We start from the raw sequence: 144179 nt of genomic DNA on the forward strand, positions 1-144179 counted from the left end.
AAGGATTTATCCTTTATAGAAATATTATCAATACAGTATACAGGTTGACAATCCCTTATCCGAAATCCTTGGGCCCAGAGGCATTTCGGAATTTTTCGGTTTTCAGAATTTTTTTTATTTTTATTATTATTATTGTGTGTATTAGCCCACCCAAGCACAAGTCACTGACCCACATTGGGGCCTGGGAGGCGAAAATATAATACAGTAATAATAATAATAATTATTATTATTATAATAATAATAATAATAATAATTATTATTATAATAATAATAATAATTATTATAATAATAATAATAATAATAATAATAATAATAATAATAATTCATAGGTCTAGGTCGTGCTTCTCACTTTTTATCTTTTTTCATTCATGTATTTCTTTATTATTATTATTATTTTATTAATACAGTATTATTATTGTTATTATTATTATATTTTCTTATTATTATTATTGTTATTATTATTATTTTATTTTGGTGTATTTTTTATTAAAATTTTTATTTACTATTAATAATTATTATTATAATTAGTATTACTATTACATTTTCGCCCCCCAGGCCCCGATGTGGGTCAGTGATCTATGCCTGGTTGGGCTAATCCCTGTTTAAAAAAAAAAAAATTGCTCCACAAAAAAAACTTTCGGTTTTCAGAGCTTTTCGGAATTTCGGATAAAGGGTTGTCAACCTGTACATGTATGTCTTGGTAGGGGTGTAACGAGTTATCTGTATTTGGTTGTTAGATTATGTTACCAGTGTAGATTACGTTGGGTCCATGTTTACATTTTGTGGGTATAGTATGTTACTAGTATATGCGGAGCTCTGGACCATAACCCGTTAAGAGCCATATGTTGCTGAAACATGTATTGTATTGTATTCCCCAACCATTCCCCAGGGTAAATCAGAGAGCTAATTGGCAACCTGTAAATGTGGGTGAGAGTACTCTGAAAAAGACTATTGTATGTCACACATTCCTTCCTGAGCATTTTCCTCCATTTTCTATTTTGGCACTTAGCAGATTATGGTCTGGAGCTCCTCATATATTAGGTTAGGTTGTATTATCTTTTGTATTGTCTGAATATACTATGTTACACTCGTATGTTTGTCATTCCAGGTGACTACTGTAATTATGTTTCTTTGTGTCTAGTTATGCCACATTTTTATGTAACATGTCATAATCTATATGAGTTGGGTAATGTATACTGTACTTATGGAGTTGTGAATTTTAATTATTTGATATTATATTTGACATATTAAAACAATGTTTATTATGATCCTGAAATTGGATGGGTATTTGAAGCTAAATTTGGAAGAGCCTGTGACCTGTGTCAGTATTCCTGGAGAAAATATCAACCAGATGGCATGACAGAATGAAAGAAATCCCTGCCTGAGAATATGTTCACAAGTAACAAGAGAATTTTGTGAAAAGATTAGAACTGTCAGTAATTAGGAAGATCACTTGAGACACTATACTGTACTGTATATGTTTTACCTAAGGCCAGTGTCAAGTTAGAGGAACACCATAATGTGTGAGAATACAGCCTCTTGTTGTGCACTGTAGACGAATCTAAGTTTATATTAGCGAGTGGTCCAGTGTAACATGTTGCCCCTTGGTCCTTAATCAGAGTAACATCACTGTACTGTATTATAAATGATACACTGTGACAATACACAATAAATTGGTAATGATGAGGTATATAAAAGACACATAATAAAATCACCTCCTCCTTACACAAAAAAATATTTGTACTCCAAAGTACTGCACTGTACATGTAAAATATTTACATTAAAACGGGGTACAACAGCTCCTGTATTAGTCACAAACTTTAAGCATCTCGTAGTATACACGTATTGTTTGTGTTATGTACAACTACATACCGTACCACACAGTAGCTAGAGAAATTTTACCTGTAGAGAGCAGCTTATGACTTGTTTTTGTTGTCATGCAACACACTTCTGCCTCACCCATACTGTACAGTACAGTAGTTTCATCAAGTGCTGTGAACCACAACTGTACATACATAAATGTATAGCTATTAGGGGGCTATCTCACACCCATACTACATCAGCAAGGGAGGGCCCTTGTTCATCACTGTGTATATCAACAACATGCTTCCTGTAACGTGCCTTGGTCTCAAAATTTTCCCAACATAACTGACACTCATATTCCTCTTTTTTTTTCCTGTGGATAAGCATATGCTTCTTCACAGAGCTCTCATTTTTAAAAACTTTCTTACATATGTCACAGGTAGGCGGGTTTTCACTGTGACGAGACATATGTTTCTCCAAACCATTTATATATCTAAACTGTTTGTCACACACCTCACAAGTAAAAATTTGGGCAACATGTGTCAGCATGTGTAAATCAAGATCACCATAATCTGAAAACAGTTTCCTACATTTAGTACACTTAAAATTTTTATTGTCAAAGTGCAAGAGGAAGTGTTTTTTCATGGACTGCTTCCGGGAAAATTTTTTTCCACACTCCGAACATTCAAAAGGCTTTTCATCTTTGTGTACAAGACTATGTGACCTTAATGCATGTCTTCGACCAAAACCTTTACCGCACACATCACAATCAAACTTCTGAGGATTTTCATGTACAGTGCGCACATGTCTCATGAGAAAACTATTCTGAGTAAACCCTTTTCCACATTCATCACACTTATGTACGCTGTGCACTTTCTTGTGAACAGTGAGAGCAGGCTTCTTGGCAAACTCTTCTCCACATTCATCACACTCATGTATGTTGTGCACTTTCTTGTGAACATTGAGAGCAGGCTTCTTGGCAAACTCTTCTCCACATTCATCACACTCATGTATGTTGTGCACTTTCTTGTGAACAATGAGAGCAGGCTTCTCGGCAAACTCTTCTCCACATTCATAACACTCATATATGTTGTGCACTTTCTTGTGAACAATGAGAGCAGGCTTCTTAGGAAACTCTTCTCCACATTCATAACACTCATGTACGTTGTGCACTGTCTTGTGAACACTGAGAGCAGCCTTCTCAGCAAACTCTTCTCCACATTCATCACACTCATGTATGTTGTGCACTTTCTTGTGAACAATGAGAGCAGCCTTCTTAGGAAACTCTTCTCCACATTCATAACACTCATGTACGTTGTGCACTGTCTTGTGAACACTGAGAGCAGCCTTCTCAGCAAACTCTTCTCCACATTCATCACACTCATGTATGATGTGCACTTTCTCGTGGACACTGAGAGCAGCCTGGGTAGCAAACTCATCTCCACATTCATCACACTCATGTATGATGTGCACTTTCTTGTGAACACTGAGGGCAGCCTTCCTAGAAAACCCTTCTCCACATTCATCACACTTATGTATGGTGTGCGCTTTCTTGTGAACATTGAGAGCAGCCTGGGTAGCAAACCCTTCTCCACATTCATCACACTTACGTATGGTGTGCGCTTTCTTGTGAACATTGAGAGCAGCCTGGGTAGCAAACCCTTCTCCACATTCCTCACATTCAAAGTCTTCAATAGTGCACAACTTTAGGTGTGTCTTTAGACAACCCAAAACCCGATACTCCTTCCCACATTTCTCACAACTAAATGTTTTCTTCTTTGTATGTCCCATTGTTGTGATCTTCTGGTAGGTGATGTGGTTAATGTTTCATCCTCTTCACTACCTGGCTGGTTAGTCACCTTACTGAAACAAAACAATTCATATTAAATAATCTTATCAAGAATACATTTCGTAAGTATATACAGGGGGGTCCCCGGGTTATGAACAAGTTCCATTCCTGAGGATGTTCTAAAGTCGGAAATGTACGTAATTTGGAACACACAGCCTCTTTGCAATATATCATAGACTAAGTTTTTTTATACATGGCTTGCATGTAGAGATGAGAATTTGTAGGAGTGACAAAAGCTTTATTAGGATTGTTGAACTGAAACGTTCTTCTTTTTGCTATAAATCTCTCTGTAGCATCATAGACATTCAGTAATACAATACCTCTATCAATATTGGTGAGTCTTGCTGTGTTGGTATTTTGCTGTTCAAATTTCAACAATCCTTCAATTAATTCCAAAACCTTCTACCATTTCTTCTGTAATGAATCCCTTTGGTTCTGGAGTTCCAGTTTCCTTTACATCCTCTGACAAAATTTGCATCTCCAGTTGAATCAGGTCCTCATTGCGTAATTCCAGAGTTGTAAAGTAACTAAATAAATTTACTTCAGTACAGTGATCCCTCGGTTAAAAAAATTTTGATTAACGATTACCTTCCATAAGATTCTTCACTTCGGTTAACGAATTCCTTACGAATTTTTCCCAACATGTTTACGTCTGCTCACCAGCTGTAGTATGTCCGCCAATACAGTAATCGGTTTTAGGGCTTAAATTCGTTACCATTTGACTAAATATCAAGAAGGTTGTACTATTCTCGTGTTGTTCGCCAGTAATGGATGATTAGCTGGTGTACCTCCAACTCGGCCCATCTTAAATAACTAACTGGGCCCATCTTAAATAATTAACTGGGCCCACCTTTCAAACTTCAAACAAGTAGCTGAATAGAAGTTCAGGAATGAGTTTGAGATGGGTTTTATGTCTCTTTTGGTTCACTGAAATACGAAGAGTGTGACTGAGTGAATGACAAGGGTTTAATCGGTATGAAGGATGAATTTTATGAGTTAATGTTTGTAGAACTTGATCAATGAACCATGATTCACATTCGTAACATAGGAGGTTTCTGTCTGTTTATAAAGTGTAGAGTGCAAAGTCACTTACTGTTGGTGTTAGATTACTGGATCAGTCACATTCTGAGTCCTGACCATGGCTGACCAATGCTTGGGATGCATGGCCCACCTTACACACCTCAAACAAGTAGCTATCTAGAGGTTCAGGAAAGACATCTGGACCCTATCTGCTTGGAGTGCATTTAAAAGGAGTGTCCACACGAATAATGCCTGTGAAGGGTGGCATAAGGGTGCCAGTGAAGTCAGCCCTTGGTGACATCGGCCCAGTTACAGCAATGATCTCGGCCCACATTGAAATTACCGAAATGGGCCGAAGTCACCAAGGTCCGACTTCACCTGTATCCGTGGCTTAATCGCCTTAACTTGAAAGCAAGAAAAGGATAACTTAACTTCCATCTGTTAATCAAGCTACTCCATAATGAAGCAAAACTAGTGACACTCCAGGTGAGGCTCTTGTCCAACGGTAAAGTGCTACGAAAACAAAGGACCAAATACTGTACATTATGTACATCACCAAGGACAACTCTTCAAACTGTGGGACAATTCAGTAGTGGATGAAGACCTGCAAAAAATTTGCTACGAGCCGTTTCACATCACGTGATTGTTTATCAGTAATGTTTGTACTTTATATGCAGCATTTTATCATCGTACTTTTGTACTTTTACCGTTAATGCAAAAATAAATGTGTAAAAAGTGTTGATTAACCTAAGTGGTTCATGTTGGTATTTGATGGTCCAAGTAGGATGTGAGGCGAGTTGGCAATGGGCCGAGTTGGACTGTATTCCGATTAGCCAATCAGAGTGCACTCATGGTAAAATAGCGGGTAAATATTCGTCCGTTAGCTGTTCTCAGGTTTTGGTATGAGAAAATTTTTTCTTTTTTATACTTTCGGTGTTTTACTCTAATCATTTCTTGTGCAAATTAGCAGTTTTTGGAAAAAAAAAAAATTTAAATTTTTAACAGAAACAGATAATTTGCACAAAAATGAGGTCAGATTTGGGTAAATTTGCATTAGTGCACACAACTCTGTTAGAAAGTCAAAACTATGTTTTTCTAGTGTATTTTCATGTGTTATGGTTGGTTTTGACCTTGATTTCCATCAGCGATCGTCTGTTTTTTAGTTATAAGGGGTTTTGGGTGGGGCGTTTTCCGACAAAAATCATGGCAAAGCGGGAGGAAAAAAAAAAAAAAAAAACCCTAACCTAACCCTCACCATATGATGGAATCACTTATTTCTTACCCAATTGGCCTGGTTCTGGTTCCTTTGTAATCACCGACGGTGTACGAACACCAACGTCTCTTCTTTGCCTTGGGAATAAGGAACGAGTTACTACAATGCCAACTATGTTGGCCTTGACGATATTTACACTCGTTATTACACTCAGGACACTTTATTGAGGTCAGGAGAACACCATGAGATCTAAAAAATGCTGTAACTTGTTCGTTTTTTTCCCCAAAACACGCAATCAACTCCACATACAGTAATTGAAGTGATACCCATCGCAGACTTCAATGGTCGGAAATGAATTAGAATTTCAAAATATGAGACCCAAAATCACAGTCGAATCTGATTGGGCAAAAACTACTGCAAATTAAACCACAATTCATTGTAATTGGTGGAAAAAACAAAACAAAAAAAAGCTTTTGATTGGCCGCATGACGCGTATGGGAACGCATGTTTATGGCGATTTATGAAGGAAACACGCTGAGTGGGAGGTCAGGTAGGCGATTATGGCAGAAAATTAATGGAAGAAAATAGAAATATCTGGCATGTGCTGTCTCCGTTTGCAACGGTATCTTAAATTAGACGTCTTGTTCGAATGTGATAATAGATTTGGGATAGGAAAGTTGTGTGCACTAATACAAAAAATACCCAAATTTTAGTAAAACAAAACACCAAAAAACACAAAAGAAAACCTATTCTCAGGGTCCGACTAATTACCCAAATGTAGCCGCAATGAAGTCAAATAATGGTCCTACATGAATAAATCGGACTGCCAATCACTTCTCGACTAGTATTTGGTGTCACAAAGTAAAAAAAAAATTGGAAAACTTAATTTAATCTGAGTTAACAGATCGAGTGCAAGTACCTAACCTAACCTAACCTAACACAACTCGGATTAAATTAAGTTTACCAATTTTTTGTGACTTTATGACACCAAATAATAATCGAGAAGTGATTCACAGCCCAATTTACGCTTGTAGGACCATCATTTGACTTCATTGCGACTACATTTGGGTACATTTGGGTAATTACTCGCTCCCTCGGTACATGCACGCGATCTATTAACTCAGTTTAAATTAAGTCTTCCAATTTTTTGTGACTTTGTGACACCAAATACTAGTCGAGAAGTGGTTGGCAGTCCTATTTATTCATGTAGGACCATTATTTGACTTCATTGCGGCTACATTTGGGTAATTAGTCGGACCGCTATTCTCATACCAAAAGAACCAATCAACAGGTAAAATTACAGATTACAGCAACCAAAGAATCTGATAAATAAAAGTGTAACCTAACCTAATGTAATACGGGTATACGAAAACCATTGAAAAAAAATAGTTCTATTGATTGAGTGTAGTGAATATTCGGAATTCTATGGTTGCTGTTAACTGCAAATATTATCACTTACAAGGAGCAAGAAATGAAGAGACAAGTGACTATAAGTGAGGAGTATTACCTCAGCCAATGGACGAATATTAACCAAATAGCGTTAATAGGAACTTAGCCAGTCAGTTGTCTAGCTACCTGCACTGTCTAGCAACCTGCATTGTCTAGCAACTTGCACTGCCTAGCTACCTACACTGTCTACTTACCTGCCTTTCTGGTATATACTTAAGGACTAACTCTATCCAGATAAATAATTACCCGCATGGAGGAGATATTCCACATTTATTTCACTATTTAGTTGTCCGTTAACTTGTACTGGCCGGGCCGGGTGGAGGAGAATGAAACTCAGGGACGCCGCCTCTGGTATAAAGTTGCTGTTTACAAATTTTAAATCAAATATTTATACGTATACTAAAATTTTTAAATAATACGATAAGTAGTAAAAGTTTTAAACATGGAGATAAAGATACATGTAAAAATATAAATAAAGAAAAAAGATAGGAAGGAAGTGATTAAATGAGAAATGGTCGTCATAGCTGTTAAGGATATTGTACAGTAGGTATTTGAATGTAAAGTGAAAAATTAAGATAATTAAATAAATAAAATATTAACAAAAATGACAAATATAGATAAAAAATAAAGATAAAGGCGAAAGCAGGAAAAGAAATGACAGAAGTATTTGCTATAAATTGTGTAATACCCATTTAAAGCTGTATTTGTAGCGTACTGTTGTGGCCAGTTGTCAATTCTCTTTAGTTGTCTATTGTCTCTTTGTATGGGCACACAAACGTACGTACATGTAGATATCTCACACTCAGGAATGAGGTAGAATAGAAACTCACGCTGTTATTTGTTGGGCCCGCTGTTATTTGTTTGTTTCATAAATGACATGCCTGACGTTGTAGACTCCTCCATACAAATGTTTGCCGATGACGCCAAGTTATTTCGGGAAATTAAGAACCAAGCGGACTGTGAAGAGCTGCAGAAGGACCTCTGTGGGCTCCAGGAATGGTCGAAGAAATGGCTGCTGAGATTCAATGTCACGAAGTGTAAGAGGATGCACCTGGGGCGTACCATCGGTAAGGAGGCGTATCATATGTCCCAGCGGGATGAAGAAACTGCCCTAGTTGAGACTGAATGTGAGAAGGACCTAGGTGTGTATGTTGACAATGAGCTGAAGTTCTCGGGCCACTGTGAGAAGGTAAATCAGGCAAATAAATTATTGGGTCTTATAAGAAGGTCGTTCAGATATCTAGACGGTCCGTCCCTCGTAACGATCTTCAGGAGTGAAGTGCTTCCCCATTTGGAGTACTGTCACCCCATCTGGTCCCCGAGATATGCTAGGGACTGTCAGTTGGTTGAAAATGTCCAAAGGAGGGCCACCAGACTGGTGCCTGCAGTTCGCCACCTCAGCTACCCTGAGAGATTGGAGCGCCTGAACTTGCCTAGCTTATACTACAGACGGGCAAGGGGGGACCTAGTTGAGGTGTATAAGCATCTCAGGGGGCACTACTCAGTCGAGTGTCCTTACTTGGAGCTGGCGGACGCTCGCCCCACAAGGGGTCACAGCTCAAGATTGAAGAAGCCGCAAGTCCAGAAAACCGTGAGGGCAAACTTTTTTCGGAGTGAGGGTTGTAAACTCTTGGAACAATCTACCAGAGAGTGTTGTGACGGCACCGAGTGTGAGCTCTTTCAAGACAAGACTTGACCAACACTGGAGCGGGTTCAGGTACATTCAGGAGCCGGTGCATGCCCAGTATTTGCCAACAGTGCGTGACAGAGACGTGACCGATCGCCCGGGCGGCTAGCGAGCCGATCTTTTGGTGAAAAAGATAAATGAAAAGGAAAAGTAATCAGAGACGTGACCGATCGCCCAAGCGGCTAACAAGCCAATCAGTGGCGAAGAGGATAAAAGTAAAAGTATGTATATTGTTGTACAGTGCAGTGCTAAGAATTTATAGGTGAGGAGTAGCTTGTGGAGTTATGAGATATTGGTTCACACTCAGGATGGGATGGAGAAAGGAAACTCACAATGTGCTCACTGTATACATATTGTATTGGATGTACAATGCAGCTTGTTGCTGGGTAGGTAGCATGGTTATAAGCGTTGAGTAGAGAGCTGGGTGGTGAGGGTTCCCAGAGGAGGGACACGTGGCTTGAGGGACGCCAAGATCGCTGGCTGGAGCGGCAGCCGCTAGGCTGGCGCGGAGGAGGTGTTACATAAGAACATAAGAAAATAAGGAGTCTGCAATAGGCCGGTTGGCCTGTGCATGGCAGCTCCTGTCGAGAGTTACTACCACTCTCTATCATCCATGAATCTATCTAGCCTCCTTTTAAAACTTTCCAGCATTCCAGCACTTACTACAAAGTTGCTAAGCTTGTTCCACTCGTCCACCACCCTATTTGTAAACCAGTTCCTTCTTATCTCCCTCCTAAACCTAAACTTATCCAACTTGAATCCGTTGTTCCGAGTCCTATCCTGCGCGGATATTATAAGAACTTTTTCTATATCACCTTTATTGATTCCTTTCACCCACTTGAATACTTCTATCATATCTCCCCGCACTCTTCGTCTTTCTAGGGAATGCAAGTTTAGTTTCTTTAACCTATCCTGATATGGAAGGTTTCTAAGTCCCGGAAGCATTTTCGTCATTCTTCGCTGCACCGACTCTAGTGAATTGATATCCATTCTATAATAAGGGCACCAGAGCTGAACCGCATAATCGAGGTGCGGCCTGACTAGCGCAAGATATTGTTGCAATAAGACCTCTGCACTCTTATTACTTACACTTCTAAATATAAAACCCAATACTCTGTTTGCCTTATTTCGAACATTAACACACTGTTTTCTAGGCCGTAGGTCCGGGCTTACAAGTACCCCTAGGTCTCTTTCACAAGTCGACTTCTCTAGGTTGATGTTGTTAAGGCTGTAACATTGCTGGTGGCACTGGGTAGAAAAGAGAGTGGTCGCAGCGGTGTCAGGCCTTATAAGGCGGGGGTAGATAGTTGACCCCCGCTCCGTGGGCGGCGCTGGAGGCGTAGACTGGGGAATTCGAGAAGGTTCGGTGCTTGTAGGGGAGGAATCCACTACAATGCTCCCCTTCCCCTCCGGGCGCGGCGGGAGGCTGGAGGTTGGCAGAGTTGCGTGCCACATGTGAGGCAGAACTGGCGGTGCGTGCCACATGTGGGACAATGGCGAGGGCGTGGATGAGCCGGCCGCTAGGGGGGGGGGGCAACTCTGTCTAGATACACGAGATCTGTGGGAGAAAAGAGGGAGGAGGGTTGTGGAGGAGATGAATGTTGTGCTTCCCTCGCGACAGGTACAAAGTCCTCAGATGCGCCTGCTGGGGTGTGTGGGGCTGGGTCAGGAGCAGGGGCTGCGTTAGGAAGAGTGTCCATGACAGCAGCAGGGTGCATGACAGCAGCAGGGTCCACGACAGCAGCAGGGTGCAGGGCAGTAGCAGGGGGTACCTGAGGGAGAAAAGAGGGGTGTGTGGGTCCGCGTCAGGAGGAGCGGCAGGGGGTACTGCTGGGCCGGGGGCGGCGTCTGAGGCAGGACGGGTGTGTTGGGGTCGGTAGGACGTGGTGCTTGGGGCAGGAATAGGAGCGGCTGTCTGCTTAGAGTAGCAGAGCTGCTCTAGGGTGTCTAACCTGCAGTGTAGAGACAGTAGTTGTAGAGCCGATGAGAGCTGCCTCTGCGTGGGTAAGCCAGTCTTCCATGTTGCTTGAAGACTGGGAGAGTGATCAGTTTCTCCTCCATCCTGTGTGAGTGGTCACTCCGGGGTCTACCAGCATCGCTGGCTGTACGCTGATTGGCTGGTAGGCGCGCGGGAGCTCAGTCGTCACTTGTAGGGGATGGGGTCCACTACATATTATTATTATTATTATTATTATTATTATTATTATTATTATGATTATTATTATTATTATTATTATTATTACAATTATTATTATTATTATTATTATTATTATTATTATTATTATTATTATTATTATTATTATAATTATTATTATTATTATTATTATTATTATTTTTATCATTATTATTATTATTATTATTATTATTATTATTATTATTATTATTATTATTATTATTATTATTTTTATCATAATTATTATTATTATTATTATTATTATTATTATTATTATTATTATTATTATTATTATTATTTTATCTTCTGTACTACTGACCGGCTGGACGGTCGGTCGTGTCTCATAAGTTTTACTGGCTCTCTGTTTTCAAGGTTCTTTATGGTGGATTTTCCCCTAACTGATTCAAGTTTTTTTTTTAAACGGGGAATAGCCCACCCGGGTACAGGTCGTCGACCCACAGGCGTAAAAAGAAACTAAAAATAGAAAAGACAAATATTATATTAAACTACACCACGAAGATGCTGGAAAACCAGCTTTTTGAAGTGAGACATTGTATGAGTATGGAAACACAGAAGGCAGAGCATTCCACAGTTTGGCTATGTGAGGGAAGAAGGATGTACTATATCGGGTTATTCTAGTGTGACCGACATCCATAGAGAAGTGGTGGGCACTCTTCTTGTATCTGGAGGGCAGCAAAGATCATATCACTGGTGCCACGTGATGGTCTAAAGCCACATTAAGATTCTGGGAGGAAGTTTTCCGCCTCAGGAAGAAGTCTGTTTAGGAGGACTTGGGCGATAATCTTGCCAACTACAGATAGCAGTGAGATCCCGCGGTAGTGTCATGGTCACAATGGCATGGATGGTCTGTTTGAAACCTGATGATTCATATTATGCTTCACGCCCTCAAAGCATGTGGATAACTGGTGAGTTATCCATAGGAAAATGCCCGTTTTCTCTAGCTTAGATGCCGTCCATTTTCTCTGACTTCCTGAACCAACCTCTATAAAGTAAATTTGAATGTGAGAGAGAACACCATTGTTTTGAGTCAACTTAGATATGTCTGATTACAGTTAAAGCAATCAAGATCCTTTGTGAGTGATGGTGAAAGCTTCAACTGTCTTTATTGTTAGTAACACTTGTCAAGTAAGTGAGTGTCGAATCTGCCAGTACGAATGGTATCCCGTGATATCGTCCTTGGGGAGAGCCAGGAGTTTCAATTGCTCCTGAAGTTAGAATATTTTGATGTCCAAACATCAGAGAATCTGATGTTTGTAAGAAAGTCATTAATCTCCTGAAAAGAATATGTCACACTCTTATCTCCAAGATCTCAACGTATACCCATAGAGGGACCTTTTTAGCATAAGGTAAAATGATTGTGTGCCAAGTATTATTAAAGTAACGTAAGTATCGTCTGTATCGTTGCCAGACGTGTGTTATGTGTAGTTGAAGTTAGACCATTTTAACACACCCGTGACTCTTCCTCAACGCATCTCCAGGCACAGAGTGGGTGTTAGCTGAATACCCAGCAGCTACTGAGGACCGGTAGCTGCATACCAGCTGGCTGTCATGAAGGATGGCCTTAATTCGGCACAATTGAATTGAGCGAGCCGCGCACCCTGGGAACTAAGCCTGCAGGAGGAACTCCCTCTCAGTGTGTCGGACTGCAACCGACCTAAACGCTCTTTGTTTACTGGTGTGACACCAGTGTGACACCCTGGTGTATTCCTCACAGATACAATATAAGAGCCAAATTATTATTGTTTTACCTGGTTGAGGATAACTCGCATAAATATAGTTATCCCATGTTGAGTATTGAACCCCTAAATATTGATGTTACCAGTAATAACGCTTGTTATGTGAGTTGAGAGTACATCAATCATATGTACTACCAACTGAGTTCTAGTGAAGGTACCATATGTAAGCTTGTCATGTGGTGTGTTCTTTTAAATGTACAACCAGTAATGATGTAAGAAGCGAGAGTATCTAATTGGAATTGTAGACGAGCAAAGCCAAGGAGATCCTTGTAGTTGTATGTTAATGACATCTTTAACCAAATTTAATGTCATATTAATAAACCATTTTTAGAGTATGTTAGGGGTATCATTTTCCCTCAGTATCTACCTTTATTCTTGTCCAATAACTTGATACCAGAATTACAGAACCCATGTGCCCTAACCCTCGCCATGCTACCAAAGGTCAGAGGTTATGGAGTAACTATAGGAAATTAAATAACTAGACAGAACTAATGGAAAAAATGAATGAAGTAAGAAATTAAGAGAAAAACAGGTTGAAGAGTTAAAAGTTAATCACAATGGGATAAAAAAAAAGAATGGAATAGGAAAAGAAAGAAAACACAAAAGAACAGCCTGCCCTTAAAGTAGTTGTCATGAGAGTGGATGTGATAGCTGTTTGGTATCACATTAATTGTTTTAATTAAGTTCTGGAACTCTTTAAGTGGCTGGACTTGATATAAACACTTCTTGCTGTTTTTCCCTTATTGTCAAAGCAGCTATATACACAAATATAATCTGAGAGAATAAATTATGAATTATCTCCAGGGAAGTGTTGTAAAGAACACTTTGAGCGAACACTTGAGCCAGATGTTCTTCTTTGTTCAAGTGGTAAGGATCTACTACCTTCTCTGGGAGTGAGAGAACGAACTGGTTGTTTGATTAATCAGCTGACCTGCGCTCGACCTCTGAGATTGTTACAAGCTCAGCAGTCTATTGTCGTCAAGAACAGGTTGACTCATTATTGAATAACTTTGTGAATAAGTTGGTGTTATTCATTTGGGTGAATATTTATATAAAGCAAAGGTGCTGTTACATAGAGACAGACGGTCAGCAGATGTTCTCTTGTTTTACACACTTTGGCTGGGATTCCATCAGGCCCTGAGGCTTTGATATTCTTCATCTGTTTGATGGCATTAGCTACTTCATCCAGGGATGCTGAGGTTGGTCACCACTGGGTACTGAGGGACCTGCTGGAGTGCTGGATAGTCAGGGCATCCACATAAGTGTTTCGGTTAAGCAGGGAATGGTAGTGCTCTTTCCAGCACTGACGGATGCCTTCTTCTTTAATTTGGGAATTACTAGTGGATGAGCGGATGGAGGCTGTACAATAAGTAATTGGGCCAATCGAGTTTAGGATCTTGCAATGCTTGGCTTGTTGCATCAACTCTGCCAAGAATGTCATGCCAAAACACAGCATAAATAGCAGTCTCTAACTTGCACATCTTATCATGGAGACCATTGGCTTCATAACATGTTTTGCTCGTCTCATTTTCATCTCTAGCTATTTTAGCAAGTGCTTCACGGATTGGGAGATAACCTTGGACAACTGCTCTACTGCAACTTCTCGACAGGACCATCTTGTTGTGGAAATCCTCTTTGGCACAGATACCGGGCCAGACGCTACAGTTTTCAATAAATCACTAAGAATTGCATAAATGATGTAGAAGCTGTGAAGAACAATAAATTGCCTCAAGAAAATAAAAAATGAGATAGTCTTGACAACATTCAGCTGCGGCTTTTCCAGCCAAGTTTAATGAATGACCAGCACATGGTATCCAAATTGCATGATGATTTTCAGCTACAACTTTGGCTTGCAGACCATTGTACCTCCCACTCATAGATGTTGCATTATCATAAGATTGCCCACGACAATTTAATGCCAATGTCATTGTCTGCAAGAAACTTCATCAAACCTTCAAACATTTCTTGAGCCTTGTGTCCTTGATTTGGCAAGAATTTCACAAATCTCTCAACAGGTGTGTCATGCTCCATGTATCTGATTATCAGAGTTAGTTCATCACTATGTCTTCATCAGGGGTGGAATCTAGAGAAATTGAGTAATATTTTGAGAGCTTTATACGTGTTAATGCTCATAGGAGCGTTATTGGTTTGTTGCTGGAGAAATAAACCATATAATTCGGTCAAAACCTGTCAAAGAACAATTCTCATATAACAAATGCTGTTATCTCAGGACACATAGTATGAATAATACAATCAATATACAGTACATAGCCTGTTAACATCTTAAATATAACTCACATGCTATAACTGTTGATACAGGAGACAATTTGTATACAGGTAATATGATCAAATTACAGTACATAAATATACTTATTAAAGTTATATAGAGTTTCTTAGCAGATTCTAATACTTCACGATCACTCACGTTTTAGGGTCTAGAGGTCTGAACCAACGTGTTGTCTGGCCTGTAGAAATCGGTAGACTACCCTCGAGGGCAATCTCAGCCCGGAGGCGAGGGCCATCTGTTTAGTATTGAAACACCTCAGCAGATTCGTCAGCAAATTCGTTGTCAACACTATATCTCTTACCTCACCCTCTCTCTCTCTCTCTCTCTCTCGCCTAGTTTATCATATTGTGGTTATCCCTCTCTTTCTCTCTTTCTTCTAGTTTATTTTACTGTGGCGGTAACAATACGTGAGATAATTTCGTTCAGTACTTCATTGCCCATTAGTCTGACAATTTCTTCACAGATGGTTGAAGACAAGTAGTTTGTATGACCAGTGCCACGATTAGCATGATTCTGGATGTATTGCCTGAGGAAATCATCATACTCGGCCAAAAGCTCTAGTAATCCCAAGTAATTTCCATTATGAGGAGATCCAATTATTTCATCATCTCCACGAAGAGCTAGCCCTCTTTCACATATAAATTTAAGAAAGCTGATCAATAGCTTTAGAAGACTACACCAATACTGCTCAATTTGACCCACATGCGTAGTCAGTTTAGAATCTATACCTCCAGCTCCCTTTGCACGACTTGATGCTGACAAAACTGCTTGAATGTGGTCCTTTGACTGCTCATGGACAACAAGCCTATTAGCATGCTTCCAGTTGCAGAACCCATCAGATGTGAATTGAGATCTTGCAAAAGCACTGACTAGATGTTCTGAAGCTGATGGACACAAGTGAAGAATTCAGTCAGTCGACGAGTTTTTGTAAATTCTTTAGCTTCTCTCTCAGCACGTTCTTTAGATGTCTTTCTTTGCAGTACCACTTTCGAAACATACACCTTTGTGTCTGTCCATTCCACTCATTTCTGCAACAATAATTTTCTGTCAACAAAGACGGGCACCTAATTTTTCGTTATAATTAAAAACGTAACACAAATTGGCCGTTTGCTTTTGTTACTTTATGGGGAGGTTAATTGATTACTTAACTCCCTGGAACATTTGGACGCCAGCATATTTTAAATTTGGAATTTTGGGTAAGATTATGACCTTCCTCTGACTTCTCCCAGTCCCACCCCTAAAGCTCGCCGTCGGTTCACCATTGACTATACTGTTATACTGTATATACTGATCATGGAACTGACAGAAACCGTCATTGACATAGATAATGTACTCAAAATACATAAAAATAACTGAACTTACTTGCAGCCAATCGACCTGTAGTATCTTAAAGCACAATTATATGTGAACGCATATTCTAAGAGCACACCCACCCACACTCAAGCACAAGCATCAATCGACTCTCTCACTGTACATTTGCAAGACATGTTCTAGGAAATGACAACTGACAAGATCATTCATCACTGAGCGGCGACGACTTCACTCAACAAGCACACATGACAATTCCTCTTCATTTTACATCTGCAAGACATGTTTATGTCTATTCATGGAAGTTCACGAATCATGGGCGACGCAAGTCTCTTAATCGACAGACACATGACAACCTATGTGCAGATATACTACACGACCCAACCTCCTCCGACCGACTGTCCAACAAACACAGCGCCCTGATGGCATTCATAATGGAAGTGATAATGAAAAAAATATTTTATTTGTTTTTTTTTATCTCAATTTCGTTATTCCATGTAGTTCATTTTTAGTCAATATATGTTTGTGGAATTCTAAATATATTATTAGCAACATAAACAACAGCATTCATTAAAAATATATGGTTCATAGGAAAACCAGGTATTCATGAATTTCAAGGAGTAGCTAGCCTAATTTCTATCACACTTCTTGCTGAACATAGTTTTACGTGATGGAATAGATAAACACGAATTTTAAAGAATGAAAATAAAAATAATCCAAATGAATAAACAAATAAATAAAATATTGTAATATGTGGAGGCCCCTGGGCAGCTGCCCACTTTGCCCACTCCTGAATCCGGCCCTGACTTTCTTCCTTAGAAAGCACAACTGGTAAGGTGCCATCTTGGAATCCAAGAAAAAAGTCACAGAAAAAAAGGCACTTAAAAAAACCCAACCTAACTTAACCTAACCTACATGCAATGCCATCATATATATATTGTGTTGTCAATGTGTACAAATCATGTGACTTTATTTCCGCTCACCGCCATTTTGATGGTGTCATGGTAGGTGCTATTCATTGCACACTGCATAAAGTGAAGACCATAACTCCACCTGGAGCATTAAATGTGCCACCATCCAGTCCTTAGTTCTGGTCGCCAGGTGCACCTCTCACTACACCAAGGCGTAGTGGATTCCTTCCCTACAAACGCTGTTTGTCACTGGCTAGCCGACCCCGCGAATTCCCCAGAGTATGCCTCGTGGTCTAGGTCAACCAGCGCCGCCTTACATGACGGAGGTCAACTATTAAGCCACGCCTACCTCCGTTATATAAGACCTGACCTCGTGGTGACTTACCTCTTCTACCTACAGCCAGTCCTCAAGTAACACCACCTCCACCGCTCCCGCCGGCGAGTATGGCGAGTAACGGGCCGAGTTCTTCTCATCTTATAATTTACCATCCAGATATTCTTTTCTGTTATTATTCTTCAATTCTTTATTTATAAATATACTTTATATTCTTATACAAGTAAATCTCTTCTCGGTTATGTATGTTCTTTACATTAAACTTTCATGATGTATATATTTAATAATTTCTAGGCTGTGTCGTTAGTTCCACAATGTACATACATGTCTTATCTTTCTTTTCTTGTAATTTCTTTCCAAATTTTGAATTTTCTATGTATATTATATTTACTCAGTTTAATTGTTCTTACCTTACTGAAGCATACTTGTTTTACGTCTATTCGTATACATGGGGTTAGTCTGGGAACCATGTTATTCTCAGCACTTATTATACTTACAAGTAGGCTACACCACCAGACTTGAGTGAAGATGTCATAACCTTATGGAAAGCTTTTGGGTAGTGTGGTAGATGTATAGGCACGAGTAAGCATTATTTTTCTGGGGAACCAATAAGTTAGGAAGGAGAGTGGTGATACCGTAGATTACTAATTCAATATTTATTAACACAGTGAGGATAAGATGCATTCCCAGATCCACTCAGACAAACAGAACTGCACTATTTATTAAGTCATCAACACTTAAAGAACTTTCACATCTCATTAAACACCTCCAAATACTTATTACTTCATTAGACAATTGTAGTATATTACCTTGACAATGAGATTCCGTAATTATTATTCACAAGATACTGACCTCAGGTCTTACTTTAACAAGTAGCAAATTACCTCTTCAATTTTGGTTATAAATAGCATACCCTCTATTCTTTCATGGTTACTACAGACGAATACGCCGCAACACACCGGACAACTCCACAACTATAGCAGCGATACACAACACTTCCTGTTAGTTCGCAAGGAACAACATGGCACTTTAACTCTCATTCAGTGGTTCATTTAACCCGGGATGACTATATTTCTGCTAAATATCCCCAAGCATGGATATTTAATACGGCTCCATACACATAACCAAGAACAGTAGATAGACCATGATCATACGTCGGAGTCAGTGGGCCAAAGTTGTTTACAGGCTAGTCGCCAGCTCAGAGCGCCTGGCCCGGAAAAAAGGTTGACTCTGGCGGTGGAGGTGGGCCGTGGCGTCTGCCAAAAGAATCTCTCCTGGGATTCTAATCTTCTCCACCTTATATCCTTCGAGACATCGTGTTCATAGGCGGCCCTGACCTCAGGAGTGTTGCTAACCCCCACAACAGCGTTCGAGACGTGGAGAAGAAATCACAGAGGGAGTGATTTTTCCAGCGCTGGCATATATACGCCTGAGGGCATATCCCTACTAGAAAGACTAATTTTACCAACAACAGGCCCCCATTCAAAGCGGTCGTTGACACCCAGCTGTGACCGTCAGTGTCACAGATCAGGCTAATTTTCTACATCTATATTTATGATCTAATCAGATTGAGCTTGTCAGTAAAGAGGTGAAAATGGAGTTATATGCGTTCGCAACTCTATTGGCCTGACCGCAAAACCACATCCCAGGTCAGACGGCCGTTAAGTCTTTGGAGAATTTTGAGTTTGACAGGAACTGTTCAGGAGATTAATGACTTTTCTTAAATAGACAACTGACACTAACTTAAAACTATAAACATCGATTCTCTGATGTTCAAGGCGACAAAATGATATATAACTTCAGGAGAGATCAGAAACCTGCGGATATCCCCACGGACGACATAAAATACGCTACTCTAGCTGGCAAACCTGACACTCCACTTACTTGACACGTTTTACTAACAATAAGGACAGTTGAAGCGTTCAACACCACTCACAATGGATCTTAAATGTTCCAACTGTAAAACAGACATATCTGTTGACTCAAAACAAGGGTGTTCTCTTCACACTCAAATTCATTTTATAGAGAGGTTGATTTCAGAAAGTCAGAGAAAATGGATAACGGAGGACTGAGGTGTCTTGAAGTGATGAGAAACGGACTCCCTCAGTTAAAAGGACTCTTCCAAAATAAAGCCGAGTTACATGTTTTGTGGGCTATTGAGCGTAATATGAATCATTTGATTTTGGCGCTTAACTGACGTAAGCAAGCACCTCACCAGCCAGTTCCTATTCACGCTTGTAACCACGCTGCCTCCTCCCAGCCCCAGCCACCAAGCTGCATTGTACATCCAATATAATATGTATACAGAGAGCACATTGTGAGCCTTTCCATCCCATCCTGAGTGTGAACCAATATCTCATAACCCCACAAATGGTGACCCCCCGGATATTCGCACTCACACAGGATGGAGGAGAAACAACCCGTACCCCACAAAGGTTCCTGGCATTACCTGGTCGATATAGTTTGGGTAGCCGCTCATTCGTTTGAGACGAGCTGTGTGCACTACTCCGTGCCCTCGTGTCTGCGACTCATGTGTGAGTTCAGGCCACCACACTAAATTGTGTAAACTCGTATTAAAACAAGTGATCCAACCTACGAACATAAGGCGTGAAATAGTTCTATACATTCCCGCCGCCGGGAGAGATTTAGCTGATAGTGGACGATTAGACGTCACTTGGGTCGCGTCCGTTTCGACTATAATTATACAGTATTATAAAATATTTGTTTATTAAATCTCGCGCATAAGGGGATTTTATCGCGCCTTTCAATTAAAAAAAATAAGCGCCTTTGTATTTGTTACATCATATTTCTTTTAAGTAATAGATTCCCACGATAAACATGCTATTGATATGTCATAATGATCAAAGGCACAATTTTCATTCTTCCCTGAGAACAACTTCAATAACACACCATCTTCACCCAGAGCGAGAGAGAGAGAGAGAGAGATATCAACAGGGTGACAACACCAATTAAAAAAAGGACGTGAGGAATCATGTGTTTGCTAATATTTCTTTTTACCATTACATTCAGAACGTAATGTTAGAGGAAATGTGTATAACATCCTCAGGTAAGGGACAAGAATAATCACAGGTGTGTAGTTCAGAATCCCAACACTGCCGGTGCTGCGTTATTTCATTTAGTTTCCATACTGACTCGATCGGAAGGAGACGCGGACTTTTTGAGGCGACTGTACATAGATAAACACTGAATAAATCAACAATAGAGTGAGTGGTATGCCTCGATACATGCACACAGTACACATACAGCATAGATCCATCTGTTTCACTGCAAATATACAATACAATTCGTTGTTGATAACATACTGAAGGTGTTATGCCTAAATCATCACACTGTTCCTGTTTATACCACAAGAACAAAGTCAGTACGGCATTATAGACAAATACTGTTGCTTAGATTTCTCGTTATTCATATGAGTTGGTTTTTAATACAATTACAAAAGGTTGCTGACACGAAGCTACGAGTTGGTCAGGTAGGTCGTCGTGTACAGTGTATGTAGTGGAGAAAAAATGTCGACTCAAACCGTGAGTTAGACGGGTTTGCATTGACTGTCAGGACAAGTATCGTGAGAGAATGGAAAAAAAGAGAGACAGACAGACAGACAGACATACAGAAAAAATATGCACCAATCACACAGTATTATTAGACTCTTTTAGGTCATCCTGAATCACACAGTGGCAGGCGCACTACTACGGTCATACTGTAAAAATATATAACACACCGTAAAACCGATGTATTAATAACACTATTTCAAGTAAGTGATCTGTTATCTCGAGTAAATGATCTGTTATCTCAAGAAGTGATCTGTTATCTCGAGTAAATGATCTGTTATCTCAAGAAGTGATCTGTTATCTCGAGTAAGTGATCTGTTATCTCAAGAAGTGATCTGTTATCTCGAGTAAGTGATCTGTTATCTCAAGAAGTGATCTGTTATCTCGAGTAAATGATCTGTTATCTCAAGAAGTGATCTGTTATCTCGAGTAAGTGATCTGTTATCTCAAGAAGTGATCTGTTATCTCGAGTAAATGATCTGTTATCTCAAGAAGTGATCTGTTATCTCGAGTAAGTGATCTGTTATCTCGAGAAATCATCTTCATTAGGCTACAAGGTTCGACACCTGACTCCAGAATCTCAAACCTTTAATAACTTTGTGTTGACATTAATGATGAAGTAACACGTATTATTATGGGGAAATACGAGGCTTTGGGCCTTGTGTATATCTTAGGTCCTGCCAGTGATGGTTTAACCCCTTGAGGATAATGTTTTAACCCTTTGAGGACGATGGCTTACCTCTTTGAGAATAACTTAACCCTTTGAGGATGATGGTTTAACCCTTTGAGGATAATGTTTAACCCTTTGAGGACGATGGTTTACCTCTTTGATAATGATTTAACCCTTTGAGGATGATGGTTTAACCCTTTGAGGACGATGGTTTAACCCTTTGAGGACGATGGTTTAACCCCATGAGGATAATGGTTTAACCTTCTGAGGATGATAGTTAAGTATTTATAGACAATAGTTTAACCCCTTGAAGACGATAACTTAACCCCTTGAAGACGATAAGTTAACCCCTTGAAGACGATAAGTTAACCCCTTGAAGACGATAACTTAACCTTTTCCACCCCTAAAGGTGTATAGAGGTGCATACAGCTCAAAAGACTGTCTGTAACCAATGAGAATCAAAGACTGAGCTGACAACAATTATTAGTGGCAGACGATCAACCAAGACGTTACAGCATCAGTCTGGACCACAGAGCACCTTTCATTAGTCGTGTGTCAGATGAAGGTACTTAGTCGAATTGTACTGAAAGAGTTCAGAGTCGAGCAGGTAGTGTTGGTACAGTTGCTGCATTTGTTTACGGTCGAGCTGTTTCAGGTAAGCTTCCATCTCCTGTTGGCTCAGGTTGAAATTAACTTCTCCCTCAGCTTCAAGGTGTTTCGTTGATACAAGCTGTTGGTGGAAAAGGAATTGGTTGGTGAAACTTTAACTGTTGGTGAAAGGAAAGGATTTTATGACCCTTAGCTGTTGGTGAAAGGAAAGGATTTTATGACCTTTAGCTGTTGGTGAAAGGAATGGATTTTACGAGCTTTAGCTGTTGGTGAACGGAAAGCATTTAATGAGCTTTAGCTGTTAGTGAAAACGTTATACATTTATAGCTTTGATGAGAGAAAAAATTATTCAACGGACTTTAGCTGTAGGTGGATGAAAGAATAAGAATTAATGATCTTTAGTTGTTGGTGAAAGGAAAACATGAAATATTTAGCTATTTTAAATTTTTTTACTTTCAAAGACACGAGAGAGAGAGAGAGAGAGAGAGAGAGAGAGAGAGAGAGAGAGAGAGAGATAACATAACAAGATCAATCATCATTTACCTAATACATAAACCTGTTCGTGCTACTACACTACTTTACGTCACTCACGCCACTTACGTCACTCACACCACTTACGACACTCACGCCACTGACGACACTCACGGTACTTACGTTCTGATACTCCTTCAAGTTAACTACGGTGGTGAGGAACTTCTCGTCGTCCTTGAGTGTCTCTGTTTTAAGGAAGAGGTCATAGTTGGCTCCACACACGTTGCAATCAACCCAATATGGCTTCCAGTACTGTACCTGTTAAACACATGTTGGTTTACTAACATGTTACCTGGCACACACCTGTATGCACTAACCTAACCTAACGTAGAGAAATAGGAGGGAGTGTCTAGTTATTTATGTCTAGTTAAATCTCTTGGTATTCTTGTGAACTATCTGTCTTTCCCTTACTATAATTCATTATCTTTATTTTTCTGACCATCACACACATCCACACATCACCCATCACCCACCTTATTCACCCAATCCTGAGCCTGATGAAGGTTTCTGGTCGAGTCTAAGATGTACTGCACGAAGTCCTCAAACCTCGGGGTAGACTTAGTATTCTTCCCTCTCCTGTATTTCCTTTTGATGGTGTTCTTCACTTTCCTTATGTAGTCAGAGCAGGGTTTATCTGTAGCTATTTTGTCCAGGTATATGTGAAGTATTCTAAAAGGGAGAAAAGTCTTGATAAAAAAAATATATATATTTGGTTACGTGTCATTAGTTCTAACAGTGAATGGGTCCTGTATTGTTGTGTGTGTAAGGTACTAGAAGCAGCAGTACTATACCTGATGAGCGGGTCTCTCACTACAATAATCCGTAGGCCACTGGTGAAGATTCGTGTCCTCTCAGCTGGATCAATCACCGTCACTTGCAGTTGGTTCAGAAGCTCCATCATCTGTGGTGTTGGTGACGCCTGCAGGTGGAAAAAAAATGAATGAATGAATGATTGAATGAATTACACGTGTTAGACAAATTCTTCTCTAAGCTTATTCATCCACTAACTATAATGTCCAGCTTAACAAAATGTCATCATCTGGGGGGAACCACAACTTTTAATTTTCTTTATATATCCCATCTCTTCCTTCCCCTGGCCCTCGTACCTTCACCTCCCTCGTGTTGAAATTAACGTAACTTACAGCTATAACTTACGGCAGTTATCCTTAAGACTCGGTTGTAACTTAAAACTAAATCTTACGACGAAAATTTCCTCTATAAAGTGAAGTAAATATCTGAGGGGTGAAGAGACGGAGAAAAGACAGTAATCTTAAGTTAATTCTGACAGTGGTGGAGAATGTCTGAACCGTCAACTATACAATACCTGTCAGTGATGGTGTATCGTGTACTATAGTGATATCTCGTACAGGACCTTTCACTTGTAGATGTAGTATTAATTAGGACATCTTCCTTGTAGATAATGTATATACCAGAACCTTCCCCTTGTAGATAATGTAAATACCAGAACCTCCCCCTTGTAGATAATGTATATACCAGAACTTCCCCCTTGTAGATAATGTATATACTAGAACCTCCCCCTTGTTGATAATGTATATACCAGAACCTCCCCCTTGTAGATAATGTATATACCAGAACCTTCCCTTTGTAGACAATGTATATACCAGAACCTTCCCCTTGTTGGTAGTACTGTATCTACAAGGAACCTAGTACCTTAAACACCTACAATACTTCCCAGGACCGGTACAACGTGACTTACCTTATAGACGGGACACAAGACAATATCCGGGTGATGGTTGTGCCAGAGGAGGTGGATCGGTCTGGGTACTATCAGCCGAGTCCGGGACTGACACATCTTCATCACGTGTTTCTCCCTGTTGATCATCTTCTTCAGGTGATTTTGGAGGAACTCTCGATCCTGTGGAGGAGGAGAGTGTTAGAGTGTGTTGAGAGGGGGAAGGAGGTAGTGTGTGTTGAGTGGTGAATGGTGGGGTGAGGGAGGTAGTGTCTGTTGAGAGGGGGTTGGGAGGTAGAGTGTGTTGGAAGGGGGAGGAAAGTAGTGTGTTGAAAGTGGGGAGGGGGAGGTAGAGTGTGTTGAAAGGGGGAGGGAGGTAGTGTGTTGAAAGGGGGAGGGAGGTAGTGTGTTGAAAGGAGGAGGGGAGGGAGGTAGTGTGTGTTGAGTGGTAAGGTGAAAGAGAGAGGCAGAGTGTGTTGAGTGATGAGGTGAAAGAGAGAGGTAGAGTGTGTTGAGTGATGAGGAGAAGAGAGTCATTGTGTGATAAATGTTGAGGTGGAGTGTGTGACATAACCGATAACAATTTAACCTAAACCAGTTACATTACAGCCCGGCTAGCTCAGTCGGTAGAGCACGAGACTCTTAATCTCGGGGTCGTGGGTTCGAGCCCCACGTTGGGCTTCATTTTTTTTGCCTTCAAAATAATTCTGAACAAAACTATCAAGAACGATGGAGGGATCTTACACATGACATTGTTTTTATTACCTCGATATTAGATTAAATAACCTAACCTCTTGACCTACATACAGCGGTCGTCAGCTGAGGTAGAGCGGCCGATGGTAGAGGAAGTTGTGGTCAGGTGATTGATGACAGGTGTTGGGCGGTAAATTACACGGCTCCAAGCATTTTTTCTCAAGCAAGTTATTTTTGTACAGTCTATTTATCTATATATCCATGTACGTATGTATGTATGAATATATGTGAGAATTTTATGGTTGCAATCAATAGTTTAGAAAATTCCAAGACACTTTTCTTCCAAGACGTTTTTCACACAAATGACTTATATAGACCAGTTAGGATAGGTTAGGTCGTTTGTGAGAGAAACGTCATAAAAGAAAAGTGTCTTGGAATTTTCTAAGTTATTGATTGCAGTCATAAAATTCCCAATAATTCTTTGGGTGGCAACAAGTGAAATTTTACTGTCATTTTAACCTCCTAAATACTAGATTTCATTTCACTTAGACACTTTTTTTATTAGGGGCGAGGGTGGGGGTGGGTATGAGGGCGTGGGTGGGGTTAGGTGGGGGTGGGGGCGTGGAGGGGGTTCGGTGGGGTGAGGGGGGTTCGGTGGGGTGAGGGGGGGTTAGGTGGGGGTGGGGTGGGGTTGAGGGGGGTTAGGTGGGCGTAAGTGGGGTTTGGTGGGAGTGAGAGTGGGGGTGAGGGCAGGGAGATCAGGGCGGGAATCAGGGTAAGGGCGTAAAATACAGGTATTCTGGCAACGTTCCATCAGGCCTCTCGCTCTCTGCTGGACACACCCTGGATGAGAGATGCACCAAGTCAATGTTGGTGTCCCTCCCTAGTATACTGTCTCGTAAAGATTAAGCACTCCAACTTATTTCACCTGATGATTAATTTAATCTAACTTAATCTAATATAACCAAACCTCAGTAAATATTAAGCCCGGCTAGCTCAGTCGGCAGAGCACGAGACTCTTAATCTCGGGGTCGTGGGTTCGAGCCCCACGTTGGGCTTCATGTTTTAGGCTTCAAAATAGTCCTGAACAAAACTATCAAGAACAATGGAGGGCTCTTACACTGTACATAACATTTCCTTTATTACCTCGAAATTATCTAATCTAACCTAACTTAACATCTTGACCTACAAGTAGAGGTCGTCAGCTAGAGTAGAGCGGCCGATGGTGGAGGAAGTTGTAGTGGAAGGTAATGACATTGCTCCAAGCTTTTTTTTTTTTGAGTGAGTTATTTTTGTACAGTCTATTTATTCATATATGTATGTATGTATGTATGTATGTATGTATGTATGTATGTATGTATGTATGTATGTATGTATGTATGTAGCGGTCTTGGTTGTAGGCCAAAGCTAAACTCATTCTCCACGTTTGTGATTTATTAGGGGTGACACACACACCACCTTATATTGTACAGTATATGCCAGTTAGGAGGCTAGTTTAGGTCGCTTGTGAGAGAAATGTCATAGAAGAAAAGTGTCTTGGAATCGTCTAAACTATTGATTGTAACCATAAAATACTCTAAATTCTTTGAGTGGCAACACGTTAAATTTTACTGACACTTGAACCACCTAAATACTAAGATTTCATTTCACTTACACTTGTTTTTTTTTTATTAAGAGTTAAGTGGGCGTGAGGACGTGGGTGGGGTTAGGTGGGGTGAAGGATTAGGTGGGGGTGGGGGTTAGGTGGGGGTGAGCGGGGGTTAGGTGGGTGTGAGCGTGAGCCGGTTAGGTGGAGGTGAGGGCGTGAGGGGGTTTAGGTGGGGGTGAGGGGGGGTGGGTGTGAGAACGCGAGCGGGGTTAGGTGAGGGTGAGGGGGGGGGGTTAGGTGGGTGTGAGAGCGTGAGTGGGGTTTTTGTGGGAGTGAGGATCGTCAAAGGTGGGGGTGAGAGTGGGGGTGAGGGCAGGGAGATCAGGGCGGGAATCAGGGTAAGGGCGTAAAATACAGGTATTCTGGCAACGTTCCATCAGGCCTCTCGCTCTCTGCTGGACACACCCCGGATGAGAGATGCACCAAGTCAATGTTGGTGTCCCTCCCTAGTATACTGTCTCGTAAAGATTAGGCACTCCAACTTATTTCACCTGATGATTAGTTTGATTTAATTTAATCTAATCTAACGTAACCTTATCCAACCAAAAACATGCACAGCACCAGCCCGGCTAGCTCAGTCGGTAGAGCACGAGACTCTTAATCTCGGGGTCGTGGGTTCGAGCCCCACGTTGGGCGGCACATTTTCGGCTTCAAAATAGTCCTGGACAAAACTATCAAAAACTATGGAGGGATATTACTACCACTAGTTGGGTGGTCATTAGGTAAATAACCAAAACAAATTGAACATAACCAAATATAATCTAAACTAGCTTAACACAACCTAACCTAATCTAACCTAACCTAACGCTAACCTAATCCTCATCCAGGTAGCGTTAGTGTTGGTCTTTTTATATGAATGCACCGTTCTATCTAATCTAGGCTAATCAGGGAACTCCGACCCCCTGTACCCCCTGATTAGATTAGGTTAGGTTAGCTTGGGTTGGGTTAGGTTGAGTTGAGTTGGGTTGGATTAGGTTGGGTTGATTTTTGGTGATTTTCTATATTTTTTTTACACATTTCTAATACCCAAAGAAGGAACAGTGCACTAGTATAAATTAACCTTAGTGTTCAGTCATTAGGTGAAAATTATATGCTGGCGTAGTTAACTCATACTGTATAATACAAATAACTGAACACTTATAAACACTGGCTGACTGAGGAGTGAGGGAAGCGTCGTCATCTTTAAGAGCGGCCGCAGGTAAAGAAAGATTCGGAAATTGTCTACTATGGAAACTACTTAAAAAAAATTTATTTATTATATATTTTTTTCGTATTTCGTGATATTTTGAAGGAATTTAACCTTCACTACCGTCGGGATGAATCGTTATGGAGATATGACCCATTGACCCCCAACTACCAACAATTTTGTTTGCACAAATTTGGCGGGGCTTTTAAGTAAAGGGAAATTGTGGGGTAAAACACCAAAAAACTAACCAATTCAACCAAAACCTAACCTAACTAATCCTTACCTCACCAAACCTAATCCAACCTTACCTTAATTATCAGATACTGGAGGATAAAGTGATAGGTACTATCGTGGACAAAAGTTCGCTCCCTGTAGTGAAACTGAGTCACGGGAATGAGTCTCCCAACTGACTTACCCTGACTGTTATCTGGTGCGGGTGTGTTGTGCGGGTCGATACAGCTTCAGTTTGGGAAGGAGGGAACTTTTGTCCACGATAGTACCTTGTCCAACTAAGAGCCCTTAACAGAAACGCAGAAGCCAGTGTGGAGATTTATTTGTCTAGAGTTTCCGTCTTTTAGTACAAAATCTAAGGTTTTTGACGATAGTGACAGTCTTAACCGCACTTTGCACACTTAAATGTCAATAGCAGCTACTACATTTTCAAAGAAACGACGAATAGTTTGCCAAGCTGACGACTAACACCCATAGCAGAAAGAAGCCATATTGCGACTAGACATAGATAGTAAATAAGTAAATAAAATTCAAAACTGAGCATGAGCAGGGGTATCACGTGACACCGAGAGCAACGCTGATTGGTGGGACATAGGCGGTTATTGTAAGGTGTTTCAGATGCACGGAATAGCTAACGCGTTAGCAATTCTGTCTGTGCAGACGCTGTTGCTGACTTCTGCGCATGACACTTTCAGAGGGAAAAGCTAACACCTTGATCAGGCGCTAGTAGAGGCGCCCTAATAGCTAACAACCAATGAGCGAGTTTCTCCCACTGAAAATACGTGGATCATGGCTGCTTATGGAGAATATTTTGATTAATATTGAAGAGTTGGTGGCATGTACTGTAAGGCAATAAAAAACTGTGATATAATAATAAAATAATTCTATATACGATAGTATATTAGATAGGACCTAAAACAAAGAGTATGGCGTGAAAGAATTGAAAAGGATTGCGCCTAGTTGAAACCAGTTTTGGCTCCACCCATTTTTAAGTGGGCACTTTCCGATTTCATTAATTTGGTGACTTTGGTGTTGATAATTATTCAGAAATGATTAAAATTTAATATCATTACTCATAAGGTACTTTTAATAAGGGTGAACAGGTTGATTACAGTTCTGTAAGTGCCAAAAATAAGACTTCAACGAACCTGAAATTTGTCGTATTGTGTGTGTGTAAATATGCGAGCACTGGCAGCGAGAGAAGTGTACAGCTGTTCTGCTGGAATATTTTTATTTTTTCTTATTTTTTACGGGGATTAGCCCACCCGGGCACAGGTCACTGACCCACATCGGGGCCTGGGGGGCAAAAATGTAGTAGTAATAATAATAATAATAATAATAATAATAATAATAATAATAATAATAATAATAATAATAATAATAATAATAATAATAATAATAATAATAATAATAATTCACAGTAAATAAAATGTATAAAAAAAATAAAATAAAAGAGTAATGATAATAATAATAACAACACTAATATTAATCATAATGATGATAATAATAATAATAATAATAATAATAATAATAATAATAATAATAAAGAAATAAAAAAATAAAAAAAGATCAATAGTGAGAAACAATATATGTATGTTGTGTTGTCAAAGTAAGAGAAACAATTGAGACCCTGCAATTGTGTGTAAATGAGGCAGAAAGTCAGATCAGCAACCTGGGACTTGGTCACATAGAGCAGCAGGGTCTACCATTAGACAACACATTATGCTTCAAATATCTTCCCAGGCAGTAGTACCTCCCTGTGTGGTAGCTGCCTACTGCCTACTACCTGGACTGATGCATATTTTTTGTATTGCGTTTCAGCCTTATTATGTATTAGTCACCTATCTTAATAGTCACCTATCTTATTAGTCACCTATCTTATTAGTCACCTATCTTATTAGTCACCTATCTTATTAGTCACCTATCTTATTAGTCACCTATCTTATTAGTCACCTATCTTAATAGTCACCTATCTTAATAGTCAGTCACCTATCTTATTAGTCACCTATCTTATTAGTCACCTATCTTATTAGTCACCTATCTTAATAGTCACCTATCTTATTAGTCACCTATCTTAATAGTCACCTCTTAATAGTCACCTATCTTAATAGTCACCTATCTTATTAGTCACCTATCTGGTCTTAATAGTCACCTATCTTAATAGTCACCTATCTTAATAGTCACCTATCTTATTAGTCACCTATCTTAATAGTCACCTATCTTATTAGTCACCTATCTTATTAGTCACCTATCTTATTAGTCACCTATCTTAATAGTCTTACCTATCTTAATAGTCACCTCTTATTAGTCATAATAGTCACCTCTTATTATTAGTCACCTATCTTAATAGTCACCTATCTTATTATAGTCACCTAATCTTAATAGTCACCTATTAGTCACCTATCTTAATAGTCACCTATCTTATTAGTCACCTATCTTATTAGTCACCTATCTTAATAGTCACCTATCACCTATCTTAATAGTCAGTCACCTATCTTAATAGTCACCTCTTATTAGTCACCTATCTTAACAGTCACCTATCTTATTAGTCACCTATCTTAATAGTCACCTATCTTATTAGTCACCTATCTTAATAGTCACCTATCTTATTAGTCACCTATCTTAATAGTCACCTATCTTAATAGTCACCTATCTTATTAGTCACCTATCTTATTAGTCACCTATCTTAATAGTCACCAATCTTATTAGTCACCTATCTTAATAGTCACCTATCTTATTAGTCACATATCTTAATAGTCACCTATCTTATTAGTCACCTATCTTAATAGTCACCTATCTTAATAGTCACCTATCTTATTAGTCACCTATCTTAATAGTCACCTATCTTATTAGTCACCTATCTTAATAGTCGCCTATCTTAATAGTCACCTATCTTAATAGTCACCTATCTTAATAGTCACCTATCTTAATAGTCACCTATCTTAATAGTCACCCATCTTATTAGTCACCTATCTTAATAGTCACCTATCTTAATAGTCCCCTATCTTATTAGTCACCTATCTTAGTAGTCACCTATCTTAGTAGTCACCTATCTTAGTAGTCACCTATCTTATTAGTCACCTATCTTAATAGTCACCTATCTTATTAGTCACCTATCTTAATAGTCACCTATCTTAATAGTCACCTATCTTAATAGTCACCTATCACCTATCTTATTAGTCAGTCACCTATCTCTTATTAGTCACCTATCTTATTAGTCACCTATCTTAATCACCTATCTTAATAGTCACCTATCTTAATAGTCAGTCACCTATCTTAATAGTCACCTATTAGTCACCTATCTTAATAGTCACCTATCTTATTAGTCACCTATCTTAATAGTCACCTATCTTAATAGTCACCTATCTTAATAGTCACCTATCTTAATAGTCACCTATCTTAATAGTCACCTATCTTATTAGTCACCTATCTTATTAGTCACCTATCTTAATAGTCACCTATCTTATTAGTCACCTATCTTATTAGTCACCTATCTTATTAGTCACCTATCTTAATAGTCACCTATCTTAATAGTCACCTATCTTAATAGTCACCTATCTTAATAGTCACCTATCTTAATAGTCACCTATCTTATTAGTCACCTATCTTAATAGTCACCTATCTTATTAGTCACCTATCTTAATAGTCACCTCTATCCCTATCTTAATAGTCACCTATCTTATTGTCACCATAATAGTCTTATCTTATAGTCACCATCTTAATAGTCACCATCTGTAGTCACCTATCTTATTAGTCACCTATCTTATTAGTCACCATCTTAATAGTCACCTATCTTATTAGTCACCTATCTTAATAGTCACCTATCTTATTAGTCACCTATCTTATTAGTCACCTATCTTATTAGTCACCTATCTTAAGTCAGTCACCTATCTTATTAGTCACCTATCTTAATAGTCACCTATCTTATTAGTCACCTATCTTAATAGTCACCTCTTATCTTAATAGTCACCTATCTTATTAGTCACCTATCTTATTAGTCACCTATCTTAATAGTCACCTATCTTATTAGTCACCTATCTTAATAGTCACCTATCTTAATAGTCACCTATCTTAATAGTCACCTATCTTAATAGTCACCTATCTTAATAGTCACCTATCTTATTAGTCACCTATCTTATTAATCACCTATCTTAATAGTCACCTATCTTATTAGTCACCTATCTTATTAGTCACCTATCTTATTAGTCACCTATCTTATTAGTCACCTATCTTAATAGTCACCTATCTTAATAGTCACCTATCTTAATAGTCACCTATCTTAATAGTCACCTATCTTAATAGTTACCTATCTTAATAGTCACCTATCTTATTAGTCACCTATCTTATTAGTCACCTATCTTAATAGTCACCTATCTTAATAGTCACCTATCTTAATAGTCACCTATCTTATTAGTCACCTATCTTAATAGTCACCTATCTTAATAGTCACCTATCTTAATAGTCACCTATCTTAATAGTCACCTATCTTAATAGTCACCTATCTTAATAGTCACCTAACTTATTAGTCACCTATCTTAATAGTCACCTATCTTATTAGTCACCTATCTTAATAGTCACCTATCTTATTAGTCACCTATCTTAATAGTCACCTATCTTATTAGTCACCTATCTTAATAGTCACCTATCTTATTAGTCACCTATCTTATTAGTCACCTATCTTATTAGTCACCTATCTTAATAGTCACCTATCTTATTAGTCACCTATCTTAATAGTCACCTATCTTAATAGTCACCTATCTTAATAGTCACCTATCTTAATAGTCACCTATCTTATTAGTCACCTATCTTAATAGTCACCTATCTTAATAGTCACCTATCTTAATAGTCACCTATCTTATTAGTCACCTATCTTAATAGTCACCTATCTTATTAGTCACCGATCTTAATAGTCACCTATCTTAATAGTCACCTATCTTATTAGTCACCTATCTTAATAGTCACCTATCTTAATAGTCACCTATCTTATTAGTCACCTATCTTAATAGTCACCTATCTTAATAATCACCTATCTTATTAGTCACCTATCTTAATCTTGATAATTTCAAAGTTATTCTTGTTGGTTTCATATTTATATAAGCGTTTGATCAATATTTACAGCCAACCACCACCCTCACACATCTGTACAGCCAACCACCACCCTCACACATCTGTACAGCCAACCACCACCCTCACACATCTGTACAGCCAACCACCACCCTCACACATCTGTACAGCCAACCTCCACTCAACCTCCACACACATCTGTACAGCCAACCACCACCCTCACACATCTGTACAGCCTACCACCACCCCCCACACACCAGTACAGCCTACCACCACCCCCACACACCTGCACAGCCAACCACCACCTCACACACCGGTAGAGCCTACCACCACCCCCACACACCTGTACAGCCACACCACCCCACACACCCCACCCAACCACCACCTCACACACCTGTACAGCCTACCACCACCCTCACACACCTGTACAACCTACCACCACCTTCACAAACCTATACAGCCTACCACCACCTTCACATCTGTACAGCCTACCACCACCCTCACACACCTGTACAGCCTACACCACCCCCACACACCTGTACAGCCCACACCCCCTCACACACCTGTACAGCCTACCACCACCCCTCACACACCTGTACAGCCTACTCCCCACAAACCTGTACAGCCACCACCCCCACACACCTGTACAGCCCACCACCACCTCACACACCTGCACAACCCACCACCACCACCACCACCCCACACACCTGTCACATCTGTACAAGTACAGCTACCACCACCCTCACACACACCTGTACAGCCTGTACCACCACCTCATGCACCTGTACAGCCTACCACCACCCCACACACCTGTACAGCCTACCACCACTCCCCACACACCTGTACAGCCTACCACCACCCTCCCTGCACCTGTAAAAGCCTACCACCACCCCCACAAGCCTGTACAGCTACCACCAACTTCACACACCTGTACAGCCTACCACCACTCCCACACACCTGTACAGCCTAACACCACCCTCATGCACCTGTACAGCCTACCACCACCCCCACAAACCTGTACAGCTACCACCACCTTCACACACCTGTACAGCCTACCACCACCCTCACACACCTGTACAGTTACCACCACCCTCACACACCTGTACAGCCTACCACCACCTTCACACACCTGTACCGTTACCATCACCCCCACACCTGTATAGCCTACTAACCCCACACATCTGTACACCCTACCACCAACCCCACGCATCTGTACAGCCTACAACAACCTTTACGCCTGGTCACGTTACCTTGTCTGGGTAGGTGGAGAGGTCGAGGGTGTTGAGGAAGGACCCGCGTGAGGGCTGAATCACCGGGTGTGTCCAGGCCGGCTCCTCCACCTCCAGGAAACGTTCCTTGGTCACCTTGTCCCTAGTGTTGTTCTGAGACTTCTGGCCAAATACTCTTCCCTTATCATGTACTCCTGTTTCTCTCTCAGTGCTCTTCGGCGTCGCCTTCAGGATGAGAGACTGTATTTCACTTAGAGAGAGTCTCACACTTGCCGCCCGTCCATTATCGTTGATCAGCACCTGAGTGGTGGTAGTGTCGAGGGGCGTCGCTCCCCCCTTGGAGTGATGGTACACGAGGAAGGCCCCGGCGAGGGTAGTTAAGGCTACTACACGCACAGTCCAGTTGTTTCGCGGGTTCATGATGACGTGTCTCAGTTACTCACTGCCACCAGCACTTGCGTCTTTACCTGGTCATTACACCCCACTTACAATTTGGTGCCACTTTAGCGTGCGGTCAACAAATATATCTAACCTAACCTAACCAAAATATCTGGTAGACTGGACGCTATAGTAGCACCTAAAATTCTATCATTAGTACTCTTTTTCTCATGTTGTTTAACACTGTGAAAATATTATCAACACAAACTCGGTACCGTTACTTTACACAGGTTCCTTGAGCACTTTCTTGTACCGTCAAAAAACGAATGAGTCAATGATGATGCAAGGAACGTGGTGGAACAGGGCGAGCCATCATGAGCAGAGCGTCCTGAACCTCCTTCCTACCCAGCCACACAACAACTGAAACGACTCTCTGATGGACACTCAGATCTTTTTTGAGGCCAATGCTCGTCCTCCCCCTACTCCTCCCCCACTCTTCCTCCTCCGCTCTGCCCCCCCTACCCCTACTCCCTACCCCTACTCCCTACCTCACGTTCATCTTATATCTCCATCGAAATCTTACGACCAAAAGCTTCCGCAAAACACGATGAAATTTTCCAACCCGGTAACTGTTTATTTTACCCGTGACGGCGTGACGTAATAAAGGTGAATGGATAGTTGAGGGAGGAGAGAGACTAGGGAAGGGGATAGCTAGTGAGATGAGGATAGTTGACAAGATTAGCCTGGTGTAGTAGTTGCTGAAGGTTGTTTATGTGGTTGGGGGTGTTGTTTCTGTGGTTGGGGGGTGTTGTCTGTGTGGTTGGGGGTGTTGTTTGTGTGGTTGGGGGGTGTTGTCTGTGTGGTTGGGGGTGTTGTTTGTGTGGGTTTAGGTTGTGATGGGGGTAGGTTGCGGGGTTATTGAGGTTGTGTTCGTGGTTGAGAACTTAACTCCCGCACGTATGACCCTGCACCAATCAAAAATGAATGGGATGTTATTCCTTACAAAGAAAAATAACCTGATTGGTGGACAGTCTCATGGCTGTTTGACGTCATGGAGTCCGAGGTGTTGATTGGTGCTTTCAGGGCGCAGTTGCAGGTGTAAGAAGAGAGAATATTTTTCTCAAGTCACTGGTCAGTCAACAGTGACTTCTTGGCGGTGGCAGAGGAGGGTGGTGCTTGCAGGTGTGTATACTGAGCTCCTTTTGTCGTTCTTGGTCAATTATTATTATTATTATTATTGTTGTAGGTGTTTTTGTCCTATATCTTATATAATTTATTCATTCGCTGTATCTTCTTTTCAGGATTCAAAATTTCTATCACTGTTGTTAATTTAATCTAAGACATCTATTAATCTATTGTGTTTTGAGAGCCTTTACTGTAAGCTAGAGTGAGCTAGTGTGCGGGCTACCGGAGAGTGGCTCATGTCGGGTAAATTCTCTAAAGTTGAAATCATAGGAAGACAATGACGAACAAATGACTTTTTTACTGTCATATTTAAACAAGACATAACCCGAGAAGACAATACTGGGTAAAGTAGTCTCACCACAGAGCAGTTATCCAGAGACACTGTGTTACGGATTATATCAGTAAAATCGCTTCTAAGTTAGCAATAATCGCTTTTCAATCAGTAATCGCTCATTCCTGACTCGTATTTGTGGTATGTTTATAAAGACTTAGAGAATGTAGTGATGAGAACCGTTTCTACATCCTCCTCCTCATCTCCCCCCCCCCTTGTCACCTCCATACGCCTCTTCACCTCCACCCCCTTTGATATCCCTTCCTCTTTGCTCCTACATCCTCTTCCTCCTCGTTCTCTCCTCCTTCACCCCCTCGTCTCTTTCCTTCTTCCTCCACTCCCTCCTTCTCATTCCTCTCTCTACCTTCCTACCCATGAACAGCTCCTCTATCAGTCTCATTACCAACCCTCCCCTAACTCACCACCACCCACTGTCCCCCCCAACCCACCACCACACTGCCCCTCCTCCTAACCCACCACCACCCACTGCCCCTCTTCCTACCCCACCACCACTCACTGCTCCTCTCCAAAATTTACCTACTTTACACCCACCTCCCCACTTTTCTTCCCCCACCCACCCCCACTTTTTCCTCCACCCCCCCCATTTTCAGTTAGGTCACAAGCGACTTTTTAACCTCCCCACTCCCCCCTTCCTTACCCCTGTGGCTCTGCTCCTTAACTTCTTCAGGTTCTTCTACAGGAATAATGTCAGTGAACGCCTTAGTCAGACAATTTCTGAGCGAACTTTTGTCAGTAAACTTCCTTGCCAGTAAACTTCCTTGCCAGTAGAGTTCCCTGTCAGTAAACTTCCTTGTCAGTAAACTTCCTTGTCAGTAAACTTCCTTGTCAGTAAACTCCCTTGTCAGTAAACTTCCTTGTTCGTAAACTTCCTTGTCAGTAAACTTCCTTGTTCGTAAACTTCCTTGTTCGTAAACTTCCTTGTCAGTGAACTTCCTTGTTAGTAACCGTCCTTGATCGTAAACTTCCTTGTTCGTAAACTTCCTTGTCAGTAAACTTCCTTGTTTGTAAACTTCCTTGTCAGTGAACTTCCGTCATTAAACTTCCTTATCGGTAAACTTCCTTGTCAGTAAACTTCCTTGTTAGTGAACTTTCTTGTCAGTAAACTTCCTTGTTAGTGAACTTCCTTGTCAGTGAACTTCCTTGTCAGTAAATTTCCTTGCCCGTAAACTTCCTTGTCAGTAAACTTCCTTGTCAGTAAACTTCCTTGTCAGTAAACTTCCTTGTCAGTAAACTTTGTCAGTAAACTTCCTTGTTCGTAAACTTCCTTGTCAAACTTCCTTGTCAGTAAACTTCCTTGCCCGTAAACTTCCTTGTCAGTAAACTTCCTTGTCAGTCGTAAACTTCCTTGTCAGTAAACTTCCTTGTCAGTAAACTTCCTTGTCAGTAAACTTTGTCAGTAAACTTCCTTGTTCGTAAACTTCCTTGTCAGTAAACTTCCTTGTCAAACTTCCTTGTGAAACTTCCTTGTCAGTGAACTTCCTTGTTAGTAACTTCCTTGTCAGTAAACTTCCTTGTAAACTTCCTTGTTAGTGAACTTTCTTGTCAGTAAACTTCCTTGTCTTCCTTGTCAGTAAACTTCCTTGTTAGTAAACTTCCTTGTCAGTAAACTTCCTTGTTAGTGAACTTTCTTGTCAGTAAACTTCCTTGTTAGTGAACTTCCTTGTCAGTAAAATTCCTTGTCAGTGAACTTCCTTGTTCGTAAACTTCCTTGTCGCTAAACTTCCTTGTCAGTAAACTTCCTTGTTAGTGAACTGTCTTGTCAGTAAACTTCCTTGTTAGTGAACTTCCTTGTTCGTAAACTTCCTTGTCGCTAAACTTCCTTGTCAGTAAACTTCCTTGTTAGTGAACTTCCTTGTCAGTAAACTTCCTTGCCAGTGAACTTCCTTGTTCGTAAACTTCCTTGTTAGTAAACTTCCTTGTCGCTAAACTTCCTTGTCAGTAAACTTCCTTGTTCGTGAACTTTCTTGTCAGTAAACTTATTTGTCAGTGAACTTCCTTGTCAGTAAACTTCCTTGCCAGTAAACTTCCTTGTCTGTAAACTTCCTTGTCAGTAAACTTCCTTGTCAGTAAACTTCCTTGCCAGTAAACTTCCTTGTCAGTAAATTTCCTTGTTCGTGAACTTTCTTGTCAGTGAACTTCCTTGTCTGTGAACTTCCTTGTCTGTAAACTTCCTTGTCAGTGAACTTCCTTGTCAGTAAACTTCCTTGTTAGTGAACTTCCTTGTTAGTAAACTTCCTTGTTAGTAAACTTCCTTGCTCGTAAACTTCCTTGTTAGTGAACTTTCTTGTCAGTGAACTTCCTTGTCAGTAAACTTCCTTGTTAGTAATCTTCCTTGTTAGTGAACTTCCTTGTCTGTGAACTTCCTTGTTAGTGAGCTTCCTTGCTAGTAAACTTCCTTGTTAGTGAACTTCCTTGTCAGTAATCTTCCTTGTTAGTGAACTTCCTTGTTAGTAAACTTCCTTGTTAGTAAACTTCCTTGCTCGTAAACTTCCTTGTTAGTGAACTTTCTTGTCAGTGAACTTCCTTGTCAGTAAACTTCCTTGTTAGTAATCTTCCTTGTTAGTGAACTTCCTTGTTGGTGAACTTCCTTGTTAGTGAACTTCCTTGTCAGTAAACTTCCTTGTTAGTAAACTTCCTTTCCTGAATGAACGCAACGAACCCACCACCACCCACTGCCCCTCCTCCTAACCCACCACCACCAAACCCACCACCACCCACTGCTCCTCCTAACCCACCAACACCCACTGCTCCTCCCACTAACTCACCATCACCCACTGCCCCTCCTCCTAACCCACCACTACCCACTGCCCCTCCTTCTAACTCACCACCACCTACTGCCCCTCCTCCTAACCCACCACTACTCACTGCCCCTCCTTCTAACCCACCAACACCTACTCCCCTCCCCCTCTAGCCCACCACCACCCACTGTCTAATAGTCTCCACCTGAGTGAACGCCGCATTAGACACTCCATGCTCTTCCTCGGTGAACGGGCGTGTCTTCTTCTGGGCGACATTATAAAGGCAGTAGACTAAAGATTTCCCTCCCTAGTGAACGCGATAATAGCCTTAAAAGTGAAGGCAATGAATAAAAAATCATTCTCCAAAATGAAGTTAATATTAAACTCGAAGTGAACAGTAAACACAGAGAACGCGGTATTATCTTTTCATGTGAACGTAATCAACGCTGCAATAATGTATTTTGTGAGTTAACGCAATGAACGCAACATTCTCTTCCGTAAAGACAGTGATATCATCGTGATGTTACGACAATGTTGTAAATGTAACCATAACAATTATACAGTGTGTGTGTGTGGGGATGTGTGTGTGTGTGTGTGTGTGTGTGTTGTGTATGTATGTGTGTGGGGGGAGGGATGTGTGTGTGTGTGTGTGTGGGGGGATGTGTGTGTGTGTGTGTGTGTGTTGGTGTATATATGTTGTGTGTTTGGTGTATGTATGTGTGTGTGTGTGTGTGGGGGAGGTATGTGTGTGTGTGTGTGTGTGTGTGTGTGTGTGTGTGTGTGTGTGTGTGTGTGTGTGTTGGTGTATGTGTGTGCGTGTGGGGGATGTGTGTGTGTGTGTGTGTGTGTGTGTGTGTGTGTGTGTGTGTGTGTGTGTATGTGTGTGTGTGTGTGTGTGTGTTGGTGTATGTATGTGTGTGTGTGTGTGTGTGTGTGTGTGTGTGGCGTATGTAATATGTAATAATGGTTTATTGAAAGAGCTTGGCAGTCAGAAGGCTGAAAATATACAGTTACATATTTGGGAATGGGTTACGAATTACAAATAATATACAAGTAACATAAGTGATACAAATAAGATATATAATAACTAGATGGGGAAAAGCTCAAACTACAGTGCATTTCAACATAGTGACAGTGCAAGAAGTAGTATTTACTGGGAGTGAATACACTGGTTATTACAAGTTATTGATAATTTTTACAATGGTTGGGACTGGGCTGTTCTTATAGCGATCAGTTCGTGCACGTATGGGCTGGATGCGGTTGTGGTGTCGAAAAGCAATTCTCGGGCTAGGGATCTCAGGTGGTAGTAGGAGCCGGTGTCGAGGATGGTGTAGAAGCTTCTTACCAAATTTGCAGATGAGGTCGTGGTGATGCTCAGTGAGAGTCGAAAGAGTCAGTGTGTTGAGCGCTTCTTGATATGTGGAGTAGGAAGAGGAGAGAATAATCTTGCCTGCCCTCTTTTGCACTTTTTCTAGGTGTTTACGTTGTGTGGCATTTAGGGAGGAAGACCAGGTAGGGGAGGCATAGGTGAGCTTGGGAAGTATGAATGTTGTGTAAACACTGAGGAGCTCGGGTGCAGGAACTCCGAGGGACTTGAGTCGGCGGAGGAGGTGGAAACGGAAACTGGGGGATTTGACAACTTCACTGACGTGTGGTTTCCAATTTAGCTTGTTGTCTATGGTGACGCCGAGGAGCTTCGTGGAATCTACAACCTGGAGTGTGTTCGGACCTAAAGTAATGGAAGGAGGTGGGACAATGTCGGAGGAGAGGTTGATGTGCATAACCATGGTCTTGGTATGGTTGATGGTGACTTGGTTGTTGGTGGCCCAGTTTTGGAGACTGTTCAATAAATCCTGAAGGGCGGTATAGTCGGGAGCAGAATTGTTGACGCTGATCCCAATGGTGGAGTCGTCGACATATTTCCAGCGAGCAGAGGTTTCTCTTAGGGCATCATTGATGAGCATAAGGAAGCAGAGTGGTCCCATCTTGGTGCCTTGGGGGACGTCACAGGTGAATGACTGAAAGGTGGAGACAGCCCCTCGGAAGCGTACAGCTTGGCGTCGGTCACTGAGGAAGTCTGTAAGCCATGGTATAAGACTTCTCCGAAGCCCGAGGCCAATAGCTTTGTTGATGATTATATTGTGGTCGACTAGGTCGAATGCTTTAGTGAAATCAATGAAGGCGATAGCTACAGACGTTTTTCTTTTCTCGAGAAGGCGGTATATGTAATCGAGAAAGCTGACAAGACAGTGAGTGGTGGAGGAAGTTTTCATATTGCCAAATTGCTGAGGGTCTACGACTCCTGCAATATCAGCATAAGCCCAGTCGAACACAAAACTTTCACAGATTAGGCTGGGTATTGGGGTGATTGCAATAGGTCGTAGCTGATTTAAGGATTGTGGGCTGGTTGACTTGGGCACTGGTGATACATAAGAGGTCTTCCAGTCAGCTGGGCATCTGGCTTGACTGAGAGAAGCATTGATGATGGAGCATAGGGGTTTAGCAAGCTCCGGGGAGAACTCCTTGAAGAGTTTCATTGGTAAGTCAATGGGGGTGGTAGAGCGTTTTAATTTTAGTTTGTCCAGACGTTTTGCTACTTCAAATTCTTCTACTAAGTCAGTGGGAAAGGGGGCTGGTAGGTAAGCAGGGAGATGGTTGTGTCAAGCCGGGGAGCGTCTGGCATATAGTAGCGAAATGGTTATTTGATTGCTCAGCTGCGTCAACATTAGTGAGATGGCTAAGGAAGGGGAGGGGGTGTGTCTTATTGTTTAGTCCACAGAGTTCTTTAAGCTTACCATACCATTGACTGATGTTGGTCTGCTTCAGGTGTTGTAATTTGGTTGGGTAGTGGGACTTCTTTGCAGTGCGTATTTCGCGGATGACTCGGTTGCGAAGGGACCTGTAGCGGATGTGGTCATTGAGATGAAAGGCTCTGTCTCTCTGTTGCATAAGTCTTTTGATCCGAGGTGTGATCCAGGGCAAGTCAGCTGGGTGAGATCTGACGGATTTCTCGGGGAAGAAGTGGTGGTGAGCTTCTGTGGTGGTGTTGGTATAATTTATCCATTTGGTTTCCACGTGATCCACGCTAAGTACTTCAGTCCAGGGATGGTGAACTATCCACTGCCCGAAGAGGCGCACTGCAGAGTCAGCAATCGGCCTGTAGGTCTTGATGTAGGGTCTCTGTACTTGAGTGGGAGTGGCAGCTGGGGACCAGAGCACTGATAAGTGTGTGCTACACCCGATAGGAGGCATTGGTTGAGGTGGTTGGTACTGGTCCGCTAAGTCAGTTAAGATAAGGTCAAGGGTATTTTGACCGTGTGTGAAGAAGTTCACAACTTGTGATAGTGATAGCTGGTCCTGGATATCAGTGGTGTCAATTTCATTATAATCCCCACATAATACTAACTTGGCACATGGGTACCTAACTCTGAGGTGGTAATGAGATGATTGATAAGAGTGTCTCTGGTGGGTGAGCGAGGCGGATGGTATGCCACACAGATTATGATGGAAGCAGTGTGGCGCGGGTGAGCCCGTGGCACAACACGTACCCATAATGCTTCCACATCTGCTGGGACTTGAACATCCAGGCGTGACGGGCGTAGGTCATCTTGACAGAAGAGGGCAACGCCCCCTCCGCGTCTATGTGAACGAAGGTGATGAAAGAGTTGATATCCCTCAATATGACACGTTTCAGGCACAATTTGCCAAGCCTCACATATGGCAACGACGCTCGCCGCGGCTGACCTGACTGTAGTTGCCAGCTCGTCAAACTTGTTAGCTAGGGAAGTGACGTTGGATAGCAGTAGAGACGGGAGATCATACCATATCCGTGGAACTTCAGTGTAGTGGTACGGTGTGTGTATATGTGTGTGGGTGTGTATGTGTGAGTGTGTGTGTGTGTGTGTGTGTGTGTGTGTGTGTGTGTGTGTGTGTGTGTGGGTGTGTATGTGTGAGTGTATGGGTGTATGTATGTGTGTGGTGTGTGTGTGAGTGTATGGGTGTATGTATGGTGTGTGTGTGTGGGTGTATATGTGTGTGTTGGTGTGGTGTGTGTGTGTGTGTGTGTGTGTGTGTGTGTGTGTGTGTGTGTGGGTGTGTATGTGTGAGGTATGGGTGTATGTATGTGTGTGTGTGGATGTGTGTGTGTGTGTGTGTGTGTGGGTGTGTATATGTGTGTGTGTGGGTGTGTATGTGGTGTGTATGTGTGTGGGGGGGATGTGTATATGTGTGTATGTGTGAGTGTGTGTGTGTGTGTGTGTGTGTGTGGGGTGGGTGTGTATGTGTGTGTGTGGGGTATGTGTGGTGTGTGGGGTGTATGTATGTGTGTGTGTGTGTGTGTGTGTGTGTGGGTGTGTGTGTGTGTGTGTGTGTGGGGTGTGTATGTGTGTGTGTGTGTGTGGGTGTATATGTGTGTGTGTGGGTGTGGTGTGTGGGGGAGGGATGTGTATGTGTGTGGGGGAGGGATGTGTGTATGTGTGTGTGGGTGTGTATGTGTGAGTGTGTGTATGTATGTGTATGTGTGTGTGGGTGTATGTATGTGTATGTGTGTGGGTGTATGTATGTGTGTGTGTGTGTGTGTATGTGTGTGTGGTGTGTGTGTGTGTGTGTGTGTGTGTGTGTGTGTGGGTGTGTATGTGTGTGGGTGTGTGTGTGTGTGTGTGTGTGTGTGGGTGTGGGTGTGTATGTGTGTGTGTGTGTGTGTGGGTGTGTATGTGTGTGTGGGTGGGGGATGTGTGTATATGTGTGTATGTATGTAATAATAATAATAATAATAATTAACGGTTTATTGAAAATGTTCTGCAGCCCGAAGGCTGAAAATATACATTGAACATAAATGACTTATTACATACATTGGTGGTTTAACAAAAGCCTTCATTAGAGAAAGGTAAAGGAACATACAGTGAACATACAGATTAATGTAGGATTGTACGTGTTGAACAGCAAACACGTAGTGTAGTAACTCCCTCCCAGATGGTGTTAGGATGGACCTCACGTGATGCAGTAGTTCCCTCAGATGGTGTTATGAGGGACCTGACGTGGTGTAGTAATTCCCTCGCAGATGGTGTGTGTGTGTGTGTGTGATATAAACATGTTCCTGTATCTCTTCCATAGGCTACTAAAACAATCCACCAACACCTCAAAATTAACTGATCTCTCGTCAGGCCTTAACACCATTCTAAGTTTACCTGACAAAATATTTTCTCCGGTAAGATCGTAACATACGAGTAACTGTAACTCTAACTCTGCCATCAGACAAAAACTTGATTCTATTGCACAAAAAGTCTCACTGGGCCACTAACCTCCTGTGTTTCCTCCCACTCATACTACCTATTAAGAGTACCCACTCCACCCAAGTGCCCTAAGCTCAGTCTATCCCCTGTTAACATACCTGCCTTCATCACTACCATTGATGAGTGGTTTCAGGGTTACACTGTCATCACCACATGCCAACTCTACCTTGATCTGTCCAAACAATGCACTGACCTCCTCCGCCCTGACCCAAAACACCGCCGCCCTAACCGCCAGCCCAGGAGTCAGTGGAATGTTAGCCGTGACCCTCATGTTAAGTCTATCCGAGTATGGCACCGACTAGCAGTCGACCAGTGGAAATCTCCCAGCTCCCCTGACTCTCTACGCTTCCTGATACGCACAAATAAAGAGCTCCAATCTGCCATCACTCTCGCACGAGAGAAGCAATGGTTTGATTTCGCTTCTTCTATTGACCAGTCTACATCTATTAGTGATATATGGCGCACCATTAACCGTGCCCGGAGCACCAACGCCAGGCCCACGCTTCACCCCAGACCTGCTGCCCGTGCCGAGGAGCTCTATCAGACGTGGCAGGAGGCCGCCTCCATCGACGCGCTACCACCCGCTGTACATGACCTCATCATCGCACTGCAAGCACAACGCCGACAGCGCATCTCTGAATACCAAGACCTACCTGCAGACACTGACGTGCCTTTCACACGGTGTGAACTACTAAATGCTGCTAAGCGCGGTCGGTCCACCGTTCCTGGCGATGATGGCGTCACATATGACGTGCTAAATGCCCTTATTGCAACCCCTGGTGATCCCCTCCTTTGTTTATTTAACCTCTCCTATGATACTGGACAGCTGCCTCTCTTCTGGAAGACTGTCACCACCATCCCAGGCCCTAAACCAGGCAGACAAGACGGATATCGTCCAATCTCCCACATCTCCTGCTTCTCAAAGATGATTGAACGCATGATACGCCACTGGAAAATTGAAGCCCATCTGCACCCTGACCTCTATGGGTTTCGTCCCGGAAAGAGTACTGCTCACTGCATCGCTCACTGAACTTTGTAATTACTACATTGAATCAGGGTGCTTGAGGAAATTCTTGCTGTTTATCCAAAATTTGCTAGCCCACACTGATTAGTCTTCATTTAGATGACGTCCAATGTAAATGAACCATTGTCCTGCATGGCAGTAAACAGTGACATCACCCTCATGACTCTGACCTATATATACTGCGAATGAATATGATGTATTTCTTTGTGTACGAACCTCTTTCCTGCATGGCAGTGAACAGCAACATCAACCCACATGAATCTGACCTATATATATACTGATAATAATGAATAAGATCTATTCCTTTGTGTATGAACCTCTGTCCTGCGTGGCAGTGAGAAGTGATACCACCCTCGGTGTCTAACTGAATCATTCAAAATAGGCAAACTGTACTCCAAGCTTTGTCAATAAATTTGTTAAACTAACTAAAACTACTGTAGATTATTACTGCCTAATATTTATACATTATACAGTATATTATAAAATGACACATATCAGCACAAAGTATAAGAGAACCTTTAGTAAATTCTGATCGAAAGTTTATGGTATACTACAGACGGTCTTTCAGCGCCCAAACGCCGACATTTATAACGGGAAGTATGACGAGAAGTGTTGCAAGGTGACTGACTCTTTGACCTCTGGTGGAACTTTGTTGAGACTCGAGCAGGATTGTTTAGAAATTTTTTTTATGTGGTTAACTGAAGATTGGCCCTTAACTAAATTATCTGATGATTAACCACCCTAACGCTAACCTAATTTATCCTAATACTAACCTAAGCAAACCTCAGCACCCTAACGCCAACCTAAACAAACCTAACCTATGCAACGCCAATATAAACTAACTTAATGCTAACCTAATCTAACTTAATGCTAACCTAATCTAACTAATGCTAACATAATCTAACTTAATGCTAACCTAATCTATCTTAATGCTAACCTAATCTAACTAATGCTAACCTAATCTAACTTTTAACCTAACCTACCTAACCAAACTTTACTTATTTCACCTGATGATTAAACATCTTAATGCTACCGAGGAGGTTAGGTTAGTTAGGTTTGGTTAGGTTAGTTTAGGTTTAGTTAGGTTAGATTAACTTAGCGTAAGGTTAGGTTAGATTAATTGGGTTAGGTTAGCTTAACATTTGGGTGTTTACTCCTCAGGGTAAATAAACTAGGGTGCCTAATCTTCAGGTGATTATATATTTAAATGTGTATTTTCGACTCTTTTTACAGGCAAGAGTAGTAAAGGTGTGCGACTGTGACCAACATGAGGAGAAGACAGGTGGTCATCGTACCTGGTCTACTCCTCGTTATCGCCCTCTACCTGTCGTTCCTCAGCATCCATAAATATAACCAGAGTGAGGTCCTCAGTCTAGCCACGATCCTCACTGAGCCGCAGCCCCTGACGCTAGTAAATTCTACACAAGAGAAGGTCAAGTCTGCCGTTGTGCTGAGCCCCAAGACGCCACATACACCTGTTGTCTCGTCTCCAGCTTCTGTAGACGATGAAGTTATGACCATGAAGATATCTAGTCGAAATGAGACGAAAGAGATGAATTTCGTCCCTAGAAACAAGACGAGAAGTGATAAGATGTCTAAAAGGAAGAAGAAGGGGAAGAAGAGGGGGAAGAAGAAGAAGTGGCCGATGAGTCTGGAGCCGTCTAGTGCAGCGATCCTCAGAAGTCTTAATTACTTCAAGTTCCTCCCTCAGGTGAGGTAGGATATACATACACACACTTCCTCCCTGTCTCCCTTCAAGTTAACCAGATTTTATTCTCCCATCTCTCTCTATTCAACTCTCCTTCCACTGCAACTCCCTCAAGACGCTAGCAGCCATCGCCGAGGACACAAGTTGAATTAAATGGTCTTCTAACAAGATTTTGTTAATTACTAAAGCCTTATCAAGCTCACTAATGACATGACTCAACCATCCACACAAGTGACGTTAAATTGTCTCTGTGTTGTCTCTTAGATTATAGACGAATTAGTTCTGCTTGTATTATTATTGTGTATATTATAGAGACACGAGGAGAAACATGGGATTATCACGGGAATAATATATCAACGACAACTTTCTTAATTTATTTCACGTATTAAAAAAAAATGGAAAACACTAATAATTTAATGAAGCAACTCGTAACTACTATATCATTTGCTTCACCAGACGATGTCGCCACTATGCAGAAAGACCTGCATAAGCTGTTCAATTGGTCTCGAGACTGGCAAATGGTGTGTAACATTACGAAATATACGACCCAACACATCGGATACAACACATATTCTGTTTATACCACTTTCCTGGATACTGTTGAAAAGTAGAAAGATCTAGGCGTCGTGATAGATCATTCACTGAAGGCAGCGCAAGTGGGGACAGCAGTGAGGAAAACCGAGATATGGAAATTATAAAGCGTACTGTACCTCCGAATACAAAGACAGGAAAATGCTCCTTCAACTGTATAAATCTCACATACGTCCCAGTCTGGATTACTGTATACATGTATGGAAACCCTACCTCCAAAAAGACCTAACATCCCTAGAATAGGTGCAACACAGAGTTACCAACATGATTCCAGAACTATATCACCATTGTCCAAATAAAATGAGGGCCTTGACTACAGTACCTTCAGACAAGACACAATAGGGCAGAGCTCAATTAGTCCTGACATACTCATAAAAAGACTTGGGATCTTTTTTAATATTTTGGGCTATTTTCATCTCGACGTGCCTAACTTGACTTAACCTATCTAACTTAATCTAACCTAACCTAAAATAAAGTTTCTATATCACCCAATACATTATACCATCCTTAACTATTTATCTAAGACATCCCCAATATAGCTAAACTATATCACTCACACATATAGGATCGCCAGTTCGTGAAGGAGAGGGTGAGGGTAATGGTTGAGAGAGCAAGTCGTGTGGGAGAGGTGTGTAGGTCCTCACTCAGCCACCAAGACACCATCAACACACACTGGATTTGGCAGAGGAACCACACTCCGAGCGTCATCTGGTGTAATGAGGTCAGTGAGTTTTTATTGTTACATTTGTGCTGTAAAACTTTTCCTAATATAAATATAAAGTTGACGAACGTTAGTGTACTGGTGTTGATTTATATTAGTTAATTGTCTTTTGTTTTCCAGTTGTTTAAGGAATGAGTCTGTCAGTGTTGGTGTGTTGGTGAGGTATGTTGGTGTGGTGTGGTGGTGTAGTGTGTTGGTGTAGTGTGATGGTGAGGTGTCTTGGTGTAATAATAATAATAATAATAATAATAATAATAATAATAATAATTAACGGCTTTTTTAACACTATAGCAGCCATAATTTGAAAAGAGACAAACAGTAAGTAGTACAGTATACATGTATAATATATGACACGGAGGAGAGCCATTTAACAAGGACTTTCTGCATAGTTACAGTACAAAAGGGAGATTAGACAAGCAGTAAATACAAAAGTTATCGACAAGTTGGTGATTGTTTTTTTACGAGTTGAAAATGTAGCAATCAGTACAAGGTAGAGTGAGTTGGATGGGTTGCGGTATCCCACTTACTGGTGGCAAGTGGTGGTGGCAAAGATGACGCGACAGCTTTGTTCTAAACTAACAAATGAGGCCACGATGGTGGTCAGAAGACCAGTGTACTGGGTGTCTCTTGATACGTGATGTAGGGAGGGTAGAGAATAGTCTTGCACGCCCTCTTCCGCACTCTCTCTAGGAGTCCTCGTTGTGTAGTACTTAAGGAAGAAGACCACTCAGGGAAAGCATAGGTTAGTTTAGGTTGTATGAATGTTGTGTAAACATTCATTACGTCAGACGCGGGGACTCTGAGGGAGTGAGACGACAGAGTAGGTGGTTTTGATGATAGCTGGAAGATTTGATGGTTGTACTGTTGTGTGCCTTTCAGTTCAGTTTGTTATCTATAGTGACGCCGAGGAGCTTGGTGGAGTTTGCAACCTGGAGTGTGTTGGGGCTCAGTGTGATGAAGGGAGGTGGGACATGGTCGGAGGAGAGGTTGATGTGCATAACTATGGTTCTGATATGGTTGATGGTGACATGGTTGTTGTCGGACTAATTTTGGATACTGTTGAGTGTTTTGGAGGGAGCTGTAATTAGGAGAGGAACCGAGTTGTTCACAGTGATGCCAATGGTGGAATCGTCGACTATTTCTAGCGAGCCTGAGTATCTTTCAGGGCACCGTTGAGCGGATGATGTATCAAAGCGGCCCCATTCTAGTGCCTTGGGGAACGCCGCAGGTGACTGACTGAAAAGTGGAGACAGCCCCTCGGAAATGTAAGGTTGACGTCGGCCGATAAGGAAGCATATGTATGTGTGTGTGTGTGTGTGTGTGTGTGTGTGTGTGTGTGTGTGCGCATAATCTCAGTGATAGCAGCCAGAGGTAGCTCAGGGTCGATTACCCGATGGTAGAGTAAAAGCAGAATGAGGGTCGCGGAGCTACTTTCCGTTATGCAATTATCATTCAGGTGACATGCTGGCTCCGGGCTGCCCGTCGGTTCATTCGTCCACGTTAAGAACAAACGAAAATAACGTAAGGGGTCATTCACCGACGGGAGAATTACATCAAAGATAATACGAGGATAACTTAGGTAAGTTATTCTTCGTATTATTTTTTTAATTTCTGTCTTTTTATACATCTCTCTCTCTCTCTCTCTCTCTCTCTCTCTCTCTCTCTCTCTCTCAGTATATTGTCTGATAGGGTATACAATAAACTCAGTCCATACACACTGTATTGCACATATAATACATTTTCAGGGTAACTGAGTTAAAGTGCCAATTTCAGTTTATTCTGATTTTTGTTCTCGTAAATTCAAATGATGTGTACAGGTATGTAAAGCAAATATGTAGATAAACGTAGTGCAAACTACCTAACCTAACCTGACCAAACTGTGAGTGAATAACATCAGTACTAACTTAATGTAACTTAAGCTAATCTAACGAAACTTAACTTATCCTTACCTAACTTAATCTAATCTACCTCTACCCAACTCAGCCTAACCTAACGAAATTTATCCCGTACCTATCCTAACCTAATCTAACTTATTCTAATCTATCTTTACCTAACCAAACACAACCTAACCTAACCAAACACAACCGAACCAAACACAACCTAAATTAACCTACGAACACTCCTGATGCCTTGATAGCCATACCGTTATATTTGATTAGACAACGGTATTTTCGTCCCTATGTGATCGTCACGCCCTCTGGCTATGACACTCATTTGTGTGTCCGAGGTCCAGTAGAGACAGAGTAGCCTACTGTACTTAAGGGACCCACACGCCTACAGTATTTTATGTGAGGCGTCTAAAGAGTTTCGCGAACTGAATATATTATAGAAAGTTGGAACCACAAGTGTTATTTTAGTTTTTATTATAATCACCCTTGATTTTAATAAACTTGCTTGTCTTGTCCTTCAAACTCACTATGTCAGTCTTAAAGAAGTCTTCGTATACTGCCCCCTCTTAACCTCGTCTCAGTAGCCTCCTTCTCCGTTTTATCATCCTCAAAATAGCGCTCTCTTAGGTGTGAGTTTAGGCTTAGAAACGGATCTTAGTTACAGGGGTCGGAGCTCGGGAGTGTAGAGGGTGGTGGAGTTATCCCAGACTACACACGTGAAGAAACATGTGTGTGGTGCGGATCCGTGGAGCAGCAGCCAATGGCCAATGCCTTTAATCTATGCAACATTCACAAAATACGGATTATATTAAATATGTAAAAATAATTTAAATAGATACCCAAACATTCAAATTTGTTACCCAAACATTCAAATTTGTTACCCAAACACTGTGAACTCTGCCGTAATTTACAGAACTGTTCCACCGCCGCTGGTACCGGGTACAGTAATGTATAGCAACACGATCTGCATAGTGTATGGGTGTATGGCACGAATATCTCTCCCTTTCACTCTCTCTGTGAATATTTTAGTATTCACCTTCCATTTACAGCGCCACACAAGCATGACCAAACAACCCATGCCCTGTCAGCCTAGCGTAACAAACTATTCTCACAAGAACAGAGGTCGTTAAACTGGGAGGAATCCCCCACCCCCTCTCTCTCTCTCTCTCTCTCTCTCTCTCCCGCAGGTTTAGAAATTTGTTGAAAAACATAAAATACGGTTTATCTGTTTCACGCTGTGTTTCTTGTAGTAAAAAATAACATGACTCGTGTTTGATATGACTGAGGAAACATTCATGTCACATTAGTTTGAAGGAGTTTATTGTACTTGAAGTGACTTAGAAATATTCATAACTGTTATAACACGCTGGAGGGGAAGGATAGCATGACATCAGTGCAACAATCATTTCACTTTGGATAGCAATTGAACTCGGTTGAGGAAATCCCAACTATTCAGTGCAATGATTGAGATTGCATGGGAGAGTAATCCATGTGTGATGTTAACGCGCAATCTTTTGCTGTCGCTCTGACGTGCTGAAGGCACTACAACGAAAGAGAGAATTCTAATCTATTTCTACCTGTTGCCAATACAAATTATTATATTTTACTCCTGTTGTTTGGGGGAGAACGAACCAAGATCTTTTGTTGTCCGTGATGGGAATAATGGACATGAGACGGGGTTCCTGTGATGGCCGTGAACACGTAACGTCAAGAAACGTCACACAGGAAGGGCGGCTGCTACATCGCTCTCTCTCTCTCTCTCTCTCTCTCTCTCTCTCTCTCTCTCTCTCTCTCTCTCTCTCAAGTAGACACAGTAAGAGACAAACATACAGACAGACAAACTGAGAAGCGAGAACAAGAAAAATACAGGATAAAAAGACGCACAAAAGAAAATTCGAGACAAAAACATAAACAAATAAATAAAAGGATAGCTAGTCACATCATACGGACGCACTAAGAGATGACTGGGCCATTCTCCAGTACATCCTCAACACAGCAGTAAGGGGGCTATCATAAACCTAACCCAACCAGTCTTAACCTCTAACGCCTTCAGTTTGGGGGGGGAGGAAAAACTGGTAATAGTATAGGAATGTGTGCGTGTGTGCGTGTGTGTGCGTGTGTGTGTGTGTGGAGATCCGGTCTGAGCTTAATACATACAGGTGAGAAAGCCGGCACAAGCATACACCTCTCTCTCTCTCTCTCTCTCTCTCTCTGTGTGTGTGTGTAGGGGGAGCGGAGTGTTTATGTGTGAGGGGAGAGGGGAGTGTCGGCAGTATATTTATAAGAGAGGGGGAAGGGCGGGCGTCAGGTGCATGTCTGTCGGAAGGGATGTGGGGGTGTCATGTGTGAAGGGGGAGGAGGAACAGAGAAACCGCTATCTGGAAAATTTTCTTCCACCCAGCTATCAATTTCCTCACCCACCCACCCACTCACCCTTCTTAACCAGTGTGCTATTTCCCTCCCACCCTCACCCTCCTGCACCGACCGACCTAAAATAATGAACTTAACCTCCTCATTTCACTTCCTCCTTCCACATCCCCACACCTCCCTCATTCCCCTCCCTACTTACACCTCACCTTAGAGAGCAACTGGCAACACAAACGATAAAAACACGACTGACTGCTGATACTTAACAAAGACCAGACGCCACAACGGTAAGAAAGAACAGTTACAATTACAAAACCGGAATAATGATTTTAAAAGATTCCTCCACGATAATACTTTATACTCGTCCGTAAGTAAGAATCATTTGGACAGTTAAAGATTTTTTTTTATTCGTAAGGTTTCGGTGAACTCACTGAAGTACAGAAAATGTAATAGAGAAGAAATGACGAGGAAGCAAAAGGAAGAATAGAAGGAAGAAAAAAATAAAAAATAATCATCAGAAGATGAAGAGATGAAGAAGTAAAAGAGAAATAGAATTATAACTAAAAGAAAAAGAGAAAACCAGGAAGCAAAATAACAAACGATAAGGCAGAAGAATGAGACAAAATACCTGGGTGTGTATGTAACTCACACACGTTGTCAGATCCCTGAAGTCCACTATCTTCAAGACATATGCTTTTGGCGTCTCGCTCCCCTCTCTACCATGTGCAGGGGTTCCCTTGGTGCCACCATCCCTGTACTTCTCACCATATACAAGTCCTTTGTCCGTTCCTGTGTCGACTACGCCGCCCCTGCCCTCGTCAACATCAGAACATCAGTCGGACTGCTGTCAACCGTCTCGAAGTTATCCAGAGGAAAGCTGCTCGTATCATCCTTCGGGCTCCTCAGTGGACACGCTCTACTTCTCTATATACCGAACTTGGTCTTATCCCCCTTACAGGATCGTGTCCAGGAGTTTTACCTAAAAACTACCGTTTCCATTCTACGGGATCCTCGGGGCAACTATGTCCAAGCCAACTTGACTCCTGCTGTCCGAGGCCAACCTCCATCTAGAAAACAGTGGCGAGGGTCACTCATCCGAGCCCTTCAGGAACACGACCTCCTACCTGATATTGTTGTTACCCCTGCTGTTGGTTCGTCTCCTTCTCCCTGGCTGGATTTTCAACCTGAAGTGATTGCCCTCGGTGGACCGCTCCCGAAATCCCACGTGAAGCCTGTTATTCTCTGCAAATACCACCTCTCCAGGATCGCCCACTGGTCCCCAGGTAGGATCGTCCTCTACACTGATGGCTCTGTTGACCCCGCTACAGGTCGGGCAGGGGCTGGTGTCTACATCTCCCGTCCTGATGCCCCTGAGCCTATCAAACTCTCTCTCAGAGTTTGTGACGGGGCATCCTCCACTCAGGCTGAACTAATAGCCCTTCTCGCTGAGGAAGAAGCAGATGGTTTCTGCCCCTTGCTTATCTGCTGCGATTCCAGGTCTGCTCTCGACGGGATCACATTTGGATCAGGGGAAAATAAGGACCTCATCCTCCGAATACGAGGGTTAACATCCACACTTCAGGATGCAGGCCGTCCTGTGACATTTCTATGGATACCCAGTCAAGTCGGTATCTTGGGGAATGAGGCAGCAGATGGCCTTGCCAAGACTGGCTGCAACAAGGCCACACCTGACTACGTTGTTCCTCGAACACTTTTACAGCTTAGGACCCAAATTCGCCGCAAACAGAGAGAAGCCCTGGAAGCAGCCATCCCACCTGGTACGATGTCCTCCGTAAACTTCCTGACCTCTCGTATGTCTAAGGGAAAGGGTCGCGGAAAAGAGACGTGATTGCTGCCCGTATCATCATTGGGTATGAATTTGCTTGGGAAGATTGGTATCCCCGCATCCCCTGAGCAACACTCTTGTGCATTATGCAGAAGACTCGACAGCAGCACCCTTATCCACTACCTCCTAAGATGTCCCCACACACAACGCTTCCGTGACGCCTGCTGGACCACCACTCCACGACCCCCTGACGGAGACACGATGATCCTCCCCATACTGGCCAGATACTATGTAAACAATATTGATAATGTGTTAAAGGAATATCCTTCTTTCCTTAGGCTTTAGTAAGCCCCTTTACAATATTTATACTGTATATACTTGTGACACTTGCCAGATGCTTCTGGTGTTATTGTACAGGGGTACCTAGTGACAGCACTTGAGCACTAGGATCCCGCTTCCTCTATCAAGGAATAAACCATTGAAATTGAATTGAAGGCAGATGTTTACGTAAGCTTGTCACGCAAAGGTCGACCTAACAATAGGATGTAAACAAAGGGAGCGGTAGTGTAAAGCAGATGACTAGCGGAAACAGCAACAACGGCAGGGGTGATAATTTTTCTGTTTTTATGGCGTATATATCAGTTTTTTCTATAGTTATATAGTCATTTGCTTATGGATAATCTTTACACGGTAGAAATTTAAAATGCGTGGTTTGGATCACTACTTTCGTCAACGTTAAACTTCCCGAATAATTTTCCAAGATATGGAGTTGAATTGTTTACCTTACGACTGGTAGTGGGACACAGTTATTAATGAACAATACGTGTAGCTATGAACCTTGTGAGTGTGTGTGAAGATTAGCGCAAATTTACTTCATCTTATGACTAACCACCCTGACACTAACCTAACCCCCAGGTAGAAGTAATGTTTAATTATTCATCAGGTGAGTTAAGCTGGATGGGGTACAGTACAGCTCATCTTCATCGTCGTGTGAGAGATATATTATTCTGTTTATTATGTATCAAATGTACAGTACGTAAACAAGCAACTACCATGATGTAGGCAAGGTGGAGCGACCCAGGTAGTAACGGCGTAAACAACATTCCCCAGAAGGTACTACGTGACTTCACTAAGAACGTTCAAACGGAGATAAGACTCCCTTCTTCCCCCACCTTAACTAGCCAGGGCCATTCTCCCCCTACCTTAGCTAGACAGGGCCCTTCTCCCCTTACCTTAACTCGCCAGGGCCCTTCCCCCTTACCTTAACTATACAAAGCTGAGAAGAAATCATAAAAAAAAAAAAATAATAGTTAGAAATGAATACAGATAATTATTATTTTTTCATTGAGTTCCGAAGAATAATTCGAATGGTATTGCCTGATTACTAGTTACTGGGGTATTATGTTGAGTCGCTCGTGCTTTGGTTATCGTGTGGTGGCGGGCCTGGCAATGGGCCAAACTCCCCAGTGCTTGTTGCGAAGCTCGGTGCGGTGGTGCCGTTAACCTCCTCCTTCCCTCCCCCTCTTTTTTTTTTCCTCCCCATGTCACCCATTAACCTTTCCTCCCTCCTGCTAATCTGCCTTCTTCATCTTTTTCTCCTTGTATTTATGTCTCTCCCCCTTTCTACTCTTGTACATCCTTCATCCTCTTATTTTTCCTTCCTTTCCACCTCCCTCATCACCTCATCTCTCCTCCTTCTCATATCACTCCCCACCTCTCTCGACAATACCCCAACGGTCCTTGCATCCTTAACATGTCCTTAGTTACAAGTTTGGTTGTCCTACCGTCAAACTCTCACGTGACGTTCCTTGTATCACATCACTGAGGATTATGCTTGTCTGACGTCTATCGGAAATCAACTTAATTTGACGCGTTTGTTGTGATGGTGTGAGTGGTGTGATGGTGATGGTGTGAGTGGTGTGAGTGGTGTGAGTGGTGTGAGTGGTGTGATGGTGATGGTGTGAGTGGTGTGATGGTGATGGTGTGAGTGGTGTGATGGTGTGATAGTGTGAGTTGTGTGATGGTGTGAGTGGTGTGATGGTGCGAGTGGTGTGATGGTGTGAGTGATGTGATAGTGTGAGTGGTGTGATTGATGTGAGTGATGTGATAGTGTGTGTGGTGTGATTGATGTGAGTGTGTGTGTGTGTGTGTGTGTGTGTAGGAGCATCGAGGCTATTATTATCCATGTACAGCTATGCTGGACTGGCCTGACTGGTGGCCATGTTACCCGCATAGACGACGGTAGACAGCCAAAGCAGCTACTTTACACTCACTTAACGAATAGTAAATGTAACGCTGGCGGGCAACTGAAAAGGTATAAGGATAGTCTTAAGACAAACCTGAAAAAGTGCCAAATTGACCTCCTCACCTGGGAGACGATCACTCCACACCGTAATGCTTGGAGGAGCACCACACGAGAAGGTGTCAATAATTTAAAGTTAGCCCGACTGCATACCGAGGCAGACAAGCGCCAACGCCGGAAAGATACTGCTGCCACCCCTCCCGCACTAGATGTAGCCCTCCACTAGTGCAATTTCCGTGGATAACCCTACCGGCCCCGTATCGGCCTCTCGAGTCACCTCAGAGCTCACCAACGAAGGTGACATCCTTAACTCATATCATTGTATCAGAGCTGGATGATCGTCATACTCGATTCCGAGTGACAGCAAAGTAGTAGTGGGTAAGATGGTTTGAGTGGTGTGATGATGTGAGTGGTGTTATGGTTTGAGTGGTGTGGTGTGATGTAAGTGGTGTTATGGTTTGAGTGGTGTGATAGTGTTAGTGGTGTGGTGGTACGAGTGGTGTGATGGTGTGAGTGGTGTGGTGGTATGAGTGGTGTGGTGGTGATGAGTGGTGTGATGGTGTGAGTGGTGTGGTGGTACGAGTGGTGTGATGGTGTGAGTGGTGTGATGGTGTGGTGGTACGAGTGGTGTGGTGGTGTGGTGGTGTGAGTGGTGTGGTGTGAGTGGTGTGGTGCACGAGGTGTGGTGGTGTGATGGTGGTGTGGAGTGTGGTGGTGGGTGGTGTGATGTGGGGTGTGGTGGTGATGGTGTGTGGTGGATGGTGTGTGGGTGGTGGTGTGGTGGTGGTGTGTGGTGTGAGGGTGGTGGTGTGTGGTGTGTGGGGTGTGTGGAGTGGTGTGGAGGAGGGTGGAGTGGTGGTGTGGTGGTGTGTGGTGGGTGTGATGGTGTGATGGTGGATGGTGATGGTGTGATGGGTGAGGGTGATGGTGTGAGTGGTGTGGTGTGAGTGGTGTGGAGGGTGTGGGAGGGTGTGGTGGTGTGATGGTGTGATGGGTGTGATGGTGGTGGTGGAGGGGTGGTGGTGTGATGGTGTGGTGGTGTGGTGTGATGGTGTGGTGGTGTGGTGGTGTGACAGGAGTGGTGGATGGTGTGGAGTGGGGATGGTGAGGTGTGATGGTGTGTGATGGTGTGTGAGTGGTGTGATGGTGTGATGGTGGGTGTGATGGGTGTGAGCGTGAGGGTGTGATGGTGTGAGTGGTGTGATGGTGTGAGTGGTGTGTGATGGTGTGAGGAGGGTGTGGTGGTGTGATGGTGTGAGTGGTGTGGTGATGGTGAGTGGTGTGGTGTGATGGTGTGAGTGGTGTGGAGATGGTGGAGGTGTGGATGGTGGTGGTGTGATGTGCGGTGGTGTGGTGGTGTGGGGTGTGTGGTGAGGGAGGGTGGATGTGTGTGGTGTGGGTGTGTGATGTGGTGGGTGTGGTGTGGTGTGAGTGGTGTGGTGGTGTGCGGGTGGGCGGTGGTGTGAGGTGTGAGTGTGTGAGTGGTGTGATGGTGTGAGGGTGGGTGATGGTGTGATGGTGTGAGTGGTGTGGTGTGATGGTGTGGTGGTGTGGTGAGATGGTGGTGGAGTTGTGTGAGTGGTGTGGTGGGGTGATGGGTGTGTGTGAGTGGGTGGGTGGTGTGTGAGTGGTGTGGTGGTGTGGGTGGCGTGGGTGTGATGGTGTGATGGTGTGAGTGGTGTCGTGGTGAGTGTGTGGTGTGGTGTGGTGATGGTGTGGGTAGTGGTGTGGGTGGTGTCAAGTCGTGTGAGTGGTGTGATGGTGTGAGTGGAGTGGTGTGGTGTGGTGGTGTGAGTGGTGTGGGTGTGGTGTGGTGGGTGGGTGGTGGTGGTGTGTGGGTGGTGGTGTGAGTGGTTCTGTGTGAGTGGTGGTGGTGGTGTGTGTAAAGGTAAACTGAGTGTGTAACTTTTTCGCTTTTTCGGGATTAGCTGACTGAGCATTGGTCACGACCCACACTGGGACTTTGAACAATAACACAATAACAACGCAACAGCAACAGCAACACAACATAAAACAACAACATAATAATAATAATAATAATACTAATAATAATAATAATATATATATATATATATATATATATATATATATATATATATATATATATATATATATATATATATATATATATATATATATATATATCTCGAGTGAGAAACGATATATCTATGTTGTGTTGTCAAAAAGAAACAATTGAGAGCCTGTAATTGTGTATAAGTGAAGCACACACACACACACACTACTTACTGTATGGACTAAAGCTGTTATACCGTCTATATCACAGCCTGAAGAAGTAGCTCCCCTTCACACGCCCTCAGGGAAGAAACACCACAGAGCCCCTTCTTCTGCCCCGGAGAAGGCTGACGTGTTCCAGCACAGCCTCAGAGTCATCGTTGTCAACCATCCATTCGTCAAGTGAGTGCTCTAGAGATCATCATCCTCGTCGGCTACTATCTCTCTCTTTGTCTGTCTGTCTGTTTCTATCTGTCTGTTTCTCTCTCTCTCACTCTTTATATGTCTGTCTCTTACTCCCTCTCTGTTTCTGTCTGTCTGTCACCAATGACCACCAGACCCCACCGTGCACATAACCCCTCCCTTTATCCTATTCCGGTGTGTGTGATTGTTCCAGACTCTAATTATTCCAGTGTGTAATTATTCCAGTGTGTAATAGTTCCAGACTGTAACTGTCCCAGTGTGTAATTGTTCCAGACTGTAATTGTCCCAGTGTGTAATTGTTCCAGACTGTAATTGTTCCAGTGTGTAATTATTCCAGTGTGTAATAGTTCCAGACTGTAACTGTCCCAGTGTGTAATTGTTCCAGACTGTAATTGTCCCAGTGTGTAATTGTCCCAGTGTGTAATTGTTCCAGTGTGTAATAGTTCCAGACTGTAATTGTCCCAGTGTGTAATTGTTCCAGACTGTAATTGTTCCAGTGTGTAATTGTTCCAGTGTGTAATTGTTCCAGTGTGTAATTGTCCCAGTGTGTAATTGTTCCAGTGTGTAATAGTTCCAGACTGTAATTGTCCCAGTGTGTAATTGTTCAAGACTGTAATTGTTCCAGACTGTAATTGTTCCAGACTGTAATTGTTCCAGTGTGTAATTGTTCCAGTGTGTAATAGTTCCAGTGTGTAATAGTTCAGTGTGTAATTGTTCCAGACTGTAATTGTTCCAGACTGTAATTGTTCCAGTGTGTAATTGTTCCAGTGTGTAATTGTTCCAGTGTGTAATAGTTCAGTGTGTAATTGTCCCAGTGTGTAATTGTTCCAGACTGTAATTGTTCCAGTGTGTAATTGTTCCAGTGTGTAAAAGTTCCAGTGTGTAATTGTTCCAGTGTGTAATTGTCCCAGTGTGTAATTGTTCCAGTGTGTAATAGTTCAGTGTGTAATTGTTCCAGACTGTAATTGTTCCAGTGTAATTGTTCCAGTGTGTAAAAGTTCCAGTGTGTAATTGTTCCAGTGTGTAATTGTTCCAGTGTGTATTGTTCCAGTGTGTATTGTTCCAGACTGTAATTGTTCCAGACTGTAATTGTTCCAGTGTGTAATTGTTCCAGTGTGTAATAGTTCAGTGTAATTGTCCCAGTGTAATTGTTCCAGACTGTAATTGTTCCAGTGTGTAATTGTTCCAGACTGTAATTGTTCCAGTGTGTAATTGTTCCAGTGTATTGTTCCAGTGTAATTGTCCCAGTGTGTAATTGTTCCAGACTGTATTGTTCCAGTGTGTAATTGTTCCAGTGTGTAAAAGTTCCAGTGTGTAATTGTTCCAGTGTGTAATATTTCTTTTGTGTAATTCCGGTAATACTAATATAGAGTAATATTAACATAAGTTATATTTCAAATCACAAATATTAAGACAATTTCGTAACATAAAAGACATTCAGTCTTGTAGGGAATGGGAGGGAGGAGAGAAGGGAGTGGAGGTTGAAGGGAGGAGGAAGGAAGGAGTGGAGGGTTGAAGGAGTGGAGGTGGGGAGAGGAAGGAGTGGGAGGTTGAAGGAGGGGAGGTTGGAAGGGAGGAGGGTTGAAGGGGAGTGGGGAGGGTTGAAGGAGGGGAGGTGGGGAGAGGGAAGGGAGTGGGGGGTTGGAGGGAAGGGAGGTTGGAGAGGGAAGGGAGGGTTGAGAGGGAAGGAGGGAGGTGGGAGAGGGAAGGGGAAGGAAGGGAGGGGAGGATGGGAGAGGGAAGGGGAGGGGGATGAGGGAAGAGGCAGGAGAGAGGGGAGGGGAGAGGAGAAGGGGAAGAGGGAAGGGGAGTGGAGGGGAGGAGGAGGGGGAAGAAGGAATGAGAGAGGAAATAAAGTAAATGAAAGAAGGATTACAGAAAATAAAAAAAAGAACAAACAAAACCAACGTAGGAAAAAAATAAGGAATTAAAGAAAAAAGAATGGGAAAGAATTAAAAAAAAATACCATCAAATATGGATTTATTAAGTGAATATAATTGTTTTGTTTACTCTACCACAGGCTCTTGTCACTATACCGGGATAAGATCGGTACGGAGGAACCAGTCGAACCCAAATACCGAAACCTAAGGGAAAGAATCATGTCTTCAGTGTATCAGTCCTCCTCTTCTTCCTGGTCGTCACCCTCCTCCCTCTCCTCCTTCCCTACCTTCCCAGAGTTCGTGCAGTACGTCATCGACTCCATCAACAACGTCACCTCCGTCAAGGAATGGAGACAGAGTGTTAGTTTTTTGTCCATTATCTGCTGTGTATGCCTGCTGTCTGCCTGCCATGTCTGTCTGCTGTGTGTCTGTCTGCTGTGTGTCTGCTGTGTCTGTCTGCTATGTTCCCTGCTGTGTCCACTCCAGCTTGTACACTTTCCAGATGGCAACAGTGTGGTGTACCTGATCAAAATCTTTCTTAAAGTTGATTAGATAAATACAGTACTGTAGAGGACCTTTTAGTTTGGTTGTCATCCTGACTTCACTAGCTCTCATGTTAAGTAATTACTGTAGTGTCATCCTAGCCCCTCAATTTAATTTTTCATCTCACAGGTGTTCGGTGCCCAAATAACTCTCTTCCCCCAGGTGAAGTGTTTGATGCCATACTGGGCTGAGTGTGGAGTGTGTGCCAACGACTTCAACATCATTATCAAAGCAGAGACGATGACGGAGGATGAGCAATTCTTCCTGACTGTAGCTGACCTCGGACATTCCAATATGGTCATTATTTCAGTTGATTAAGTTTCTGTCTTGTTTATTGCTGGACAGTCACCATATTTTGAACAGCAATGTACAGTTGAGAGGAAACCCATACATTTTGTTTTAATAAATTAAAGCCAAGTAGCGACCATACTGGTGTTATTGTCTAAACTATTCACCGAAGTGTCGCGCCTAGGTCAACATTGTCCCAACACCACACCTAGCATACTGCCCTACACTGACCTAGCACCACAACCAGCTCACAGTGCCTCAACACAACACCCAGCTTAATCTGTCACTAAAAGCTTAATATATATCCTTACAAGCTTAAAATATACCTGTACAGAATATTCCCAAAAATGTTAATATTTAGGTGGTAAATGTTGATTGAGACATAATCATTTAAGATTATATAAAATATGAGAAATTAAATGACACTGTATTGTATTTTGCTTACTGATAGGAGGTGGTCAAGCAACAAGAAGAGGTCAAGGTGCAGCAACAGGAGGTGGTCGAGGGGCAACAGGAGGTGTCGAGGGGCAGCAACAGGAGGTGGTCGAGGGGCAGGAACAGGAGGTGGTCGAGGGGCAGCAACAGGAGGTGGTCAGGGCAGCAACAGGAGGTGGTCGAGGGGCAGCAACAGGAGGTCGAGGGGCAGCAACAGGAGGTGGTCGAGGGGCAGCAACAGGAGGTGGTCGAGGGGCAGCAACAGGAGGTGGTCGAGGGGCAGCAACAGGAGGTGGTCAAGGGGCAGCAACAGGAGGTGGTCGAGGGACAGCAACAGAAGGAGTCATCAGCAGCAGCAGCAGCAGTCAAGAGGAAGGAGTCACCGTGGGAGGAAGTTACGAGGTACTACAGCCAGCTGACCCGCCACCAGATGACAGAGCTCCACCAGCGGTATAAGCTCGATTTTGATCTCTTTGGTTATGAGATTGATGCTTATCTCGCCTGGCCAGAGATGGACTGACTAGCGGCCAAGACTACACAGTGTAGCTAGGTGAACTAACAACGTGACAAGAAGAAGATAATGGAACGTGACACCAATACAAAGTAATTATGACACAAAAGATATGACATGACACCAGTACAAACTAATTATGACACAAAAGATGTGACATGACACCAGTACAAACTAATTATGACACAAAAGATATGACAACACCAGTACAAACTAATTATGACACAAAAGATATGACATAACACCAGTACAAACTAATTATGACACAAAAGATATGACGACACCAGTACAAACTAATTATGACACAAAAGATATGACATAACACCAGTACAAACTAATTATGACACAAAAGATATGACATGACACCAGTACAAACTAATTATGACACAAAAGATATGACACGACACCTGTATGTACACAGCGAAAGGTTATGAAGAAACTTATCTTTGAGTTTACTATAGTGTACAGTAGAGATAATCATCTGTACTGAACAAAAACAATACCGAGAAACCTTTATTATCCATTTATCTTCTGTTTATAATTTGTCTTAACTGTGTGTGTTTTGTCATAATCATTCATTATTTATTCATTTATTTATCAGAGGTATTAAAACACTAAATAAAATAAAACATTGAAAATAATTGTTCATTCACTTACTTTCAGAAAACTCCTAATTATCATATTAATAAAGAGAACAAATGCATACTGTACAGATCAAACATATGGCTCTTTAGTCTTTACATCACTCTTGAACATAAATCATTGACTTAGTACAGTTAACATAAAATCCCAAACTATATTCTTTAAAACCCATTCATGAAAAATCCAACTAATTTCCATGTGGGAATGAATCTAAATGTTCCATCTCAGCTATAACCCAAAGCCTTACAGCAGGGGTGATCAACAGGCATCTCCCAAGCACTGTACCATGGCTCTTAGAACACACGTAATGTAACATTCATCGTGGGCTAAAACCTTACTCACAGGGCGAGTTTTTTTAATGTTATGTTATTGTATAGTGTATTTATCTTGTTTTCAATGATCGTCAGTTTGTGGATTACTTTGCTATATAAAGGCTTTAAATAACTACAGTAATTAACTTTTGCTCTATGCCAATAACAGTGGTCTTTCAGTGTCAAGTAAAGATTCAAATGATATAGTAGCTAAAAAGTTATTACAGTATATACAAACAGTGGCTCATAGACAGCAATTATCCCTACATCTTGTTAAGTCTAAAGCAATATTATTTGGATAAAAAATAATACTCAAAAGGGTTAATGAACCATCTAAACTGTAATCTCAGTGAAATACCTTGGACAAACTCTTGACTCTTGTTTGTCCGATGAATTAATCGAGATAACATAGTTGGAAAAAGTATTGCCAAAATAAAATTGCTCTGTAGAAACACTAAATGCTTCTCACCTGATGCCCGTGAGGGCCAGTATGACTGGCCCACTGGGATACCGGGAAATTTCCAGGTGGGTTCCAAAGTGATGGTCCATCACTTTGGAAATAACGGAAAAAAGAAAAAAGAGATATGGGGTTTATGAGACATTAACTCAATCCTCCCTAATGGTACCGAATGTGACATTACTAGGTCCGCACTAATGCCTGAATGCGACCTGAAACTTTTGAGTGGGCCCTTACAAGTTTTCACGGTAGAAATTTTTGACCCAGTCCGCCACTGCCAGAGGCCCTTTGTTTGGCATTCGTACAATGTCACTTCAGCAATTCCTGCTCGTTATGATACTCTGCCTTAACACAGAAGCTAAAAATAAATCTAAGCTACAAATTGTTCACAACAAGGCGGTGAGGTTCATTCTTGACATGAATGCAAGAGATCATGATAGTCACGAAGTTCTTCAATTACTGAACATGTTAAGTGTGGCATATAGAATGAAGCAACTGAGGCTGAATCATGCTTACAGGATTATCAATGGACTGTGCCCAGAGTATTTAACAACAAACTTTGCAGATAGTAGGGATATGAACTTGCAGGACACTAGAGTTGAGTGAACATAATTTTATGGTACCTGGTGTCTGCTGTCAAGAGAAAAACACTTTCCTCTTTACTGCTATAATAGATTTGGAGCCAGTTACCAGACCACATCAAAACAAGTCACGGTATTAAGCAATTCAAAGTCCTCAGCCACCACACTAGATGTAATATGTAATAGTAAAGACAAAATCAATCAGGTAAGGGACATTCCTGCTGGCCTTAGTGACCACTTTCTGCCATTTTTTTAAAAAGCAGCAAGCCCGAAAACAATCGATGTCGGGTTACTGTTTGGTAACCCGTCAAATGGATTCGTCAAACTCTAATATCAATCCCGAACATCGGGTTACTATTTAGTACAGTAGCCCGAACGCTGCAACTCGAGAGGGTTGACTTTTCCAAGATATATATAAACAAGCCAGGTCGATCTGCGTGCCAAAATTGATGCAGAAACATGAGTTGTGGAGATAAGAGTTCGTCTGCAAGGGAGAAGGCAGACATCACCACCAATTATGCCGCGTCTCCCAGCAGGACATGAATCAACTGATCCAACATCAGGATCACCCGTGCCACCAACAACATCAACATCAACATCCAGTCACAGGGGGAGGATAAGGAAGCAGATGAACAAGAGGAATGAATGCTTCATTGCCATTATTAAGGACAGTACACAAGAACTGAATGGTGCTACAGTATATTGGAGGCTTTAAAGGCCTTCACTAGTATGTACAATACATTATCAGCCCAATCTGTGCGTAATGTACAGGTATGTGAGTAGACCAGCTGTATTCACAGTTGGTATGTGCTGGTATACATTTCCATGTTGATCCAGTAATAGCATAATGCTACAAGTAATGTAATAACATCACTCTGTATAAGTATTGAATAGCGTATACTGATAATTGAAGATCTAGTTTTCTACCTATAAAGTATGACCTATTGGTCATTTTGTTTTGTCTAAGTGTTCCAGTAACATAATCAGTAATTGAATCTGAGTTTTATTGTTGAGTGAAGGTTCAAAGTGTCACGGTATCCAGATTTTATTTTAATAAACGTTGATTCAGTAGAATGTTTATCACCACTCATTCCTTCTAACAATTGGCATCCCTGAAAATATTTAATACTCAGGTGCCTAACCTTTCCTGTCTACCACGCTACCACTTGTTCATTGTAGAAGTTATATGGTAAAGAAAGCCTGGGTGGTGGCAGCATTTAAATGTAAGTACGTATAATAATTATACGAGTGTGTAAGAATAGAGAAGAATGTGGTTCTCCCAGGTTTTTTCCACAGAATAGAATATTACTAAGTAAAGCTGAGAATAAGAGAAATACAACCAAGAAGGTTTTAGAAATAAAATTGAAGTGGCAATTCCCAAACAAAGTTGCCCTCGTACAACTGAATAATATTATTCATATTTACATTAACTCTACATTTATGTTAAACTCAAGATTTATTAAATTTATTGTTTGAAGTTCAACCAATACAGTATATTAAAAGCTTTTTGTACAATATTGGTAGAAAAAATACTTAGAATTAATGATATTGAAAACATGTTATTACCACCACCACCAAATGATTGTTGTGATTGTCAATATGCCAGATAAAAAATTTATAAGCTGATCAAGAATGTCAAATCACAGAGAATGGTAAATGCTTCAAAAGGAATATTTGTATACACTATGTCAATTGTATGAATTACTGTATACCAGTCTTAATTCTGTATGTAGATAGTGTCGAGGAAGAATTCACAATGCTAGACTTCTTTACTCACTACCATGGGAAAAAGGAACCAGATTTTAGTTTTGAGGTCTGGTGGCAGCAATCATATATTAAGTAAGGATTAGAAATTAAGTAAAGTAATTTAAGTAACCAAGGATATGACAGTATACTGCATACCATGTTAGACGTATTGAGCTGTTTAGTGTTTTATCTCTCAAATAAGCCATATTTTTGTGTGCAACCATTCGAAGCACATGTTAAAATTGTATGATAATTAATGTTATACAGGGGGTCCTGGAGTTCTTAACGGGTTTCATTTCTGAGGACGTTCTTGAGTCGGAAATGTACGTAAGTCGGAACATATACCCTATGTGCACTATTTCACAACCCAAGTCCTATTATACATCTCGAATCACTTAATTTAAGAGAAAAAAAGAAAATGAATGACAAAATTCAGTAAAGTAATTAAAATTAAAGTTTAACACTTACATTGAAACCTGGGACAAGCTTGCATGTAGAGATAGGCATTTGTAGGAGTGACAGAGGCTTTCTTGGGATGAAACTGAAGATGGTGATGATGGTGTAGATGTTACAGGATTGGTTCTGGAGAATCTGGTGTGGTAGAATTAACTCTTTCTGGAGTTGATGGGAGCTGCTCTGTAGATGCTGCAGAGGTTGATGGGAATGGTTCTGTAGATGCTGCAGAGGTTGATGGGACTGGTTCTATAGATGCTGCAGAGGTTGATGGGACTTGTTCTGTAGATGCTTGTCACGTGCCTGAGCGCTCGGGAACTCGCATAGCGTGAGGCATATGTTCACGCCTACATTTCATACAAGCTATTAATAAATTGTTAATTGTACTTATTATATTATTATTGTTCTTAGTTACTTAGGTTAATTGTATATTTATGTATGTAATTTATATGCATCATTGTCTTACTCTGTTAAGTCAACTCAAGAGTAATATTAATTAATTATATAAAATATCTAGCAAATGTTCTAGATCACGTGATATGAGACGCGCTGCTCAGCGTGCCCACGCTTCCCCAGTAGCGAAAAACCGGCATAGGTTAGACGTGTCCATTCGTTCTCTAGCCTTGACCCTTGTCTAGTGCTTTATCCAGTCTTCTGCAATGCCCTAGGGTATCAGGTATTAGTGACACGTTTAGTTAGGCCTAGGAAGGGATCCTGGTGGTAGGTATCTCCTGTTTGGTAGGGATAATCATTTTGTAGTGATTAGTTGTATATATATATTTCGTATGTCTTGTGTAATATAGTAATGTTAATATTTTTCGCCCTTCCGCATCACTCTTATTTTATTATACACTTACTTATTCCCTTAAATTCATGTTTTGCTAGTCATTACTCCTTTAGAACTTGATTAATTAATTATCTTCCCTTTGTGATTCACTTATTTCAACTGTTCTTACTTTTTCCAAGTACATTTAGTTGAGTAGGTTTTGGTGAGGATAATTATTGCCGTGTTCCCTATTTGTTTCCTTTATTTATTAATAACTGGGGTGGTTACTCCCCAAGTATAAAGGGTAGTGGGATCGCGACAATGCTGTAGAGGTTGATAGGACTGGTTCTGTAGATGCTGCAGATGTTGATGGGAGTGGTTCTGTAAATGCTGTTGAGGTTGACGGGACTGGTTCTGTAGATGCTGCAAAGGTTGATGGGAGTGGTTCTGTAGATGATGCAGAGGTTGATGGAACTGGTTCTGTAGATGCTGCAGAGGTTGATGGAACTGGTTCTGTAGATGCTGCAGAGGTTAATGGGACTGGTTCTGTAGATTCTGCACAGGTTGACGGGAATGGTTCTGTAGATGCTAGAGAGGTTGATGGAACTTGTTGTGTAGATGCTGCAGAGATTGATGGGACTGGTTCTGTAGGTGCTGCAGACGTTGATGGGACTGGTTCTATGGATGCTATAGGTTGATGGGACTGGTTCAGTACATGCTGAGGGGATGGGACTGGTTCTGTAGATGCGGCAGAGGTTGATGGGACTGGTCCTGTAGATGCTGCAGAGGTTGATGGGACTGGTTTTGTAGATGCTGCAGAGGTTAATGGGACTGGTTCTGTAGATGCTGCAGAGGTTGATGGTAATGGTTCTGTAGTTGCTCCAGAGGCTGATGGGACTGGTTCTGTATTTGCTGCAGAGGTTGATGGGACTGGTTCTGTAGATCCTGCAGAGGTTGATGGGACTAGTTTTGTAGATGCTGCAAAAGTTGATGGGACTGGTTCTCTGGATGCTGCAGAGGTTGGTTGGACTTTTTCTGTAGATGCTGCAGAGGTTGATGGGACTGGTTCTGTAGATGCTGCAGAGGTTGATGGGACTTGTTCTGTAGATGCTGCAAAGGTTGATGGGACTGGTACTGTAGATGCTGCAGAGGTTGATGGGATTGGTTATGTAGATGTTGCAGAGGTTGATGGAACTGGTTCTGTATATGCTGCCGAGGTTGATGGAACTGGTTCTGTAGATGCTGCAGAGGTTGATGGGAGTGGTTCTGTAGGTGCTGCAGACGTTGATGGGACTGGTTCTATGGATGCTACAGAAGTTGATGGGACTGGTTCTGTAGATGCTGCAGAGGTTGATGGGACTGGTTCTGTAGATGCTGCAGAGGTTGATGGGAGTGGTTCTGTAGATGTTTAAGTTGATGGGACTGGTCCTGTAGTTACTGTAGAGTTTGGTGGGACTGGTTCTGTAGATGCTGCAGAGGTTGACGGGAGTGGTTCTGTAGATTCTGCAGAGGTTGATGGGAATGGTTCTGTAGATGCTGCAGAGGTTGATGGAACTTGTTCTGTAGATGCTGCAGAGGTTGATGGGACTGGTTCTGTAGGTGCTGCAGACGTTGATGGGACTGGTTCTATGGATGCTACAGAAGTTGATGGGACTGGTTCTGTAGATGCTGCAGAGGTTGATGGGACTGGTTCTGTAGATGCTGCAGAGGTTGATGGGACTGGTTCTGTAGATGCTGCAGAGGTTGATGGGACTGGTTCTGTAGATGCTGCAGAGGTTGATGGGACTGGTTTTGGCTGCCTTTCGACTTTCTTATAAAACTTTTCAAGGGATGGTTGAACTGAAACTTTCTTCTTTCTTCATAAATATCTTTGTAGCATAGTAGACATTCAGTAATACCTCTATGAACCTTGGTGAATCTTGCTGTTCAAATTTAAACAATCCTTCAATAAGCCTGAAACTTTCTGCCATGTCTTTTATAATGAATCCATTTGGTTTTGGAGTTCCAGCTTCCTCTACATCCTCTGACAAAATTTGCTTCTCCAGTTTAATCAGGTCCTCATTGCTTAATTCTTCAGCATGAGATTCAAGCAACTCTGTGATATCATCCTCATGAATATCAAGTTGGTTTACAAGGTTTACCACTGCCTGTGTCACTTCCCCAACACCATCTTCAAAGCCCCTGAAATCGTGGATAAACTGTGGGCAGAGTTTTTTCCAAATACTATTCATGTGGGTTTGTTTTACCTTAGCCCATGAATCTGATAATGTTTTTCACAGCGTCAGAAATGTTGTATGACTTCAAAAATTCCTTTAAAGTCCTATCCTCCTTTTGTTCTGTTGCCCTGATAGCTTGAGCAAATGTTATTCTCGGGTAATATGCTTTAAATGAAACAATAATTCCCTGTTCCATCGGTTATAAAACAGATGTTGTGTTTGGTGGTTGGTAAATAACTTTAATGTTTGGATGAACATCATACAAAAATTCTGGATGGTCAGGTGCATTGTCAAGAACCAGTAGAATTTTAAAAGGTATTGATTTTGAAATACTTCAGGCATAAAATGATTAAGGTACCAGTCTTCAAAAAGGGCCAATGTCACCCAAGCGTTCTTATTAGATTTCCAGATACAGTAAATCCTCATTTAACGTTGCCCCCGACAACGTTGTTTTATTATAACGTCGCTACTCTTTAGATACCCATAATTCGGACAACGTCCCGCCGATACGGTATAATGTCATCACGGAGAGTAACAGCATCCCCAAGTGTCCCCAGTCTTTGCTAGGCTTCCACAGCGTTCGTGAGTTTAAGTGTTTTTCCTCTAAATACTGTAATGTAACCATTCGAAATGGCTTCCAAGCACCCATCAAGTGCTAGTGATGCTAGTGTTGTAGAGAAGCAACGTAAGACCATTAGCCTGGCTACAAAAATGGAAGTTTTAAACAGCCCATCAGTGAGTACAATACAAAATTATTTAGTTTATGTATCTCTTTGGATGTACGTATAATATATACTATTTTCTATAAAAATTCCATTGAATTTTATGGGGCAAAGGGAGGCTGAGGAACGTAATTCCAGCATTTTATCTATTTCTTATGCGGAAAATTGATTCCATTAACGTTGTTTGCGTTAACGTCACGGTTTTCAGGAACGGAACCAAGACGTTAAGCAAGGACTTACTGTAATTGGAAGTGCTGCCTTGAAAACACCCTTCAAAACTTTAGATTTTCTGACTGGTATGTAGCCGAGTCTTTTGCCGTGTGTCGGCTGTTTGTTTACATTTAAGAAGAAGTCTGCGGCATGTTCAACCTGATGAAATGTGTAAAAATAGTTCCCATGACAAGCACCCATGACTGTGCAATGCGTAGGAAAGACAAGAGGAACTTCAACCATCTGAAATTTCATCATTTTCCAACAGATAAAAAAAAGGTAATTGTTTTGTGGAAATTAAATAGTATAACCACATTCAATCAATCAATTAGAATACCGTCCTCATAACTGAGGATTGTCGACCACAGTCCTCCACTCTAAACACTCTCAGGCTGTTTTACCAATCTTTAAAGGTTTTGTATCTCTCTCTAGACCCAGTTTTTTATTTTATTTATCCATCTCAGCTCAGTCTCTGCCTTCCCCTGGTTCTCCTATCCTCAACTTTGCCTATTAATATTTCTGTTATTATCCCCTCATTCCAAATTATATGACCAAAGTATCTCTTCTTTTTTTTCTTTACATTTCAAGTATTTCTCTTGAAGTTTTGGTTCATTTGTTTTCCCTGTTAGTGTAGCTTATTCGGTGTAGCATTTGCCATTAACACCACAATTCAAAGGCCTCCAACCTCTTTCTGGTGTCTGCTGAGAGTGTCAAACTGTCTATGCCTCTGACCCATACATCAGTCATTGCTGTATAAAGCCTTTCAGCAGCTGCTGAAAGGCTGCTAACTAAATTCAGTGCTGGGTTACGGTAAATTTAATTACACGCCCTATTTTAGTGTCATCAGCAAATTTACTTATGTTGCTGTCTATGCCCATATCTGTCATTTATGTATACAGTATAATAAATAGTAATGGTCCAAGTACTGAGCCTTGGGGTACTCCACTAGTGACGTTACCCCAACTGGATTTAGTGCCGTTAATGCTCCCTCGCTGTTTCCTGTCCTGTAACTACGCCCTAATCCATTTTAGAATCTCTCTTCCAATTCCATGAACCTCCACTTTATGTATTAGTCTTCGGGACTCTATCGAAGGTTTTACTGAAGTCCACAGATTCGAAAACAGCTGAGAAGAATGTTGAAAGATTTGTCAGACATGAACACCCACTTGTGAAGCCATGTTGGGAATCATTGATCAACTTTTGCTTCTCCAGGTGATTATGAATAGAGTTTGAAATTATTGCTTCCAGCAATTTGCCTAAAATTGATGTTAAACTGATTGGACAGTAGTCAGAGGATAGTGATCTATCTCCCTTCGTGAAAATCGGTATCACATTCGCTATCCTCAAGGATCCTGGTACTACACCCATTTTTAATGATGTTAAACAACTTTACTAAGGGCATACCAAGTTCTTCCTTACATTCCTTTAATTTCTCATTGGGACCTGGTGACCTATTATGCTCTATTCGCTCACTAACATCGTTATTTGTCACTATTATCTCGCTGAATCATGTTTAAATTTTTGGTGGTGAAAACTATTGAAAAATATTTGTTCAGATTATTGCTCATTTCTCTGTCGTTATCAGTTAGCTTGCCGGTATCTGTCTGTATTGGTCCAATCTTATCTCGTGTTTTAGTTTGATACATCTGAAAGAATCCCTTGGGGTTTGACTTTGCCTCCCTTGCTACCATCAGTTCATTATTCCTCTTTGCTTTTCTTATCTCGGTTTTAACTCTACTGGCCAATACCTTATAATAATCTCGGAGGTAAACTTCACCGCGATTTATTCTTCTACCTATAGCTTTCCTTTGTCCAATAATATTCTTTAAATAATTATTTATCCATTTAGGGTCATTGTTGTCTGATCAGAGTTTTCTGTATGGTATGTTCTGCCTTTGTGCATTAAGTAACTCATTATTTAAATTGTTGTGGAACTCGGCAACCTCAGATCTCGAGATCAGGTCATCCTCAAACGTCATATTTTGTGAGGTTACCGTTGTCAGGTAACCATGTAAAGTGAGGTCGCCCTTTGTCGGTACACTGTGTGAGGTCATGCAATTCACCCCCAAACGTGATACCCCTTCCCTGAGCAGCCTTTTCAAACTATCAAAGTTTGCCCTTAGGAAATCTGGGACTTTAATGGAATTTTCCTTGCGACTGACATTAAGTTCAACTTTGAATCTCACTTCTTTATGATTCCTGTTTGCTAGTTCGTTCCCTACCTCGACATTACCAAAGAGGTTTTCTCTGTTTGACACAAGTAAATCCTCTCATTTTCAGTTTTCCATAAGGTCGGTTCAATCTATTTGGCTAAAGTTAAAGTTCATTAACTCTATCAAGATTAGGAGGTCTATATATTACCCCTGCGATTAATTTTTCTCTACCATCAGTTAATTCTGCCAAATTGTTTCTGAATTCAGTTGTTTTTATTTCCTTATTTATTTCACACTTCAGATTATCCCTGACATAGACTGCTGCTCCGCCTCCTTTCCTAATACAGTGGTCCCTCGGTTAACGAGCACAATCCGTTCTACAAGGTTGCTCGTTAACCGAAACCATTGTTTCAATGGGTTTTTGGGCAATTGGTTCCAGCTCACCGAAAATTGCCTATATTAAAAAAAAATGTAGAAAAGTACACTTAATTTGAGGTGTGTATGTAGAAGGCTCCTGGAAGATGATGATGATGATGGGAATTAGAATGGGGGTGGAGGAGAAGGGAGAAGAGAAGGCATTGGGGTGGAAGAGAAGTCACCCCATGGTGCCATTTCACCCATAAAATTTTAGTTCTCTTGGTGTAATTCAAGATTATTTTCTTTATATCAACACTGCACTGCATTATATATTGTCAATATGTAAAATATATTTCGAAATGACCAATAATTGGCTTGCAAACAGAGAAAAAACGCGTTTAGTTGAAAAGACACAAAGACTGACGCCTGTATGGTGTGTTGAGAGGCTGGATGGCGCGCATAAAACTAGTTTCCTTACCTTCAGTTATGTTCAATAATTGTTAAAATGACTAAAAAATTTAATACAGTATTAAACTTTTAAAATTATTGAATAGTATAAACTTCTTGATATTTGCTAAAATGGTAAGGAATTTAAGCCCTAGAACCGATTACTGTATTGGCGGACTAATACTACAGCTGGTGGACCGCCAAGTGCAAGCAAAAACTTGTTGGTCGGCTCGTAAGAAACTCGTTAACGAGGGATTGCTCGTTAACCGAAGTTAAGAATCTTATGGGAGGTAACTCGTTAACCGAAATCTCGTTAACTGAGGCGCTCGTTAACCGAGGGGTCACTGTACGCCTATTGGTATGGAATAACTTGTAACCTGTAATTTTGTATTTGGCAGGCAGTGCCGGATTTAGACCTGTGGAGGCCCATGGGCAGCCTCTTTGTGGAGGCCCCCCTCATTATAACTACCCAAGAGGGTGGGGTAGCGAGTGAAGTGAGCCTAAGCATCTGGGAGTTCCGGGGGGCTTATAGCGCCCCCCGGGAAAATTTTGAAATTTGAACACTTCTTTGGAGAATTTTGAACCCATATGCAGTTATATTGAGGAAATTAGAACACAGCGCCCTGATGGCTTTCGTAATGGAAGTGATAATGAAAAAAATATTTTATTTGTTTTATTTAATCTCAATTTCGTTATTCCATGTAGTTCATTTTTAATCAATATATGTTTGAGGAATTCTAAATATATTATTAGCAACACAAACAATAGCATTCATTAAAAATATACAGTTCATAGGAAAACCAGGTATTCATGAATTTCAAGGAGTAGCTAGCCTAATTTCTATCACGCTTCTTGCTGAACATAGTTTTACGTGATGGAATAGATAAACATGAATTTTAAAGAATGAAAATAAAAATAATCCAAATGAATAAGCAAATAAATAAAATATTGTAATATGTGGAGGCCCCTGGGCAGCTGCCCACTTTGCCCACTCCTGAATCCGGCCCTGTTGGCAGGTAACTCAGTGAGTAAATTTATCCGTTTCGGTGAATTGCTATTACAGGGTACATCGATTTTTTGGTACATACCAATGCCCTGTTTCATCCATTTTGTTTCTCATACTTCTAGGGTTTGCCTAGAAGACATTTAAGTTAGTAGTGTTCTGAGTCCTGTCTTTGTCACATTTAGATTATAACTCCCGGTCTAATTTATTTTTGTCATCATTCCAAGCACTATTTCTCTATAACTTTTGATTTTGTTTATCAGCTCCCACTGCAGTCTCCTCGATCCCCGTGTTCACATGTTCCTCCAGCATTTTAAAGACTTCAACATCTTTTGAACTGCCTTCTCGAGAGAGCCAGCCAGGGTTGCCACTCCATCCTCAGTATAAAGGTCCCTTCTGCCATAAAAGTTGTCCCAGTTGTCAATGAATGGGACTTATATGGACTTGCAATATCTGTCAAGACGGCCGTTGACATCAACTGCCCTTGACAACGATTCATTGTCAACTCTCCTTCTAGGCAGGACACGACATATGATAGGGATCCCTCCCTTCAACCTAATATGTTCGATAGCTGTCTTGAACTTATCAAGGAACTCCTCACTCCTACACCGGCCAATATCATTGTCTCCTGCACTCAGGCAGATAATAGGTTTGTTCCCATTACCAGACAAGATATTGTCCATCCTGTCAACTATATACCCCACCCCAGCTCTTGGCAAACACACCCTCAACCTATTTTAATTTTAGCACAAAAAGCTCTATCCAGGTGCTGTACCTGGGTATCCCCAACAATTAAGGTTTTCGTACCTTCCTTGTCAGACCTGTCCCTAACTATGCTAACGTCCAATTTGTCTATCAAAGGAGTAAAAGAGTTTTTACACTTAGCTGTTGTCATTTCCTTGGTGTCTTTTCTCCTCACCAGTTTCGTCGTTCCTCTCCTCACAACCCTCCATTCGCCTGTGTCTTCGTCAGACACGGGCTTTCCTTGTTTCGTGTCTTCCTCCTTCATCCTCGCAATCACTTCCTTTAATTTCAAACATTGCCTCATTACTTGTACAAATACCATAATGTCATGATATATTGTGTTGTCAATCTGTGGAAGTCATGTATTGTCAAACAACAGCCGCATTAACATATTTTTGGAGATTCAAAGTGATGTAGAAAATTACTTTAAATGAATGGTTCAGTGAAGCCTCCCAGCTTGTTAAGAGTGTTGGTGGAATGGTATCTAAACCTTGTATGTATAAATAGGTGATAAGGAAATTGCAAAAATACTTCTTCTGAAACTTCAGAGGATCATTGTCATTAAGATCTAGCCATTCCAGTCCTTGATCAACTAACCCACCTTCATGCAGAATCAAGGGCATGTGCTGCCCTCTTCAAAATTATCCAGAAGTTAATTAAGACAAATCACAACCTTGGCATTCTGTGAAAAGATGATATTTTGTACAAATTACCTCACCTCCCTCCCCTTTTAAATGAGTTAAGACACCGGAAATCTCGGAAGTTCAAGAAAAAAATTACCACCAACAAATCTCAGTGAATGCCTCAGACATGTGATAGAGATGTACAGTATTTCCAAATCTCTGTGAGCTACTGTATATTGGCTAAATGATCCTCTGAACCTGGGGGCAATAAGAGATACCTGAGACACAGGATGAATGGGGAAAGGGTGATTGGTGTGGCTTTGATGCATACTGTATGCATCATGACACTGAAATAGATTTACAAGTCATTGTTGACATATTTGTTAAAAAAACAACAACTCTTCACAATACAAATCTTATTTCAATGATGACATACATGCCTCTGAAAATAAATTGTTTTTGTAAAAAGACCTTAATTATTATAGTGTACTGTACTGAAGTTTCTCAGCAGATCCTCATTTGAGTCTTTATCAAAATACATTGAACTTTCATAATGTAATGGTTTTCATAGATGCTCACAAAGTACTGGTGTAGCAATACACTTGAAAATGTAGAAAAAAATGATAACTGCTGTATTTGAAAATGTAGAAAAAAATGATAACTGCTGTAGTCTACAAGGTTTTCATTTTGTATCAGATTTGAAAGAGGCTGATCTAACAAAACAATACAATTGATGTTGCACTTGCTCAATGGACAAAGTAAGGTTTATTTTGTATTTTTTAGTGCAGTGCACATCTTCTTTGCAACCCCCTTTACTGAAATGCCTAGATCTGACTTTGAAGCCCCCTCCCCCCTCCCACTTAAATGATGTGACCACGTCTTACATTTACTGTACAACACATGTACAGTATTATCCCACTTTTGGAGGGAATGGGGTTGACAGCAAGTAGAAAGTAATTCAATATTGCAATGAAAAAATTACCTCTATTGAATAAAGAATTCTGTCTAGATGATGAGTTATTTATATAGGGTATCCATAAATTATTTGGCTCACATTATACATAAATAATTTCAAAAGCATTAGAGATGAAACACACCAGTTTTATTATACTGTACTGTACCTTAGAAGACTTCCATATGTACAGTGTGTTCTATCTAATACGAGGTTATTAAGTTTTAAAAATGGATCATATGATTTACAGACATCCTGTACTTTCTGGCTGTAGAAATACTGTATTAACATTGAACATCCACTACAAAATATTATGGATGATTACACTGGTGACATGACGTATTGGCTCACATACAAAAACAAAAATAATAATGTTTCCACCTTGGAAACAACACTTCATACCTAATATCTGTAAACACAATGAGAAGCAAGAATGTGTATGGCAGGTACAGTTTTATAAGATGACATTCTATGAATTTACCTTGTTCAATACTTAATTATTTTTATCAGACAGCTTTTCCTCTTTTGTTTCATTTAAATGTCTCCGAATGAGGGTACAGGTACAGTACTTGTTCCTAGTACATGAGTATTCTTGGCTATACAGACATACATACAGGAGTCAAAATCAGGCAATACCCAATAACATTACTCATCTAAACAGCTCAACATTACTGCTTACAATGCAATTTCAGAGCTCATAGATCCCCAACAACTCTAAAGGACTTCTTGATTAGTAACAATACTTTGAGAGAAAATGTTTTGAAGCCTCTACATATAAAGGAACAGTACAAGCATTCCCCCATTTATGAAATGATTCTGTTCCTTAAAAAGCTTTCATAAATTGGATAACATTTTTTCATAGATTCCCCCAAACATCTTAAAATACCCCAAAATAAGAAAAATGGTTTTAATAACAATATTTGGTGTAAACAGTGATATCAAGTCAATAATAAACATAAAAGTGTAATAAATGTTGTACAGTACAATATTAATTTTATTCCTGTACAGTACAGAGATGATTTGAAACAAAGTGAACTGTTGATGTTATAATGCATTACTGCACTTCATAAACTAAGGTCTTTAAGCACATAACAAGGTTAGTAATAACACTACTGTACTGTGCTCCATTTACAAGTAAAAATTATCAGAGATAAAACTTAATTGAACAATAAAATAGACTAAGCCAAAATCTACAGTAAATATATTACTGTAGTAATACTCTGATTTCCATTCTATAATTGAAGACATCATACGTTCTCAACATAAAAAATCCCACGATCAGCCCCTCATGAGTTATTGTATCTTCTTAAGTTACAGCTACAGCACTTTGTTTACATAGCATGAACTGTGCCTTCGGTCAGCTGACACAACACTCATGCTAATCATGCATTCAGAGCTTATATGTAGACTTAGTTACATAGTGAGTGTTAGAATATATTTAATTACTTAAAGTGGAAACTTTAATTAAGCATATTGGGAGTAAAAACAATAATAATTTAGCATACCTGTAATTACATTGTTACTTTGGAGAAAATTACAAAAAAAAGATCATATTTTTGTTACAGGATACTTCAGATTTTCCATTCTTATATTGAATCACATTGGGATGTTTGTAAACTAAACCTTGGTAAAGTGGGGAAAAACAAAATAATATATATACAGTCTGTACTCACCCCTGAAGATGTGAATTACACGAAAGCGCTTGGGAACTTCGTGTTTTCTTCTTTCCTTGTGGTTATCAGCATATACCTGGATCACGTGCAACTACAGTGATTTACTTGCATATATATATATATATATATATATATATATATATGGTATATATATATATATATATATATATATATATATATATATATATATATATATATATATATATATATATATATATATATATATATATATATATATATATATATATATATATATATATATATATATATATATATATATATAGTATATATATATATATATATATATATATATATATATATATATACAGTATATATATATATATAAATATATATATATATATATATGTGGATTAGGTTTAAAAAAAAATTACATTTTTGTATCTCAAGTAACAGAACACATGAGAAAATATGGTTTGGTTCCCCAGACAAATACCTCAAAACACAAAATCAGTTCATAAACAAGAAAAAAACCTAACTAATGATATATACAGTAGTACAGTACTCAACTACTGTAATTTGCTACTTAACATATTAAAAACATTAAGAAAATACAATCTAGATAAAAATATGCAACTAAAACTATAAGAAAAAGCAAAATCAAAGTTTAACACAGCCACTTGCATAGATGCTGGCTGCTTCACGAGTGGCCATCCTCAAGTGTTGCCATAGCAACACAGCCTGGCTGCCTCCACCGGCCTATAACAATGCTCCCCCTCTCTTTCTCACACAAAGAAATGTTTATTCCCTTTATATTTTTGACCTTATGATAGTTATTTCTTTTAGCTTTTTTTTCTTCATATTATACATGTAGGATTGCATGTGCATGTAACTGAATGAAAAAGATACGAAGAAAGTTATGTTTATGTATCCAAAATTATGAGTTGAAAAATAACCTTAACATAACTCCTACCTCAGCCTGGTAGAAGTGTGTCCTTGTATCTGGAGCACTTCACAAACAGGTTATGTTCTGGCTTTTTTAACTCATAATTTCAGGATGATATACAGGGTATGTTAGTTTTTATTGTTAATTTGTAGTTACATCACACTCAATATTACACACAGAAAAGTTAAACATTAATAATAAAAGAAATAATGTACCAGGTAATTATCTTAAGGTACAGTCACATCCCAATAACCGACGCATATAAGGTCCGGGAAAAGTCGTTGGTTCGTGAATCAACAGTCATAGAAGCAATTAATCCCATAAGAATATACAGTAACAAATTCTGGGGGTTAGGGACCGGCCACCCTCCAAAAACTCCCATCTGCCCTTGATATAACTTTGTCGTGCACATTGCCAAGCAAGAAAATAAAGCAGACATATAAAGTAAGCATAATAAGCCTTAAATAAGCAATGTAAAGCATAAATTGAGACTGTTATTTACCTGTGTTGAGGATGGTAGAGACAGTCTAGGGTGGCAAGTTCAAGTCTCTACCAATCTTTGCCGGTCATTACCACTCTTATTACACCTTATCACATCACATCAAGCTGCCCCCTCTGAAGAACTATCACTGGGGCGTTTAAGCATGACTGCATAACATACGAAGTCAGAAATAACGAAAAAACACGAAGTGTAAACAAGAGCAAAGAGGTGGGAATGAGGCAGAGGCAGCACGCAGAGCCCTCTCGTGGCAAGAATTTGTACCACACTACCGCTCACCAAATTCAAAACCGCTCTGCTGCTCCTCTCCCGATCATCGGATCTCCGGGGTACTGTATCAAAAAAACTTGTGGGTTTTTCTCCTATATATGTAATCATTGATTGTCGGGGTATACCTGTGCTGTATAAAGTACTTTTCAACTCACAACTTGGGAGAGATAAATGCATTTTTTTTTTTACCTAGTTTCATGCACACAACTGTACATACAGAAAGTGCAAAGATAAATAAAAGAAATAATTATCATAAGGTATAAAGCTTTAAGTATCTACAGATTTCCACCGTGAAACTGTGCTTGGACGTCAGAGGGTCCATGGTGGAGCAATGTAGCTAGGGATGCTGCTGCGTTGCTAAGGTGAGCACCAGGGGCGACTGTGATGCAGTTTGTACACTAACTTGTATCACTTTTGTTCTCTTTATGCTTTCATTAATGCTATTTATATCCTTTTGTTATTAATGTTTTTATGCCTACAATTTTAAGGTTTAATGTTACAGTGTACAGTTAAAACTACTTTTAGGGGTCTTCACGGGCAGTTACAGAGGGTTTACTCTACATTTTGTACATTTTAAGCCCGACGCTCCAAATTCCGGTAAAACCCTCAATCCAGCAACCCCCAGGCGCCAAGCAGATATATGGTGCCATACCTGTATAGTATTTGTATATACATTATATGTACTATGTGTGTTCAATGATTACCTATGAAAGGGTCACTTCCGGCTTATGGATAGCCTCCAGGAATGGAACTCGTCCGTAACCCAGGGAGAATCTGTATATTATTTCACTTGTCTGTCCACTGTCTTGGACACCTACTTTATTCCTCCCACATGAAATGAACAGCTTGTGGATGATCACACCAGAATTACATTTGCGACTGAACACAACATTACCTAAGTTGTAAGACTAATGTGTACTTCATATGCCCACACCCAATCCTACTCTAAAAGCGGCACTCACCATATTTATATCCATGATAATGACAGATAAACATATTACCTGAAGGTCTACTCCAGTATTAAAAAAAAAATACGTTAGTTACAGTACGCCCACTAATTTTTTGAATATTCACATTTTAAAAAACTGTTTATTTTTGGCATCCCAAAACTGTATCTAATTTTAGTCACTACTGACAGCCCAACAAATAATCTGCAGCAAACAATTAAGGAATAAAGTTGACTATGATCAATCATGTCAAACAGGCATGGGCAACTTTTCCTCAGTCATGGGCCACATTACGATTTAGGTATTTTCTGCAGGCCAACCCACCAAACTTTTTATCTTACATAACACAAAAGTAATCTTAAGATTATATTACCACGGACAGAGAAACAATTTATCATCACGTCCAACCTTACAATATTTTCAGTTTACAGTTAGTCTTTTTCCTATTTATGAAACAAATCCATCATAATCATTTTTTAAGTAATATGTTAATGTTTCTTGGCATTTAAGAGAAGGTGAGTGAAGCAGTCTGTTAATATACTGTAATGATTTTTCCTACAGTTACAGCATTTTTCTTACTTATGAGACACACCCACCAGAATAATGGTAATGTTAATCTTGGTGTATGAGGAACTACAAAGGAACAACCTATAAGCACATCTACTTTTAAATATATATATATATATATATATATATATATATATATATATATATATATATATATATATATATATATATATATATATATATATATATATATATATATATATATATATATATATATATATATATATATATATAATATATATATATATATATATATATATATATATATATATATATATATATATATATATATATATATATATATATATATATATATATATATATATATATATATATATATATATATATATATATATATATATATATATATATATATATATATATATATATATATATATATATATATATATATATATATATACATATATATATATATATATATATATATATATATATATATATATATATATATATATATATATATATATATATATATATATATAAAAAATATATATGAAATAAATATATATATATATATATATATATATATATATATATATATATATATATATATATATATATATATATATATATATATATATATATATATATATATATATATATATACATACACAGTGCTGTGCACATCAGTATACAAGTCAATCTGAAGCATTATGAAGTTCAGGGTTACAACTTGTCTTACATTTGTGCAAAATGTACATATTAAAGAATGCAGAACTGAAGAATGAGCTTTCACTCAAAAATATAGGATTTCTATAACTAAAGTACTATACCTCCAAATTGCAGTGGTCCCTCGATTAACGAGCACAATTGGTTCCACAAAGTTGTTTGTTAACCGAATCTATTATTTCAATGGGTATTGGGTAATTGGTTCCAACTCACAGAAAAAGTACATACAAAGTAAGGCCAAAAAATGCATAAAGTCAGAAACACTCCTAAAAATCCACTAAATCACCCTTAAATCACTATACTTGTACTGTATGTATGTATATAAGATAAAAACTTAAAGCCTAAAACCACCAAACCCTGGCTGGGGGGGTGACATGTTTGACAGTTAGCGCCAAAGTTCTAATGAAGTATTTATTTGTTTATTCATGTTCTTCAGATTGAGTTTTTGTTTTTTACTTATAAAATGTCACAGAAGTGACCGGGGAGAATATAATTTACATTGCTGGAATTCTTATAAGATAGCGATCAATTTGAATGTAATCATGCTATAGTTTCCAGTCGACAAAAATCCAAGTAATCATTTAGTACATTATTTTGAGTACATGTATAGTACAGCTGTGCCCTTAGGACAGCGTGTGCATGTAAATGAGTAAAAATAAATTAATAAACATACATATATTGAGCCAAAATAATTAGTTAAAAAACTTTATGTAGACAGAGCTTGGATGACAAAGTTTTAGAATGACCAATAATTTTAATATAATAAATGCAAAAATATTCAAGAACACAACTTTCTTGATATTTACTCCACTGCAAACGAATGTAAACATAGAACCAATTACTGTATTGGCGGACTAGCCGATCAGCTGATGCGCACAACAAAGCGTGTTTCTCCTAAAATCCTTATGGGAGCTAATTCGTTAACCAAAATTTCATTAATTGAACCGTTTGTTAATCGAGGGACCACTGTAATTCCATTGTTGAGATACTTGAACCTCTTTAATTCAACAACTTCAAATTTTTACCCTTGTCAGAGTACCCAAAAGGTCTGATGCAAGGTGTCCAAATATGGCCACCAAATTCTGAAAATTTTTTGAGGTGGCGGGTACAGTACTTTTTTGTTTCAGCAATTCAATGTAGTAATTTGAACAGGACAAAAAAGCTAAACCCAAACAAAAGATAAATGGTACAGAGGATGTGAACAAAAATTAGAAGTATTACTGTATGAGATAAAGATTCATTCACCTCACTTGACTTCCACCTGTACTACAACATTCAGACAGAGAAACCCTAGAGCTACACCTGAGTTAGTGTTCTGTCACACGGAACCACAAATTTCAACTTGTTGAGACTTGTGGGTGAATTTGACAACTGTGGTGTAATTTGGACATTTGGGTCTCTAGGTAAAATAATTGCTGAGTAATTCAGCATCACCAAAATGTTCAAATGAATATGAAGTCTAAATTAGAGAAGGACATGTTGGTTATGAGGCCTCTACCTGACTGGTCAACATGTGACCACAACCCCATGGACATTTGGGTCTCTAGGTAAAATAATTGCTGAGTAATTCAGCATCACCAAAATGTTCAAATGAATATGAAGTCTAAATTAGAGAAGGACATGTTGGTTATGAGGCCTCTACCTGACTGGTCAACATGTGACCACAACCCCATGGTCATTCATCCTTACATGTCTTGTACTCTTTGAAGCTACACTCATATACTAAAGACTAAAGGAATTCCTTAAAATGTTTTGTATTAAGGCAAGGCAGCCCATGAGTTTTCTTCTATGAGTAGACTGATAATCACTTTTATGAGGATTTTATTTATTTCTTTTTTAACGGGAATTAGCCCACCCGGGCACAGGTCGAAGGAAAAAGATAAAATAATAGGCCTAATTAATACTGCAGATGCTGTATTATGGTTTCTTGTGTTTCTAGTTAATCTTTACATGTGACAGTTATCCAGCGAAGGTCTGTCCCCAGTTTCTGCACCTAATTATCCCTTTAGAGGGCAGCGGGACACACTAGTATTATATTCTGGGTAACGCCAGATGAGAGAAACCTCTGCCCTACAGAGGGTGAAGAGTCTCCTGTGCATCTCAATAATTACAGTGTCACTGGTTAGACAAGAACTAGCTAGTGTTTTTATCATTAGTCATAATAAGTTTCCACTTTCTATTATCTAGAAATGGTTATCTTTGAAGATATTTGTAAATTTACAAGGGGACCATAAATGTTTTTTATAGTCAAGCTTATGAATGTGATACTATATTAACATTTTATTAGCAAATGAAAAAAATTATGAACACTTAGAAGCAGAATAATGTGTGTACCAATGCTTGGCCTCAAAATAAAAGGAGAATTTCTCTTCATATAATATCTGGTGAAGTGTATATGTTAAAGCATTGTAACAGAATACAAATGGATTCAGAATATACCCACAGGTAAAAACTGATATCTGAACAAATTGTGATTGGTAATGAGAAATCCTTGGAGCATCACAGTTAACAAGCCAGTGTTACCTCACTCCAAACTGTCTCAACAGCCTCCAGAACTTCCTTCTTGTTAATACGAAAATTATGCCAAGAATATGAATGGTAATGGGGCTTTGTTTCCAAGGTGGTAGTGGTATTTCCACTGTTTGCTGGCTGGCTCTCCCTGTTGGCCTTGTTCCGCCCCTTCCCTCTATTCTTGAAGGTAAATTTCTGGTTTTCTTCTTGGTGTTCTGTGAACCAAAACACAAAAGTTAATCATTATGATGTGAGAATCCATCAAATACATCATTTACTAATGTTCTCCATTCCAATGCAGAAGATAAGTTTTAAAATCTTTCAACCACACTAGGTTGGTGGGAGGAAGGTATCCAGCTCCAGCTAACCTAACTGACCTGAGAGTGGCCATCCTAAAAACTAAGGGAGTTAACACCAAAAATTTGCTAAGAACCTAAAAACCTCCTGTGATAAATAGATGAAACAAAAAGTAATGCTGTGTGTTGAGTAAGTGAGAGATAATGTGTGTTACAGGAGCCGTCACCATTGTACATAATCTAAAAACCTTCATTATAGTAAACCGGTCACCTTGTCTAAGTATTTTCCTCTCAAAATATTTACATATCCACTGGTGTCTTTCTTTGATGTCATCAACTGTTGGACTAATTATGACTGGCCAGAGACAAATGCAAAAACACACTGGCTCTGTGCCTGCTACTATTTTGGCCCAGGTCAATGTTATGCAACAACTTGCTTTACTACACACACAAACACAAAGTCTCCAACAAATTACAAGTTGCAGTTCGAGTTGCAATCAGGAATCCAATTATTTGTACAATTGGCTTTAAAAAATTAGCAATTGTTTTTCTCTAAAAACTTAGTGCCCCCTACCAGTTCTTCTAACAATATAAAAAATTGTGTCACTAACAGTGATGCTAAAAGATTGTTAGCCCTGCTATTCCCAGCACTACATATAGAGAGGGATATGTAACACAAATCATTACCAGAAAATAGAGACTTGCGAGATCTAGATTTGCTGGATGTCTCTTTCATGCGTGGTGAGCTGTCTGTGGTGACACGTAGTCTCGCCAGCCCTGTGGCTTCCTCCTGTAATGGATTGTGCACTCCCTCAACTGTGATCAATTTCCATCTTAACCCTTAACTACAGTAAGATCTCATATTTTGCACAATTTCATTTCGCGTTTTTTAATTTCGAGAGCGCTACCTAATGTAACTAAGTCTTATATCTGGCATAAAATATCGTGAATTTCACGAAATCCAGCTAGCTGAACGCGAGATCCAGCCAGCTGAATGATGGCCACCGTCTTAAATGACGTCACAGCCCTCATACCAGTTACAGTCATTTCTGCTACAACTCTTGTTTTGTCAACGTGAATTGGTTGTAACGCGATTGATGAATAGGGGAACGCTGTTTGTAAAACGCGAACTTTTGCATACGAATGTTGGTTATAACCCGATTCCATCCTCAATATTTTGATTCCACCCTCAACATTTTAAATGTGGGGCGGGGTTATGCAATGTTTACAGTTCACGTTCGACATCACATGTTCAACTGATTCGTGTCTTTTGTTTGTGAAGTGTTTTTTGAGAGGTACTCTGTAAATTTTTTATTTATATTTTTCAAGTTTAGCTGTTACCCCTAAATACTGTATGAAAAGAATAATTAAAAAGACTGTTTCGCAGTGAGGACTAATAACGGTTTATACCAGCGCTCTGTGTTTATATAACGTAATCAGTTGAATCGTGTGGTTTTTGTCGATTGCTCCGTGATTTTCGCTGTTTTCTCCAATTTTGTTGTATTAACGATGAATATGGAAAGACAAGGTAAGAAGAGTGTTTCCAAGAAGCATTCTGGTGATTGAATTGCCGGTGGTGAATGTAAAAGAAATTTACAAGAGCGCAACTATCGTGTTGTAGCCCGCGCCATCCAGGCGACCACCCGGACTGCTGTTGTGTGCATTTTTGGGTGGTGCTACCACCTGTCGAGTCAAGATAATGGCCTCTACCTCTACTGGGAGTCCTACTGGTGCTGGCGGGGGTGGGACAGACCCACCTAAGCGGCCAAATAAGGAAAAGGAGAAGAGGGACTATCATAAGGGAGTTAAGTTTGCCAAGTACTCGATGCAGGATAAGCAGCGTGTGATTAAGTTACTTGAGGAAGGCCTAAAAACTAGTTTCTGGAAAGCACAATCAAGTCAATAAAGGCAGAATTTGTATCATTTGGAGGTTATAAATGGGAAAATCAGAGGTTGATGTAGAGTGGCCAGTCTATATTGCTATTATTCCCATTAGTTTATGTATTTGCATTTGGTGAATTTGAATTTGGTGCAATTTTTCCAGTCTACAGTACTCACGAAATACAAGATCTTACTGTAGTTAAAAGATACTGTGGTCCCTCGGTTAACGAGCACAATTCGTTCCAGAAGGTTGCTCGTTAACCGAAAAATTCGTTAACCGAAACCATTGTTTCAATGGGTTTTTGGGTATTTGGTTCCAGCTCACCGAAAATTACCTAAAGTCAACAAAAAAAGGTAGTAAAGTACACTTACTTTGAGGTGTGCATGTAGAAGGCTCCTGGATGATGATGCTGATGTGAATTTGTAAGTGGGAGGTGGAGGAGGAGAAGGGAGAAGAGAACGAAGTGGAGATGGAGGAGAAGCATTTTACTGCTTCTTGGGAGGTGAATCACCTTCCATGAAAATGTCAGGAACCTCTGGACTGACAGATTCTCCACCAGGAACATCCTCTCTCCTTCTTGAAGTGGAAGGATGAGGGCTAGCATTTTGTTCCCGCTGTCTTTTACTAAAAAAACTGTCAATTTTTGTCTGTGGGGCATCTCTCCTCCTCATCATTAACTGATTTTTGAAGAAGGAGACCACTGTGTCCTCAACATGACACAAAGCTAGTTCAGATTTTCCACATCTGGGTGCCTTGAAGCCAGTTTCCTGAACTTCTCCCAGTGGTGAACAACATCTTTCAACTCTGAAGTTGACATATGGTCATCAATTTCTGTTTCCTCCTCACCACTGTCAGCCTCTAACATTTCATCCAGTTGCTGCAAGTCTTCAGGAGTAAGTTCCTGTTCATGAGACATCACAAGCTCTTCTACATCATCCTCCTCCACTTCAAGGCCCAATGACTGACCAATGGACACAATCTCCTGGTGCAACTCTGTTTCATCCTGAAATCCCTCAAAATCATGGACTACTGATGGCCACAGTGCTTTCCATGAAGAATTGAGGGATCTAGTGGAGACTTCTTGCCATGAGGACACAATCAATTTCACAGCCTCCAGGATGTTAAACTGTGTCTTCCAGAACTGTGCCAGTGTTAGTTCAGGATCAGTGGAAGTTGCCTGATGACACCTCCTGAACATATTCTTTATGTACAACCTCTTAATTTTTTATTTTTTATTTTATTTATTTATTGGGCACCCCCCTACATCCTTGTGTAAGGTGAAGCGCAGAAGCGTTTACAGCGCCCAGCAGGGAAGCATGCTAAGTTCATGCTTGCCTTTATGTCTCACGAGTTAAGGGCGTAGAAGCCTGAAGAGTCAAGGGCGTAGAAACCTGAAGAGTCAGTGGTTTATGTCATAAAGTTATTGGAAGCTCCAACAACTTTCCCTGAATACGAATTCACAACTTTCGATTTACACCAGGTACCTACTTTACTGCTAGGTGAACAGGGACAAATGGGGGATAGGAAGTATGTCCAGACAACTTCCATCGGCCCGGGAATCGAACCCGTGACATCTCGCTTGCGAGGCAAGAACGGTACCGCATCTACCACCGGTCCCCTGCAGCTTCTTAATGTGCTGATCACATTCTGGCCCATTGGCTGTATGACTGATGTAGTGTTGGGAGGCAAAAACAACACTTTGACAACGTCAAATTGAGATTCCAAAGTTCTGGCAAGTTGAGGGTCATGACCAGGGGTATTATCCATAAGGAGAAGAGCCTTTAAAGGGAGTTTATTGGTGGTTAGGTAGCTCTTCACAAAAGGGCAAAACACCTCAACAGCCCATTCATTAAAGAGCTGTCTTGTCACCCATGCCTTACGGTTGGACTTCCAATAAACTCCAAGCTGTCCTCTTACCACTTTTTGTTGCTTGAACACCCAGGGGTTCTCAAGAGTGGTAGACAAGCATAGGCTTCAGTCGGAAATCCCCTGAAGCATTGGCACCAAGCAATAGAGTGAGACGGTCTTTCATGGGTTTATGCCCAGGTAAAGAGGCTTCATCTCTGGTGATGAATGTTCTTTTGGGCATCTTTTTCCAGAACAGCCCAGTTTCGTCCACATTGAACACTTGCTGTGGAAGATAATTTTCTGTAACCATCAGTTCTTTAAATTCCACTGAAAAACTTTGCTGCCCCTTCCTTATCAGCACTGGCAGCTTCACCATGCCTAACAACACTAAATATGTCACTTATTTTCTTAAATTTTTCGAACCAGCCTTTGCTGGCCCTAAAATCTTCAAATTCTGTGCCTGAAGAACCAGGTTGATCTACCTTTAAGTGTTAGTATATTTCCCTGGCTCTTTCACAAATAAATTCAGTAGAAACTGAATCACTTTTCATCTGTTTTTCCCTAATCCAAATGAGAAGTAACCTCTCTGTTTCTGCTATTAGGGACCTACCTTTGAACACTGGTAGATTTGTCTCATTTTCACTTCCTTGAATTTGCCTTTCTGTGCAAGAATTGTCGACACAGTTGATGTCGACATGCCATATTCTTTGCTAAGCACATTTGTTCTAATGCCTTCTTCATGTTTTCTAATAATTTCTAGTTTCACCTGAATTGAAATAATTTTTTTTTTATTTCTTGGGACCCATGCTGGATTCAAAAACAATTTCAACATGTGATATTTTAAGTTTAATTGCTGTAAATAAAGGATATTTTCTCTAAATCAACACTGCACTGTGTTATATATCATCAATATGTAAAATATATTTCAAAATGACCAATGATTTGCTTGTAAACACAGAAAAAAAGTGTTTATGTTGAAGAGAGTCTGAAGCAAGATGTTACCTCCACTGAAAAGACAGAGACTGGCACCTGTTTGGTGTGTTGACAGGCTGTTTGGCGCACAAAAAACTAGCTTCCTATACTTCAATTATGTTCAATAATTGTTAAAATGACTAAAAAATTTAATAGAAAACTTTTAAAATTATTGAATAGTCCAAACTTCTTGATATTTACTAAAATAGTAAGGAATTTAAGCCCTAGAACCGATTACAGTGGTCCCTCGGTAAACGAACACAATTCATTCCAGAGAGAGAATTAGGTTGGTTAACTTGAAACCGTGTTCATGTACGTCCTACTGCTTTTACTTTGATGATGGCCACCGTCCTAGCTAACTTCCGTGATGATGGCCACCGTCCTACAGCCTTCTTCACATTTATGATGGCCGTCCTACAGCTAACTTCATTGATGATATTTTCTCTACAGCTAACTTCCATTTATGATGGCCACCCGTCCCTACCTTCTTCCATTTATGATGGCCACCGTCCCTACTCTTCTTCCATTGATGATGTGCAAGTCTACTGCTACTTCAGTGATGATATTACAGTCCTACAGCTAACCAGTGATGATGTTACCGTCCTGCTAACTTTATTCTTCAGTGGCCACCGTCCTAGCTAACTTCCATTGATGATGTGCAAATCCCTTCTTCCATTATGATATTTTTAGTCTACAATAACTTCCATTGATGATGGCCACTGTCCTAGCTAACATTTATGATGGCCACCGTCCCCTGACTAACTTCCATTTATGATGTTACCGTCCTAATTAACTTCCATTGATGTACCTTCCTACTCTTCTTCCGTGATGATATTACCGTCCTATTCTTCCATTGATGATGGCCACCGTCCCTGCTAACTTCCATTGATGATATTACCTTCCCTACTGCTAACTTTCCGTGATATTAATACCGTCCTAGCTAACTTCCATTGATGTTGTTACCTTTTCTGCTTCTTCCATTGATGATGTACAGGTCTACAGCTAACTTCCATTGATGATGGCCACCGTCCCTACAACTAATTTATGATGTTACATCCTAGCTTCTTCCATTGATGATATTTTTGATCCTACTACTTCTTCCATTGATGATGGCCACCTTCCCTACTGCTAACTTCCATTGATGATGGCCACCGTCCCTACAGCTAACTTCCATTGATGATGGCCACCGTCCCTACTGCTAACTTCCATTGATGATGGCCACCTTCCCTACTGCTAACTTCCATTGATGATGGCCACCGTCCCTACAGCTAACTTCCATTGATGATGGCCACCTTCCCTACTGCTAACTTCCATTGATGATGGCCACCGTCCCTACAGCTAACTTCCATTGATGATATTTTTCCGTCCTACAACTAACTTCCCATTTATAGTGTGCAGTACTACTGCTAACTTCCATTGATGATGGCTTCCGTCCCTACTGCTAACTTCCATTGATAGTGGCCACCGTCCCTACAGCTACTTCCATTGATGATGGCCGTCCCTACTGCTAACTTCCATTTATGGTGGCCACCGTCCCTACAGCTAACTACCATTTATATTACCGTCCCTACAGCTAACTTCCATTGATGATGGCCACCGTCCCTACAGCTAACTTCCATTGATGATGGCCACCGTCCCTACAGCTAACTTCCATTGATGATGGCCACCGTCCCTACTAATGCTGTTTCTAAAAATTTCCCAGAGAAAGTAAACAATTCAAAATTGGTTGTTAAATACAGTAGTACCCTGATTTACGCGGTCAACTGAACCCACGGGGTACCGCGTAAAGTGAAAACCACGTAAAGTGAACAACAGAACATATGGGATTAATTCCAATAGAGACTGGCCCGACCCCCAAACTCCACTTTTTCCGACACAACACCTATGTTGTAGTAAAAATAACATCTTAATTTTATGATGGTATGCTCACACAATTAATATTTAAGAGAAATACAGTCGCCAGGTTAATGTCCATTCACATAATGGACTCAACTCCCCCCCCCTCTTCCCAGCTCACTGGCTCCTACCTCTCTGAGAAATGTTTGGGTGAAAACACTAGATTTTAATGTAAAGTAATAAATAATACCTCAGACTAAAGTTAGGATAATATAACTGACATTTCTGGATTCCTTGCAAGTCAGGGAATATTTTGAATGTAAACTTCATATATTTTGCACAAAAGATAAAATATTTGCTTTGTGTAAACCAAATTATTACATTGGATCTAAAATATTTGTATGTTTAATGCAAAATCCATGATGTTTATATTCAAAATGATCATCATATTGTAAGAATTCCAGCAATGTAAATTATATTCTGGCCGAGTAATTTGTATGAATTTTATGAGCTAAAACAAATATCTTCAGTTAATAAAAAAATAAAAATATTCTTCACGACACTATCTGTCAATCAAAATACCCCACCTTGCCTCCCCACCTCTTCACACCATGCCAGCTGGGTCGGTCGGTCCCAACCTTCCCTCCCTACCAGAGAAATGTTTGGGAGAAAACAGTATATTTACATTTTTAGTAATAAATAATACCTCAGACTAAAGTTAGGATAATATAATTGACATATCTGGATTCCTTGCAGGTCAGGGAATATTTTGAATGTAAACTTCATATATTTTGCACAAACGATAAAATATTTGCTTTGTGTAAACCAAATTATTACATTAGATCTAAAATTTGTATGTCTAATGCAAAATCCATGATGTTTATATTCAAAATGATCATCATATTGTAAGAATTCCAGCAATGTAAATTATATTCTGGCCGGGTAATTTGTATGAATTTTATGAGCTAAATAAAAAATTATACTTCACCGCGTATATGAGTAGATGCACCGAGGAAAGTGAAAGTCCGGTTCTGGCAAGGTACCGCGTAAATGAGACATCGCGGAAAGTGAAACCGCGTAAAGCGGGGTAATACTGTAGAGGGTTACAATCACAATGTCGTTAAACTCATGTCTAGACCACAGTGCATCAAATATCTTTGTCTGTAGTGCATACAAAGTGAGTCTAGAAGAGAATTCAAGATGGCCACCAAACAGACAATTTTCATACAAATTTGGTGGATGAAAGTTAAATTGAGTTTATTTACTTTATAGCCGGAATTGAAATTTGCTCGGGAAATCATTCCCAAAGCCATAAGTTTCCAAAAGTTTCCGGCATTAGGAAAAAATTTTCCGAGGTTGAAAATCGAGAGAATTTTCTGAAATTGTCTCGAATAAAGATGAAAGTTAAAGTACTTTTTGGGGGGACCTGACCTGACTCAATGTCAGGTCGAGGTAGGGTGGGGGATTAGTGGTCTCATATTACTGACCTTCTGATGGAATGTCAGATCACCCTTTCTTGGGTGGGGGATTAGTGGGTCTCATGACCTGAAGATGTCTTGAATAAACACGAAACCTAAGTATTTTTTGGGAGATTGTGATAAGAATAAATAAGCAAAGTTGTATCCCTTCAACATTACATTACATAACACATTAAAATATGGAGTGAGAAAGGTGTAGGTGATTAGAGAGATGGAGTGGAAAGGAGAGGGTAACATGCACCAGTGTTGCCAAGCGATAAGCTCCTCAGCAGCTGATCTTTTAATTCGCCTCCATGCAGTCACACAGCAAGACCATCACTGGATGCTTGTTGTCTTAATTCCCATGTGTGTGTGTGTGTTTTGAGCTTGCCAAGCACATTGTAGGATTTGAAGAAGTTGATGAAAAGTTTGTTTAGGAGTCAGGTGGTAAGGTGACATGCCAAGACACTAACACAGCACACACATTAACAGCACTACAAAACCATTGTCTTACAACATTTTACATTATAAGTTCTATTTTAAAGTTATTTGATAAATGATAACTTGACAGGGCTACTTTTGCACTTAGACAACTGATTAATGAATATACCAGGGGATATGGAGACTCATTATACATTAGTGATGTCACAAAGCTTTGAAACTGCAACCACATAAATTATCACAACCTGTACTCAAATGTACTAAGTCAATTACTAAAATTATTATGTTATGGTGCAAAATAGGGGATGTTTATACTCAAATTAATTGCTATCTTACAAGAATTCCAGCAATACAAGCTGCATTCTCCTTAATCAAGTCAGTGCCATTTTATAAGCAAAAAAAAATACAACCCCTTTGCCTTTCATAATCCAAATACGCATTAATCTCCCCACCTCCTCCCAGCATGAGGGAGAAGGAGTCTATTGGTGGTAAAAGTTACTTCGACACCCCCCACCCCAATGGTTAATTGGCTAATTCCTTTGTGTGTGTGTGTGTGTGTGTGCCTCCGTTGTCAATATCTATAAGAACAACGGAGACCGGTCAGACTGGCAACTACCGTGGGATCTTGCTGCTGTCCGTAGCTGGCAAGATTATCGCCCGAATCCTCCTAAACACTCCTTCCTGAGGCGGAAAACTTCCTCCCAGAATCTCAATGTGGTTTTAGACCATCACGTGGCACCATTGACATGATCTTTGCTGCCCGTCAGATATAGGAAAAGTGCAGAGAACAGCATCGTGACCTGTACATGGCTTTCATTGACCTAACCAAGGCCTTCGGCTCGGTCAACAGGGAAACCCTCTGGTGGATCCTCAGCCATTTTGGCTACCCACCAAAATTCATCGCCATTGTGAGGCAACTCCACGATGGTATGAACGGAAGTGTCCTGCACAATGGCACCCAGTCTGAGTTCTTCCCCATCCAAACAGGGGCTAAACAACGATGTGCTCTGGCACCAACTCTCTTTTCCATTTTCTTGGCTGGCTTCCTTGCTCGTGCCAGTGCCAATTTAGCTGGCGGGGTGGACATCGAGTCTGTGGTGAAGGGGGATCTTTTCAACATAAGACGACTCCAGGCAAGAACAAAGGTGTCAGCAGCTTCCATTACTGAACTTCAGTATGCAGACGACCTCACCCTTGGCGCTCACACTGAATGCGACCTACAGGAGATCCTGAACACCTACACAGATGAGTATGCACACTTTGGCCTTGAGGTGAATGTACGTAAGACTCAGATTCTCTTTCAGCCTGCCCCTGGTTCAGCCACATCTCCACCATCGATCCAGCTGAACGGTACTACCCTCTTTCGGTATCTCGGCTCCCACCTGTCCACTACCGCGGACATCAATGAAGAGATTCAGCATCGGATCAGATGTGCATCTCAAGCCTGAGTATGACAGCCCAAACTTGATCCTGGCTCATCTGTATACAGTACTTGAGCCCAAAATATCACTATAAAATAACTCTTATAAACAAACTTATCCTATACAATGGTCCAGCTGAGTCTCCTAAACCCTTCTTTGTTCATTGCCAGCTCTATCCACCCATTATACACTCATGCATGCACACCATAGTCCTCCATCATATGTGTATACTGCCATCTTCATTTTGTCACACATACTAACCTCTATGTATGAAGTAAAGGCTGTGTTTTGTTGTTTTCTAATAACCTCCAAGGAAGGATGTGGACGTTTATTAGTGTCAGAGGTTGTGGCGGGTGAGTGGCTGTGTCGAGTCTGGTTGTAACTCTGGTGGTGGTCTGCAGAATTATTTGTAGAACTGCGATGACGCCGTCGGCCTTCCCTCCCACCATTGTTGCTTGTTCCATTCACTGTCGCACGATGACGGCTGGCAAGCCATTCTCGAAGCGGCCTACGAGAAGAAAAAATTATCTTTACTCTGCCAGTTATATACATGGACATAGAAACATCAAGGAATAGGAAAATAATAGTTCAATACATCCCTCAGTCAACAGGTTAGCTGTCTTTTTTCTAAATACTGTACAGGGGGTCCTCATTATTTATATAATTGCTATACAGTACTGTACATTTACAGCAGACTCCAAGTTATCCAGTATCTGGGCAACCGGCAGTCAACTAACTGGTACCAAAATGAAATAATTAAAAAAAATATATATATATAAAATCAGCTAGAATCGTAAGTTTGAGCTGCCATATTTATTGCTATGATGAACCACAAAATCGGTACATAACATATCATAAAATACAATACCCTACCCTGTACCTATAGCACATTTTTTATGTAAAAAAAAAAATAGGTCCTTCCACTCAAACCATCTTCTGGGTGACATGACACAGTTCAGGCAGTCAACCAGCTGACTCACAGATATGTGGCTTCCACACTGGCTGTGTGTATGCCACGACGTCACATTGGGAGGGAGCGCAGCCACGCAGTTATAGCCCTAAACCACAACACACATTCATTTTCCCACTTGTACACACCGATGCTCTTAGTTTTTCTTATTTTATAATTTTACATTATATTTTCTTTATTTTGAAGCCACATTAGAGTACAATAGACTCGTAACTTTCACGTATTTTTCTTACGCGATTTCAACCAAACGCGGATTACCCCGGGGGTTAGGTTACAATTTCCAATTACAAGCTCAAAATTTTCAAAATGGGTCATAAGTGCGTCAAACGCTAGCCTGCCAAAGCTCCACCCCCGCCATCCCACCTCTCTGTCTTCAGTTGCTGCATGGGTATTGTCAGAGTAACACCTGCCTCTCGTGTGTGTCAATTTAGTGCGATTAAACCTCTCTCTTACTCGCTCATAATGCCCAAACACAAGCCAACCTTTCTCATTTATTTTTACTCATTTACATGCACACACTGTCCTAAGAGCAAAGCTGTACTGTACAGTACATGCACTCAAATGTACTAAATAATTACTAAAATTTTTGTCTACTGAAAAATATAACATGTTTATATTCAAATTAATCAGTATCTTACAAGAATCACAGCAATGTAAGTTTTATTCTCCCAGGTCAGTTCAGTGACATTTTATAAGAGAAAAACTTAAAGTCACTCTAAAGGACAGATAAATAAATACCACTAGACCTTTGGCACCAACTGTCACAAACATCACCTCCCCCCTCCCCCATGTTCCCCGCCAGTTCTAGTGTATATGTATGTATATATATGTATATATATATATATATATATATATATATATATATATATATATATATATATATATATATATATATATATATATATATATATATATATATATATATATATATATATATATATATATATATATATATACACACACACACATATATATATATATATATATATATAGTGATTTAAGGGCGATTCAGGGGTTTTTTTAGGAGTGTTTCTAACTTTACGCGAGGTCCCAAGAACGTAACCCTCATGTAAGTTGCGAGTCTACTGCACAGCAATGATTTTTCCATGGCTTAATATAAATTAAATAGTAATAGAAATTTTGCAGTCCATATCCATGGCGATGGCAAGTTGCTATGAAATAAGAAAAATGAAGAGCATGGGTGTGTATGTGTGTGTACTCCAGGCAGGAACAAAGGTGTCCGCAGCTTCCATTACTGAACTTCAATATGCAGATGACTTCACCCATGTCACACTGAACACGACCTATAGCTATACTGTCTATATTATCAATATGTTAACTAAATTTTAGAATGACTAATAAATTTAATATAAAAAATGCAAAAATATTAAAGAGCACAACTTTCTTGATATTTACTCCACTGGAAACGAATGTAAACATAGAACAGATTACTGAATTGGCAGACTAGCCCATCAGCTGATGCACTTACACTGTACATCAAAACGTGATAAGTACTGTATCACATTTAAGTAATTTTGTTGTATATGTAGTACAATAATGGGTAAGGTTAAACAAAATCTTATGAAAAGAACAATAGTGGTCTAATCAGATTTGCTGTAGGCCTAACAAAAGCTAAGACATTGTGTATGTAAGCAGGCTGGGGGTGGCGGCCTGATCGGGGTTTGCCACATTCATCAGGTTTATTTATTGATTCAGTATTAGATTCTCATATGATCAGCTTTCAACAAACCACCTTACAACAGGGTCACTAAAACACACTGCATAGTACCGCATTTTACAGCATATTAGACTCGCTCCCCATTTCAGCAGGGAGTATTTCGGAAAAAATTTTGTGTGTATTTTCCTCCTGCAGCCATAGTTCTCTTAAAATAATATACAGAACCAGTAAATGTGAGGAACAAATAAAAATAATAATACCAATAAATAAGGTACAACAAAAAATACTGTACGTATTGCCAAATCAGTAAATAAAAGCCAAATGAATGTTTAACACAGTCGCCATTTGCATATAATCCCTGCTTCGCCATAGCAATACAGACCAGCAGAGCCTCTACCTCCACCAACTCCCTAGCAACGCTCTCCCCTCCCCAATACACAGAGCCCTTCTCCCACTCCCCCACTGAGCCAGCTAACTCATGTGCAAAGAAATGTATACAGTATTCACTTTATGTGTTTGCCCTTATGACAAATATTTATTTTACTTTTTTTCACAGTATGTATGTAAGATGGTGAGTGCATGTAATTGAATAAAAATAAATTAAGAAAGTTGCATATGTCTACCTTAAAATACGAGTTGAAAACAACCAAAACAGCTCACAGCTTGGCCCAGTAGCCCTGTGGTTACAGTGACGAGTCTAATTTGGCTACAATGTTGCCACCGATGTTAAGAGATGCAAATATGAAAAGAAAGTTATCTGTAAATCTTCATTTGATATAAAGATACATTCTTAACATCATTATTTATTACCTTTGAGTAATAAATAATGGCTCAATTTGTCTACTTGTATACCTACACAACTGATTAACAAATAAACCAGGGTACAGTGGTCCCTCGGTTAACAAACGGTTCGATTCACAAAATTTCGGTGAACGAATTACCTCCCATAAGGATCTTCAATTCGGTTAACGAACAAAACTTCGATTAACGAAATCCTTACGAAGAACACGTTTTGTTGTGAGCATCAGCTGATGGGCTAGTCTGCCAATTCAGTAATCTGTTCTATATTTATTTGTTTCCAGTGGAGTAAATATCAAGAAAGTTGTGCTCTTTAATATTTTTGCATTTTTTATATTAAAATTATTAGTCATTTTAAAATTTAGTTAACATATTGATAATATATGCAGTACAGGGAACTAGTTTTTTGTGTGCCCATCAGCCGCTTGACTCACCCACCAAACGTCAGTTTGGCTTTGTTTACAGAGGAGTGAACTTAATTTTGTTGGTGTCTTGAATATTTTTGCATTTTTACATTAAAATTATTGGTCATTCTAAAATTTAGTTAACATATTGATAATATATAGCACAGTACAGCGTTGATTGAAATAAAATAATCTTGAATTACACCGAGTGAACTTAAAATGTTATTGGCGAAATTACTGCACCAAGCATGGGTCCCCTGAATGGTGATTTCTCCTCCATCCCCACTTCTAATTCCCATCATCTTCATCAACCAGGAACCTTCTACATACACACCTCAAAGTAAGTGTACTTTACTGCATTTATTTTTTACTTTGAATGTACTTTTCTGTGAGCTGGAGCCAATTACACAATATCCCATTGAAACAATGGATTCGGTTAACGAAATTTTAGGTTAACGAACGACTCTGTGGAACAAATTGTGTTCGTTAACCGAGGGACCACTGTATATGCAGATACATAATACTGTATAGGAGAAGGCGTGAAACTCTCCCACGCCACCGTAGAGATCCCCTCACAGCCAGTAGTGGAAATTGTCAGACGCACATACACAACCTCCCTTGCTCCCCATGCAACCACTAGTGCAAACCGCGGAGGAGCGGAGGCTGCAATGTTTAACCCCTACGCCCTGGGCTAGGGTGCCGCAGGACATACCCACCACGCGGGGGGTAATTTGTAACCTTTTGAATTATAAAATAATCAAAAAGAAGTAAGAAAACTATATATTGTCCCTCTAGAAACTTCCCTGGGGCCGCAGTGGTGAAGGAAATAAGGGGACAGTGTTGTTTTGATGGCAAACGCTCATGGTCACTTACACACTTACCGGCTATTTTCTGCTTTCCTTTGTATCCGAGATGGCCAGTAATGCATATATTTACTGATCATAATACTTATTTCCAATAAATAATTATTTTAGAATTTATTTTATTTGCATTATTTTTCATAAAAAGTGCTCGGCGACACACAAGCAGTCTGTCGCCAGGCTGTCTGATTGTCTTTGTGTTTGTGAGAGCAAGTACAGTTATGCATATCAATAATTATCGGAACAATAATTCCACAAATAAATACGTTTATAACATAATCATAGCATTATATTTCAGTAATGCTAAACTACAATACAACTACACTACTTTTAGCAATATTACTTTGATACAAAATGATAAAATGGACAAACGGCTCTCCATTGCAACAGGCTAATGCGTACTAACCGCACCGAGTCCACCCATGCTAACCTGCGTGTGGCGTGACCACCAAATAGTCATGCTGGAAACTGATAACCCGCGATGGGCATTCAAACAATGGCTAGAAAAGGTGCGCGTTCCGGAACTTCAACCGGGTTGTAGGGGGTTAAGGCATATATGTACAATATATATGATTTATATGGGTTTTGTGCTTTTTATTGCAGATTATCCAGCAAATGTAACATAACATGACTAGTTAGGAACCAAACCCCCCTTATTACCTATGTAATAAGGGGGGTTAGTCATATTATCATTATACACATAACAAGAACCCACAGTATTTGTGAAGAGGTCCAGGATTATAGGTTGTTTTGTAATCAAGCTTTATTCATTTACTGATCTGAGTCTTTTACTACTTTAAAAAATTACTGGACATGTTGTGTATAGTTATACATTAAGTACCTTACACTATATAATGCAAACTTACCAATATATTTCAAGTGGATATGACGTATCATTTCCAAGAAGGTGATACTCACTTGACAAATGGCATTACCATGTAGAACATGTTGGTCGAGCCATTCAACTTGTTAAAGTTGCGGTCATTCTTGTGCGAGGGCAGCTGGTTAATGGGGAACCACTTGAGTTGCTTAATCTCTCCCTTGGTCCGTGGCACAAATTCTGTGGCGGTAGAGACTCCCGGTATAATGTACAGCCGCACAAACTGTTCCCCGATGGATGTTTCCAAGTACACAACTGGGTCAATAAGAGGAGATATATCATAGCCAGTTTCTTCCAGTACCTGAAGAGTGCAAAAGATAACAAAAATATTACTACACAAGGTTCTGGTAGAAATATCCTACATATACATTCCATCTTAAAATGGACCTAGTTATACTGTGGGTACAAGTTTATATTTTGATAATAATTATAAATGACAACTAACTTCTCTGATGGCACACTTGTAGGGCTCCTCGTCCACATTGATCTTGCCCTTCGGGAAGCCCCATGAAGCTCGGTGCCAAAATCCCTGCCAGAGAAAGAACAGAATTTCAGCTTCTTTGATTTCACACAAGTTTTGGCATAAAAGAAAAGGTAACTTAATAATGATGAAGAAACATTGCACTTTGGTAGCAGGAAAGTAGCACGAAAGTTTGAGATGGAGGACACAATAAAATTTCAAAGGTCAAGGTTGACATATTATATCTAGAATAATGAAGGTACAATAAGCTCTGGCACTAACCTAACTTTTTCTCAAAACCCAAACCTATTGTCTTGCTTTGTTCCATTATTGTCCAAGTGTGACATATTACACTCTGCCTAATTCTACCTCATCTTAGTGTACTACAGTGAACCCTTGAAGATTCGGACCCTGTAAATCCAGATTTCAGAAGATTCAGGCAAAAAATTTGGGGTTTTGGGTTAAGAAACCTCCCTAAGAAGCATTCCCAAAACAGGGTGAGGTAGCTTTAGGACTCCAACCCCCTTTTTTTTAATGGGGCTTAGCCTACCTGGGCACAGGTCAACGACCCACAACGGGGCCTAGGGGGCGAAAAAATAGGAATAGAGAAATTAAAAATAGCAAATGAAAAGGTTATATTAATCTACACTGTGAAGGTGCAGGAAAACCAGCTTTTAAAGTGAGACAGATTGTATGAGTACGGAGACACAGAAGAAGGCAGAGTATTCCACAGTTTGGCTGTGTGAGGAAAGAAGGATGTACTATAACGGGTTATTCTAGTGTGACCAACATCCATAGAGAAACGGTGGGCACCGCGGGCAAGACGTGTGTTACGAGCCCACGGCCTTGCCAGCGGTACACAGGATGCGAGATCCACCGAACATTGCCCGTTAAAGTACCTGTAAAAGAGAGAGAGTGAAGCAACATTGTGGCGAATAGAAAGGGAAGAAAGATTGTCAACTAAAGGAGGAGAGTTAATAAGACAAACTGCCTTTGATTCCACCCTATCTAACAGTTAGACAGAAGAAGAGCCACCCCAGATATGAGAGCAGTACTCCAAGTTAGGACGAATGAATCCCTTATATACATGAAGCAACTGCTCAGTAGTGAAATAGCTACGGCATCTGTACAGCATTCCCAACTTCCGGGAGGCAGCTTTAGCAATGTTGAGGATGTGTGGCTTCCATGACATATAAGAGGAAATGGTGAGGCCTAGCATATCTATTTTAGAATTCGGCAAAATAATAGCATCCTGAAATGTGATTGGTGGGAGATCATCTAATTTGGAAAGTGTAATTGGTAAATACTGTACTGAGTTTTATTACTATTGAATTTAACCAAGTTTCTACCTCCCCATTCGGAGATGCTGCACAGATCCGCATTGATAGATGTAAAGATATGAGCTCTAGAAACAGATCTAGCTTGAGAATTAGGGGGAAGGGGAAAATGTGAAAGAAGAGTGAAGAGCAAAATCATCAGCGTAAGAATGGATAGAATTAGTTGTAGTGTGAAATAAAGAATTGATAAAAAGAAGGAAGAGAGTAGGTGAAAGAACAGAACCCTGTGGGACACCACTATTGGTAGAGAGATCGATCCCACAACAACAACTGCCATGGATCAGTTCTCAAGGAAGCTAGAGATTAGAACACAAAGTGGGGGAGAGAAACCATAAGAGGGAAGTGAGAAAGCAATGACTTGTGGCCTACCCTGTCAAATGCTTTGGAGATGTCGAGAGCCATGACGAAAGTTTCCCCATAATCCCTAAGAGAGAATGACAAAAGATGGGTGCAGATCACCAGTAGATCTCGCCTGGCGAAAGCCATACTGGTGATTCGACAAAAGAGAAAAGCGTTGAAAGTGACGGAGAAAATGAGAGTTTAAGATGGTTTCGAAAATCTTAGAGAGGGATGAAGTTAGGGCAATGGGGCGATAGTTAGAGGGATTAGAATGGTCACCCTTCTTTGGGGTGGGCTAAACCAAGGCATGCTTCCAAGAAGAAGGAAAAGTTTGGGTTTTGAGGCAAAGGCAAAAGAGGCGAGCAAGCACAGGCCAGAGCTGCAGCACACTCCCTCAGAACACAAGGGGGTATTCCGTCCAGTCCATGCGCCTTACATACAACCTGGATAACACACCAACAACCCTATGAGTGGAGATTATAGGAAAGTGCATAGGTTCAGTAGGAGGAGGAGGGGTAGGAGGGATAGGGTTGGAATCATCTAAGGTGGAATTAGGGGAGAATAAGGTGCCAAAAAGATTAGCTTTGTCAAGGGGAGAGTTGGCTGTAGAGTTATCAGGTCAGAAGAGAGAAGGAAAAGGAGTGCAGAAGTTATTACAGATGTTTTTGGTTGAGGACTAGAAGGATTTACTAGAGGAAGAATTAGTCAGGACAGCGGTCTTTCTTTTTATGAAATTCCGCTTGGCCCTACGAAGAATAGCCTTACAACGATTCCTAGAAGTAATGAAAGAGGAGTGGGTAATAGGAGGAGATAGTTTCATAGCTCGATATGCCCTGTCTCTCTCCCTGCATGCAAGAGAGCAGGAGCGATCAAACCATATTTGTTAAGTGAAAGTTTTGGTAGAAGATGGGATAAATGCACTCATGCCACCCTGTATAACCCCAGCAATGCTGTCAGCAGATACAAAGGCATCCCGAGTGGAGAAGCAACATTCATCTCCAAAGGAAGTCGGTGAAGAATTTTCTCAAGGATTGCCATAGATGACGTTTGGAGAGTGGTGGGGGACGTGGTCGTGCCCAGCTTAATTTAATAGAAATAAGATTGTGATCAGAAGACCCTAAGGGGGCAGAAATTGAGTATGAATAGGGCTAGAGATTAGAGATAAAACAAAGATCAAGAATGTTACCAAGTTGATCGTGTCGATCAGGAACGCGTGTAGGGTGTTTGATTCTTTGTTCCAAATCATTAAGTAAGGAAAACGAGAGTGCCTCAGCTCCACCTGGGTCATCCCTTGCAGAGCCAAGCCACTCTCTGTGATGTACATTGAAATCCCCTAAGTAGAGGATCTCGGTGTTGGGGTATGTGGACAGCAACGACTCATGGCAAGAAGTGAAATACAGTTGACCCTCGTTAATTCGGACCCCTTTAATCCGGATTTCGGATAATTCGGACAAAATCTGAACAAACTTTTTTTTTTTAAGATTTGTAGTGAATATTACCTATGACCTTAAGCTAAAATGCTGGTCCACCCACTGCTGGGATAAAACACCAGCGTCTTTTTGGTCAAATGTAACATCTCCAACACTAGTGTAGGGGGGATGCAACTTTTAGCTTCAGACATGAAAAATATTTACCATTTACTGCCAGTAAACAATGGAAACGTAAAATATGAACCAATTAGTAATGAAAAGTTGTGCAGTTCCTTCAGCAAATGAAGCTCACCAACTTACAATAGGCTAAAATACCTTACAACGTGTTTTCAGTAGTCTATGTTGAAGTTCTTAGCACAGGCTAACTTATCATATCATATACGGTATAACAGTTCTCATTGATCTACAAAAAATACCGGTAATAAAAACCTTTTTGATATTTCACACTTAATATAATACCCGGTAATCTACTTCAACCTCCTATTGTTTACAACGACGCATGACGCACCACCAGCTGTTGAATATCAGCTAGACGGCACACGTATTTTTCGAATCGTTTTCAGTTAAAAAACTGTTACATCACATGTATATTTTACCTTAACTGTGCCTGAATGAATATATTTTCGGAAATAAATAGTAGTTTTGCTGAAACGTGATGTATTTTAATGTAAAATAGGATAAAATACATGACGAAAACAAAAGATTTTACCTAACCTTCCGATGTTCAAGAGAAGCTACTCGTTTTTTTTAATAGTTTTTGGTTAAAATACTGTTATAATACAATGGTATTCTATTCATACTGTGCTTGATATAATGCATTCACGGAAATGTAATATTTTTGCTGAAATGATGTATGTATTACAGTGGAAATTGGGATAAAATCGTGACGAAAACAATGACTTTCGCTTTCTTTTGTTCAAAAGATGTTACCGTAATCGCTTTTCGATTGGTTTCCAGTTAAACAACTGTTGTATTACAATAATATTCTATCCTAACTGACTTGAATAAATACTACTATACCATATTTCTGAATATTTTCATTAAAATCCCTCCAAATCATTTTCCTTGTCATCATCTGCAGCACCAAACAGCTTCTCCCAGTCCTCTCCTTGAACAGGGCTAGAGGGTACGTGTTTTTCGAATCGTTTTCAGTTAAAAAACTGTTACATCACACGTATATTTTACCTAAACTGCGCCTGAATGAATATATTCTCGGAAAAAAATAGTAGTTTTGCTGAAACATGATGTATTTCAATGTAAAATAGGATAAAATACATAAGGAAACAAAAGACTTTACCTAAGCTTCCGATGTTCTTGAGATGTTATTCGTTTTTTAATAGTTTTGGTTAAAATACTGTTATATTACAATGGTATTCTATTCATACTGTGCTTGATATAATGCATTCACGGAATTGTAATATTTTGCTGAAATTACATGCGATATTACAGTGGAAAGTGGGATAAAATCGTAGCGAAAACAATGACTTTGAAATATAATGCAATATTAACCTAAATCGGTTATTAGGACAATGCATAAAACGGACACCCTTCCCCCATTAGTCGGTATGAGATCGACTTGTACTGTAGTCAAAGAGTTCCATATAGTTGGTAGAGTTGGGAGAACAGTATAGCAAACGAAAATAGTCATAGTTGGGAGAGATATTTTGAGACCAGATGACATCATTGACATCATAAAGGGAAGATTCAAGATCCGTGAGTTGAGCTATAGGTGTACGTGTGCATTAGGCACATACACCTCCCTTAGAACGGAAAGAGGTATAAAGGTTGTAGATGGAGACTTGAAAAGGTATGGGTGACGCTGCTTTGGTCAGTTGAAGTTCGGAAAGTAGTAAGAGGTCGGGGGAAGAGGTTAATTGATGGTGCTCCACAGAAGGAAAATTGGATCTAAGGCCGCGAATGTTGTAAAAATTAAGTGAAAAAAGCCGATCCCCAGCAACGCCCGTGGTGTCAGTTGAGGCTGATGTTCGATGATGACCAGGTCGGCCCTGGGGTCTAACCTTCCCGACCAGTGGGACCCATCCGAGAAGGCCCCGCTTCAAAATTAATATCAACTGACGTAGGAGGATGAAATAGAATGAATAGAGCAGATCAAGAGTGTGGAAGGTTATATTAGTTGTGTTGTCATTAGTAAGAGAGACAATTGAGACCCTGCAATTGTGTATAAATGAGGCAGAAAGTCAGATCAGAAACCTGGGACTTGGTCACAATTTTCATGATGCCATATGGCAGCAGGGTCTACCATTAGACAACACATTAGGCTTCCAATATCTTCCCAGGCGGTAGTACCTCCCTGTTTGGTAGCTGCCTACTACCTTATAAAATGTCACAGATTAAACTTAGCAGAATATAACTTGCATTGCTGGAATTCTTGCAAGATAGCAAATAATTTGAGTGTAAACTTCACATAGTTTGCACAAGAGATACAAATTTTAGTCCTTTAGTGTAGTACATTTGAGTACTGTACTGTACTGTACAAAGTGAGTCCAGTAATATGTTGCTCAATATTATGGCTTTTTCACAAGAAAAAGTCTGTACAGTATAACTAACCCCAGTGATCAGGATAATATGTTCTGTATTTTTGGTGTTTTTATAGAAAAAATTTATCGTTTTTATACATTTAGTACATTCACTGGAAGATTCGGACAATGGGCTTTTTCCGACAGATGGTCCTCCCATTTAGTCTGGATCTTTGAGGGTTCACTGTACACTACACTCTGCCCTACTCTACCTTGTCTTAGTGTACTATACCATACATACCTGTACCAGGAGGACTTGACTGAGATCCTGATTAAGCAAGAGTCCACCATATGTAGGCACACGGTGTTTGAAGTCACGGAAGCCCTGAAGCATATCGTCTATAGTGCCAGTCTGTGGCTGAAACCCCCTACGCTGCCCAGGAACATACAGGTAGAGCATTGAGTTTAGTAACACGTGATTAAAACACTGACAAACATATTTACAGAGACCAACATGCCTTTGTAATAAGAGCTCAATTTGAAGCATACTACATTAACAACCAATGTTAATGATTATAATTAAAGATAGCCAGAAAATAGTATCCCAAATTCTTGTTCTCATAACTTCTGACATATTTTTAAGTGAACACTGATAATTTATCCTCAATGAATCACAATCAAACTGGATAAACAGTAATGCTTACATTGAGCAGTTGTTGTGCAAATGGGTCAAACTTGAGATTGTTTAGTGAATCATCCTCCTCAGCATACTCGTCCAGGTAGAACCAATAGGCGAGCTCCGTCAGAAAACATAGAGATATGGGGTTTCCCAGTTCAGACTCAGGGCATCAAGCAGAAATCGACTGTTGAAGGAATTTTATGATCAATAACAAATTACATATATACAGTATATACTGTACTGAAATGACTGGTTAATTCCAATGTTAACTAGGTTGGTTCACATATATTATATTGGGCTTTAGCGCGAACCCAATTGAAGTTTCTTGTTTTATTAGAAAAGTATTATGTTTATATGATTCCTGAGTGTAGATCAACCATAAGTTCCACTATTTATGAGTGTGATGAGAAAGGGACGGAGTTTATGTATATAAACGTGAATCAACGTCCGCTTGATATTAGTTGGTGTGAGTGATTTTGAGTAGTGACCCATCGAGGAGAGCGTAATAGGTACGTCGTTCCCCCTCGAGGGAAAACGGAGCCATCCACTGCGGCTCACAAATAATGTCTTCCTCTAGTCAAGGTTATAAACTACCATTCGCTTCAGGTGGCCAGAAGGCGGCTACTTATGCCTTTACTCAGCATAGTATGGCACAACTTCCCGTGGGCACACCTTATCACGATGCATTGAACATATATAGCCAGTGGAAAGTTACAGGGGGTGAATCTGAATATAAATCAGATGTAAATAACCCATGTATATAATAATTCTGTTGATGAGACAGGGGCCATTACATCGCTCGGTCACCGGCCAAGCTCCGTGAGGCCTAAATAAGCTCTGAGTACAGTACATCCTATACAACCCTCCCCATGTTATAAACATAGGTGTAGACACTAAGCTGGGTACTCTACTACTGTAGGGTTTATCTACTACAGGGTCCTATACTTAGTGCCTTTGGGTTAAAATGTTATGAAAAATTTTCGTCTTGGATGACACTGACATAACAACAAAAAAAAAAAACATGACTTAAAACACAAACATTACTGCCAATATCAAAAGCAACATGGCAGAAATAATTAAAGCCTACTTAGGTGCTTAAGAATGCACCTTCTTAGCAATGTACAACTTTGCTACTGTAATCACGCTAGATGAATGAGTGTGTGGTGCTTAAGACTCTTTCAACAACATTAATTTTAACGGGAAGCAATGGTACTGAGTTGTGAAGGGCTCAACCCGGCATGGCTGAAAATTTACAGTCTGTGATACTTTACTGTAGAACTATCATATTTTATTTTAAGAAGATGTCTTTGACATCATTAAAATATGTAGTTTGAAAATTATGAACATTCTAATCCTCCCAGGATCAAAAAGAAAATGTCCACATTTTCTGTATTCTAATAAATCCTGGGAATTATTTCACATCAGTATAAATTAAAATAAGTAGCTCACAACAATGACAATAACCTATCAATGTCCTATCAATATGAGTTATGTCTCCGAACATGTAAATGTGTGTATATATTTAATGTATACCTAGATACTACCTATTCCCTTGCTTGAAGCAGTTGAAGAAATCCTAGAATTTCTTGACAATGTGAAATTGTTGCCGCAATCCCGTAGACTTCTTGTGTCACTCCAGCTGATTCCAAGGTCGGTGACTGGGTCAATTTCACGAAACTTCTGGTACAGCAAACTACCACTCCTGGTTACACTAGGTCATCCACCACCATACCTCAGAATGCTGAGACCATCTCTCATGACCCGATTTGTCATCACTAGGGGGTGTAGGGGTGCTGGTAACTGGGGTTATTCACGCTCATGAAAAGAATTTTGTTGACAGGATGTTGATTGATGAGTAGTCACAACAACTGCAGTCACATCCTGTCACCCTGGTCAGTGAACGAATCATTTGCAGAAACTAATGTTCACTTCAGCTCTCAGGATTGTTGCCATATTTCAGCAACTTTTAATAACTCAGTATTGGTTATGGACATAAACTCAACGTGTAGCATATGTAACAGTTCATCTTCCTGTAGCAGTAAATGTAACACATATAACAATATCTTTGATTGCTATTTCATATTTACACTTACGTTTTATATATATATATATACAGTGACCCCTCGTTTAACGAACACCTCGGTTAACGTAATTTCGATTAACGAACTGCCTTCCTTAAGGATCTTCAATTCGGTTAACAAAAATTAGGTTAACGAAGTTCTTTGAACCGACCTCAAAATGTTTTCGCTTGCACTGACGGGCAACCAACTTTAGTATCAGTCCCAATACATTAATCGGTTCTAGGGCTTAAATTTTACTATTTTAGTAAATATCAAGAAGTTTATACTATTCAATAATTTTAAGTTTAATATTCAAATTTTAGTCATTTTAACAATTATTGAACATAACTGAAGGTAAAGTGACTAGTTTAATAATGCGGCATCCAGCCTCTTAACACAGCAAACAGGAGTTAGTCTCTCTCTGTTTTCGGAGGTAACATCTTGCTTGAGACTCTCTTCAACTAAACACTTTTTTCTGTGTTTTCAAGCAAATTATTGGTCATTTGAAATATATTTTACATATTGACAATATATAATGCAGTGCAGTGTTGATTTAAAAAATAATCTTGAATTACCAAGAGAGCTAAAATTTTATGGTGAAATGGAGCCATGGGATGACTTCTCTTCCACCCAATGCCTTCTCTTCTCCTTCTCCTCCACCCCATTCTAAATCCCATCATCATCATCATCATCATCCAGGAGCCTTCTACATACACACCTCAAAGTAAGTGAACTTTTCTACCATTTTTGTTGAATTTAGGAAATTTCTCGGTGAGCTGGAACCACTACCCAAAAACCCATTGAAACAATGGTTTGGGTTAACAACTTTAGGTTTACGAACAACCTTCTGGAGCAGTTGGGTTCGTTAACGGAGGTCACAATACATATGTATATATATATATATATATATATATATATATATATATATATATATATATATATATATATATATATATATATATATATATATATATATATATATATATATATATATATATATGTATATGTATATATATATGTATATGTATATGATATATGTATATATATATATATATATATATATATATATATATATATATATATATATATATATATATATATATATATATATATATATATATATATATTATTTATTTTTGATAAAATCTGCACGGTAAATGGAAATAGCAGAGTTGCCTCTGAAGATGTCTTGAATAAAACCAGCAAGGTGCTCCGTTGTTTCCATTTTCCGGATTTTATCAAGATTTATCTTATCCACATTTTCATTGTGGATATATATATATATATATATATATATATATATATATATATATATATATATATATATATATATATATATATATATATATATATATATATATATATATATATATATATATATATATATATATATATATATATATATATATATATATATATATATATATATATATATATATATATATATATATATATATATATATATATATATATATATATATATATATAAACACACACACACACAGTCGGCCCTTAACATACGCGTGTTTAACTTACACAGATTTGCAAATACGCGGATTGCCGCTGGAGGAATATACATTCAAAGGAATATACATTATTCAATCGGCTAAGAGACGACACACTGCACCACACACAATATCACCAGGGCCACCCGCATTCCTGCGCCCCTCAGTCAGTCAGTCTCGCTGTAACCACGCTTGTGTTGACATCAGCATTGTAGATGCAAAATATTACATTTCTTAATGTATTTTATCAAGCACAGTATGAATAGAATATCACTAATATAACAGTATTTTAACTAAAACTATTAAAAAACGCAGTAACATATCTTGAAACATCGGAAGGTTAGGTAAAGTCTTTTCATGTAGTTTACCTAATTTACATTGAAATACATTACGTTTCAGCAAAACTACTATTTATTTCTGAGAATATGGAAATGTAATATTTTTCTGAAATGACTTTCAAGTTACGTTCGTTCAAAGATGTTACAGATCGTTAGTCGGTTTTCAGTAAAAAACTGTTGTATTACAATATTCTATCTAATTCACTTGGATGTAACAGTTTTTTAACTGAAACACTAAAAGATTACGGTAACATCTTTTGAACAAAAGAAAGCAAAAGTCATTGTTTTCATTTATTTTATACCACTTTCCACTGTAAATACGTCGTCATTTCAGCAAAAATATTACATTTCGTAATGTATTATATCAAGCTAGTATGATTATAATATCATTGTAATATAACATATTTTAACCAAAACTATTAAAAAAAGAGTAACATCTGTTGAACATCGGAAGGTTAGGTAAAGTCTTTTTGTTTTTGTCATGTATTTTATCCTATTTATTTCTGAGAATATATTCATTCAGGCGCAGTTAGGTAAATATACATGTGAGAAACAGTTTTTTAACTGAAAACGATTCAAAAAACACGCATTTCAGCCCGTTCAAGGAAGACTGGGAGGAGCTGTTTGGTGATGAAGAGACGATGACAAGGAAAATGATTTTGATGGATTTTAATGAAAATATTCAGAAATATGGTATCGTAGATTTATTCAAGTGAATTAGGATAGAATATTATTGTACAACAGTTTCTTAACTGAAAACCATTAAAGCGATTACGGTAAAATCTTTTGAACAACGAGAAAGCGAAATTTCATTGTTTTCGTCATGATTTATTCACTTTCACTGTAATATGTACGTCATTTCAGCAAAAATATTACATTTCCATATTTATTTCTGAGAATATATTCATTCAGTCACAGTTAAGGTAAAATATACTTGTGATGTAGTATTTTAATGAAAATACCAGGTATTTAGAAATAAGATATCGTAGTTTCCTTTTGTTTCAAATTTAATTAACAAAGATTGATGTTTCAAATGTAATGAACAAAAATTTAAGTATCTATAAATAAACTTTAAAAAATTAATACTTTATGTTTTACATCGTCCTGTACTACCATACCATGCATTTACTACTTTGGGCTTGAGCGATGATGCGAAGAGATCTGCCCAACAACTGTACCGACACTCAAAGCTGGTGGAGGCTGCTTCCATTGTTTACTGGTAGTTACTGGTAAATATTTTTCAACCTAACTAAACTATTACCAGCTTAGAGGTCGACCCCAATTTTTGCCAAAAATTTGGTCTTAAAAACTCTAACTACACACAGGTATATACTGTAAAGGACATGGGGGCCAGGGGTGTTTTAGGGAGAGAACATAATTCTTCTACCTTTACCAACTGTGTATATGGTGTTTATACAGTACTCCTTTAAATACCTAACAGGAGTTAGGGCGTCTGTTTAAAGCGATCCACAGATGGTTCCGAGGGGTAACCGCACTCTTCCCTCCCACTATGAGTCGGGGCATGCTGCATGACGACCGGTGAATCTACTTCACGACAGGAGAATACCTTCCACAGAATGGTCAGGCGCTGACAAACACTTTCCTGACCACTCTCATTTGTCATTAACAGGGAATTCACGTCAACAATAACTCAATTGCTGTTATTGGGAATAATTCTACACCATCTGTGGGCGACAGAATGAGAAGCACTCACTAATTATCGTCTCAATACGGGATATTTTTAACACTCAGATATTGTTTGACACGTCACTGTTTTTTATTTTTCCTGTTTTCACAAAACACTGACGTCTTGGGTGTAGACAGATAATAATCCGTCACCACCGTTGCTGCAATTCCTGATGTGTAAATCACCGCATCTTCCGCTATCTATGAGCGTGAAGAGAAAAAGGGACGGGCGCGTAAATAGGCGTGAATCAACGTCCGTTCGATATTAGTTGGTGTGAGTGACTTTGAGTAGTGACCCATCGAGGAGAACATTAGGTCGCTGCCCCTTCGAGGAAGACGGAGCCATCCACTGCGGCTCTCAAATAACGTCTTCCTCTAGTCAAGGTTATCAAACTACTGCCCACTTCAGGTGGCCAGAGAGCCGGCTACTTATGCCTTTACTCAGCATAGTATGACGCAACTTCCCTTGGGCACACCTTATCACGTGCATTGAACATGTCACCTCATAGCCAGTGGAAAGTTACAGGGGGTGAATCTGAATATAAATCAGATGTAAATAACCCATTTATATAATACTTCTGTTGATGAGACAGGGGCCATTACAGTATATTTCTAAAGTAGATACAGTTCAGTACCCACCTCCTGTCAAATAAGTCGCTAGTTCACATCTGGGGAACCCTCAAGTGAACTAGCTACATGGGCATTTAGTAGGGTAAGGGGGACAAAATTGCCCCCCCTCCCATCAAGCATGTGTCAAGGGAAAATGGGGTTTGGTTAGGTCAGGGGGTTAACAGGGTCATTTTTATACGGTCAGACAAGCAAATGCTGTATGTGAGGTCTGGGTAGATTAGGTCAGTTACTTCCGTTAACTGAGGTAAGACTCTCCTGACCCTAGGGTCAGAAGTTAGACAACACCAGTAAAATTAGATCACGTCATATAGAGTAGACCATTCACCCAGCTAGTACTTCAGTCTTGTACAAGATGCTGCTGTGACACTGATCACTTCTGTTTTGGATTCAGTCATTTACTCCATTTTTTGTGTGATTTTATATCAAGATGGTGCACTAATATTTCAATAGTGATTTTTGATCAGTTATTATTTTAATTTTAAGGTGATATTAGATGTAATGTACTATACAGCACTGCCAATGTACAGGTATAGTGCCATGATTATAGATCATCACAATTTGCAGCAGAGCTGGACATTGAGCTAACACTTTCCAGACAGTCTGGTTGGAAGAAACACTGTTCAAATGTTCAACTATACAAGAATATTTTTGTAGAAAGGTCCATGTACCATATTTGGGCTGAACCTGAAGTGCAGTACAACTTAACATACAGTACATTTAATTTAAAAAAAAATGAAAAATATTTAAAATCAATAATAGGTTAAATAATAATCAGACAAATAAGAATAAGCATCAATCTTCACCTGGCTATATCATCCAGCAGATCTGTGGGGATAGCGAAGCTGTTCTTGATCCCGGGCGGCCATCACTCACCTGCCACACAATACTGTACAATAGTCAGGTAAATCTTGAAAGCAGCGAAGGGAACCACAATCATCATCATCATCATCATCATCATCATCTATAATAATAATAATACAGTATTCATTAAGTACAATTATCGTAAAGGTTTACAATTGGATAAGAATGTTTATCAACTACAGCATGCAGTTATACAGTTCAGCATGAATATATACAATGTAGGTATAGTATATGGCGGCGCAAGGCGGTACTGTAGACTATATAGTTTCCTGTGTGCTGAGTCAGTGCAAATAAAAGACAATGGTTAACAGTTGGGAAGCTTGACCAAGGATAGCCGACAAACTATAAAAAAATTGGAACAGTCCAAATTTTTAATAAGACCTAAGGTGGTAACCTGATCTAACCTATAAAAATCCTAAAACTATGAAAAGCTTTTACCTTATTCATGTTTTGGCATTTACCGTGCGATGGTGTTGTTTTCTATGCGATGGTGTTCTTTACTGTGCGATGGTGTTCTTTACTGTGCGATGGTGTTGTTTTCTGTGCGATGGTGTTGTTTACTGTGCGATGGTGTTCTTTACATGCGATGGTGTTCTTTACTGTGCGATGGTGTTGTTTTCTGTGCGATGGTGTTGTTTTCTGTGAGATGGTGTTGTTTTCTGTGCGATGGTGTTCTTTACTGTGCGATGGTGTTGTTTTCTGTGCGATGGTGTTCTTTACTGTGCGTGGTGTTCTTTACTGTGCGATGGTGTTGTTTTCTGTGCGATGGTGTTGTTTTCCTGCGATGGTGTTCTTTACTGTGCGATGGTGTTCTTTACTGTGCGATGGTGTTGTTTTCTGTGCGATGGTGTTCTTTACTGTGCGATGGTGTTGTTGTTTTCTGTGCGATGGTGTTGTTTTCTGTGCGATGGTGTTCTTTACTGTGCGATGGTGTTCTTTACTGTGCGATGGTGTTCTTTACTGAGCAATGGTGTTATTACTGTGCGATGGTGTTGTTTTCTATACGATGGTGTTCTTTACTGTGCGATGGTGTTCTTTACTGTGCGATGGTGTTGTTTACTGTGCGATGGTGTTGTTTTCTGTGAGATGGTGTTGTTTACTGTGTGATGATGTTGTTTTCTGTGAGATGGTGTTGTTTACTGTGTGTGATGATGTTGTTTTCTGCTGCGATGGTGTTCTTTACTGTGCGATGGTGTTCTTTACTGTGCGATGGTGTTGTTTACTGTGCGATGGTGTTGTTTTCAGCGATGGTGTTGTTTTATGGATGGTGTTCTTTTATCTGCGATGGTGTTTTTTTATCAAGATGGTGTTGTTTTCTGTGCGATGGTGTTGTTTCTGTGCGATGGTGTTGTTTACTGTGCGATGGTGTTCTTTACTGTGCGATGGTGTTGTTTACTGTGCGATGGTGTTGTTTTCTGTGCGATGGTGTTGTTTTCTGTGCGATGTATGGTTTTAGCGATGGTGTTCTTTACTGCGAAGGTGTTCTTTCTGTGGATGGTGTTGTTTTTGTGCGATGGTGTTGTTTTCGTGCGATGGTGTTCTTTACTGTGCGATGGTGTTGTTTATCGAGCGATGGTGTTGTTACTGCGATGGTGTTCTTTATCTGCGATGGTGTTGTTTTCGTGCGATGTGTTGTTTTCTGTAGATGGTGTTTTTTTATCGTGCGATGGTGTTCTTTACTGTGCGATGGTGTTGTTTTCAGGATGGTGTTGTTTTCTGTGCGATGGAGTTGTTTACCAATGCGATGGTGTTCTTTACTGTGCGATGGTGTTGTTTTCTGCGATGGTGTTGTTTTCAGCGAGTGTTGTTTTCTGTGCGATGGTGTTCTTTTACTGTGCTGCGTGGTGTTCTTTACTGTGCGATGGTGTTTGTTTTCAGCGATGGTGTTGTTTTCTGTGATGGTGTTTTTTACTGAGCGATGGTGTTGTTTTCTGCACGATGGTGTTTTTATATGCGATGGTGTTGTTTTCTGTGGTGGTGTTGTTTTCTGTGCGATGGTTGTTTTCTGCGATGGTGTTTTTTATGAGCAATGTGTTGTTTTCTATGTGATGGTGTTGTTTTCTCTGTAACGATGGTGTTCTTTACTGTGCGATGGTGTTATTTATCAGCGATGGTGTTGTTTTCGAGCGATGGTGTTGTTTTTTCTGTGCGATGGTGTTGTTTTCTGTGTGATGGTGTTCTTTACCGTGCGATGGTGTTGTTTACCGTGCGATGGTGTTGTTTTCTGTGCGATGGTGTTGTTTTCTGCGATGGTGTTGTTTTCTGTGTGATGGTGTTCTTTACTGTGCGATGGTGTTATTTATCTGCAATGGTGTTGTTTTCTGTGTGATGGTGTTCTTCACTGTGCGATGGTGTTGTTTTCTGTGCGATGGTGTTGTTTTCAGCGATGGTGTTGTTTTCGTGCGATGGTGTCTTTATCGAGCGATGGTGTTGTTTTCTGTACGATGGTGTTCTTTACGTGCGATGGTGTTGTTTTCTGTGCGATGGTGTTGTTTTCTGTGCGATGGTGTTCTTTATCGAGCAATGGCGTTGTTTTCTTGCGATGGTGTTGTTTCTCTGACGATGGTGTTCTTTACTGTGCTGATGGTGTTATTTATCTGCGATGTGTTGTTTTCTGTGCGATGGTGTTGTTTTCAGCGATGGTGTTGTTTTCTGTGTGATGGTGTTCTTTACTGTGCGATGGTGTTGTTTACTGTGCTGATGGTGTTGTTTTCGAGCGATGGTGTTGTTTTCTTAGCGATGGTGTTGTTTTCGTGTGATGGTGTTCTTTACTGTGCGATGGTGTTATTTACTGTGCGATGGTGTTGTTTTCTGTGTGATGGTGTTCTTCACTGTGCGATGGTGTTGTTTTTCTGTGCGATGATGTTGTTTACTGTGCGATGGTGTTGTTTACTGTGTGATGGTGTTGTTTTCTGCGTGGTTGTTTTACTGCGATGGTGTTGTTTTCTGTGAGATGGTGTTGTTTACTGTGCGATGGTGTTGTTTTCTGAGATGGTGTTGTTTACTGTGCGATGGTGTTGTTTACTGTGTGATGGTGTTGTTTACTGTGTGATGGTGTTGTTTTATCAGGATGGTGTTGTTTACTGTGCGATGGTGTTGTTTTCTGTGAGATGGTGTTCTTACTGTGCGAGGGTGTTGTTTACTGTGCGATGTTGTTGTTTACTGTGCGATGGTGTTGTTTACCGTGCGATGGTGTTGTTTACTGTGTGATGGTGTTGTTTACTGTGATAGTGTTGTTTATCTGTGATGGTGTTGTTTTCTGAGATGTTGTTGTTTACTGTGAGATGGTGTTGTTTACCGTGTGATGGTGTTGTTTATCTGCGATGGTGTTGTTTTCTATGCGATGGTGTTCTTTACTGTGCGATGGTGTTCTTTACTGTGCGATGGTGTTGTTTTCTGTGCGATGGTGTTGTTTACTGTGCGATGGTGTTCTTTACTGTGCGATGGTGTTCTTTACTGTGCGATGGTGTTGTTTTCTGTGAGATGGTGTTGTTTTCTGTGCGATGGTGTTCTTTACTGTGCGATGGTGTTGTTTTCTGTGCGATGGTGTTGTTTACTGTGAGATGGTGTTGTTTACTGTGTGATGATGGTGTTTACTGTGCGATGGTGTTGTTTTCTGTGAGATGGTGTTGTTTACTGTGAGATGGTGTTGTTTTCTGTGAGATGGTGTTGTTTTCTGTGAGATGGTGTTGTTTTCTGTGAGATGGTGTTGTTTTCTGTGAGATGGTGTTGTTTTCTGTGAGATGGTGTTGTTTTCTGTGAGATGGTGTTGTTTTCTGTGGGATGGTGTTGTTTTCTGTGAGATGGTGTTGTTTTCTGTGAGATGGTGTTGTTTACTGTAGAGATGGTGTTGTTTTCTGTGAGATGGTGTTGTTTTCTGTGAGATGGTGTTGTTTTCTGTGAGATGGTGTTGTTTTCTGTGAGATGGTGTTGTTTACTGTGCGATGGTGTTGTTTTCTGTGAGATGGTGTTGTTTACTGTGCGATGGTGTTGTTTTCTGTGAGATGGTGTTGTTTTCTGTGAGATGGTGTTGTTTTCTGTGAGATGGTGTTGTTTTCTGTGAGATGGTGTTGTTTTCTGTGAGATGGTGTTGTTTTCTGTGAGATGGTGTTGTTTACTGTGAGATGGTGTTGTTTACTGTGCGATGGTGTTGTTTTCTGTGAGATGGTGTTGTTTTCTGTGAGATGGTGTTGTTTTCTGTGAGATGGTGTTGTTTTCTGTGGTGTTGTTTTCTGTGAGAGATGGTGTTGTTTTCTGTGGATGGTGTTGTTTTCTGTGAGATGGTGTTGTTTTCTGTGAGATGGTGTTGTTTTCTGTCTGTGAGATGGTGTTGTTTTCTGTGATGGTGTTGTTTTCTGGTGTTGTTTTCTGTGAGATGGTGTTGTTTTCTGTGAGATGGTGTTGTTTACTGTGAGATGGTGTTGTTTTCTGTGAGATGGTGTTGTTTTCTGAGATGGTGTTGTTTTCTGTGAGATGGTGTTGTTTTCTGAGATGGTGTTGTTTTCTGTGAGATGGTGTTGTTTACTGTGTGATGGTGTTGTTTTCTGTGGGATGGTGTTGTTTTCTGTGAGATGGTGTTGTTTTCTGTGAGATGGTGTTGTTTTCTGTGAGATGGTGTTGTTTTCTGTGAGATGGTGTTGTTTTCTGTGAGATGGTGTTGTTTTCTGTGAGATGGTGTTGTTTTCGGTGTTCAGATGAGGAGGGAGATAAGCTGGAAAGCAATTCTTAACATTTTTACAAGTTATGAAAGATTAGGTCAGGTTTGTTTGTTCTTTTAAGTATTTTACCTCACATTTTCCCCTCTACTTCAAAGCCCACTTTGAACAAGTAATATTGTTGGTAATTTTAATGGTTAAGATAATTGAAAAATGTAAATTTCCGACAGAAACGCTATTAAAAAACCTAACCTAACCTAGCCACAGAACCCAGGAACTATATATATCTAGCCTAACTTAAATTCCTGGATGACCAAAACTAAATCAATATCACAGTTTTTTCTCTTTCTCCCTATATAAGACTCAATATATAAGTAAGTGTTAGCAACTACTAAACAACTCCTTCTGGTGGTAGTGGTGTTCTCATACATTACTAATTATTAAATTTAGCGTCCCCATAGTGAAGGGGTTAGCGGAGATAGTCTATGAGTAGAGAAAGTCTATGGTAAATTTTCATTTGTTGCCACTATACGAAATCAAAGTTGAAACTATGTTTTTCCGATGGTTTTTAATGTGCTATGAACGAATTTGACCTTCCTTTCAGCGCAAATCAATAGTTTTGGGGATAAGCCCCCCTCCCATCTCATAATCTAGAAATTTGCTATAAAAATTAAGGTTAAAAGTGTTCAAAACATATCAAAAACCATCGAAAAAACATTTTGAATTTCACCTAACCGGGGGCTCCACAGTCGTTCGATGTTCTGGGTGTGTACTGCCACGTACAAACATACATAATAAAATGTTAAATACCTCGCTTAAACGTAATTTGCACCAGAAATGCCACTGAAGAAAAGTGTCTTAGAATTGCCAAAATTACCGATTACAACTGTATCAAATTCGAGATTAATTTAGTGGCACCAAGTGAAAAGTAAATTTTCATACATAATAAAATGTTAATGTAATTATTGACAACTGACCCGCCAGTTATATTGCATAGTAAATGATTATAAAAAAGATGCAATTTCACTGTTTTATAGAGGATACTCGTAATTTGTGCTATTTTTGGTATTATTGCTTTTACACACAGTTCATTCCTACCACTAATCTATTATTATATTCGAATAAGACGTCTAATTATAAGATAATTTTCATCTATTGCATTACCGGGGGAAATGTATAATAACGGAGATAGCTTATCCAAAATTTTCTCTATTTTCTTCCATTAACCTTCTGCCATTATCGTCTGCCTCTCCTCCAACACTGCGTCTCTTTCGCGTCTCCTTCATAAATCATCACGCACATGCGTTCCCGTACACGTCATGCGGCCAATCAAAAACGTTTTTTATTTTGAAACCAATTAAAATGATTTGGGGTTTAATTCGCGGCATTTTTGGCCAATCAAATTCGAGTACTGTAGTGTATTATTTTTGGTCTCTCATATTTCGAAATTCAAAATTGGTTCCCACCATGGAAGTCTGCAATGGGTGAAACTTCACTTATATGGAGTTGACTGTGAGTTTTTGGGAAAAAAAGAAGAAACTATCACATTTTTTCGTTCCCACGGTGTTCTTCCAAAATCAGTAAAGTGTCCTACGTGCAAGACTGAATGTAATTACCGCAAAGAACAACATATGTGGCGTTGTCATAACACGTTCCTTGTCTCAAAGAAAAAGAAGAGATCGAGGTGTTCGTACACTATCAGTGATTATAAGGGAACATTTCTAGAGAGGTGTCGTTTTCAGCCATGGAAGTTACTTTTATTTATCAATCATTGGTTGTCTTGCCTTTGGGACCACAAGACCGTAATTGAGTGCTTGAAACTGTCAACTAATACGTCTGTAAACTGGCGGAGTTCCTGTAGTGAAGTAACGCAATTCTGGTTTGAAAATCAACAACCTATTGGAGGGCCTGGAATTGCTGTTGAAATTGACGAGACTCTAATTGTTCTTAGGAAATACGAACGTGGACGCATCTTAAGCCAAGTGTGGATCTTTGGGGGGGACCGAAAGAGTCTCAAAAATTAAGTTTGTGATTCCATTGCTCGAGCCGTTACATGAGAAGCGTGACCGGGAAACTTTAGTGCCTCTAATTTTGAAATATATCTGGCCTGGTTCTATTATATACAGTGATTCTTGGCCTGCATATAAAAAAGTTTGTGATCATGGTTACGAACACCACATGATTAATCACTGAAAATTTTATAGATCCAGCCCAGCCAGATACACACACACAAACAATTGAGAGGGTTTGGCGTGACTTAAAGGAGTGGATTAAAAGGCCTGGTATCCGGAAACAATTCCTAAAGCAATACATAGCAAGATATACAGTACAGTGAGTTCTGCTATAACGCGTGTTTTGATAACGCGAATTTGCTCTAACGCGATTTATGAATTCGGAACAATATTTGTATAACGCGAACGCTTGTTTGCTATAACGCGATTTTTGCTTACTATTTCTCCAATTTTGTGGTATTAACTGTGATTATGGTAAAGAAGAATATCTCCAAAAAGCGTTCTGATGATAGAATTCCCGGTGATTATCGTAAAAGAAAGGATATAACACTTGAAGAGAAGCTCGATGTTATCAACCTCAAAATCACCCTTCTCCCCCATCAAGTTACATTCATATTTTTTCAAGGTAAAGTGTTACAATTACTGTATGATTTCATTATTAGATATGAATGTAACATTTATTTAGACTGTGCTATCCTTTGTGTTAGGCTAACTACTAAATTTTTTCGATTTCGAGTAATCTGCACCTAACCCTATTTTCTCCATGAGCCCTGTTATTTCTATTACGCGATTTTCTATAACACGATATTTTACAAGAACACAATTATCGCGTTATAGCAGAACTACCTGTATATTCATTCATGATTCTTCTGGTAATGTCCTTCATAAATTCTTGGAAGAAGCTGCCCGCCTATACCACCGGCTAAGTGAGAATCAACGTCAGCAATCAGGCCAATAAGGTAAGAAATAGGTGATTCCATCATATGGTGAGTCAGTTAAGTTAGGTTAGGTTTGGTTTTTGTTTTTCTAGTTTTTTGTGTGTATTTTTTAGTCACTTAGCCACTTTTTTTTTGTGGAAAACGTCAAACGAAAAAAAAAATGGCTAATTTCCACCAGCGGTCCGACGAATTACCCAAAAGTACCCAAATGTACCCAAAAGTTCCCAAAAGTATATGAAATCAGGGTAAAATCTTAACGAATATATGTTTTACATCAATAAAATCTGATTAATAATGTTTTCATTCAAATGTAGTCAAAATAATGAAATAATAAACAGCGAAAAACGGAAATTCCAAAGAGGCACCTATCCAAAATGGAGATATAATTACCGATGTTTCTGTTACTTTGGGGTATTTAACATAGCCGTAGGATTTACTTTTCGTTAGGTTAGGTTAGCGTTCGCCAATACTGAAAGTTTTTCGCTGTTTATTATTTCATCTTACAAATTATTTTTACAAAATTACACTAAAAATATTATTAAACATGTTTTGTGTATGTATAACAGATATTCGTTAAGATTTTACCCTTATTTGCTATACTTTTGGGTACTTTTGGGTAATTCGTGGCTCCCTCCGCCAGAAATGAAGGTCATATTCGGTCTAAACACACACAGATACACTAGAAAAATATATTTTTTACTTTCTAAAAGTGAACGGTGTGACAATGCAAATTTACCCATTTTTTTAATAACCTAACCAAACCTAGACCTTAACCTAACCTGGTAATTATCTCGCTTAAACGTAATTTGCGCCAGAAATGCCATTTAAGAAAAGTGTCTTAGAATTGTCAAAACTACGGACTGTATAATGTTGTCAGTATTTAACTTATCCTTATTTAAACTAACACTATTTTTTCAGAGTTGGGTCATGTATTATATAACATGGTAATGCGATTCAGACGACCCGCACACTGCACACTCCCCTTCCCATGGCTCGCCGACGGTACTATAGTATAATTTATAAAAAAGAAACACTTCCCCAGAAGAGAAGTCACTAGCAATTAACAAATATTATGGTGGGAAAGCAGTGTGTTCTTGCTAATATCGTTGGCAGCATTAATCTACACGTTAACCAGATAACCTATTAGTGAAAAAAGTGTATTAGTGGAGATAGTGTATTAGTAGAGAAAGCCTATTAGTGGAGATAGTCTATTAGTGGAGATAGTGTATTGGTGGAGAAAGCCTATTAGTGGAGATAGTGTATTAGTGGAGATAGTGTAATAGTAGAGAGTTTATTAGTGGAGAAAGTCTACTAATAAGAAAGCATCCAAAACAAGCCAAAGCTGCCAACTTCAATTAATGGCAAATTTAGGACAGTATTTACCTCTTCTGGTCAGTAAACCGTCAAAGAACAGCTCAACTTCTGCTGCGGAGTCACAATAACACACACAATAGTGAATAAAGGTAAACTATTAGGGCTTTAAGAGCCAATCCTCCACGGTGAACTACATAAAAAATCTGAGGTAAACAATTCCCTTCCCGAGTCCCCTCACGTCTGACACAACCACCCCGACCCGAGTCCCTGAACCCCGAGCCCCTGAACTCTTGATCACCATCCTATAACCCCCTGAGCCCTGAGCCATGTACTTTAATTTATCTTCTTTGCCATTGATCAGCTCGTTAACCGCTTGAGCGATCGGTCACGTCTCTGTTGGCAAGTACTGGGCATGAACCGGGTTCTGAACGTGTCTGCCTGAAGTTCTGGGCCTGCTCCAGTCCAGTGTGTGAACCTCTGTCCTGCGTGGCAGTGAGAAGTAATACCAGCCCTCAGTGTCAAGACCTGACTGATTTACTCAGAATAGGCAAACTGTACTACAAGCTTTGCCAATAAATTTGTTAAACTAAAAACTAAACAGTGTTGTTCCAGAGTCTAGACTCGAACGAGCTTACACTCGGACTCGGTGCCTTCACAGCACTCGCTGTACTTTACTTAATTTTATCCTCTTCACCACTGATCGACTCGTTAGCCGCTTGGGCGATCGGTCACGTCTCTTTTACGCACTGTTGGCAAGTACTGGGCATGCACCTGCTCCTGAATGTACCTGAACCTGCTCCAGTGTTGATCAAGTCTTGTCTTGAAAGAGCTCACACTCGGTGCCGTCAAAACACTCTCTGGTAGATTGTTCCAAGAGTTCACAACTCTCACTCCGAAAAAGTTTGTCCTCACAGTTTTCTGGACTTGCGGCTTCTTCAGTCTTGAGCTGTGACCCCTTGTGGGGCGAGCGTCCGCCAGCTCCAAGTAAGGACACTCGACTGAGTAGTGTCCCCTGAGATGCTTATACACCTCAATTAGGACACCCCTTGCCCGTCTGTAGTATAAGCTAGGCAAGTTCAGGCGCTCCAATCTCTCAGGGTAGCTGAGGTGCCGAAGTGCAGGCACCAGTCTGGTGGCCCTCCTTTGGACATTTTCAACCAACTGACAGTCCCTAGCATATCTCGGGGACCAGATGGGGTGACAGTACTCCAAATGGGGAAGCACTTCACTCTTGAAGATCGTTACGAGGGACGGACTGTCTAGATATCTGAACGACCTTCTTATAAAACCCAATAATTTATTTGCCCAATTTACCTTCTTCTCGCAATGGCCCGAGAACTTCAGCTCATTGTCAACATACACACCTAGGTCCTTCTCACATCCAGTCTCAAATAGTGCAGTTTCTTTATCACGTTGGGACATATGATACGCCTCCTTACCGTTGGTATGCCCCAGGTGCATCCTCTTACACTTCGTGACACTGAATCTCAGCAGCCATTTCTTCGACCATTCTTGGAGCCCACAGAGGTCCTTCTGCAGCTCTTCACAGTCCGCTTGGTTCTTGATTTCCCGAAATAACTTGGCGTTATTTGCAAACAAGGTGAAGAGGAGCCAATGAAAAGGTACTTTCAAAGATGCTTCGCAGAGGCAGTGGAGTGTGAATTTAAATGTCCCACCTGTGATAATGAACTCTCTGAGTACATGCTATTACGTAAAGTTATGGTGGGCCTGAGTAACCCAGTGTTGAAAATGGAAATTTTCCAGGGATACTTGAGTTATAATAGTGTTGAATTGCTAAGAAACAAGTGTATGTTATTTGAGGCAGCAGTGAGAGATGCTGGTGTATTGTGTCGAACGTCTGGCCAGGCAGTGGCGGGAACAGCCATGGAGGCAGCGGCAGTAGGTGATGACGTCACGGGTGAGTCTGAGGTAACTGCCGCCCGACCTGGACACCCCAGTCGCGCGCACTGTGGCATGACACAATCCTCCGGCAAAAGCAACTGCCCTGCAAGTGGGGCCACATGTCGCAATTGCTCTAAGGTTGGTCACTTCAAAAGGTGTTGTAGGAGTAAGACAGCCCTAAGTGCTTCTGTGGATGTGTCAGGTGCTGTCACAGTGGCAACAGCCCAGCTATCCTGCCACCCCAGGTTACAAGTGTTCATGACTCAGGCTGGGGGCAATTCCCCCGCCACCCCTGTGCTGGCTGTGGTTGACACGGGTGCTATGGTGTGTGGGGCAGGGCCATCCCTGCTCCAGGACATCGGTTTGTGTCCGGGGCAACTTCGGGCCCGTAATAGCCTGAGGGATGTGGTGAACAAACAGCTCAAGTGTCTGGGGTCCGCCCCCTGCCGCCTCAGTGTGGGCGAGGGGTCCACCGTCCAGGTCTATTTCGTGCAGACTGCCAAGGCCCTCTACCTGTCATTGGAGGCTTGCAGTGCCTCAACTTGGTGCCTGTCGACTCCCGCTCCTATGGGCGTGCTGTGGCTGCCGTGGGCGATGGAGGGGGGCAGCACACTGCCGACGACCTACCTCCGAACCCTGGACCTGGGAGCAGTCGTGTCCCTCCTAGGCCAGTTGAGATGCCCTTGCTTCCTTTGGAGATGAATGTGGCCAGGTTGGAGGCATGGCTGCTCACGCACTTTTCATCCACCACATTCAACACCAGCAGGTCCCCACTGCCAGTCATGACTGGTCCCCCTCACTGTATGAACCTGACGCCCGGCATGACCCCCTACGCCTGTCACACACCTGCTCCCGTTCCGAAACACTGGGAAGCGGAGGTGAAGGCCCAGTTGGAGGAGGACTTCAGGAGAGGCGTCATCCATCCAGTGCCTGCTGGTGAGGCTACGGAGTGGTGCGCCAGGATGGTCGTGGTGGCCAAGAAAAACGGTCAGACCGGCGCACTGTAGACTTCCATCGCCTCAATGCAAGCTGTCTCATGGAGACGCACCACACACCTGCACCATTCGACATGGTGTCCGGGGAGCCAGTGCACTCATTCAAAACCGTCGCTGACGCCTTCTGGGGATGTCATCAGGTGGAGTTGGAGGAGGAGAATAGACGCCTGACCACATTCATCACGCCGTGGGGCCGTTTTCGATACTGCAGGACGCCCATGGGACATTGTTCAGTGTCAGATGCCTACACCAAGAGGTTTGACGACGCTATTCAGGATGTGCCCCGCAAGTACAAGTGCGTGGATGACACTCTCTTCTATGACTCCAGTGTGAAGGGGGCGTTCTAGCACACCTACGATTTTCTGGAGACCTGCGCTCGCACAGGTATCACGCTGAAACCAGAAAAGTTCTTGTTCTGCAGGAGAGAAGCCGAGTTTGTGTGTTTCCTCCTGGGGTGGGACCTCTACCAGCCCACTGCCCAATGTCTGTCAGCCATCAAGGACTTCCCCATGCCTGATCAGCCATCAATCACTGACATCAGGTCCTGGCATGGCCTGGTTAACCAGGTGGCTCCCTTCCTTGCCACTGCACCTGTGATGGAGCCCTTCCGTGAGCTCCTCAAGAAGCCAGTGGGCAAGTGGGTGTATTGGGACGACCAGCTGTGGCTCAAGTTTCGCCAGGCCTAGGACACCATCTGTCAGTTGGCCAGGGACGGCTTGGCGTACTACGACAAATCCAGGCCTACGGCAGCTGTCACGGATTGGAGCAGGGAGGGCATCGGCTTCGTCGTCCTGCAACAATACTGTGTCTGTGCCTCGCCAGAGACGCCCTTCTGTTGCAGGGGAGGGTGGCGGTTTGCCCTGTGCGGTAGCCAACATCTGAGCACGGCCGAGGCCGGCTACGCTGCAGTAGAAGGGGAGGCCCTGGGGGTGGTATGGTGCCTGCGCAAGGCCAGGCTGTTCCTCCTTGGCTGCCCGAACCTCATTCTGGTGACGGACCACCGCCCCTTTGTTGGCTTGCTAAGGCTGGTTGCAAGCGAGGTCAAGTCAAACCCAAAGGCGTTTTATCGCTATGCAAAGTTGAAATTAAAAACACGAGTAGGAGTATCAGACCTGAGGCTTGAAAATGGAAGTTATGCAGATTCTGACCAGGATAAAGCTGAGGCATTAAACAGCTTCTTTTCCTTGGTGTTCACAAGAGAGGAAGCGATTAACCTTCCTGCGTTTGAGGACAGACGGTTCAACACAGCACTGACCCACATTGTGTTCACAGAAGAGGGTAAAAGAAATGAACTGTCAAAGCTAAAGGTCCATAAGAGTCCCGGCCCTGACATGTTGCATCCCAGAATGCTAAAAGAGTTGTGAAACGAGCTTGCCGAGCCCCTGAAGATCCTGTTCTGTAAATGCCTGGATGAACAAAAGGTCCCCAGTGATTGGAAAATGGCTTATGCGAGTCCTATCTTCATGAAGGGCGATCGTCACTCCATGAACAACTGTAGACCGGTGAGCCTGACCAGCATAATATGTAAAGTACTTGAGAGTATTATCAGAGATGCCGCCATGGATCATCTACTACAAAACAACCTTGTAAAGGATTGCCAACACAGTTTTATGCTCAAGGTATTGGATATTTGGACCCATGTTGTGGAACGGGGTGGTAATATCGACAATATTTACCTAGATTTTGCCAAGGCTTTCGACAGTGTAACCCACGAAAGGCTGAAAATCAAACTGGAAGGGTATGGAATTTGGGGAAATGTCCTAGCGTGGGTAGAAGACTTTCTACATGACCGCAAGCAGTGTGTGATGATTAATGGCATGAAATCATCATCTGTACCTGTCACAAGCGGGGTACCACAGGGCAGTATATTGGGCCCACTTTTGTTTGTTTGTTTCATAAATGACATGCCTGACGCTGTACACTCCTCCATACAAATGTTTGCGGATGACGTCAAGTTATTTCGGGAATTCAAGAACCAAGCGGACTGTGAAGAGCTGCAGAAGGATCTCTGTGAACTCCAAGAATGGTAGAAGAAATGGCTGCTGAGATTCAATGTCGCGAAGTGTAAATGGATGCATCTGGGGCGTACCAATGGTAAGGAGGCATATCAATGTCCCAACGGGATGAAGAAACTGCACCATTTGAGACTGAATGTGAGAAGGACCTAGGTGTGTATGTTGACAATGAGCTGAAGTTCTCGGGCCATTGTAAGAAGAAGGTAAATCGGGCAAATAAATTATTAGGTCTTATAAGAAGGTCGTTCAGATATCTAGACGGTCCGTCCCTCGTAACGATTTTCAAGAGTGAAGTGCTTCCACATCTGGTCCCCGTGATATAGTAAGGACTGTCAGTTGGTTGAAAATGTTTAAAGGAGGGCCACCAGACTGGTGCCTGCGCTTCAGCGCCTCAACTACCCTGAGAGATTGGAGCACCTGAACTTGCCTAGCTTATACTACAGACGGGCAAGGGGCGACCTAACTGAAGTGTATAAGCATCTCAAGGGGCACTACTCAGTCGAGTGTCCTTACTTGGAGCTGGCGGACGCTCGCCCCACAAGGGGTCACAGCTCAATAATGAAGGAGACGCAAGTCCAGAAAACTGTGAGGGCAAACTTTTTCGGAGTGAGAGTTGTGAACTCTTGGAACAATCTGCCAGAGTGTGTTGTGACAGCACCGATTGTGAACTCTTTCAAGACCAGACTTGACCAACACTGGAGCAGGTACAGGTACATTCAGGAGCCGGTGCATGCAGTACTTGCCAACAGTGCGTAACAGAGATGTGACCGATCGCCCAAGCAGCTAACGAGCCGATCAGTGGTGAAGAGGATAAGAGTAAAATTTATTTGTTCAAAAGACATTTATGTGATTTTGCAGTGGTACCATGATCAAGTTGTATGTGTCACAGCTCTGTGATTTTATATTTTATACCAAGACAGTGAACTAGTGTCTTGGTTCCATGATTTTAGATCAGTTGGCAGTTTTAGATATACTGTACTGTAGTGTACCATGTAGCCTAGCTGGACAGTGAGCTAACCTTTCCTAGACAGTGTGGTTGACAGAAACACCATTTGAATGCCAATGGTTCAACTATAGAAGAATATTTTCATAGATCAGTCTATGTACAGTATATTTGGACTTCATCGATTTGCTGAAACTAAGCAAAATTTGGGCCTGTATTTACTTCACCCACTACAAATGGTTTGAAATTTGGTCTCAGAAGATGATTTCCTCAAACCCACTGCTCTGTTTCCTTCTATTAAACAAATATTGTTGCACTGACAATAAGTACAGTGGAGAGGTCGTTCAACACAATGAGAGGGGTAAAACCTGGTAAAGATCATGATGCATGATGAGTGTTCATTAAACAAGGATTTGTGAGAAAAACAAGAACTCATTCAAAAAGAAATTGAGAAATATGGACATGATCCAAGATGCTTCCAGCTTTTATTCCGCAGTAGCTCTTTGTTAATACAGAATAAGAAGTAAAGAATGTTAAATGTTTTCTTTATACTTCCCCATTTATCTAACACGATATTCATGATTTTTGTTCTGTTATTTTGTATGTACTAATTCCAAGTCTCCAAGTTCCAACCCTGTTGTGTAAATAGTATTGGCATGATGCAGTCCACAAACACAGCTTTTATAAGAACATAGGAACAAAAGGATGGAGGAAACTGCAGCAGGCCTATTGGCCCATACTGGGCAGTCCCATTTACACCCAACCCTTATTGCTCATATGTCCATCCAACCTGTGTTTGAAGCTAGCCAGTGTATTCGAGTTAATGATGATATTTGGTAACTTGTTCCACTCACCCACTATTCTATTTCCAAACCAATATTTACCTATTTCGCGCCTTAATCTAAATTTGTCTAATTTAAAACCATTCTTATGAGTTTGCTCCTGGTTGGATAGTTTGAGTACCTTTGTAATGTCCCCTTTCTTTAGCCCTGACTTCCATTTATAAACCTTGATCATATCGCCCCTCACTCTACATCTCTCCAGGGAGTGCAAATTAAGATGCTTTAACCTGTATCTGTACTCAAGGTTCCTAATGCCTGGGATTAGTCTTGTCAATCTTCTCTGAATTCTTTCCAAGGATTCTATATCCATTCTGTAATACGGTGACCGGAATTGAACTGCGTAATCCAAGTGGGGTCTCACAAGTGCAAGATATAGTTTTAAGATGACCTCGCTAGTCTTGTAACTAACACTCCTTTGTATGAACCCAAGTACTCTATTAGCCTTTGTTTCAAGCAAATACACATTGTTTACTTGGATTAAGAATCCTACTTATCATTACTCCTAAATCTTTCTCGCAGTCGGATTTCTCAATAACATTGTTGTTCATCTGGTATCCCTGTTTACAATTCCGATACTGAGTACAGGTACTTTACATTTGTCCACATTGAATCTCATCTGCAAATTTTTAGACCATTCACAAAATTTGTTTAGATCTTCCTGTAATTTTGCGGAGTCATCGTCAAATTTAATTACACGCCCTATTTTAGTGTCATCAGCAAATTTTTACTTATGTTGCTGTCTACGCCGATATCTGTCGTTTATGTATATAATAAATAATAATGGTCCGCATATTGAGCCTTGGGGAACTCCACTAGTGACGTTGCTCCAATGGGATTTAGTGTTGTTAAGGCTCACTCGCTGTTTCCTGTCCTGTAACGACGCCCTAATCCATTTTAGAATATCTCCTTTAATGCCATGAGCCTCCACTTTTCTTATCAGTCTTTCGTGGGGTACTCTGTCCACCGATTCGAAAACAGATGAAAAGAATGTTAATAGATTAGTTAGACATGAATGCCCGCTTGTGAAGCCATGTTGGGAATCATTGATCAACTTGTGCTTCTCCAGGTGATTTCGAATAGAGTTTGAAATGATTGCTTCCAGTAATTTGGCTACAATTGATGCTAAGACCGATTGGTCGGTAGTTAGAGGATAGTGATCTATCTCCCTTCTTGAAAATCGGTATTACATTTGCTATCCTCCAGGATTCTGGTACTACACCCGTTTTTAAGGATGGTAAACAACTTTGCTAAGGGCATACTAAGCTTTTCTTTACATTCCTTTAATACTCTGGCAAATATCTCATCGGGACCTGGTGACTTATTTGGCTTTAGTTTGTCTATTTGCTTACTAACATCATTACTAGTCACTACTATCTCGCTTAATTTATTTTCTTCGCTATCTCTATATAGAGTCGGTGCCTCGGGTATCATGTTTAAATTTTCGGTGGTGAAAACTGTTGAAAAATATTTATTCAGATTACTGCTTATTTCTCTTTCGTTATCAGTTAGCTCGCCGGTATCTGACTGTATTGGTCCAATCTTTTCTCGTATTTTAGTTTGATATATTTGATAGAATCCCTTGGGGTTTGCCTTCACATCCCTTTCTATCTTCAGTTCATTATTCCTCTTGGCTTTTCTTATCTCGGTCTTAACCCTACTGGCCAATACCTTATAATTATCTCGGAGGTAGACTTCATCACGATTTATTCTCCTACCTAAAGCCTTCCTTTGTCCAATAATATTCTTTAAATAATTATTTATCCATTTAGGGTCATTGTTGTTTGATCTAAGTTTTCTGTATGGTATGTTCTGCCTTTGTGCATTAAGTAACTCATTATTTAAATTGTTGTGGAACTCGGCAACCTCAGATCTCGTTATCAGGTCTCCCGGTAAGGTGAGGTCGCCCTCTGTGGGTACATTGAGAGAGGTCACCTCATGTGAGGTCATGTAGTTCACCCCCAACCGTGATACCCCTTCTCTTAGCTGCCTCTTCAAACTATCAATGTTTGCCCTTCTGAAATGTGGGACTATTGTACAGTATAGTGGAATTTTCCTTGCGGCTGTCCTGAAATTCTAACTGGAATCTAATTTCTTTGTGATCGCTTTTAGCAAGTTCGTTCCCTACCTCGACATTACTAATGAGGTTTTCTCTGTTTGACAGAACTAAATCGAGTATATTATTACCCCGGGTGGGTTCAGTTATATGTTGGTTTAGGAAACAGTCCTGGATTGTTTCAAGAAAATCCTCTGATTCTGAGTTACCCGTAAGGTCAATCCAATCTATTTGGCTAAAGTTAAAGTCGCCTAGTATACAGACTTTGCTATGTATGGAAGCCCTGCGCATTTCATCCCAAATAAGTCATTCATTAACTCTGATCAAGATTAGGAGGTCTATATATTACTCCTGTGATTAATTTTTCTTTACCATCGATTAGTTCTATCCAAATTGTTTCTGTATTCCATTCTGTTTTTATTACCTTATTTATTTCACACTTCAGATTATCCCTGACATAGATTGCTACTCCGCCTTGTTTCCTAATCTGCCTATCGGTATGGAATAATTTGTAACCTGCAATTTGGTATTCGACAGGTACCCGGTACGTGAGTCTAGGTTTATCCATGTTTCGGTGAATGCTATTATATCAATTTTTTCGGTACATGCCAACGCCCTGATTTCATCTATTTTGTTTCTCATACTTCAACTGTTTGCGTAGTAGACATTTAAGTTAGTTGTATTTTGAGTCCTCTATTTGTCGCGTTTAGGTTTTAACTCCCTGCCTAATTTAGTTTTTCATAATTCCTCGCACTATTTCCCTGTAACCTTTCACTTTGTTTACCCGCTCCCACTGCAGTCTCCTCCACCCCCGTGCTCATATGTTCTCTTAACAGTTTAAAGACTTCGACATCTTTTGAACTGCCCTCTCGAGAGAACCAGCCAGGGTTGCCACCCCATCCCTAGCATAAAGGTCCCTTCTGCCGTAGAAGTTGTCCCAGTTGTCAATGAATGGGACTGATATTGACTTGCAATATCCATCAAGACGGCCATTCATTGTTTATATCGAGCTATTATACTTTAGATGCAGCCTATGTACACTAAGGGGATACACTCCATATCTTCACCATTCCACTTCGTCACCAAAACCCCATTTCTGTATCAATATCAAATCCGTTTCGTCACCGCTAACAGTCGCTGGTATTATTGACAAATTGTAAATTATTATTTTACACAAATAGAAATTACACATGTATACAGACGACTTGAGAAGTATTGTGTTATTATTACACATGAATATTAATTATTTAATAAAGAAAATGATTAAAACATTGGTAAATAAACAAAATACAGAACAATCCAAGGTGATTTGGCACCAGCGCATAAACCACCAAGCAGCGAGATGATTGCAGGCATATTAACGTCATTTTTATTATTATTTATTTTGGTCTTTAATAAATTGTCTTTGTGTTTTTTATTATTTTCTATCCCAAGCAACAGTTATTTTCGTGTACGTATATATTGATGGGAATGAACACAGTGACGAAACAGGTTGGTGACAATATGGGCAGACCCCCACTAAGCATATGTTTTAAACATATGCATGTTCCTGTTGTTAGTAGATGGTGTTAATCTGTATGATTGTATCTACAAAGCAAAGATGTTTATAATTATTGTACAGTATGCAATATACAGTAGGTAATTGTTTCCTGTAACCCTATCTTGATGTACTGTACTGTATTCATATAAATTTGATGCACGAAACTCATCATGCAGTCTGAAAACTGATATGTTAGGAAAAAATGATAAAATATAAATATTAAGGTTACCAAATCCAACCTAACTTTATCAAACCTAACCTAACTTAAACTTAACTTTGAAAAACAATAAAAAAAAAGGGGGGAAATTTTTCCTACTGAGCACTTTAACTCAGGGTTCATAGTGCAGGGGAGCAAACCCGCCCCCCCCCCCACTGGAAAAGTTCAAGCAGACACTCATGTCAGTAAGCTAACTTTGGTAATAATTTCAATAGGAATATCTACACAAAATAGTATTTGTAGGTTTTACTCGTGTTATTTGGTGTGAAGCATCACATCACCTTCATTAACTTATTATAACCTGCATAACTCTTGGCTTTGGTTGAAACTTTTACAGCTGTGAAGTTTTGTAATTGTTATTATAATGTCTTATATAATGGTTTGTTTTAGGCTTTATTGTAAATATAAATAGTAAGTAGAATCCTGTTGCCATGTCAAACATGATGTAAACCAGACTAATGTCTCATATTCCTAATGTGTTTACAACTGGTGTTGGTGTCATTGAGAGTACTGTACATCCCCTGAAATATTTCATCCTCACACAGCAGGTAAATATTTTTGCCTTTTCTTTACCGAACGTTAATTTTTAATTTATATAAAAACAGTAAACAATTAGATAATTGTGACCTCATTCACTTTAGATAGATACATTGTATATTGTTAACCATGCTAAGTTCTACTCTGGTGACAAAAATATATTTCAACAAAATTGCTTTATGAATATTGTTCATAGTGGACAGCTGGTAGTGAAGGAAACACAACTAAGAGATGGAGTTTTGTTCCTGACAGTTTGTTACTACTTTTAAAAAGTGATGAAACATCAGGAATAAAGCTACATCTCTTAGTCATGCTTCCTTTATTACCACACTACCAAAGTTACCATAATTAATATTACATGTTATACCACATACAGTAAACTCAAATGCTTGGGGTATGATTATTGACTGCATTATACCTGTAGTTATTGTTTAAAGTTAACTCTTGCAGTCTCCCGATTGTAAAGTCAATTAATATGCATAACCCGATCAATAAATTTTCACGTATAAAACTACTGTAGTATTAATTGAGGTAATTGCAGTGTAAATTACTTATCCTAAGCATATGAAGACCATCTCGATATGCTAGTTGTTTATAAATGTAAAATACAGTACAGTACTATACAGGTACACTTTGTTGTTATATTCATGTGTGAGTTGATAATGACTCCACACACAGACCCATGCCACAGATGGCCATAGAAGCTAGGCGGATATATGCAAGAATGACCACTGAATTTTAATTAAACATAAGACATTAAGTTTGGAAGGTTAACAGCACTTTGAGTAAACAATGAAAGATGTACTATTAACTGATTGCCAGTCACTGATGTAATGTTTAGCCCAAGTACTGTACTGTATTAGTAATAATAGATTTATAAATAAAGCTTGATTAAGTTATTGTTTCTTGAAAATTAAAATGTTTTTTTATCTACACTCTGTAGTGACTGTGGAAGCTATCCCATATATAATACAAAATCACAACCACCACGATGCTATGGTTCCTATGTCTATACTATCTGGGGTGGATTTATTTTACTCACCCCCCCCCCCAAAAAAAAAATTATATATATATATATATATATATATATATATATATATATATATATATCTTCCTATTTTGTTAACATTTGGTGGCTAACATATGCACCCCCACTCAGTACTACTGGGGCGGTCAGACGCATCATGTCCCATGGACTACTGTGTTAGTTTCTTCTTTAACGTGGTATATAATTTGCTTTGTTTTTGTATACTCCCTCTATTTTCCATTGAGTACCAGAATACTGTACAGTATGTATCTTGACTGAGTAAATAAACATTTTAAGCTTTGTTTGGTAAATTTTGGGTGGCTTCCAGTCCCTAACCCCTTATTTTGTACTAAACCAAATTAAATTTTTATATTATATATATTTTTTTTCATTTAGCCAATGTTTTCATTTTCTAAGAACCCCAAGGCCTGTGGTGTAATGGTCAGCATTCTCACCTCGCAAGCGAGCAGACCCGGGTTCGATCCCCGGGCAGGGCGAAACTATGGGCAAGTTTCTTTATGCCATTTGCCTCTGTCTACCCAGTAGTAATTGAGAACCTGGATGTTAATCGATTTGCGTATCATGTTTCGGGGTAATGGTTAGCCAGTGCAGTTGGCAGGTCTTGGCTTATTCCTTGACAATGGGTCATGAAACTCGTTAACTTGGGGTGTGGTTGTTGTGTTGGCGACAGCTTCTACACCTTAAACAAATTCACGCCTAGGTGGCCCTTGGGCTGGCCATTCTCATTACACAAGGGGAAACCATTTACAGTATATTAGTTTTAACGTGCCAAAAATAGACGGAGTGTATCAGGCAAAATATTTATTTCTCTTGATACCCAAACTGTACCCTTGTTCAAAGTATGTCTTCGAAGAAGTTATTTTAACTTAATATAAATTTAACATCATGCAATTATTGCTTACAAAACACTGAAAGTAGAAGCTGATAAAAATTCTAACTTATATTTACCTTTACATTAATGACTTTTAAAAGGAATTTAGTTCAGTGGTTGGAGAAGTGAATCACAACGAGAAACTTAAAATTGTCTACTATTGCTGATATTAAACAACTCTTCTAGAGAAGTAGTGGAAAATTTTCTTCTAAATTGTAAGACTTTGAATCTTATTCTGTCAGGATTCATAATACAGATCTAGAACAAAACTAACAATATGATAGTCAGCAATTGCCAAGGTCTGGTGATATCCACTTGTCTCTCTATTCCAGGCAAATTATAACTTTAACATTCCATTTTTTTCATATTCTACTTAATAGTCCTTCTTTTATTCCTTGAACTGAATTTACACACTAATATAAATATTAAAATTTTCAATACCTACCTACAACCAACATATCTATTCAATAAAATTTATAAATAAAACTTTTGTAATATATTACTTTCTAAAAAAAAAAAAAAAAAAATTTTTTAGCATCAGCATGATTAGATTACTGAGACATTTGAACAAAAAATATAAATAATGAGATGACTATGGTAGTGTCAAGTCAAATCACTATGTCAGATGGTGGAGTACCACATACCATGAAAGAAATTCTCCCCTTATTGCACACAGAGAGCTTATTCATCAAGCCCATTAATATTACTTTTCATTACCAATGTAGCAACTGTATTTGTTTTGATAAATATGCTATAGAACTCTCATATCACGGTACACATGTGGTAAGTTAAACTTGAAATAAGAAAATAATAATAATAATAATGAAAAAGATAAATCACTAGTACATACCCTATATTTAAGTTAGACAACTGCAAATGAAGCAACTGAAAACAGAGACAGTAGCACCATTATTTGCAATTCACTATAGTCTGTATAATTTCTTGAAGACACCCAAAATGATCTCACAATTAAGACAGAAATGTACAATATGAGGTTGGGCTCTTCTCTTTATCTACTCAAAATTACAAGGTACATTATCACTTAATTTTCAATTGGATAAGTAACAGAAAATAAGTATCCATTTTCTCATGCTTGCCACAACCCTAAATATAACATTCTGGAGGAGCTTGAAGGATTATTACCATGGCCATTACTTCTGTTGTGTCAAGGCAAAAACAATCATAAAGGCATTTCAAGAAAAAGACCTTACCTTGACAACAGAATAAGGCAAGATGGCAGGGTATCATTCTCAAACTACCATTTACAGCTTTCAGTTGCGAGGCTACTGGTAAGAATTTTGAAATATGTTATTATTAAGGAAAAAATGTTTTCAACATAAAAACTAGAGTTTGGCATAACAACTGATGTGTCAACACTATTTACTCTACTAATGTCAGTTTTAGAAAATTATCCTTGTGAAAAAAATATACCAAAGGCTCATTGTCACTGATTAGACAAGTGTTAAAGTCAATTCTGATATTATGAGGTGTGAGTGTTCATGTTAGAATAAAACTATTGTCAGCCAGCTAAATACAAAGCTCCATTTGGTTAGGTATATAGCCTTATCTTTATGCTTAATCTGGTACTGGCAATACATCTCAACATTTTTAAGGCAATCTCTGTTCAGCCCATCTGTTAACTTAGATGTAAATACCCAAACTAATTCATTAGATTGCAGTAATATATTCAATTAAAAAAGATGATATATATTTATGAGCTGCATAAAAAGACATCACTTTGTTTCCCTAAAGAAACTATCCCAAAAATGGTGCACATTGTAAGGCAAGCAGTGAAGCAACAGATGATTCAGTGTTTGCCTATTCTCATTTCATGCTGAGTGTAATCACATGTTTATTCATAATAAGAATATAAACCACAATTTGTTCTAAACTTTGCCTAAGAAATACAATAAAAAAGAAATCATACATGAATATTATTTCCTACTCATTTAACATACATTTTATTCAGTTACTCATAAAATGAACAATGCACCACGATGCTATTTAATAAGTCAACAAATGGTTTAAAAGAAATGTATAAATTCCCTTTAAGAATTACTTTCCAAACCTACTGTGGAAACTTACTATTTCCAAATACTTTTAATAAACTTCCATTTCCAAATACTTATAATAAACTTACTATTTTCAAATACTTTTAATAAATGTACTACTTGTATTTCCAAATACTTTTTAATAATTGTTCCATTTGCATTTTCGCTGAACAGTTTGCCATTACCATTTTCCCATTCTTTTTATCTACAGTCCCACAACTTCCTGGTTACCAAGTTTCTCATTTTTTAGTATCCCTCAACACTGAATATGTTACATAACTGTCACAAGTTCAGTATAAAATGAAAAGAACAGAGAGGGAAAAAATGATGCCTCACAGAAATGTCAGTCTTTGCAGTAACTTTTTGGGTCAGTTGAAAGCAATGAACGGGATATCAAATAATGGAATTATTTGTTTAACCATTAAAATAAACTTAACATTGGGAAAATTTACAATATAAATAAGTTATTTCCCTTAAAATCTACTTTTGGACCTGCTATAAAAGTACAGTACACCTAATTGTAATAAATAGTAGTGACAATATTGCATACTTTTACCTAAAACAAACTCTTTGGAGATATATTTGCACAAGAGTTTGAATAGTAAGTTAGGAAAACTACCATAAAATGAGGACAAATTTATGGGCATATCACTGGTGTTTCTGAGGTTCCACTCAAACTCAGTACTGTATAAATAAAACCCTCGTGACGGGAAGCATAAGACGAATAAAGAAGAAACAGAGACCCTGTATAAACAAGTGTGATATAAACAATACATCTAATAACTTATTTACAACTTGGATATAAAATTTAGAGTTGCTTCATCATTAATTATAAAACAAAGTAAAATAATGCTGACAATGCATTGTGGTGACAGTAAGTGAACACAACTATTGAAGGGTTGGTAATATTATAAAAGGAAGGGATTTTCATCTTGGGAGGCAGCAGCAGGGGCCATTCCAAACCCAATGGACGGCTGAGGGGAGCCCCATGGTCCAGGGGATGAACCAGTGGTCTGAGCAGGAGCACCAGCGTTGGATGGGGGCAATCCCGACAAGCCTGTACCCGCAATGCCGGTAGATCTTAGCTGATTCATGGAAGGTTTGGGGGCCTGTTGAGCTTGGAAGGGATTCGGAGGGCTGGGAGCGCTGAATGGATTCACACCTGCAAAAGATGAGGGCGCGAGGCCAGGTGTAGCGAAAGGATTGGTGATGGTGGTGGTGGTGGTGGTGGTGGTGGTGGTGGTGGTGGTGGTGGTGTTGTTGTTGAGGTTGTTGTTGATGAAGGAAGAGTTGGAGTTATTCGTGGAGTTCACTGGGGAGACTCCTGTTTGGAAGATAAAAGCCACATACAAAGCTATTTAGATTGGTCTGGAAAGCAATGGGATATATTAAAGGTTGCTCATGCTTAACTTAAATATCAATTTACATTTATAAAAAAAAAAAACTCAAATTAAACAAATTATACAGTAAACTGCAAACTACAGTGATACAAGGTTAGACTCTACAAGACTGATTTAATTTATCATATTGGCTACAAACAACTACATGACTCAACAACAACAAAATCAGCACACTGGTATGCCTATGGTGATAAAAGTATCCTGGACATTAATCATTTTAAATTTCCATTGGAAATGAAATAAGAGTACTAGTACAATTACAATAAACAAATGCATACACAATTATATACAATTTACCTACAAAAATACATTTACATCACTTAAAAATAATAAAAGGGCACATTCTCACAAACAGAGGGTTAAAACTTTATATGCACTGAAAACAAAAGGAGAATCTTTCATGGGAATTATCACTATCACAAAAGGTTATAAACTTTTTACCAAGATGCATTTTAGACAAACAATATACAAAAGCATTATTTATTTCTTTGAGTTGATCCATTTCTTAAGACACAGTTTTAGTAATATAAAATGTTAAGCGAGACATTATTGAAACTGCAGCACCAATAACCAATGCCTTTGGCATATAATTCTTAATACCTTTTATACAACTATGTATATATTAAAAGTAAAATTTGTTTCCAAAAGAAAGGATTATCAGGATTATCACAATATATATATATATATATATATATATATATATATATATACACTGAATTACATCAATACTGATAATGCCTCCTCAATATTACCATGTAATTCAATTGATAGTAGGAACATCATAGAATCTAGTCTTATTAAACATACCGAAGCATTCAACATGAATTTGAGTAACGGCATGTACAAGCTGGACAATTTTGTAATTAAGAAGATTTGTGACCAGGTGAGAAGGCCTGGTCACCTGACCATCTGACCTGACCACCAACCGTTGTGTGCTATTTAAAGATTAGTAGGGTCATTACCTAATACCTGACCATTGTGGACCTGGTCTTACCCTCCTCTGTATATATACACCTTGATTTGTATTTCTCTCTCTAGTCTGTACTCACCCCTGAAGATGTGAATTACACGAAAGCGCTTGGGAACTTTGTGTTTTCTTCTTTCCTTGTGGTTATCAGCATATACCCAGATCACGCCACACCTACAGTGATTTATATATATATATATATATATATATATATATATATATATATATATATATATATATATATATATATATATATATATATATATATATATATATATATATATATATATATATATATTCCAATTTCACAACCAAGCAGAGATCAGGCAACTCATATACAGCCAATATGTCTAGAGGTGCTGCCTAAGCTGTATAAAAATCCAGGGTTCCTAAAATTAGATGTAAATTCTAGAAAAGAAAATTGGAATCCTCTCTACAGTACATGCATGAGCTGCATGAGCCTTTGCCAATTCTTACATACAGTACTAGGGTACAAGACCAATTCCACTTGGCTCTAGTCGTATCAGCGCCCTAAGAGAGGGAACAGAATTACCTTTTCCATGCTTGGTTATAATGTGAACTTTTAGGAGCTATCCCTCATTTACAACTTGTGCTATGGGTCAAGCAAGTCATGTACTTAAGCCAACTAATACAGAAGGGAGGGTGAGGCAATAAGCTGTATGAGTTAGCATGTCTCACACCATGACCAGGAACTGTGTTAAAAGTTAACTGACCTTCACAGCTCCCAAGTGCCACCTAATCTAATGATAAAGTGGAGTTGCAATAATTCGCGGGTTAGGTACCAGAAAACATCGTGAATTAATTATCAAATTGCGAATTATACAGTACAGGGTATTTATATGAAAATAATTAGGTTCCAGAGGCCAAAAAACACAAATAAACTCTTCCAAAACTGATTTAATAAAAACACTAAATATTGTACATACTACATCAAAAATACAGTAACGGTTGGATATTGTACAAAACGTATTTTAGTTCTACATTACATAAACAGCTACTTTCCTTCTCATAATGCCTACTGGCCAGACAAAAATAAATTCCTTGACTTTTCCAGGTTTTCCCGGTGTAAATTTGAAAAATTCAAGGTCCAGCTACTACCCGACTTATGACCTACTCGACTTACGTCCACCTGCACTTATGACCAGCCCCAGTCGTACCAAAATTTGGTCAAATTACGTATTTTCGAGTCCCAAAGTCAGTACACAGACAAAATTTTCATCTGTAATTCACTTTAAAATGGCTGGCAAGCTTAAAAGTGAGTGTTTTGTGGTGCTGAGAAGAAAAAGAGACACCCTTTTTCGATTTCCTATGTGTTATTTAGGCATTTCCGACTTACGACCATTTCGACTTACGACCTGGATGTCGGTCCCTAACCCCGTCATAAGTCGGGGAGCAGCTGTACATTAATTAGGTATTTATTGCAACAATAACATTATTAGAGGTTTTCAATAATATGTACCCCTGTATATACTGTACTATTGGTAAATTTAAAGATGATAATTGTCACTGGCTACCGGACTGACTATTTTATTTAACCAGCTATGATCAGGATGATCATTAGGCCAAGTGATGAACAACGGCAAAGACCTTGGGCACCCCCCCCCCCCCACCATATTTTCCTCCTCGGATTTACGCGATTCACGTGGGTCGACATGGATGTTCTAAAAAAAGCCGGAAATCTGACAAACTGAAAAATCATCTCTGACAATACTCATTGCAGAATTAGTTGGTATAACGTGTAATATTTGGTTATTTGATCACTAACATGAAATATGACAGGTACACAAACAATTCAGTTATTGGAGTGGACTTTTTACTGGAATTTGTTCCTGGAGGTTTAATTATTTACCTATAATATAGAACATCATTAATTTATGGTAAGATTGTTGTCAAAATAACAACATTTTGAAGTTGAACTGAATTCACATAAAATTCCATGCCTTTTCCAGGTCTTCCAGACCAGTAGACACCCTGATAATCATCCCCTAGGTGACAACAATACACCAAAATGGAGACAGGCAGGCACCGGGGCTTGCTGGCTGGTCACCTGTTCTTCTACATAAACAAAGCACCAGGAATTTAATACAATTCAATAATTCATCTGGAGTTGCGTGGGAATTTTTTCCGTGGGAAAATTATTTTACTATATTTTATTAACCCAGCCCCAAATGAACCTAAATAATATGGGGATTATGGTGAAACTACATCCCGTCATTATAAAGGGGCCATGAGGGTTGGGTGGGGGGACGTAGAACTCTGAGAGCAGAGGGTGAGGGAGAGGAATTATGTGGTCCAGCCACCGGCTTTCCACTCTTCATTTTTCTTATTTTATTGTTTTATATTATGCAGTATTTCTTTATTCCAAAGTAAAAATTGAACACTGACATGATACCAGTATTTACTTTACTTCTAAGTCACATTAGAGTACTGATATGATAATTCCACAACTTTTATGGTTTTTTATGCTAAACTCTGCTGCAAATTATTAATGTTTGACTGTGAAATTTAAAAAGGTACCCACTAATTTAAG

General features: G+C 40.0%; 5 protein-coding genes and 3 non-coding genes across 26 annotated transcripts in view; 4 read left to right on the forward strand and 4 right to left on the reverse strand.

Annotated features, from left to right (window-relative positions):
- Positions 1-613: 613 nt before the first annotated feature.
- Positions 614-7691, reverse strand: LOC121853573 (zinc finger protein 493-like). Its single transcript, XM_042347795.1, has 2 exons — positions 7581-7691; positions 614-3666 (listed from the first exon to the last, which is right to left on the reverse strand). Exon 2 carries the CDS (start codon positions 3592-3594, stop codon positions 2044-2046), a length of 1551 nt encoding a protein of 516 aa, XP_042203729.1. The 5' UTR covers positions 3595-3666; positions 7581-7691; the 3' UTR covers positions 614-2043.
- A 14525-nt stretch (positions 7692-22216) lies between these two features.
- On the reverse strand, positions 22217-35727 carry LOC121853580 (carbohydrate sulfotransferase 9-like). Of its 3 annotated transcripts, none has more exons than XM_042347803.1 (7): positions 35574-35727; positions 34936-35381; positions 24888-25046; positions 23962-24089; positions 23644-23839; positions 23294-23428; positions 22217-22760 (listed from the first exon to the last, which is right to left on the reverse strand). In XM_042347803.1, the coding sequence occupies exons 2-7, from the start codon at positions 35332-35334 to the stop codon at positions 22575-22577; spliced, it is 1203 nt and encodes a 400-aa protein (XP_042203737.1). In that variant the 5' UTR covers positions 35335-35381; positions 35574-35727; the 3' UTR covers positions 22217-22574. The 3 variants fall into 3 exon arrangements, with proteins under 3 accessions (XP_042203737.1, XP_042203738.1, XP_042203736.1); XM_042347804.1 differs by having other exon boundaries at positions 35568-35727; XM_042347802.1 differs by having other exon boundaries at positions 34936-35727.
- Trnak-cuu lies at positions 25472-25544 on the forward strand. Its single transcript has one exon. It is a non-coding gene; the product is annotated as a tRNA-Lys (tRNA).
- On the forward strand, positions 26542-26614 carry Trnak-cuu. Its single transcript has one exon. It is a non-coding gene; the product is annotated as a tRNA-Lys (tRNA).
- Trnak-cuu lies at positions 27768-27840 on the forward strand. Its single transcript has one exon. It is a non-coding gene; the product is annotated as a tRNA-Lys (tRNA).
- A 655-nt stretch (positions 35728-36382) lies between the features above and the next one.
- Positions 36383-63348, forward strand: LOC121853465. The gene is made up of 7 exons (XM_042347608.1): positions 36383-36474; positions 47116-47593; positions 48747-48902; positions 59531-59661; positions 61703-61922; positions 62268-62402; positions 62845-63348. The coding sequence occupies exons 2-7, from the start codon at positions 47150-47152 to the stop codon at positions 63346-63348; spliced, it is 1590 nt and encodes a 529-aa protein (XP_042203542.1). The 5' UTR covers positions 36383-36474; positions 47116-47149.
- A 6770-nt stretch (positions 63349-70118) lies between these two features.
- Positions 70119-115775, reverse strand: LOC121853466 (m7GpppN-mRNA hydrolase-like). Its single transcript, XM_042347609.1, is given in 12 exon segments — positions 70119-70493; positions 76401-76427; positions 85796-85998; positions 86767-86869; positions 96198-96444; positions 101565-101827; positions 101972-102055; positions 107871-108002; positions 108274-108416; positions 108419-108432; positions 115271-115314; positions 115767-115775. Coding segments are annotated over 12 exon segments (1644 nt in total).
- Positions 115776-136400: 20625 nt separating this feature from the next.
- Positions 136401-144179, reverse strand: part of LOC121853429 (epsin-1-like) — a 129867-nt gene continuing 122088 nt past the window's right edge. For 16 of the 17 annotated variants that reach the window (XM_042347547.1, XM_042347546.1, XM_042347548.1 and 13 more), the window contains one exon: positions 136401-140585. In XM_042347547.1, coding sequence (XP_042203481.1) covers positions 140170-140585 — 416 coding nt within the window. In that variant the 3' untranslated portion in view covers positions 136401-140169. The remainder of the gene's footprint in view (positions 140586-144179) is intronic. The other variant, XM_042347549.1, reaches the window with a different exon arrangement.

The sequence above is a fragment of the Homarus americanus genome, unplaced genomic scaffold (genome assembly GCF_018991925.1).
Source record: "Homarus americanus isolate GMGI-L3 unplaced genomic scaffold, GMGI_Hamer_2.0 scaffold4896, whole genome shotgun sequence".
Taxonomy (NCBI): domain Eukaryota; kingdom Metazoa; phylum Arthropoda; class Malacostraca; order Decapoda; family Nephropidae; genus Homarus; species Homarus americanus.

Coding starts and splice junctions, on each gene's coding strand:
- LOC121853580 (XM_042347803.1), bottom strand. CDS start 35,334: ATGAACCCGCGAAACAACTGGACTGTGCGTGTAGTAGCCTTAACTACC. Junction 23,429..23,643: donor CTCAGGATTGGGTGAATAAG/GTGGGTGATGGG, acceptor TGTGTTTAACAG/GTACAGTACTGGAAGCCATA. Junction 22,761..23,293: donor ACTTGAAGGAGTATCAGAAC/GTAAGTACCGTG, acceptor TTCCACCAACAG/CTTGTATCAACGAAACACCT.
- LOC121853465 (XM_042347608.1), top strand. CDS start 47,150: ATGAGGAGAAGACAGGTGGTCATCGTACCTGGTCTACTCCTCGTTATC. Junction 48,903..59,530: donor GCGTCATCTGGTGTAATGAG/GTCAGTGAGTTT, acceptor TCTATATCACAG/CCTGAAGAAGTAGCTCCCCT. Junction 61,923..62,267: donor TCAAGGAATGGAGACAGAGT/GTTAGTTTTTTG, acceptor CTCTTCCCCCAG/GTGAAGTGTTTGATGCCATA.
- LOC121853573 (XM_042347795.1), bottom strand. CDS start 3,594: ATGGGACATACAAAGAAGAAAACATTTAGTTGTGAGAAATGTGGGAAG.